Source organism: Phalangium opilio, unplaced genomic scaffold (genome assembly GCF_054372755.1).
Source record: "Phalangium opilio isolate 3A_F unplaced genomic scaffold, DU_Popi_V2 ptg000038l_1, whole genome shotgun sequence".
NCBI classification, from domain to species: Eukaryota; Metazoa; Arthropoda; class Arachnida; order Opiliones; family Phalangiidae; genus Phalangium; species Phalangium opilio.
In genome coordinates, this window is record NW_028324161.1 from 4,328,679 (window position 1) to 4,472,857 (window position 144,179).

A 144,179-nucleotide genomic window follows, 5' to 3' on the forward strand; every position below is an offset into this window, starting at 1 on the left:
TTATTGTGTACTATAAATAAGTTGACACTACCCCTTTATTGAACATAAATATCTATTGTGAACTATAACTATTTTGACACTAACCCTTTATTGAACATAAATATTTATAGTAACTATAACTATTTTAACACTACCCCATTATTGAATATAAATACTTATAGTATAATATAACAAAATTTTAAATCCACTTTTAAGTATATACACGAAGCGTCCGTAAAAATCTGAAATTTAATTAAACTTTCTCTAATACTTCTAGTAAAATTTAATTTAACCTAACCTTAAAAATCTAGTTAAAAATAGAGCTTAAAACGTTTAGGAAAAAATCAGTCTATAATAACTCAAAACCAAAATCTTAATGAAATAGTTTATAAAATCGCCCGATTAAACTTTAACCCTGCAATTGTTAGGAAAAGAAAATATATATACTGTAAGACAAGTGCTTCTATCAAGTTCTTAGGAAACAACAGGGAGGGGCAGGCTCGAGACTCGCTCAATGTTTTCACAAATACCCAAGAAAGCTCATCGATGATTGGTCGAAACTAACAAAAAAAGTCGAACGTGCCCCTCTCGAATTCCATATAAAAGGTCACCTTTTCAATTTTGAAAACACAATCTCCAATTTTCTCCATCGATGTAATCAATATTCAATAAAGAAAGATACTTATCTGCAGCGAGTTTTTATGAAATAAAGTTAGTTTGCTTTTATTGAGTTTAAACTGAAATCTACATTAATAATTCCAGTTATCTTGAAGCAGTGAAAGTTAAAGCCCAATTAACACGCCACAATTAACAGAATAGACAAATTTGTTTATTACAAAGAGAGAAACCAACACGCCATTGGGAACCCAACCATGGTGTTAATCAGGCATTGCTGAAAGCTATAAATGGACTTCATTAGTTTTTGTTGAAATACGCAAACCTAGACGGAATTGGATCGGTACATTATAAATTTTTGCAATAAAAAGTAGATTTAAACGAGAACGTTTCCTAACCTTAGATTGAATCACACGAACGAAATATGTTTTGTCTACTTTTCTGATATCGAATTTTCTTCACAAAGTTTTCTTAGAAACACTTAAAGCATTACTAAGTAAAAGTAAGTCTATTATTTTCCATCAACTATAATTACATTAAGTTAACTTTTACTGAAACACCGACGTAATGGTTTTTAAACGTTAAATAATACGAAGCTAACTATAGTAGAATTCAATCTCAGAAAGGATAAATATTCTCGTAGAAAACCGATTCTTTCCAGTGTTAAATTTTCGCATGTCCAACTCTTCTAATGTTGCTTAGCAAAATTATTGATCAGATTCTCCGGGTTTAACTCGCCGCTAAAGAATAAGTATAGTACTCCATTTAACTTCCGTTATTGCGCCAAGCTTGATGATAAATTGACCCAATCCACTGCAGTTTTAGAAAGCAGATTAAGACAGCGCAGGTCACGGGATGCGTACAGACGCGTTACCCAATGTCCGTTTGGGGTAATTGCGCGTTATAACTGAAGAAATACTCTATTAAAAAATTGTAATGAAAGACAAGTACGAAAGTTTCTTATATTTCTGTTAATATTTTGCTTATAGGACTCCTAATTAAGGTTGGTTTTTGATTTATGCTTATTGAATTAAACTCGGAAACTTTCTAATATTCATGTGCTACCAATCAAAACAAAAGCTTCGATTGTGGCCAATTATCGTAAACTAGCTTAAACCCATGTTTTTAAAATACTTACAGCTTACCAGGAATAAAAGGAATGCGAAATATGACACTTGTGCTTTAATTATGTTTGAGTTTAGAAAGTCTTGTTTCAAATCAAACTCCACCATCTATCTCACCCTGTTACCATTTACTCTCACCAAGTCTTTACTTGTCCATGATAGGATGGCATTGAACGAAATTGAATTTGTGGGAAACGATCGATATTTCAAATACAGGTAGAACTCGAATTTTCAAATCCTTCATTTTTTCGTTGATTTGAAAATTATTTTATTACTAGCTGTTACCCGCGGCGTCGCTCGCGTGTAATAAGAACTTCCATCAAAATGATATAAAGAATGGGTAGATTTTACTGATGACTAATATTTTTGTAGCACCCTAGGAGCTATAAGGCACTCGGCGTTGCCCGTCAGCCCCTAGGGATGCATTTTTTATTACTTTTCACGCGGATATTACTCCATAAAGAAGGGTTTTTAAATTTCTGGCCGCCATTTAAAAAGATGGCTACAAATAGAACCCGAAAGACCATTCAGCCTGTCTATAGGTTAAAGGAAACCAGTGTACTAAATATTTGCGAAATCGGTTGAAACGCACGGACTTTGTTGAACAGAGAAGATTTTTTTACATTTCTGGTCGCCATTTTTTAAGATGGCGGCGGATTAGAAAAATCTTTCTTAGTACGCGCCTACTACTTATGAGTAAAGTTCCTGCAAATTTTCAGCCTTCTAGGGCAAGCGGTTTGGGCTGGGCGTTGATTATCAGTCAGTCTGTCAGTCAGTCAGTCAATCAGTCAGTCAGGACTTAGATTTATATAGATATATAGATTAAAGGTACGCAAATGAGACAACTATTAATTGTTCGATACTTGAGTATTTTGGGGTGAGTTTATTTAGATATCAGAGGTGAGAATAAAGAATGCTTTCTAGATGACAATTACACTTTCATTTCTTGTCAGGACTGGACGTCTTATGCACAGTTCCAGTTCATGGCTGAATATTTAAAACGATTCCTCAATATAAAGTAAATTTAATAATCGGATTTTGAGTGCACTATAATTTGAACAAAACCCTCGCTGTCTTCTTCGGGCAAATGGGTATGGGAAAAATTAATAAACTCGATTTCTAAGTCGATTATAATAATAATAATCGATTATTTGGGATTTTCACCTCTCCGAGTGACGTATGTCCCGTGTCTGTCATTGTTTTTTTGTCTGTTGCTACACCGTCTCTACCCTAATTGAGAGACACAACCGAAACTTTTAATTTTCATTTATCCTAAATCGACTTATCTACTCAGTTTTTGTCGTTTCGTTGCAACGATGTCATTACTCGTAGCAGAAGTAAAATAAGGTACTAGAAGTAAAGTGCTCTAGCAATGGTAATAGATCCTGGTACTAGTGAACAAATTTGAGGACTTTATGCCGCTGCCATCGCGCCTACACAATATAGAGAGAAAAAAATTGGTTGAGTTCCAAAAACATTTCCTACCACCTTCCCCTCAACCTAAAGCGGCGGAACACAGACGCGGGTGCTTGAATCTAGTTCGGCCGTCTACCGCCGCGAGCGTCTCACATTTTGGAGGGAAAAATCATAAACCGCTACCAGAGGGCCACCCGTTGGTGCGTTATCAAGAATATTCACTTTCGCCAAGTGAAGAATTTGGTTACCTCAATACTTCTAGTCCCTTATCTTACTTCTGCTCGTAGCAATTAACTTTTGATGCCAAAACGTATCTGCTACTTAAGTCGAAATCAACTATTCGCACACCCCCGCCAAATGCATTGTTTGGTAACTGAAGTTCATGACAATGTTTTCCCGAGTTCACTATACGCAACTATCAGAAACAAATCTCTGATTACAGACTGCTATAAATCATTGCTATCATTATATTGTAAATTAAATTCTGTCGATGACTTTTAGACTGGAAGAAAATATTTATAATGACGGTCATAATGTATACAATAAGTCAAATTTGTTCAAGGTATGCGATTTTACGGCTAATATTGAAAAACTCTGAACATATTAAAAAAGTAATTAACCCTTACGGCGTTTTTAGAAATCTCATGTTATGGCGTGGAACGAGCCAAGTTCTTTTTTCCGTACTCGATTGGACCATTTCACTCCGTCTCCGCCCGTTGGGATAAACAAGCTGATTATCGTGTCCAGCCCCCAAGTGACAGTCACGTCCAATTCTTGGTCCTTCTTAAATATGGACTTCGAAGTAAATTTTTCTCAATAACAATCTACGGTCTAGGGTTGTAAGTCGGAAAATTTTCCGCGGAAAATTTCCCGCTCGGAAAATTTTCCGGAAAATGACCGAGCTATATTTTTCCGGAAAATTTTCCGTATTTTTCCGCTACCGGTTTTTCAATTAAAAAGTTAAAACTTTAAAATTTTTCAATTGCCCTTCTTTTCAAAACATTCATTATTTGGTTTTAGGTGAATTCGGAGGGGTAAAAAATTGTCCACGGGAACAGAGTCTAGTGACCCCTATTCTCTATACGCGCCGAGCGAGGCGCCGCGTTCGCCACCTAGCGGATTTTAGAAGAACAAATTGGCGGGAAAATTATCGCGTCTTTAAATGAAGCCATAGGGTTGTTGTGTGGGTTACTTGTAGGAATTATTACTGAAATTCGCCAGAAGGGGTGAAATTTTACCCGTTTTCGAAGTTCTAGAATTCATTGCATTAAAAGAAATGAATGAATTAACTCGCTTAAAGAGAAAAAGTAAGTTTTTAGACTTTGTCTTATCTAATCCCAATACCCAAATTAAATGTACAGATATAGTTAACCTCAAAAATGTGTCTGTCTGGAAGCACTTGCAATTTAATTTAATTAACTTACAATATAAACATATTTATTTAATTCGAACACTTACATAGATGCAGAAGGGAATAAGAGAGAAGGGACACACTTTATATCTCCATAATGCTCTACACTTGTAACAACAGTCTTACTAACCTCAAATCAACTACCCTTCACTGATTGGCTATCTAACTTCTGTCTTAGCTGTGACGTCACATAAGAAGGTGACGTATGAAAAGTAGTTTTGTTTACAACTTTACATTGAAGGAGATAACAATGGCCGAATTTCATGTTGATAAACGAAATCAAGCTGCGCAATTAATTTAGATACACGGGAATTGAGAACATACCAATATCAGATAATTTGAAGGTAATAAATAGATGAAAACTAATTATTCTGAATTAATATTAAAAAATAAAAATTTGCTTCAATAAAATACATACTTGAGGTTATAATTACACAAGAACGAAACATCGACAGCCCTAAGACAAATAGGCCGCCTGATACCGCGGACTCGGAGAACTTAAAGAACTATATTTGCAGTAAATTGGTTAAAAGCTGTGTACTTGCGCAAAGTTTTCGCGGTTTTCTTGAGGTTGGTCGGACTCTCGTTACCAAAGCAGGCTCTAATGTCTCCCTTCTCTCTTATTCCCTTCTGATAGATGGTAATATCATAAATTTGCTTAGTTACAGAAGTTTCCCTGATACACTCTCCAGAGACTACGGTATTAACTTCGTTTGGTTGAAAATGTGTTTAGTTTTTAATAGATTTTATACTTTTCGACGAGTAGAATCCCTAAAATAATTTTGTAAACCTTTTAATGCAAAAAACGCGACGTATTTTATAATTGTAGCGCTCCCATTTATTAAACTGCCAATCTACCATTCGCGAAGTTCCCGCCAAGAGTTTTCAATTCAGTCCGCTAGAGGCGCTGCGTGTTAGTTAACCTCTCAATCCTCGGCGCGTATAGGAAAAGCTCACTTATTTGCTATCGCTTGCATGCATAGGGTATTAGGGTTACTTTTTGCTCTCATGACGGTATAAGGCGTTAGAGAGTCGAGACCTAACCGTTAAGAGACCCAAGTGAAACTAAAATTATCAGGCATAAAGGATAGTGATCGTCTGCGTCATTGTGAGGGAAACGAGGTGTTATGTTGTTAATGTTATTAAGTTTCTTGACCCTGTTTAAAGTCACAAATTATGGGAAAATCAACCACAAATATTTGGTGGTACTATAATAAATCTACTAAAGATGGCAAAATAACTGGAGAATGTTTTAAATCTTTAAAAGTTAGATAAATTGACTCAAAGCTCACATAATTGCTAGTTTTATATTTTTCCGATTAGCGGAAAATTTTCCGCGAAGAGGAAAATTTTCCGGAAAAGTTTCCGGAAAATTTTCCGCGTTTTATTTTTCCGGAAAATTTACAACCCTAAATCTACCTGATATATACCGAATTCATTGAGTTTTTCTTCTTGATTAATTCAGGTGGTGATTTTAATCTTTCTAACCTTGATCGTTCTGTCACTTTTACTGGTCATTCACTCCATCGTAACCAATAAACACAAATCAGTGCCCACTAAGAAAGTCGTCAAGAAAATGGCCGAAGAAACCCTGGAAATTGTCTGGGAGCACGCGTCACTCTTGTGCGCCGAACGTAAGCAATTACGTCATCACTAATATTTTAAATGAGTTCACCATCGTTTAGGGGATATAATTAACCCCCTTAAGGTGGTCAAATACACCGCAATCGACGTTCCTGCTCTCACGATGTGATCCAAATATCACCATCGAGGATATCGCCAAACACCTGGAATCCCTAGACATTGATACTGATAACATAAGAATATCATCTTATAAACAGGGAGACTTCTGGTCGTCCAATTACATCATTGAATGTAGTGGGAAACTCGATGACATTATCCTCGATAGAGCTAACTGGCCAAGCCCAATGACCATCCGAAGGCACCGTAACTCCAAACCTCAGGTGGACGAAGTCTGACTGGCCAATACTAGCACCCTTACTCCCCCAAACCAATATAAAACTCACGGCTATATAAGATCTCAACAGAAAAAGGAACCATCAACAGTTTATCCGAAAGGACTAAAAATCGCCCACCTGAACGTTAGGAGCTTACAGCGTCATATTTCCGACATTACTTATCTACTGAAGAACTTCAATAATGATATCCTGGGATTATCAGAAACATGGCTATCTGACACAGTCCAAGACATAGTAATTACTATCCCCAATTACGTTCTCATTAGAAAGGACCGCACCCATAAAACGGGAGGTGGTGTGTGTATCTATCACAAGGATACACTACCAATTTCGCCTCTCAACATAAAGATGCATGGACGACATCAAATCCACGCTGGAAACGTTATGGTGTGGGATCCATGAGAGAAACTGCAAACCAATGTTTCATAGGTACGTCATGGATAAAGAATGCGCGTGCGGAAATTTGTTTTCACGCTATAGGATCGGCAACTCCCTATCTCGAACGACAGCTTATTCTGTATATACTCTGTTACAACATTGGTTTTCAGCACGCGCAAAGCTAGGTCTCTATGTAATCTAGCCTTGCGCGTGCTGACAAGAGAAAAAAAACTTCAGGATCTTCAGGATTTAAAATCGTTTAAAATATCCTGAAGTTTTTTGTCACTTGTCAGAACGCGCAAGGCTAGATTACATAGAGACCCAGCTTTGCGCGTGCTGACAACCGATGTTGTAACAGAGTATATTATAAAAAACCGTCTTGGTTTGGACCAAGGCTGAAAAAACAAACGATATGTTTGAGGTTTATCAATTGACTGAAGTTTCAGATATTGAAATTTTTTTCTAGTTATTTTTATCCACTCAATCCTTAATCAATATTTAATTCAGTCAACTGATTTTACTGTTAATCGATCTAGTCCCTCTAAATTAATTGAAAAAATTACATATCTACGCTTTTTCAAGAACAATTACATTTTCCGAAAACATTTTATCATGAAATTAATTATTTTGAAGGGAGTACGTGTTGAGGGATCAGTATTGAATATTTGAAATGTTCTACTGGATGTCTAAAAAGAGCAAGCGAACTTTGACATAACTCGAATGGAAAATGTAAATATTTAATTGATGCCAAACCAGGGTGATGCGCGAATTTATACATTAAATTTCGTATATCGAAATGCTACATTTCTATTGTCGCCTCTATGAAGGTAAAGTTGCACTGGAACTTTATTTCCATACTTTAGAATTTCTTGGTCATAACTCAGTCTTCATTTGAAACGTCACCTCCCTACTTTACACCGGTTACGTATTACGCGTAATCATTTCGGAAAACACAGGGGCGAGGCCACCATTGGGGTGTATTCTCCCTCGCACCAAGGGTCATCGCCAGACGGTGCCAAAGTTCACTACGGGCAGGAGGCTAGTCAACTAGCACTGCCTATAGCGGTGCTTCTAAGCGAGCGAGAAAATGAAAGAGAGAAAACACCCCAATGGTGGGATCACACCTGTGTTTTAGTTTCTCTGTATGTAATTTCCAAACTCACTTACAAATGTACTGTACACCGATTACACTGAGTGATCGGTCGTTCGGGCGCTAGCGAGTGTCAAGACATAACCATAACCATTCATGTACACGAATGTTTTATAGTGTTAGGTTAATAAGGTTGGCGGGCAAGTCCGGAGTGTCATGTACCGTTTACTAATGTGAAAAGGTTTCGATCTATATGGTAATATAATATAGTGTGTTGCGACGGCCCCTTCAAAATAATTAATTTCATGATAAAATGTTTTCGGAAAATGTAATTGTTCTTGAAAAAGCGTAGATATGTAATTTTTTCAATTAATTTAGAGGGACTAGATCGATTAACAGTAAAATCAGTTGATTGAATTAAATATTGATTAAGGATTGAGTGGATAAAAATAACTAGAAAAAAATTTCAATATCTGAAACTTCAGTCAATTGATAAACCTCAAACATATCGTTTGTTTTTTCAGCCTTGGTCCAAACCAAGACGGTTTTTTATAATATCTGTCACTTCAGTCTTAATGTAATTAAATTTTGAATAATCATGTTTGCTTCACCATCATACATTTGTACTCTAAAATATAACGGTGTTTGAAGTGAAGTAGACCATTCCTGTAAGTACCTGTACGTCAACGGGGTAGTTCTTTCCTGCACTACGAATGGGCCGTCGTACTTTTTCGCGAGCGAAGCCGTGAAACCACGACTCGCATCGGAAAGTGGGTGCGTACGGCGCAAAACAAGGTCGCCACGTCGAAAATACACGTGCCTCCGACGCTTGTCGTAGTGCAGTTTCTGCTTTAGCTTCGAGTCCTGCATGTTAAGCCTTGCATGATCGATGACATCATGCAGCCTAACCTTCAGTCTCTCAGCGTATAGATCTGGGTTTCGGTTCTGGTAAATATTTACCGGTTCCAATTCCCAATCTAGTGGAGCGCAGAGCTCCCTACCGAAATTCATCGCCGCGGGCGTGAACCCAGTCGAGCTGTTTTCAGCCGACCTTAAGGCGAAGCCTAACTCAGGAATACGGGCATCCCAATCCCTATGTTTCTCAATATAAGAAATAATCATAGGCTTGATATTCCTATTCATGCGCTCAGTAATGTTTGCCTGAGCATGATACGGAGATGTATTTTTCGGGCGTATACCCAATCTTTTACATGTCTCCTTGAATTTCGGACTGGAAAACACAGAAGCATTATCAGTAATCAGTTCCATTGGGAATCCAAATCGACAGAAAACGTCAAATAACTTCTCCCATATTTTCTCCGTAGTCATTTTTCGTAAGGGGTAGGTTTCTACCCACTTAGTGAAATGATCTACGATGACGAGCAGGTATTGATTACCCTTGGAGCTGCGGGTATAGGGACCCATGAGATCACAGGTCACTAATTCCCACGGTCTTTCGCTACGAACGCTTGATAGCAATCCGGGCTTTAATTGTGCAGATGGCTTCGATTTTTGACACATCTCACAACCCCGAACATACTTCAAAACGTCGCGCTTCATACCCGACCACGTGACTCGGGATTGTAAACGTTTATACGTTTTACAAACACCCAGGTGGCCGGCAAGGGGCTCGTCGTGAAAATATTTGATTGCCTCTAGCCTCAAGCTTCGAGGTAATACTACCTTCCAAGCTTTCTCTAGGGCATCCTCATCCTCCTCGTCCCATGGTGCGAAGTATCTTAATAGAAGACCGTCCTGATCCCTTACAAAAATCTTCTTAAGAACTCTTAAGAAAATTCCTTGGGAAATTTCTTTGTTAATCCTTAAGGCGTTCTTTAGGAAATTGGGGAATATTGGCCTCTTTTTCTTTGGAAATTACTTTGGAAATATCTTTGGAATTTTTTGGGAAATATCTTTGGAATTTTCTTGGGAAATATCTTTGGAATTTTCTTGGGAAATATCTTTGGAATTTTCATGGGAAATGTCTTTGGAATTTACTTGGGAAATGTCTTTAGAATTTACTTGGGAATTTTCTTGGGAAATGTCTATGGAATTTACTTGGGAAATGTCTTTGGGAATTTTCTTGGGAAATATCTTTGGAGTTCTCGTGGGAAATATCTTTGGAATTCTCGTGGGAAATATCTATGGAATTTTCTTGGGAAATATATAGAGAAATGGGTAAATTAAATTAGCCACTTGAAACGAGGATAGTTCTTACATGCAGAACCATATCCCAATACTGGAAGTGTGGTTCTTATATGCTGAACTACACCGGAGCCTCCGACCTCACCCCTTATAGCGAGGGCAGTTCTCGCATGCAGTGTGAAATTGCTTATGAAGTCAGACATTTAATCGACTTAAAAACATCCGTAAACGGCAGAAAGTTTTAATCTTGTGCAATTGTATGGGGTACTAAGTGGGTTTTGGAGGCTTTAACGGCCAAGCAGTAGATACAGACGTTGTTGTTAAATTTAATAATGTATATTCACTGAGAGTTTTTCGAGTATCAGAAACGCATTTAACCTAATTTTCTCTACAATGTTTTTAAAAAAAATATTTATTTTGGACTCTAATTACGCTCGAAATAAAGATAAAACATGCCATAAGAGAATTAAGCAAAAATTCCGACTGACAGCTTAGATTCCCTGTAAATCTAAACATAACGATTTTAATTACTCTTATTTTACTTTTAATCTATTTTATCCTTTACATAAACACCTCACAGATTATTAAAGGCAAAAAAAATCCAAAAAATAAAAAAATAGGTAAATATAACATTCCATTTCAGCGCTTGCTGAGCCTTAGCTGCGGAACAAGCCTTTTTAATTTTTTTAACCATCAAGTTAATGTCTATCTAGAAACTTTAGCTAAACAATTAGGGTAAAAATATTTTGAGATAATTTTATGTAAAGCTGCGCATAATTGCAATATATCTGGCCCTTTGAAATTCATCTCTAAAATTCTTAACTAATTTCGTTGGAAAATAAACCTTCTTTGGAAATTTATCTCATGAATTCCAAACGAATTTCGTTGGAAAATAAACCCTAGAGCTTCACTGGACATTTATCTCAATAATTCCTAACGAATTTCTTTTGGAAATAAACCCTAAACCTTCTTTGGAAATTGATCTCAAGAATTCCTAAAGAATTTCCTTTGAAAATATTCCCTAGACGTTCTTTGGAAATTTATCTCAAGAATTCCTAAAGAATTTCGATGGAAAATAATCCCTAGACTTTCTTAGGAAATTTATCTCTAGAATTCCTAAAGAATTTCTTTAGATAATAATCCCTGGACTTTCTTAGGAAATTTATCTCTAGAATTCCCAAAGAATTTGTTTAGAAAATAATCCCTAGACCTTCTTAGGAAATTTATCTCTACAATTCCCAAAGAATTTCTTTAGAAAATAATCCCTAGACCTTCTTAGGAAATTTATCTCTAGAATTCCTAAAGAATTTCTTTAGAAAATAATCCCAAGACATTCTTAGGAAAGTTTTCTCTAGAATTCCTAAAGAATTTCTTTAGAAAACAATCCCAAGACATTCTTTGGAAATTTATGTCTAGAATTCCTAATGAATTTCTTCAGAAAATAATCCCTAGACATTCTTTGGAAATTTATCTCTAGAATTCCTAAAGAATTTCTTTAGAAAATAGTCCCAAGACATTCTTTAGAAATTTATCTCAAGAATTCTTTAGGAAATTCCAAGGAAGTCTTTGGAAATAGTTTCTTTAGAAAATGATCCCAAGGGCTCCGTCGGGTTCCAAAGAAATTCCTTTAGAACTCTTAAGAAGATGTAAGGGATCCATTACATACTGATCCAATACTGCCCCGGCCTTTACTGCCGTTTCCGGGTCTACAGAGCTTCTAACACGCTCTAACTCCTCGATTAAACGAGATAACTCTGGATCAGTAGCTTGGGATTTTATTATCGCCTCTCTATTAAAAGGTAAACCCAACTTGGGTGTGTTACCCCCCACTACTTCATTTGCAACCAATATGACCATGAATTTATTTATTAACATGAATATACATGTGTATCATTAGCCTTTCTATCATGTTATTCAGGGATGGGAGGGACCTTTCTATTACATACGCGTTTAACGTCATCGCGGTAGCCAATCAAAATCGAGACACCTGGAAGCTCGAACAGCAGACGACCAGTTTAACAAAATTGTATGAGGGATACAATTTTCGGTTAGGTTTACCAAACTGCGTCAACTGTATATTACAAATAATCGCCGATACGTGAAAAAATATCTCAACACGATGCCCGAAAGTGATTTTGATCTTTTAAATGAAACATAACTGCCTGCAATGTTTTTCCTGAAACTGAAAACTGTTGGTAAAGTGCTAGGCCTTGGCCATTAAGAAAATGAATGTAACGGTTGAAAATAAACTACTAACATTTGAATTCGTGAGAATTGATGATGTTGGTTTTTTCTGCTGTTGGAGGTAAATTAATCCGGTAGTTGATCAATTTACAAGCATAATTAGCCTTTCGCATGGCAAGAGCTTTAGCTTTAAAAACAAACCGCCGAAAATTCACTGACGTCAAGCAAACTAAGCCCCTCCCATCCCTGAATATGTAGTTTAACTAGTCAATGCACATATATATTCATGTTAATAAATAAATTCATGATATGACGGCTTCTTCGTCGGCCAATTCGGTTTCGATTGGTGCCCGACTTAGAGCATCTGCTACCAAATTTAATTTACCAGGACGATATCGTACCTCGTAATTAAAGGGTTGCAGGCCTAGAGACCAGCGAACTGGCTCTTTCATCTTTTTAAGCCATTGAAGGGCCTGATGGTCGGTTTCGATTATCACATCAGTACCTTCAACATACATTTTAAACTTCTTGAGAGCGAATACTACTGCAAGACATTCTAACTCCGTAGTGGAATAATTACGCTCTGCTGGAGTCAGCCCCCGACTTATAAACCAGATAGGCATTATTCCTCTATCCGTCTCTTGTGCCAATACTGCACCCAAGCCGTGGCTACTAGCATCGGTTTGAATAAGAAATTTCTTATTCAAATCCGGGAGAGCTAATTCCGAGGTACTCTTTACCTTTTCCACTAATTCCCTCATAGCGTTGGTATGGGTTTCCTCCCAACGCCACGTGGAATCCTTCTTAAATAGGTTATACAAAGGACGAGCTATTCCCGCAAAGTTCGGTATAAACTGGCGGTAATAACCTATCATGCCAAGAAATCTTTGTAATGATTTCACGTCTCGAGGGATGGGGAATTCCTCAATCGCTCGAAACTTATCCGGATTTGGCATACAGCGCCCTGGACCAACCTTGTAACCGAGAAGATTAACGGTATTCGTGCAAAGTTGCACCTTGCTCGGATTAATAGTTAATCCGGCATCTTTAAGGCGGCCTAGAATTTCTCGAATGTGAATCAAATGATCCTCAAACGTCTCGGAATATATGGTGATATCATCATAAAAACCGAGAGCGAAATTCCATTTACAGGGTCCTAACACACGGTCAACTAATCGCATGAAAGTTGCCGGTGCGTTTTTAAGTCCAAAGGGCATCTTTACGAATTCGTAAAGTCCCCTATGGCACACGAAAGCTGTCTTTTGTATATCGCTATCTTTCATCCTCACTTGGAGGAACCCTTTTGTGAGATCTATTGTCGTGAAATACCGCGCCTTCCCTAAGTACGCTAAAATATCAGGTATCGAAGGCATTGGATACCTATCCGCGGTAGTCACATCGTTTAACCTCCGCACATCTACACAAAGCCGTTTGATCTCACCCGGCTTTGGGTTAGCTTTTTCAACAAGTACAATTGGGGACGCCCAGGGACTATTCGATGGTCGTATAACTCCCAATTCCAACAACTCATCAAAAGCCCTGTCTATTTCCTCCCTCTTCTTATTGCTAACCGGACGGGGATGACACGCTATAGGCCTAGCGTCGCCCGCCTCTATAGAGTGCTCAATTAGCGAGGTTTCGCCAGGTTTCTTTGTGAATATACTTTGGAATTCCGAAAGCATATCCACCAACCTAGCTCTTTCATCTTTGCTACAGGTCGATTTCGACGCCAAAGCTTTTAACACATTTAAGGGGTCTTTTTCACTTTTGACGATTTCGCCAAAGCAATTAGACGCCCCTTTTTCCATTTCTTCGGTATCGAACGGGATGACTTTTTGAGGGAAGGGGCCGATTGACCACCCACCTTCACTAAACCTAATGTCTATCACCGTTCCTCGAAGAAAATCTCTCCCAAAAATAACTGAGGGTGTAAGACCTCGGACAATAAGAAAGCGCTGCCTTCTTTTCCCTCCGGGCCAATATACCTGGAAACGGATATCTCCGGCTACGCGGCATGTGCCGCGACCGAATCTAACCATTGTCCTATTAGTTTTTATCGCCATTCCTCGTTCTTCGAATATGGGTATGAATTCATCGCCCAACAAAGAAACTGACGATCCGCTGTCTAACAAGCCAAGGAAAGATTGCCCCATAGCTTGAAATCTCAATAATGGGGGAGTTTTCCCGCCAAAATCGGAACAGCGATTAACCGATGGCGCGAAAATTTGAGTTTTCGAATTTCTTGCCTGGTTTTTGGCCCTCGTTATTTTGGTTTCAATTTTATCACGAGGCCCCTCCCAAGAATAATTCGGATTTCCGATTATCTTGGTTGCCTCGTTTGCCCATTTCCCGGATTAGTACAATCCCTTTTGAAATGGCCGGGTTGGTTGCACTTGTAACAGCGCCCAATACCCCGATTACCTCTCCTTTGGACTGGATTTCCGCCATTGGATTGTGCATTAAAAGTTGCACCAGAATTATTACCTGAGCGAGTATTTACTCCGCTCATCACTTGTCTCTGTACTCTAAAATAAGAGTACGGATCCAAGGCTGCCAATCCTACTCCCACCTGGTTTCCCGCAAATGCATTTGCATCCGCAGAAACAGACATAGTGACGGCTTTACTAACCGATTGATGCGATTGCTCAATCGTAGCGCTTGCCCCATATGCCAAACCAGGTTCCAAGGATTCCGCCATTGACGGTGGGGGTCTGTACATTACCTCGGCTAGGAGATCAGATTGAATAATCTTAGCCTCCTCAGCCAATTCAGCAAGGGTAGCGAAAGCTTTCCCTCTTAGCATTCTACGGTATGTCGGATGACACTGCCGTAGGACGCGCTGAATTTGTACCGACTCAGACTCCGGTGTTTCTAATCGGTGAGAATACTCCGATAAACAATGGATGTACTGAGTCAATGGTTCATTTTCTCCTTGAGTTCGGTTATCCAACTCAATTTGAATACGCCTAGAGTAATCAGTAGCCTGATACTCTTTTCTAAAACAATCTCGGAATTCCGAAAGGTTTTTGAAAGCGGCTGAACCCCCCACAAATTTAAACCAGCGATCGGCCGGCCCTTGTAAAGACAAAGGGATCACGTGAAAAAGGATATTCTTATCACTATAGCCGGTCGCTGATTGATACCGCTGAAGAGCCTCGAGGGAATCCATCGGAGATTTCTCATCTGCGGGTCCTAAATAGGTTGGAGCGTCTACTCGCAACCTTTGTTGATGAGGAATTATTAGTGTCATTGTTAATGAATGTTTATAATCGCCTTCAAGAAAAAACTGTTATCTATTATTAATCATTTTGTGGAAACTTTTCTATTTTGGATTTTTTTACTTCACTTTGTGAATAGTCCCTCTTTATCCTCGCTGAGCCCCCAAAAAAAACCCTTTCAATAGATCTAAACTCTAGAATTCAATAGGTTAATTTCCGTAGCTAAAAAATAAGCGCACGTGCAAGAGAGTTCATCGGACCTCACCTCGAGATGGAAATTTACCGCAACCCCACGCGAGAGGAATCTTTTTGGGTAAACAACTGGGAGGCTCCGCTGAGTAAAAAAGAGAGATTACAATTTTAAACCTTTTATTACGACTTCACTTTCAAAACTTGTACGGGAAAGACCTCGCTATACTAGCAGGCAAGGAAAATAAATTTAGTTGTGTTTTTTGTTATAACTCTGGACTTCTTACTTTACTTTAAACTCGACCTTTCATCCTCGAACCAACTCTTGGTTTAGTGACTTAAATAATAACTTAGAAACCTTGTTTTTCAGTCGGCAAGGTTTTAGTGCCAAATTAGCTCTCCCCCCTTAAAACGAACTATTTCTCCCCCACAACCTTACCTGAGGTGTTTGCGTTGGATTTCCAACACTATCTACCCCACTACCTGAGACAAAACCTTGAAAGGCTTGACGCAAGGCATCACTAATAAGTTGGCTCATTTGCTGAGCCGGGTCTCCGGACTCAACGCCTTCACCATTATTAGCGGAAAACCCGGATCTAGTTTCCGGCATAATTCAATATAGTGGTATCACTATACTAAAATCACTAAATTCAAAACTAAACTAACTTTCAATCAACTACTCGACTAACGACCCTCACTCTTTCGATTTAGATTTTCGAGATAAAAATTAAACTAAGTACATGTATTACTCTATGTTCTCCAAGCCCCACGTTGGGCGCCAGTTTGTAAGCCCTACAAAACTGGTAGGCTTACCCTAGAGTAATAGAAGTACTTTTCTAATCAAACTTTATTTTCGACTCACCCAGCCATCTCTCAAAAATATTACAATGTAAAAACTTTTAAAGTAAAATAAACAAAAAGGTGCTCGGGCCTTCCTCCTTCGTCGCTGGAGCCAAAAAGATATCTCTCGTCCCCTCGGTCCCTCCTTTTATAGACACAGGGTCTCGAGTCGGGTCTAAGGGTTCCTACCCCCTTTGATTTTTGGTCAAGGGGTTAAGTCTCTGTCGGGATTCCGACGAGGACAGTTGCGCGGTGCAATAGGACTTTCTTAGACCCCCCTGATAGTTTTACAAGCGTATGCTCGTTCCGCTGCTACCCAAGCTCGCTAATTTTAACGTTATGAGGAGCAACGGCCTACCAGGGGTAACGCCATTTCGCGTTTGCGATATGGCCGTTACAATTTTATGTTTAAATTCACCCTAATTATACTTAATTATGTTGAAATTAATGAAGGATTGTGGTTTGGCAGTATTGATTTAGCTTCTAAATTGAGCTTCAAAAAATTATTAACCTTAATTTTAATGTTTAGATGAGTTTTTGATTAGTTCCAACACATTGCGTTCAATTTTTATCATGCCCCGTACTAAATTTGCGGTAACGTGAAGATTAACAATTAAATATGTTGTACCGGGGTACAAAGGTTACAATGTTAATGAATGATGTGATTCCATAGATTCGCTTAAATACCAGTAATTAAATCAAACACCTAAACAATTCATAGCAATTCTGACATATAAACAAACGGCAATAAGGACTGTGGAAATAGCGTACGTAAGACTCTGTTTCCCACGTGGTTACGTTGAAAAAATCTGCACATGGAATTTATTTGACTAATTACGTAAAGACAATGTTCTCCTGGATTAACCAGCACCACTGTTACTTATATTTCTAAATTAAACAATCAACTCTTGGTAACAAATAATTTATAAAACGTAATATCATATACGGACTGTTTCACCAGGAAAAAAATTGTTTTAACGAATCGTTTCCAACGTGGTTACGTTGAGAGAATCTGTGCTGGTGTAAACATGGAAATTCCTCTACATTGGTTCAGTTTAAGGAAATATATTACACACCTTCACAATTAGTAGCATTTTAGTGAGATTAACAAATAGTGAAACCCTGTATACCTCCTATATTTGTTGGTAGCAGAAAACGAAGCAGACTGCGTATTTTTGAAATACAGAGCTGGAAATTAGCTTTTTTATCTTTAAAGGGGAAACCAGGCTTGGAAATAAGGTTTATTTCTGAACTAGTCCTCCGGACCAGTGACCCCTGATGTCTTAAATATGAAACTGGTCCCGGGGCCAGTGACCCTTCCCCTAATTATTTTTCTACTGGTCCCAGGACTTGTGGTCGTTCTCTATTCTAAAAAAATCTCTCTCGGCTTAGGGTTGTATACACAACTGGACTCATGGAGTCGAAATTTATGTTAAAATGAAATTAATTTAAGAGGTCCCCATATCAATTTTTAATAAAAGTAGGAATTAATAAACTAGTCATTGGGACCAGTGACCCTCACGTTTTGAATAAAAAAAGTGGTCCAAGCTATTAATAAACTGGTTTTTGACCTGTAAACCTGTCTTATTTCCTAGCCTGGGAAAGACACTATAAGTATAAAGACTATATTACATAGACAAACTAAAATACAACTTAAGCCTTGGCCGTAAAGAACGTTCAAAAACTTACTTTAAATGATATAAAAACCTCTGTTAACTGTAATTATTTACCTGAATTACTTTTCTAGACGAAAATTCGACCTGATAACGACGTATTTCTTATTAAGGGTGCTACAGTTAATTAGAAAATACATATAAAGGTGCTCAAGCTCGGATGAAATACCAAAGTAATTTGTCAGCGTCTACTGCTAGATAGTCTGACCCAAAAGTAATTTTTGACGTACTTTCAGAATTAACTAAAATTAACATACTTAGAGTTAATTTATTTAAATTAAACTAGCCGATAGCACACCTTGAATACTTAATTGTTAATTCAAGAGTATTCCGAAAAGTAACTTCGCTGTAGTTTTTCTGTTCGCGGTGGGGGTAAATCACGAAAAACGCCATGTTAATCTCCATAGGAAATTTAGTAAAAGCATGTGAATTTTGCTTTAACGTTACAAAAGGGTGTCAAGTCATATCTACAAGGGCCTACCGGCCCTGTAGAATACAGAATAAGCTGTCGCTCGAGATAGGGAGTTGCCTATCCTGTAGAGTGAAAACAAATTTCCTCACGCGCATTCTTTATCCATGGGTAAGTCGAGATGACCTCTAACTCGGATCATAGCCCACTCGATCAGTTTAACGCGTGATCGACTGGGCTATGCTCGGATTCACATCTTCCATATAGTTCGCTTGCGAAATGCGAACTCGACTTACTCGAGTCGGAAGTTCGGAACCGATTTCTATTAAAAGATAGATCAGTATGTCAGTACGGATCGTTTGGTAAATCAAAATCAGCATAAACACTTTGGCGGGAATAAAACCAATGTTAAAACTGGTCCGGAAATTATGCGTTTTTCTCTTCAAGATCTAACTGAGAAGTTCATGACGAAATAAAGAAAACCGCAAGCGATTTCAGACAGGGCTCTACATAAGGATATTTTTTTTAGTAGTCAGCCTGACTAGTGAGCCCCCCTATCCCAATTTTTTTTAGTAGTCACTGACTAGTGAGACGCATGGTTTACGAATATTTGGGACATTTTTTTTACTAGTCGAGTTGACTAGTGAACCCCCAGATTTCGATTTATTTTAGTAGTCAAGGCATTTTTTTATTAGTCAAATGCCTTGACTAGTGCCTTATGTCATGAACGCTGAATCTCTAAAGGGACTGGTAAACGGAATAGATTTTTCTCTATAGCACGTTTGCTTTGTAAAAAAATAAATTAAAAAATAAACGGGTATGGCCAAGGTCGTTTAAATTTTTTTCAATAGGTTTTTGAAGAAGCACAAAAAACCGAATGGCCTTGAGTGTTCCCAAATTGACAGCCCCCATTCCTTCCCCCAATGCTATGCTAGAGAGGTATCGGTTTGTACTAGTGCTGTGCGAGTACTCGATAAGACTCGAGTACTCGATCGAGTATCGAGCCGAGTACTCGGCTCGATACTCGATAAGAGATTTTCTAAGACTCGAAAAAGTTTCGAGTATCAAACCAAGGCTCGATAAATACTCGAACCTGCTTTTGGAAAACCTTCAACTCTGAAAATAGGATGTAGTAGCTATAAAAATCTACAAGAAAGTCACGCTTATTGGTTAACAGACGCACATTAGTGCTCATTGGGGAGGTTAGACCATAATGCCAGTGCAATATAGTAGGGTAGTAGCTAGTAGCTGGTAAAATAGTAGAAGTAAAAGTAATGAAATACAGTTAAAGGCGCGTTTACTATTTTTATTTTATTAATTTTTTTTAAGTTTAGGTTAGTAATTTTCGTTTGGAACTCTGCGCGAAGTATAACAATGGCTACAAGTGACTTCGGTGAGGAATGAGATTCCGAAGAAGATATTAATGAGGAATTCAGTTAGATAAATTAAAAGGGAAGAATACTAATACCGTCTGGGAATTGTTTGAAGTAGTTGTCGATGATCAAAATTACACCAAATGTCTATTATGAGAGCAATAAATTAACAGAAAGTGTGAAAATACTAGAAAATCAATTCCTAATTACTCGATAAATACTCGAAACAAATTTTCCAACTGCTCGATACTCGATTCGAGTACTCGAGACTCGGCTCGATACTCGATAAGGGAAAATTTCAATACTCGAGACTCGACTCGAAACCAAAAATTCAAGGCTCGCACAGCCCTAGTTTGTACAGTGGAAGGCGGGCGTTTTCCGGTCCCTTTAGAGATCCAGCGTTCATGCTTATGTAAAGCCTGATTTCAGATTCAAATAGTGTGTTACCAGCTTACCACGAACTTTGTAGTGACGTCACATGGTCTTATCTCTTACCTTATTTTCAGGCGACCATATTGGCAGTCGCGAGAAGTCGTCAGCTTGGGCAATACAAATTAGCCTTATTCCTGATCAGCGCCACTAGGCTAGTGGCGACTTTGAGAACTACTGTAATCGACGAGCCAACCAGATGTCGCTAAAATCTGGTAACGTCACTGAGGAGCACTCTCGGGAAACTGACCAAAAATTAGCCCGGTTTGAAGCTCGTTGAAGTTAATTTCAGCATTATTATTTGAATTAAATAATAAAATAGGACTAAATCGGGCTCCAAACTTCTTTATCGACGATATTCAACACTCACCTAAAGGTAAGAACTTATTTTATGGCGTTTTTGGAGCTTTTAATGTAGTGCAACTCGCTAAGCCTTGGCGTGCTGCTTTGGTTAAAATTGAAAATAATCTTTCAGTAAATGATTTTAATTATAAAATTAAAGTATATAAGTATTCTGATTATGAAAATTTTACAACAACGTATTTGTTTACATTTTTAGACATGGGAAAAGGATCTTGCATTATAGAAAATTGTCGAAACAACAATCCGTCGCTTACTTATCATACTTTGCCGAAAGATAAGGAGCTGAAACGAAAATGGTTTCATGCCATAATAACGGCAATAGGAAATAAGCCACCTGATCTGAAAATCTCACTTATATGCTCCAAACACTTTTTAAAAAGCGACTATTTACCCACTGGAGCATTACGCCGCAAGCATCTTAAACCATTTGCAATACCTTCCATATTTCAAAACACGAAAGTGACTGATGAAATAATTGAATCTAACACCAGCCAAACGCTTCCGAAAGGTGCTTTTTCTCAAATGAGCCCAAAAGAGAGAATCGAACTAATGGAAGAAATGGGAGCATTGCATGTTAATCCAGAGGAGCTTAACGTAGTACCTATTCATCCAGCAGACCTGAATCCCGAAGATCCATTAGTAGCTTTTGTAGAGGAACAGAGCCAATCTGATTTACCCTCGTCATCATCGTCTCACTCTCAAGCAAGCAGTGGGATATCATTGAAATCCTCAAATACTCAAAATACACCACGTAAAGTTGAACTTATAAGAAAAGAAATTGAACTACTTACACTTCGGAGTAAAGAAAAGTTTACATTAACGAAGTTCGTAAATGACGATAAAGCTATCAAATATTTCACTGGATTTCCTTCGTACGAAGTTTTTTGGGCGTTCTATCAACTCCTGCTACCCGAATGTACTAAACTTAATTATGTGGGACAAGAATCATCCCAAATGACTGAAACTTCAGATAAAGAGTTCCTTCAAGTTGTGAAACCTGGACCACCAAGGAAACTAAATCCAATGGAGGAATTATTCATGACACTTAACCGTCTGAGACAAGGAACCCCAGAGCAATATTTAGCCTATATGTATAATCTATCGCAAGGTTATGTTTCTAAAATCGTAAATACGTGGATTTTGTTCCTTTTCGAGTGTGCTCCTCATTTACCCGTATGGCCATCGCTGGAAAGAACAAATGAGCTGGCAACTAAGAAAATGACAGAAAAATATCCTGGATTGAGACTTATCGTCGATTGTACAGAATTCGAACTAGAAAAGCCTTCAGCATCTGAAGCACAAAGAGAATCATTTAGCGCTTATAAACATGCTAATACAGCGAAGGCGCTCATTGGAATGGCCCCCTCTGGTCACATAACTTTCTGTTCCAATCTCTACGCAGGAAGAACTTCTGACAAGAAGCTATTTATGCATTGTGGTATTTTAGACATGCTGGATGAAGGCGACGCTGTAATGGAAGACCGCGGTTTTGATGTGGCTAAAGAACTAGCTTCTAAAAATGTTACACTAATCATTCCCGAGTTTCTGAAACAACAGGGTCAGTTTACTTCATCTCAACTTTCTGAGAGCCGTAGTGTTGCCGTGGCACGAATTCACGTTGAAAGGGCTATTGGGAGAGTCAAGGAATTCAAGATTTTAAAGGGACGTTTTCCCTTGACCTTGTCACCAATGCTAGAGAAAATCTATATAGTTTGTTGTTATTTATCAAACTTTACCGGAACTTTAGTAACGAAGCTAGACTGATGGGGTGTACTTATGAAAAATAAATGGCTTTTTAATTGATATCTTTGCTTCTAATTTTATTTGAAATATCTATGTTTAAAATTTTACAAACTGTCTACTGGGTGTCTTTTTTATGGAATATATTTAATTTGGTAATAGTACGGGGGTCTTAGGCGGGGGTACCAAGCACCCCTGGAAAAAAGAGAGGTTTAGAGGTCCAAAACCACTTCATTAATTATAGTTGGACTAGTTTTTAAATTCACAAAGTGGGAGGCTCGTAGGCCATAGCCGACCATCCGTTGGAGGTTGAGGTGCCGAAGGTTTCCCAGGAAGTCAGAGCGTGGGGCCGCCCTGACTGGGCAGAAAGTGTCCAAGTCCAGACAGAGGGGACACTGGGGCAAAGGAAACTGGTTAAAGCGATGTAACAAAGCCCGCGTTGCGAGGCGTCAGCATGCGAGCTGGGCCAGCCAGGAGTGCACCTGGCGAGGTAGGTCCAGGGCTCCCAAGTTATCCATGTGTGGAAGGTATTTCGCGGTAAGGAGGGGGCTTTCGACCCCCTACGTTCTCCACTGGGTGTCTCTTGAAGTAGCATCATTTGTATGAGGCAATATATTTTTAGCTACCTTAGTCCCTAGTAGAGACTCCGTACTGAAAGCGCCGCCGTAAAATTTTGAAAAATATATGCCTAACTCGTGTAATAGAGGGCGCGGTATTTCGAAACTAAAAACAAAGTTTAAAACTTCATAGAAATCAGACTCGTTCGTTTTCTCTGACGTTCTTGATGAAAGAGTCCAGTTACTAATATTTTGACAACTCTGAAAAGTGGTTTTCAAGTGAAAAATGTCGAAAAGAAAAACGGAGGAATCAGTGAGACCCAAAAAAAAACCTGGTCCGTCAACGAGTTTTTCTGAAGAATCATCAAGAAGGCTCTTTTGCTTATGTAAACAGCCAAAAGGAACAACAGACAGTATGATACAATGCGGTTCTTGTATGGAATGGTACCATCCAAAGTGTGTCGATTTAGAAGAAGACGCGCTAAGCTTCCTAGAGGATGAATGGCTTTGTCAAGCTTGTATTGAAGTAATGACGCTCAATCCAAATATGTCTAAAGAAGGTAAGATTGTAACCACGTTGAAATTGTACACCCAGAAGTATTTAATAATAAATAAAATTTGCTGTGAAGGCCTACTTAGACTTCAAGGACGCGTAACTCCGAAAGAAGGTTGGGGCAATGATGTTGGACTGTCAGATTTGCCGGATAATATAGCTGAAAACCATGCGATGACAAAGCGTGAACGAAACCAAGGTTTTATGCTTTATAGAGAGGAAAAGATTTTGGGTATCGAATCTAATATTCAAGGTAAAAACCAAACTGAAATTTTTGGTTGCGAAATTATTGTCTATCAAATAATCAACATATTTCATTTAGGGAACCTGGTTTTTGTTAGAGCTATTTGTGAGGCAGATAGGAGACCAACATCATACCAAATATTTGCTTGTTTCAATGTTGCTAATGAGCCAAATAAGCTAAAATGGATAACGTGTACCTGCCCAGCGGGAACGAACGGAGACTGTAAACATTCAGTCGCATTATTGTACCAATTATGGAACTGTGTTAGGGCTGGTGAGGAAAAGTTACCCCTACGAGGTTCTTGCACCACCAGGCTACAAATGTGGCATGTAAAGAAACCGCAAACAGATGAGCCCCTTTTATTTAGCGACTTAGAATTCGTTAAACATGACCCAGCCAAACCTACAAAATCACTCTTGGGTACGTCTGTTAGAACGTTCAGCGTGGTGCCTGCTGGTTCGCAGATAATCACCAAAGAAAAATTGTCCAATTTTGTCAAACTATTTGAAAAAATGAACTTGGATCTTCCCGTGATTGGTACCATAAAATCTAACAATTGCACACCAGTTTCACTGCGCATAAAACAAAACACCGATTTAATTGACAAGCTCTGGGAAAAGGTTGCAGAAACTAAAGAAAGGGAACGAAACGATAGTTTTTTAAATCTAACAACAAATGAAATGAATGTTTTAAAAAGTGTGGAGGTGGATTTGGCAGGTTCAAAACATATTGAAATCAAAACCCGTTTGCAGAGTAAGTCCAGTTATTGGCACAAACAAAGAAGCCACAGATTAACAGCCTCAACGTTTGGTACATTTACAAAAATGAGAGATAGCACAGACCCAGTAAAAACATTCATTCAAAAAAGATCATTCGTAACTGCAAAATCAATGGATCATGGACTGAAGCATGAATCGGCAGCTTTTGCTTTGTTTCAGAAAAAAATCACAACGCAGCAACACACATCAGTTGGGTTAATTATAAATCCCAGGTTCTGCTTCCTTGGTGCCAGCCCTGATCGTTTAGTAATGATAGAAGATGAACTTTACATAGTAGAGATCAAATGTCCATATGCCATATTTAAAAACAAACAAAGCATAAGAGAAAAGGCAGCTTCGGGAGATTTTTATCTTTATGTTGATAAAAATAATAATGAACTGGAACTGCACAAAAAATCCGATGTCTATCACCAAATTCAAGGCCAACTATTGGTGTGTAATCTTCCAGTGTGCTTCCTTGCCGTTTATGTACCACCAGATGACATGGAAATTTTACTTGTAATGAAAAACAATGACTTCATCAATACAGTGATGTTTCCGAAACTATCAACCAAATATTATATATGTCTTCTGCCTTATTTTGCCAAGGAAATGTTTGAGCCAAAACCTGGTTCCAGTTCCAGAGCTTTAAAATAACTCCATCTACCAAACTTAACTCTTTTAAATAATATATTTCGAAAGGTCAAGTGTTATAAATCGTTTTTCTTTATTAAGTTAAGAAAGTTAACTTCTAACAACAAAAGCAACAGTGGGTACACTGACATTATTTTCCATTTATAATAGTAATAATTTAATTAACGTTATTAACCATAAAACCTAATTATTATTGTTTAATACGATTATTATAAAACCAGGAAGAGTAATGAAGTTTTTGGTCTGGTACTATGGTATGGTCCCAACTTAGTTAAAATTATAAAATCTGAAAACAAGAGCCAAGGCTTAGCGAGTTGCACTACCAATGCCTACGAGATAGATAGAAAGCCTGAGCACGGTCCCCTTTGAGCTGGGGAAAGATAGGGGATCTGGCCTGCTTGTTTTTGCGCGTTTCTGGCCTCAGGTGGCGCTTCTATGTGACACTTTTATTTTTAAATATTTCGTTTCCCGCCAAAAATGTTAGAACGAAAAAATCTTTCGAAATTATTACACAAAAATGTTTTTCATAACAATTTTTAATTTTTAAATAAATTCTTAAGTTGGATAAAGATACTTACCGAAACTCGTGACAAATTGTAGTATATTATTAGAAGTTAGGTAAAAAAAGACATTTTTACCAGTTTACAAATTTTAATTAAAAACATTTTTATTAATTCAAGAAGTTTAATTAAAACATGTTTTAATTTTTTTTGTTTAATTATGAAGTTCTCATAATCACAACAATATTAAAAAATTTTTAATCCTTAAGGTGTATGAACTAAATTAACGAAACTTTGGACTATTGCTTTTAAAAGCATATTTTTACCAAATTACTAATTTTGAGTGAATTAAAACTAACAAATACTTAATATACTGACCAAAAATATCACTAATTACTCAAATGTATTGCAAATTGACTTAGAAAGAACGAAAAATTTCACCCAAATTACTCAGTTTGAGGAAACGAATCACATTGTTTGAGTTAAATAAATCACATTGTCTGAGGTAAATAAATCACATAGTTTTAGGTATACAAACCAAATATAATTAAAGTCTAACATAAAGAAATCACGTATGTCTAAAGTTTGAGGACTTTCCTTGATAAAGGTTTACTGTGGAGCTTTTTCCTATGATCATTTTCATCTGTTGTATTATTTGCATGGTTTGTTAGTAAAGGACGAATAAATTTTTCCAGCATAATTTCTGCTAATGCACTATCACCACATTTGCATGACAATGCGATTTTGAAGTGAGGGAAAATAATGCTCTTGTAAGCATCTAATGTTTTGTTCCTTGGAAACAGGTGTAAGGATGCGCTTATGAAATCTAAAACTAAACTTAACAAATTCACAAGATATCGATTCGGATACTTTAATCCTCCACGATCATTGGCGTTTATTAATGTGTTAATTGGTGAATTGGTCATTGTACCACTAATTCGCTCTAGGCAATCAAAGCATTGTGTGTTTTCCTCGGCAACTTTGAGAACATAACCTCCAACATGGGCAACGCTTATATTTTTAACAGATATTGAAGTGTGGTCTGCAATTTACAAATTAATGAGACAATATTCCTAAACATATAAAGGGCGTTTCTCAAAGATCTGTCAGAAATTAAAGGGGGTGTTCTTTGTCCAATTGCTAGTCGAAAATGTTCTGTGACGTTTTGGCGTCCGAGCCACCATTTTCAAGTTAAGATTGGAGTGTTTACGGATGACCCCTTAAATTTAATTATGAAACAGAAGTACACCCCTTTAATTTCTGACAGATATTTCACAAATCCCGTATATATATTTTTACCATTTTTCTTCAGTGTTTCCATTCTGAATAATATTGATTGCAGATAAGGTGTAAGCTTTATCATCTTCGGGTCAAAGCAATTCATAGAGCTTGAATTTGATTCGGTGGTATGGTTTAGCTTAGTTAAATTCATGGTAAATGGTTTTGAAGATTCTGAGTCTCTGTTACAATTCGAATCAGCCGAGGCTTTTAGAATTCCAATTTTCAACGTATGTTCAATACTTAAAATGCAAGACCGCATGTCCATTTGGTCATTAAAACCGCAAGTACCCCGTATATGGGCAAAAGATTGCTCAACCGCATCACTCGAGAGCTTCCTTGTTAATACGAAATGAAATCCTTCTCGCAGCAAATATTTTATCAAAGCGACCGTTGATTTGGTTGTAAGTTTCACTGCTTCAAATGTCTCATCCGTAAGTCTCTCATTTCTTAATGTTGAATTGGTCTGGATTGTTTCAAGAAATGGAAGAAAATCTTCAAGCAGCCAACTTAACCTTTCATCGTTCATGTCAAAAAATGGAACTTTGTTTGCATTTCTGGAGTAAATTCCGTGGGTTGTGTTACAGATGTCGTGAATTTCCCACCACTTCCTAACCATTTCTAAGAAATAAATTGTGCATTCCAAGTTTTCTCTATCACCACTGTCAACCATATTTAATCGCAATAACGAAGTTAGGGCAGCGGTGACTGGCAATGAGAAAATAGCGATTGCGCGTGACACATTCATTTTTTCCAGGTTTGTAGGGTAAACTACTTTCCTCGTCAAATTTCTTACTGGTTTAATCAGACATCCTTTTTGCATTGCATAAAGTTTTTTAACATGCACAGAACTAATTACCATTCCCATAAAAACAAATTCTCTCGATAAAAACTGGCTTCGAAGGTTTTTAGCTTCATGACTTTGATCAAATGCTAAGAATAATTTTCTATTAGCGTTCAATGGGTGTGGAATGACGTGACAAAGTTCTCCATTTCCTAATTTCCTGAAAACCTTTACGTTTGTTTTGGCATTGTCCGCAACCACTCTTAAAACTGTGAAGCCACATTCCTCAACGGCTTTCATTACTTGAAGTAATATTTTATGCAGGTCGTCTGAATCCAAATTGGCAGTGAAAAAATAACCAACGGGCAACCTGAAGTTCGTTGTTAGTCCTTGAAATACAAAGCAAAGTAAATGAGTAGCTAATTTTGATCCAATGCCCTCATCAACAGACAGTGTGGTATCGCCATAAAACCGATCAAGAGTTTTGTCATAGACTAGTTTTGATTTAATAGCCATTTCGTCTGGTATCAAGGAACCTAGCCGTTCATGTTCATTCTTTAACTTGGCTGATTCCCTTAAGAGTCTCTCTTTCACCAACGATGTCACACCTTCCTCACCAGTGGAATGGCCAATGAACTTCTTTAATGTGATACGGTGTGGCAGATGCAAAATGTCAAGCTCTCTCATGAAACAGTACGCTGCTGGTGACTTTTTAAATATAAGACAACAAATTCGAAGCGTCGACTCTTCGTAAGGTGGACTCTTTTTGCCATATGCGCGAATTTGTTCCATTAAAAAATTGGCTCGAATGTTATCTTTGCAAATAGATGCTTCGTTGATTTTTTTAAATTGCCTATAATCTTTTCCCATCTCTCCTTTCTGGTATTTTTTCACTATATCGTTGAGATCTTCCAGCCTCTTCTCCAAGACTCTTATTTTATTCTTGAGTTTGTAGTTAGCTCTCCCAACCTTCTGAATAAGTGTCTTTGGGCGCCTAGACCTGACACAAGGACTTGCTTGTGTTGATGCATCTTTAAGAGTGGTAGTAATATCTATAATAGGAACATTTCTTTTATCTTCAATAGGAACATTAATCAGATGTTGCTTGAAAACATGAATTAGTAGTGTAAAGCCGCACTTCGTACCTCCGTAGGTGTAGAATGTAGGTGTAGAATGTAGGTGTAGAGTGTAGGTGTAGAATTTCAAGGTCACCCTCTCGCCACGCCCCCTGGAAAACTCGCGCGCGCCCCCTCGCGGGAAAACTCGCGGGCCCCCGCGCGCCCCCTGGCGGCTGCGCCCCCTCGCGGGAAAACTCGCGCGCCCCCTCGCGGGAAAACCCTGCGCGGGAATCTGGCAGTCCTGTCTACAACTGTATCTGTGACGTCATTGGCGGGAAAATCTACAACTGTATTTGTGACGTCATTGGCGGGAAAACACCGTGCGCCGCCTATTGGGAAACTCCTCCCTTCTACAACTGTATTTGTGACGTCATTGATAAGAGACGAGAATTTATTAAACGTACATGGCCAAGGGTTAATGATAGGCTGAAAGTTGCGCAATCCATTGTAATATTTAGTTTGACTCAAAATTTCAAGGAGTTTATTTTGATTATGGTATTGTTTTTAATGGTAATTAAAAGTCAGTCTCTTCTACAACTGTGACGTCATTGATAAGAGACGATAAAAACTTTAAACGTACATTGCCAAGGCTTAAATCTTCTACAATTGTAGTTGTGACGTCATTGATAAGAGACGAATGGAAGCTTTAAACGTACATTACCAAGGCTTAAATCTTCTACAATTGTAGCTGTGACGTCATTGATAAGAGACGAGAATGGATAGCTTTAATACATTGCCAAGGGTTAATGATAGGTCTCTGCTGGATGGTAATTAAAAGGTACACGTAAAAGCGTAATTAATATATAAGAAATTCATCTTAGACGCAATAGTAGAAAGCGTAATTAGTCTCTGAATGTAGAGTTATACTTACAAAAGGAACAAAGATTTGTCAGCCCAAACGGAATCAAATACCAGTACTTAGTTTCAAAATACAATCACAGAAAAGTAAGCGTGTGAAAATACTCTCCTTTTAAATCTGGCATATTCAAAGCAATTCACGTCTAATTTTCTATTAGAATGGTACTAAAGCCAAGGTGGAGGCCGAGGCTACCCCGTTTACAGGTCAACACCAAATGCCAGGACTCGTCCTAACGTGTCTAAACCTAACCTACCTCCAAGTTATAACGAAGTTATCACTGATTCAAAATAAATCACCGATAGGTTAGTAGTGGTTTGAAAGCAATTACCTATACTAAACCAGACTATTTTGGTAAAGATGTCGTACTTGCAATGGTTTAATAGTAGCAAAATTTCTTCCAACATATAAATGTTTAAGGGATTTGTTTTTTCCAGCTAAATCGGCATCGAAATCTGAAAGGACTCGACTTTAATTTGAGCTGTTAGATTGTCATACCTTTTGAAATAACTAGTTTTTCAGGCATTTTCCTCCTGTCGTATGTTTATATTTATTACCAACGTTCCAATCAAGGTACTAGAACCTACTTTGTTATTCCCTATTGAAATTGAATTCATAGTTTGTTTATTTAAAAATGGATAGAGCACACATTCCACTATTTAGATATTCAGGGTGTAGAAAGTAAATTATTTTTAATTGATTTTAACATAAAGAACAAACTATTTAGCTGTGCCAAGTGATTGAAAATAGAGTCTTCAAGTTTAAAGCAATTAACAACGAGATTGAAGACAAAGCAATTCACGTCTAATTTTCTATTAGAATGGTACTAAAGCCAAGGTGGAGGCCGAGGCTACCCCGTTTACAGGTCAACACCAAATTCCAGGACTCGTCCTAACGTGTCTAAACCTAACCGCTTAGATCCATTAACGGCTGAAGAAAGTCGCAGAGACCCTTGTAAATCTTTGATAGATAAACTACAGTCAGTCAGAGTTGCGGGTGAAAACTATAGCCATAAAGGGCCGTACCCCAACAACTTATTACGTAAGATGGCGAGAAGAAATTCCCCCCACAGAATTTGTATAAGTCTTAGACGTTGATATGATGCCCAACTATAACCTCCACGAAATGTTCCTGGAGTATGCCTGAGAAAATAGACACCTTCAAAACTAAGTTAATCTATACTTGATATTCAAGTAATCTCATCTGTATAAATGTTGATTTAAATATAAAATGTACAAACAACAGCTTCAAAACTAAGTTAATCAATACTTGATATTCAAGTAATCTCAATGTTATTTGTATATGATCTGTATACTTTCTCATTTAAATAAAAAAATGTACAAACAACAAACCTACAATCGTAAATTCATACGCAAAGATAAATTATCACTATGCAGCCAAAGGTAGAAAAAACTAGTTGGTTTATATTGAACTGGTATTGGGTGAAAAGCGTTTCAAAAATGGTACACCTACTGTTTCCGTTTTGTCGTGACAGATGTTCGTGGAATGGTTAGTTGATTCAAACGAAAAATATCGTTATAATATTGGATTGCTATTGGGAATGTACAGTTATTATATGTGAAAAACTAAGCAACATTTTATTATTATTTTTAATTTTTTACACAAAGATGATTTTCTCTCATCAGGTAAAGTTTGTCGCATTTGAAGCAACGGTTTTTCGTATCGCATTTGGTGTTTTTTAAATGCCAAAAAAAACAAATTTTACAGTGTACGGTCGTGGTGCCTCTCGCTTTTATAACGGATTTAGCCGTAAACCGACAAGTTGTGCCTTCTTCGGAACATTCGGCGTTACGAGCGTCCTTCGCCGACGAATACGTACCGCATACTAAACACACTCTATCCGGACTCAAAGGTTGAAATTTTTCTTCTATCGGGTGTATGTGATTATTTTTTGTTACAAAAACAGTGTGATGTCTTAAAGGACAATCGAGATCTCCATCGCAATAAAACGTTTGTCCGGCGTGATCTGGAAACTCAATAAGGCTTCCGCCGCATTGATAACATCCAGTCGGATAAGGTTTCATTTTATCAGTAGACATATTATCAAGAACTAGAACTAAACGATTTTTTCGACTATTGCGTTAGCAAAAACTACATTGGTTATTCAGTAGATATACTTTTCGTCACGGGGGGGAAAGAATCATATTATATTAATAAATCCACGGTACTATAGTCATCAACCGAATACACCCTCAAGTAACATTGGTTCGCTCGTTAACGTATCTGCCTTTAAACTCGTTGTTCACGAGTTCGAATCCCCTTAGCGAGAGTCCTTAACAAGCGAACCAAGGTTACTTTTGTAAAGGATATGTATTTTTATCTCTTATAACAGTTGCTTTTATAAAGCGAAAACAAGGTTGACGTCAAAGATAATTGGAAATATATTTTTATATCTTATAACAAACAGTTGTTTTTATAAAGCAAAGACAAGGTTGACGTCAAAGATAATTGGAAATATATTTTACTCTCTTATAACAAACAGTTAGAGTATTTGGTTAATTTTTACACCATCAGGGACGAATCAAAAGCGTTCTCCGAAACTGACAACACATCGGACACCCCTTCCTAGCCTATCTGCTGTAGTGAGGATTGTAGAATGAATTCACCCATTACTTTAGAAGCCGTCGTTAGACGAAACAACTTAAGACGAATTGAAAAATTTGGTGCTATCGGATGGGATAAAGATTACGGAAAATCCGAAAGGACTACAGATCCCGAAACGGGGTATTTACTAATAAACCCCACACCGAATGAAGTCTATAATATAGCCGATGGTGAAGGTTATATATGGCAATACGTTAATGGTCCTAATATAAATTTTGGATTGAAACACTTGGCAATGTACAGATTACTAACTTCTACAGTGCAATTACCCCCAGGGTCATTAATTAACATGTTTGTTAGACAGTTTCCATGTATCATAAATAACAAGGTTCATCAATTCAAATTGAAAGAAATCACTGGGGATAGTATCCACGAATTTAACGTACACCTGACACCGAACAAAATGTATGGAACCTCAAATATTTGTCAGTTAGGTAGTTGCCATCCTCGCAATGAGGAGGGATGTAAATTTCGTACATTTTATTATGGAGGATACGAATTTCATTGTCCAAACCAATACTTAAGAGTTCTTAACTTAGCTCTTCATATGTGTATGTTTATGGTATATAAAACTAACAAAACCATAAGGAAAAATTATAGTGATGAAAACGACATAGCTACGCATTATATATTCAAGGCCATGCAGATTTGTAGGTTAGCCGAGTGTTTGTGTGATAACACTAACAGTTTAATGTTTCATGAAGTTCATTATCACATGAGATCCAATGACGCGAATAATTATTTCGCGAATAAGTATTTCGCAGACTTTCTTTAATATAAGCCTATTTTCAAACCTTATCTTTTTACCATTTAAACAACTGTCTATCTGAACGAGGTTTAATTCATGGTTCGTACAAACCTGGGAAAACTAAGGCAAATAAATAACTTTCAAAAAATTCAATGTTTTTCTTCTTGGCGGTCTAGTGTAACCATGTTTTACTGTAGTTTAGTGTGTTTTGTTTTAATTTAAGTGAATTTTAGACTGTTTTATTGCAGTTTTATAGCAATTTAAATGTTTTATTGTGCTTTTAGTGTGTTTTATAGTGGTATAGTGTAGGTTTAGAGTGTTTTATTGTGTTTTACTGTATTTTATTGTAGTTTTATTGTACCTTAATGTATTTTATTATGGTATAGTGTACTTTTAGAGTGTTTTATTGTAATTTTAGTGTATTCTATTGTGTTTTACTGTGTTTTATTGTAGTTTTATTGTACTTTTAGTGTATTTTATTGTAGTTTTATTGTACTTTTAGTGTATTTTATTGTAATTTTAGTGTATTCTATTGTGTTTTACTGTGTTTTATTGTAGTTTTATTATGGTATAGTGTACTTTTAGAGTGTTTTATTGTAGTTTTAGAGTGTTTTATTGTGTTTCATTATAGTTTTATTGTACTTTTAGTATATTTTATTGCAATTTAAATGGTTTATTGTGTTTTACTGTGTTTTATTGTAGTTTTATTGTACCTTAATGTATTTTATTATGGTATAGTGTACTTTTAGAGTGTTTTATTGTAGTTTTAGAGTGTTTTATTGTGTTTTAGAGTGTTTCATTATAGTTTTATTGTACTTTTAGTATATTTTATTGCAATTTAAATGGTTTATTGTGTTTTACTGTGTTTTATTGTAGTTTTATTGTACCTTAATGTATTTTATTATGGTATAGTGTACTTTTAGAGTGTTTTATTGTAGTTTTAGAGTGTTTTATTGTGTTTTAGAGTGTTTCATTATAGTTTTATTGTACTTTTAGTATATTTTATTGCAATTTAAATGGTTTATTGTGTTTTACTGTGTTTTATTGTAGTTTTATTGTACCTTAATGTATTTTATTATGGTATAGTGTACTTTTAGAGTGTTTTATTGTAGTTTTAGAGTGTTTTATTGTGTTTTAGAGTGTTTCATTATAGTTTTATTGTACTTTTAGTATATTTTATTGCAATTTAAATGGTTTATTGTGTTTTTAGTGTATTTTATTCGTTTTATAAAATACTATAGTTGTTGGTTATAGACTTCGTTCCATAAAATAACTTAATCTAGCTAGGACCCAAGGATTCGTTATACCTGAAGGTGAATAATATAGCGCCTATACCGTGTTATATTTTGCTTCGTTATAATTAACAGGTGTTTTAATAAAGCGAAAACAAGGTTGACGTCAAAGGTAATTCGAAATATACGTATGACGTTAAGGTTATAATATATTTTCCTCCGTTATAACTAGCAGCTGTTTTTGTAAAACGGAAACAAGATTTTTTTACATCTATGTTAGTTCAAAATGTACTTATTTTAACGTGATACGTAGACCGGTTTAGATCTAGTATATAACCCAGCAAGTCGCGGCGTACAATCACTTGAGGCAATATCTCTCGACCATAAACTAAATTTTCACGATGCCTTTAGACATGGTAAGATTTTTTTTTCCACGTTTTTAAAAACTGCATGTCCAAATGTATCATTATTGTCTTTAGACGGTAAATCAAACGTGGGAAACTATCGAAATTAAATTTAACGAGAGCGACAATATCGGTGTAAAATTAGTTAAATTAAACAATAAATTATATGTAGATATTAGAAGATACGCTTTTAAAAAACCCCTTATATATGGAATATGTATTTCGATAGACGTGATAGAAGAAGTTAAAAAAAATTTAAGCAAACCATGCGGTAGCATAAAACAGACCCTATGTTTCCCGGGAATGTTGGAACTGGAAAATTTTAAAGATACGGGCTATTTATTAACAAAATATAGGGGGGAAATGCGCGAAAAAAAATTAAATTTAAAGTTTGATGAAATACCAGAGGTTGTCAGTCTTATAGACAAAGTTTTAAAGAAAATACCTGTAACTGTATAAGAAATTTGAAAATGTACGCAATAAAGAATTTTTAAAACGTATTTTTAAAACGTATTTTTAGAAAAATTAATACTTTTTTTTATTTTAGAACTTGTAGTGTATATTATTTTAGATATTTTAGTTTGTTTCCTAGGTCTACGTCAAGAGTTTTATTTCGAGTCGCGCCTAAGATCAAATAGAAAACATGTCATCATCCGAAGAAGAGCCTTTGGATCTTTCCTATTTCAATCCTAAAAGGTTTTACGAATTATCAAAAGTTAACCAAACTGTCTCTCGAAAGTTCAACTGTTTAGCCTCTGAATATAAAATTATTTTTAAAGACCTTCATATGCTCAAATTGACAGAAGTATATGAACAATTGAAAAAAATCTTTCAATCCATTATAGAGACAATTTTAGAATCTTCTTCAGGTTACAATAGCGTTAGATTTTGTGTTAGGTCTGACTTACTGGAAAATGCTATAAATTTAAATTTTATGGCCCTAAATGAGTTAACGGCGGAAAGATTAATGACTGCCATTAGTCAAGTAAGTCAAAGCCGAAGAAATTTTTTTCTCGAGGGTGATGTCAGGCTCGATGCTATATTTTTAAACGTTAATGTACCAATATCAGGTCGTCGATCTGTTAAAAATAGATCGATGATAGCTCTCGACAAATATATTCAGAAAGGAAGGACATTTTTACCCATAATAAACGATGACGAACTATGCGTATCAAGAGCAATCGTTTGCGGGACGATGGTTGCTGATTTAACATATTTAAAGAAACAAAAGCTTAGTACTTTGACTTTTGATTTTAATCGTTATAGACGTATACAAATAGGTCATAGACCTTTGCAAAAAGAAGAAGCGTTAAAGCTTCATGCCAAGGCTAATGTGCCTATTGGTCCCGTTAGTTTAGCCCAAATTGCAATGTTTCAAAAAGTATTGCAACCCGAGTATCAAATAGTTATTTTCAGTGCTAATGATAATTTCAAAAAGGTTTATCAAGGTGAAATGTTTTCGGAGAAAAAATTTTTCTATTACAAATAGATCAACACATGCACGTTATTAAAAGTTTAGCCAGTATGTTTGGGGCCATGTCGTATTGCAATACGTGTTTAACAACGTTTACTAATTCAAAGAACGCAAAAAAACACAAATGTTTTAATCAAAAAACCAAATGTTGGCGTTGTTACTCTGAGACCTTTCACGAAGACCCTCAGATTGAAATATCTCGCTGCCAAAACTGTAATAGATACTTTAAAGGACCTGAATGTTTCCAATTTCACATAGAAAATGGCACTTGTTTAAAAATTAAACGGTGCTTAAAATGTTGCAAAGAAATTCGCGATGACAAACATAAATGTCTTACAACTTGTTCTAGATGTAAAATTGAGCACCCTCCCAAAATGTGTTACGTTCAACCTCTTGATGATACTTTTAAAGAAACTAGATTTTGTTATTTTGACTGTGAAACTATTGATATGAACTATAAACATACCCCAGTTCTATTAGTTTCGGCCATGCAAATTAATGATACCGAATACGATTATCAAATTTTTAGAGGTTTTGATTGTGTTGATAAGTTTATGAAATATCTGACCCAAACAGAAGATGAGACATCTTATACAAGGAACAATAAACGAATAAAAATAAGTAAACCTAAATTTGAAAATTTGACTATAGTGGCCCACAACTTTAAAGGTTTTGATTCGTATTTTATATTAAATTGGTTAATTAATAACCATGTAAAACCAGACGTCATATTCGACGGCTCTAAAATTCTAGCTCTCTTTATTAAAAGTCAAAATTTTAGGTTTATTTGTAGTTATTCCTTCGTGGCCCTTCCTCTGAGAGCTTTTACAGAAACCTTTCAATTGGGTAGTTACAAAAAACAGTTTTTTCCTTATATTTTCTTAAAAGAGGACACTTTAAACTATGAAGGTCCGTTACCTGAAAAAGCCGTATTTCAACCTGAATTTATGAATGAAAAGGACCGACAGGCCTTTGATTTATGGTACAGTGAAAAAGGTAAAAAATCCACGTACAAAATAATGACCGAATTAGAGGAATACGCTGTACAAGATGTGGTAGTTTTACAAAAAGGAATTACAAAATTTAGAGAACTTTACAAAAAGGCATCGGGTCTAGATCCTCTTAATTGCGGAGCTATTACAATATCGGGGGCCTGTACTAACGTGTTTTTACACAAATATTTAGAAAAAAATACATTGGGTGTGGTACCTAGTCCGGGTTATCGCGGGTCATACAACCAAAGTAGTAAAGCTATAAAGTGGTTGGCTTGGGTTAGTAAAGAAATGAAGGTAGAAATACAGACAGCCCTATCTCCTGAAGGAGAAAAAAGAATTGGACCTTATTTAGTTGACGGTTACTCAAAGGATCCTGAAATTATCCTAGAGTTCAATGGTTGCGCGTATCACGGTTGTCCGAAATGTTTAAAAGGTAGTGAATGGAACAGTTTAGTAAATGATACAAATAAAAACTGTTACGAAAAGGGTCTGGATAGAATAGAATTTATAAAAAAGTTACACCCCAATGCAAAGTATATAATAATGTGGGAATGCGAGTTTGAAAAGTTGTTAAAGACAAATGCCGCTTGTAGTACCTTTTGCGAGACTGTAGAGGTACCTCCGCCAATATTAGCCAGGTCGGCTTTATACGGTGGAAGGACAGAAGTCTTCAAATTATATCATAAACCGGATGAAGCAAAAAACGAAAAAATTTATTATTACGACCTCATGTCACTCTATCCCGCTGTCAATAAATACGGAATCTACCCAAAAGGACATCCCAAAATTTTAAATAGTAACTTTAACTATGAAAAAAATGCCTATTTTGGTATAATATCGTGTGAACTCTTGCCCCCGACTGACCTATATATCCCAGTTTTACCATATAGGTTTAATGGAAAATTGTTTTTCCCCCTGTGTAAGTCATGTGCCCTTGAATCAAATAATGAAGCGTGTCAACATTCTGACAAGGAACGAATTATTTCGGGTATTTGGCCCTCGCCTGAAATTTACAAAGCCGTAGAAATGGGTTATAAAATTATAAAAATATACGAAGTACATCATTTCGACGAGACATTTCAGTATGAAAAACATGTTAACGATGGACTATTTGGCGGTTATGTTAACAATTTTTTGAAGATAAAACAAGCTAATTCCGGCTATCCGTCTTCAGTTAAAACTGACGAGCAAAAACAAAAATATATTGAATCGATTTATGAATCTGAAGGTATTAGTGTCGAGATGGATGAAGTAGTTCATAACCCCGCGCTGAGAGCTATTTCAAAGATTTGTCTCAACAGTCTTTGGGGTCGTTTTGGTATGAATACAAACAAAACCAAAACACTAATTGTTAACGAGTGCACAGAACTTGTGCGTATCTTATCTGATGACACAAAGGAATTGGTAGATTTAAGACCAATTAATGAAGAAATGTGCTTATTATCGTACAAAAACAAAGATGATTTTGCACCAACATATTTCAAAGGAAATCCGTATGTGGCTTGTTTCGTTTCGTGTTACGGAAGATTAACCTTATTCGAGACCTTGCATAAATTGGGTAAAAGAGCATTATACACAGATACGGACAGCGTTTTATTTGTGGCGGGGGAAAACGATTTTAAACCCCCCACGGGTAACAATTTAGGATGTTGGGTTAACGAACTAGGGGACGCTACAATTGCAGAGTTTGTTTCAAATGGGCCCAAGAGTTACGGTTACAGAACTACGGACGGTCAATCTGTCGTGAAGGTTAAAGGAATTTGCCTTAATCGTGTTAATGAGAAAATTATAAACTTTGAAGCTATAGTGGACTCTATAAAAAATAAATCCAAACGTCTAAAAGTGGACGTTCCTTTCAACGTCATTCGAAATAAAACGTCGGCCAATCTTTTAAGTCGAAAACTAGAAAAAAGCTTTGGATTTACGTTTAACAAACGTGCAATTAAAGGTTGGGACACTTTGCCATTTGGTTTTAAAGCGGACCCATGAAAAGTATTTTAGAACTTTGTGTAAAAGAAAAAAATTAGTAATTTTATCTTGTGTAAATAACAAATCAAATAATCATAATAATTAATAATGTATAGTCTAAAATTAACAAAATAGATCAATGTAAAAAAATAATATAGGTAAATAAGATAACAGCTTAGAAAACCTCTGCTGTTCTAAGATAAAAAACGGACACGTGACGTATAGGGTCTCGCGTCTCTTGTTAGTGAGTCTCTCAAAAAATCACTCTCGAAATTACCTCCAACGCGAGAAGTTCATTTAATTTTAACCTTGCTAAAATAAACTATTTCTTGCAAATAAAGTCTCAAAGTTTATTCATTTACAAAATAACCAACAAAAGTATATTAAGACTAGTTAATTTTTCAGTCGGTTAATTAGTTCTTTTAGATAATATTAGTTCTCCCAATAACCTAAACACCAACAAGGAGCTATTCGCAACAACTTTACCTGATGAGAGAAAAGCATCTTTGTGTAAAAAACCAAAAATTGTTGGTTAGTTTTTCACATATAATAACTGTACATGTAATACCGCTGGAAGATCGATATAACATGGAACTATATAATAACATGAGGTTTAAACATCGGATTAAAGAAACTGAAAAACTTTTAAAACCAATTTTCGATAGTTTCCTAAATTGCCCGAAATAAAGAAATTTTGATTTCCAATTGGGTCTAAGAATTTAATAATTAAATATTTTTTAGGAAATTTTAGAAAAATTAAGTAATAAGATAATAAGAACCGAAAATGAGAAATTGTACGAAAAACACCCGTCATGGAGAAATTTACAGATAGCGCGGGTCAGGCCGATGTTGCGTGAAGGTGTACAGGAGCAACAGGACCCAATTGAGGAAATACCCTTCGTTTTGCGTTTGAACGAGCAACAACGTCAATGGATAAGATCACAACATAGAAGTCAGGGGTTGCCCTTACCACTTGAAGCGGCCTCTACATCCACAACTCCTAACTCTAATAATCATCCTAGTAACACTTCAAACCTTAACCGTAACCCACCACAATAAAATACACTAAGGTGCAATAAAACATTTATTTTCTGTACTGGTACCGTAACCCACCACAATAAAATACACTAAGGTGCAATAAAACATTTATTTTCTGTACTGGTATTTGATTCCGTTTGGGCTGACAAATCTTTGTTCCCTTTTAATTACCATCCAGCAGAGACCTATCATTAACCCTTGGCAATGTATTAAAGCTATCCATTCTCGTCTCTTATCAATGACGTCACAGCTACAATTGTAGAAGATTTAAGCCTTGGTAATGTACGTTTAAAGCTTCCATTCGTCTCTTATCAATGACGTCACAGCTACAATTGTAGAAGATTTAAGCCTTGGCAATGTACGTTTAAAGTTTTTATCGTCTCTTATCTATGACGTCACAGTTGTAGAAGAGACTGACTTTTAATTACCATTAAAAACAATACCATAATCAAAATAAACTCCTTGAAAAAAGGTTAAAATTTTGAGTCAAACTAAATATTACAATGGATTGCGCAACTTTCAGCCTATCATTAACCCTTGGCCATGTACGTTTAATAAATTCTCGTCTCTTATCAATGACGTCACAAATACAGTTGTAGAAGGGAGGAGTTTCCCAATAGGCGGCGCACGGTGTTTTCCCGCCAATGACGTCACAAATACAGTTGTAGATTTTCCCGCCAATGACGTCACAGATACAGTTGTAGACAGGTCTGCCAGATTCCCGCGCAGGGTTTTCCCGCGAGGGGGCGCGCGAGTTTTCCCGCGAGGGGGCGCGCGGGTTTTCCCGCGAGGGGGCGCGCGGGTTTTCCCGCGAGGGGGCGCGCGAGTTTTCCCGCGAGGGGGCGCAGCCGCCAGGGGGCGCGCGGGGGCCCGCGAGTTTTCCCGCGAGGGGGCGCGCGCGAGTTTCCCAAGGGGGCGTGGCGAGAGGGTGACCTTGAAATTCTACACCTACACTCTACACCTACATTCTACACCTACATTCTACACCTACGGAGGTACGAAGTGCGGCTTTACACTACTTGAATTTCATCTTCATTAGGAACATCAATCAGATCTTGATTGCAAACACGAATCTCATCTTTGTTAGGAACATCAATCATATTTGATTTGAGAACAAATACATCCTCTTCATTAGGAACAGCTTTGGGAGAGTGATGATTTTCTTCATCCAGAGATATGTCAAAATTTGGCATTGGTGGTACATTGTATGGCAAGATTAGACTTGATGTGAAAATGTTTCGATTAGTAACTTGAATTTCATTTGTAACATCTGGAGTAGAGTTAAGAATAACTTTCTGGCGATAGTGTTTATTTTTGTCATCCAGGGATACGTCAAAATTTTCAGTTGTACAATTGATGGAGCATGTGATGAGAGCGTCACTTAGATTTCTCCTAGCACCATAAAATTTATTTAATTGACAATTTGCAATTGGTGATAATGGTGTTGAGTCACAGCGATTACGTTTTTTCGCAACCATGGCTGGTGAGCTTTCAGTTTCGTTCAAAATTACTGGAACCGCAAATGGCAATAACCTTCTTTTCTTTGGACAGGATACACTGAAATCAGTGTTTTTAAAATGTTTGCTGCAAATTCTGGTATCATTATTTATTAGTTTTTCATAAATTATTGTATCCTCATCTACTGTAATCCCGTATATAGAACAAATCCATTTGTTTCTCAACTCTTTATCGCTCGGAAAAGAGTGAAAACTAACATTTTCATTTTCGTGACTTTCGTCTAGTCCTCTCTTTTTCTTCTTTCGATTACATTCATTGCAAGCTGGCACGCATTTGACCATTTTTAACTAATATATTTTAATAATATTCCAGATCTAAGAAATTTGCAGAGAATTACACTGAAATAAGAAATAAATATACTGCCTTTAGCATCAGCCTCTGATAATTTAAATTGCTAGGCCTTGGCTATAATAAAGTTGTCAAAGCCAAACAACTACAAAACCACTTAATAACGCGTTTAATGAAACCGTGATTAAAATTATAGTTATTTTAAAGATATTCGATATTATTTATACAATTTGTAATTTTCTTTAGCTTACCTATAATTTCGAGCCAACACAACTCATCTCGTGATTTTTCGTCCGTGCCCCGCTGAAGCAGACGATGGAGAGTCCGTTATGCCGCGAAAATATTTCAAATATAAAAAAAGTGACACTCCAGAGCCCCTCTGTTGGCCAAAGCGGGCGAATTAAAATATCAGAAAATATATATTTTATGAGCAGGGTGCTCAGGCTTTCTATCTATCTCGTAGGCATTGGCACTACATTAAAAGCTCCAAAAACGCCATAAAATAAGTTCTTACCTTTAGGTGAGTGTTGAATATCGTCGATAAAGAAGTTTGGAGCCCGATTTAGTCCTATTTTATTATTTAATTCAAATAATAATGCTGAAATTAACTTCAACGAGCTTCAAACCGGGCTAATTTTTGGTCAGTTTCCCGAGAGTGCTCGTCAATGACGTCACCAGATTTTGGGCGACATCTGGTTGGCTCGTCGATTACAGTAGTTCTCAAAGTCGCCACTAGCCTAGTGGCGCTGATCAGGAATAAGGCTAATTCGGGATCCAATATTGACGTCACAGTTTTCCCCCCTAGCTTCGTGGTAGCACTCTATAGCAGACTCCAATGGAACTGCTGTAAGATTTCCTATGTCCAGCTCTTTGTTACTTTCGTTGCTACGGAAACATAACAAACAAAAATGTTTGTAGCAGACCGAAGAAGACATCGAAGTGGCTAAGCAGACAGCTTCTACCAAGGCCTTTCAAAACAGGCTAATTGAAGCGTTGAGACAATAATCAAAAGATAAGATACAATAAAATGGACTAAGTTCATTTAGGTGATGACGTGACCACTCCATTTTTGGTATGTTTATAATGCTAGAAGAGCATTTCACCAGCAAAATCCGTTGAAGCACCCCTAGTTACTTCGACGATTCGTAATTTCGTAGTGCCACATTGTGTCCGAGCCTGGGTTAAGTCAACTTGGATTTTTCAACTCGAATTTCAAAATAGTAAAGTGGAACCCTGTTGTTGTGTGTTACATGGATTCAATGGTGTTCGTATTTTGATAACCTCTATTATTATTTGTACACATGGTAAATAACCAATTTGTCTTGTGCTTTACACGTTTCATAGGGTCCCCGCACCCTCCGTATATGCATAGATAGGGGGCCTTTTCCAAATTTTCTTTTTGCTCTAACTTTTTTCCTGTTCATTTCCGGCCAAAAATTTTTACGCCATAATTTTTCTCACCTCATATACTTTCCAAAAAACCAAACCACAATAAAATCTGAGAGGTGGGTGGTATTCTTGGAAATTCCCCAAATTTGTGAAAAGAAGACCATGACTACCAAAAAATAAATAACAAAAACACATGCAATATAGACTAATGGCACCCCATGTTATTTCCCCATAGAGATTAATACAATCGAAGGAAGAGGGCTGCCATTACTCTATAAGTTTGCACTTTGGCTGTTCACATGGCGCCTATTGATTGGAACGAAATTGACAAATGCAATCTTCAGGATATAAATGATGATTTAGCCGAAAGTTTCTACAAAAAACTAATTAATGTAAGAACCCAAATTAGAATATAAATTTGTCGTTGTTTTTAATTAACCTATATTATTAAAGTTTAACCCATTGAACGAAGATGATCCCAAAAGACTGCATAAGCTCTTTCTGGTGTCAAGAGCAGTTTTGCAGGTATAAATTATTTAAGGAAACAAACTTGAATTAGAGTTAAGATAAAATAAATGAATAACATCGTGTTCAAGCTGAAAGGGTTGCAAGCGGAGGTTGCGATGGAAGAATTGGAGCAAATGGCCAAGAATCAAGGAAGACTGAGTGCTCGTCATGAAAAGGAGCTTTTAGCCGAGATTGAAGATCTGAAGGATGAGTTGGAGAATGTCAAGGTATTGAGTTGTCAGTTTGGTTGTGTTGTCTTGTGGAAAATTATTTTCAATTTGTACCATCTAGAGTTTAGTACTTGGTAAAAATCTAGTCAATATTTGGGATTGATTATCCCCTTAAAGTCTGCGGAGTGTCTATTTATGCCCGGGTTTCAGGCAGAAATAGCACAAACGAAGCTAATTGTGCCCCGGCTCCGGGCAAAATTAGTTAGATACTTATACGAGGCTAAAATTGCCCGGGTCCCGGGCTGAAATAGACAGTCCACAGTGGGATCCCCTATAATTGTTGTAGTTACTTACAAAGTTTAATATCAATTTTTTGTTCTCTATAGTTCTATTTCAGTAGATGTCCCTTCCCAGTTAACTTAATAAATCAAATTCTTAATTTTGAATTCCTCCTTGCCCGTTTGTGACTGGCTTTGATGAAGCCGGGAACCCGGGCAGAAATAGACGGCCCACTGTAAACTGTCTATTTCTGCCCGGGTTTGAAACGTACGTGCCAACTGCCCGGGCAAAAACAGCGACAAGTTGTTGCTTGACTATTTCTGCCCGGGTTTGATGAAGCCGGGAACCCAGGCAGAAATAGATGGCCCACTGTGGACTGTCTATTTCCGCCCGTGCTTGAGATGTTTCAAGTACCCGGGCAGAAATAGACAACCACATAGGATCGTCTATATCTGCCCGGGGTCCAGGCGGCCTGAAACCCGGGCAAAAATAGCCGGCCCACTGTGGACTGTCTATTTCTGCCTGGGGCCCGGCCAATTTTAGCCTCGTATAAGTATCTAACTAACTTTGCCCGGAGCCCGGGCACAATTAGCTTCGTTTGTGCTATTTCTGCCTGAAACCTGGGCATAAATAGCAACGCCCAAAAGTCTGGGTTGCAAAATAGTTGCAAGTGTAAACTTGTCACAAAGAAAGGCAAGAATTATGTCACAAGTGGCAGTGACCCATCACTTCTTCATTAAGAGTTGAATACCCTTTGGGACCCTATAATGAATTACTTTTATATAATTTTTTTCAATCAAAGGGACAATGAAGTAGAAAAAGTTCATTATAATTGACTAAGGGTGTTAAAAATATGTTCATAAAAACAGGGTAACTCACCAAAACTTTACGTTAACATATAATATATTTTCAAAGTTGTGATTTTTTACCTGCTGAACATTAGTTTCTAAAAAGAAATTTCCGTCTTCAAAATTTGTTGTAAAATGGATCTAGGCTTTGCGAGCTAATATAGCAACTTTAAATATTAAAGTCAAAGTTTTGTTCATTTATCTTTGTTTTATGCACATTTTAACACCCTTAATCACTCCGCCTTATTCCCGATGCGCGTGCCAAGGCTTAACTCCCCTTTTTAACTGACAAATCTGGCTGAAATGATGCGTTGTCTACTTCACAGTCGAAAATATTAAAAATTTTCATCTCTGAAGCAGGCGTGGCATAATTTTGACGCAGATAAAAAGCTCGCGTGAAGCCTTGGCACATGCATCAGGAAGAAGGTACATCAAAAATCACTCGTTTTTCTTCTTCGTTATCCCTTTAAAGCAAATGTCGGCTCCTGTGGCACCCCTAACATTCTCTCCCATGAGGGCGGAGCTAAAACTAGCCTTTGCGAAGCTTAGGGGACAAATCAACTCCACCCCTCGATTAAGGAAGCATCTAGTGACGTTTGTTTAAACTAAACCCCAGCCGATATTTGGTGCCCCTACGAATTCAGAAAGTAACTTAAGTTATCTGTTATTTAGAAAAAAACGTGCCTAGATTAGTTCTTTATACGAAGACGTTTACCGTAAAAGACCTATTTACTGTATTTACTGTATTTTTATGAAAAATGTGACTCTAACCATAATTACATGATATTTAGGGTTCGAGAAAAGGCAGTGATACGTCGCTTCTGAAACATAATCTTCGAAACGAGGAACTCGAACAGGAAAACTTGACTTTGACTAAAGAAATTGAATCAAAAAAGACTGAAATCAGGAGGACCAAACGAGAGTTTGAGAAAGTGTGAACAGTTCACGAGTTACAATCTACTCGGTTGATTTCAGAGAAAGCTTTTTTATTTCTAATCGTACTTAGGCTCTTGAAATGGTTGAGAAGCAGGAAGAGGAGCGGAGTATCTTGCGTGACGAGATTGAGAAGTTGCAAGAACAACTGGAAGAAAGCAAAGAGATGATAAAGAATGTTGAAGTATCGAAAGAAGAAAGCTGCAAAATGAAAGAGAAAGAGCTCTTGGCAAAGATAAAAGTTAAAAACGCAGAGATTCATCAACTTCTAAATGATATAAAGGTATCTGTCTATAATATTTTGTTTTGGAGTTCCCCTTTGTCAGAAGTAGGATAAGGGACTAGAAGTATCGAGGTAACCAAATTCTTCACTCGGCGAAAGTGAATATTCTTGATAACACACCAACGGTTGGCCCTCTAGTGGCGGTTTCTGTATTTTCCCTCCCAAACGTGAGACGCTCGCGGCGGTAGACGGCCGAACTAGATTCAAGCACCCGCGTCCGTGTTCCGCGGCTTTAGGTTGAGGGGAAGGGGGTAGGAATTTTTTTGGAACTCGACCAAATTTTTTTCTCTCAAATGTAGGCGCAATGGAAGCGGCATAAAATCCTCAAATTTGTTCACTAGTGCCAGGATCTATTACCAATGCTGGAGCTCTTTACTTCTAGTCCCTTATCCTACTTCTGCCTTTATTCGTATCAATCCTCATGTAAGGCCACTTGATATCATTCATTTCCGATGTCAACATTTTTTTACCAAATGGAGTACAAAAAGAAAGTCTTTCATGTTTGCAAAACCCCTTGTTTTGAAAAATATATATTTTAAAACCTGCGGTTTCAATGACATTTTGGCGATATCTTGAAAAGAACGACGCTGTTATAATATCGGTTTATTAACAATTGCTAATCGTGAAGTGCAGCTTGTTTCCACCAGATGGCGAGGAAGTTTTGACGATGCATGCGGTACTTAATAGTAGCAACGACCATTAGCTAGCTAAAGATCGATTCCAACAGAGGGCGACACTGTTTTGACGTGGAACATATTGCTCTTTTATAGCAACCTAGGAGGATGGAACTCGTTCCGGGAGGGGAAAAGAGAGCTGAGTGGGTGCGCCATGATTGGCAGTGTAAAAAGGTGGGCATAAGATAGTGGCACCACCTATCGAGCGCTTTGTTAGTTATTTCCAAGGATTGTTTTTTTTTTTGGATAAACGTTTTCTGCTAGTTCGGACTTCCTTCGGATCTTTAATTTTCGCAATGTCGGCCCAGTCGGGGTCGGAGAGTAATTGTTTGCTAGAAATAATTAATCTACTTATAATTATACTACTTAATCATTAAAACTAAATACTACTTATCATTAAAACTAAATACTACTTATCATTAAAACTAAATACTACTTATCATTAAAACTAAATACTACTTATCATTAAAACTAAATACTACTTATCATTAAAACTAAATGCTACTTATCATTAAAACTAAATACTACTTATCATTAAAACTAAATGCTACTTATCATTAAAACTAAATGCTACTTATCATTAAAACTAAATGCTACTTAATCATTAAAACTTAATGAATCGAAATGAAACGAACAGAAGACATCCATACACTGAACTTACTGAAGAGTGAAGCAGACCGAAGGTTAGAATTCAAATTTTTTTTTCTCATAGTCATAGAGAAGGGGCGGGGGGGGGGAGTAGGGGACTCAAGAAATATGATTTGATTTTCGTCCACTAGGCAGCAGTTAAAGCGTATGCCCACTTTTTCACACTGCCACGCGTGGGTGTAAGACTTCTGTACTATTGGCAAGCTATTTTCCCCTCCCGGAACGAGTTCCATCCTCCTAGTAGCAACTGTCAGATATTTTCGCGGTCTGCTCTATTAAACAAACGCCGGTAGCGAGTTGCAGATATTTTCCGCCAGAAGGCGACACCGGTATGGCGTCGCACGTGGCCAGGGCCGGAAATAAGAAATATTTTTTATAGGACATCCGTCTAGTGACCCCTCCTTTGACTGAAAAATTTATAGGACACTGAACACTTGAGTGTGCAAAAACAGTGTCGCATCTTCTTAGTTAACCTATCAAAATTTCGGAAAATTTATTGGTCAAAATGTCCAGTGACCCCCCCTTTGTTTTTAAAAATATTATGGGACATTTAAATGGCCAATGTCCTGTGCTTATTTCCGGCCCTGCACGTGGCATGCTTTCATAACAATCGAAAGACGCGAGTTACAAGCCTTTATTTTCCCGCAAGAAGACGACACTGGTTTGTGTCGCGCGTGGTACACCCTATTGACAAGCTACAGATCCTTTTCCCCAGAAGACGACACTGTTATGACTTTTGACGCTCTAGTAGCAATTGCCTGTATCTGGCTTCAGATATTTTCCATCCGAAGGTTACAATGTTTTGACATCACACGCGATAAAATCTGTTAACAAGAGCCAGGCGCGAACTTCACGTCTTTTCCACCAGAAGGCGACATCGATATGGCATCGCGCGCGGGACGCCCTAGTAATAATCACCTTTTGCAACCATGTGTGAACAGATACACTTTTATAGCTTCAGTAGTCTATATTGGCCCGATTCACAAGTTTTATCTTCATTTTGTAAATTGTTTTTCCCTTTAAGGACTTCTATTGTTTTTTAATTGAATCATGAGTTTATAAGATATGTTCCATAAGTATGACACTACCTATACTTGGTAATGCTAGAGACTTACAGCTCGAGTTAGTTCGAGAATGACAAGCGAGAATAGACTACACTCGGTGGTTAGTTTTGCAGTCCATCTTTCCATTTAGTCTGTACTAAGCCTTTGACAGCGCCTCACCAGGCGTCACTTAACGAGAATATATGACCTACGTCACTTCATGACAAGCTTTCAGTAACCAGTGACAAACTTATGGAACATATCACTTGAATTGCAAACATCTTACAGACTCTGGAAAGTGAAAACTCTGAACTTCGATCACAAAAAAACCAACTACACGAGAAACTAATTGAAGCGGTAGATCAAATGGAAAAAACGACCGACGAGTACATAAAACTGAAAGTTAGTTCCGCTTATTAAATCGTCACACTTTAGATTAGTAACGCTCATTTTCGTTCCATTTATGTTCCATTTACATTTTAGGAAGCTTATGATGAAAGCGAATCTCAATTAAAACTCTTAATGGAACAGAAAATGCTTCTTGCCAGTGAGGTAATTATTTCATTCAATAATTAATTTCGTACAAATCAGTGTTGAGTCATTTCAAATTTTAGATTGAAGACTTGAAAAGTCAACTTTCTCAAAAAGGAGAAGTTGATGATGAAATTATGGAGACTGTCAGTCGCAGAGTTCAAGAATGGAAGGTAATTAACTCAATTTATGTAATATCAGGGATAGATTTAATTTTAGAAGTCTATCCCTGGTAATATTTCATGATGCTACCGGAATAGACGGGAAAATACATATCGGGAATTAGCTGATTCAGGGTAGTAAGTAAAATGGGAAGGGAATGGGATGAATTGGATCATGGATTAACTAACGCTAGGGATTGTTCGTTCCCCTAAAAGATAAAGTATACATGTTCCAAACGCCCCCTAGCCGCAGTTACTATCCCTAACAGGAAGTTATAAGAACATTGGACCAAATTCCACGTGTCCTATGACGTCAAAAATTGAAATCCCGCCTAAAATTGGGCGCCGCCATCTTTAAAATCCGCAAAAACGATTCATTTTGCCAAATTGCCTAGAGATGGCGCTATATCTACATCCGTTTTGGTCCAATAAATTGGGGGAATGAAGAGGGGAATCAAGGAATAATTCGGAACATGTAGTTGGCGATAGCATTACATTGTAACGTGCCAAACGTGCGGCGACACAGTAGCCTAGGCTTAACTCAGGTTAGGCATACATCGTGCTTACGTTAATAACTATCCTGTAAGGGCTTATTACTAATAAATATATAAAACAATAAGATATTTACGATCAATCTTCTTTAATATCCAAAACATTCGTCGGTTCCAAGTAACTTTTCCTCGACTAACCTTCCGACTCAAATTCCTTTGTTCAACTGCCCTTTCCGTTCCGAAAGCCGCCTATTAACCCCCTAGTTCCCGATCGGGGCGCCCCCTATTATCGACGGGAAAATACGATCGTCTGCTCTAAGGTCGGCTACATATTCCCCCCAAAGGAACTCTGAGTCGGGAGGCCATTAACAAAGAGTTCGGATTATAATAAATCTATACACAAGAAAGCTGAGGTATTTCGAAATTAAAGTAAACAAAGTTAATAGTGGGGGAAAAAAAAATAAATTATAATTGTCCAATATATTCCCTCCTACTCCGGGCGTAGACGTCGAGGCAACATATCGGTTGGCAATTCCGGTAGATCAAAGGCTCTCCGTTGGGCATTGGTCCGAGTTACTCGTCGCGGATGGGGGCAAATTCTGGCCAAATGGCCGGTGCGTCGACATCGATAACATCTTCGCGTATGGGGACAGGCGTTCGTTCGATGCCCTTCCATGCTGCATATCCGACAGCCTATAGGGCGGTCCGGTGGCTGAGGTGATGATCGAGAGCGTCGAGGAGAGCGGGATCGACGAGAGGGTTCCAGGCGTGGTTGCCGCTGGACGGGTGAAGAATCCCTTGATGGACGTCGGATTAGGCTGCGCGGTGGTACAGTAGTCTGGGGCGTTGTACGAGATCGACGTTGTGCACTGTACCGTTCCGGAAGGCGACGCTCAACTCGAAGATATCGTTGGTCCTCAGACGTGGAAGAAGCGGAGGGTGATAATGCCGGAGGTGAGGATGAGGGGGACGGTAACAGGTAAATACGGCGGCCCTCATCGGTATCGATGTTGGGGTTGGTGGTGACGCCTATAGAGCGGGAACCATCAGCAGGGCGTATGGAAACGACTACGTCGTTATTCCAGGGTTGAGAAGCCATCTAAAAGGGGTAAACACAGATTACAAGAAGGCCTCCTTTTAATATCATATCTATTAGGTGCTTATCCCCGGGCGTCCCGATAGATCTCTTGACCAGGTGGAGCTCCGGGAACCGGGTCTGGGCCGAAATCCAGGTTGGCACGAGACAGCCCTGGATATAGATGCGAAATGTTTACGTAATCGGGCCAGGACCGAAGTCTCACAGAACGCGGCCCCGTAGTATAATAATATACGGCGTGTGTTTGGCCAGTGGGAGAAGGTTTTTTTCGCTTAACCACCTCCCTTGTCCAACCCCACTTGAACGGAAGTAGGAGGGGATTGTTAACCGGTCCGATTGCCTCGTCCTCATCTGGGCCAAGTGGTGTTACGTCCCCGAGCAGGGAGTCTTCCATATTGGATGAGTCCAGAGCTGGGCCGGATATCGGGACCAGGGAGTCGGCGGAATCGGTGGGGTTGGGGACCTCCCCAGCCGATGGTACTATTTCTCCGTCGGTATTGGTACTAGCCTCCTGCTCTGGGTCCGTTTCCTCTGGGTCCACTTCCTCTGGAATGCAGAGGGACTCTCCTTCGGACTGGGTTATGAAAAGCTTCAGCTGGCTAATATGCCACGTTCCCGCATTCCGACCGGTAATGTCATGGCGGAGACGATAGGTCAGGGGACCCAATTTCTCTATAACTCGGAACGGCCCTTCCCACGTAGGGGCCAACTTTGCGGTATAACCAACCGCAGCCTGGGATAGCTTATGAACTCTCTTCCATACCAATTGCCCCAAGGTTAATTCAATGTCGCCATAGTGCTTGTCATAATACTTCTTCTGTTTGGCTTGGGCGACACGGGTAAAATCCTCAGCGTCACTACGGATGGCTTGTAGATCTTTTAACGGACCATACTCGTATGCGGTGAGGTCGGGCAGAGTGCCCTGGAAGGCGGTGAAATCCCGAGGGCTCTCATCCTGGTCCCATGGTAATCGGGGTTCACGACCATACGTTAGCGCAAAAGGAGAAAATCCTGTAGTCAAGTGTATAACGGAATTAATAGCCAATTGGTGCATTTCCAGCCCAAGGTCCCAACGATTATGGCTGTTCCCCACGTATATACTCATCATTTCCCCCAGTACTCGGTTGACACGTTCCGTGAGATTCGTCTGAGGGTGATACGGGGTGGTGAAAGTAGTCTTAACTTTCATCAACTGGCAAACACGGGCCCAAAGAGCAGAGGTGAACTGGGAGCCGTTATCCGAACAAACAGCGTCCGGGGAACCATGGCGAGAGATATACTTAAGGAACACATTCCCGACCGTTACAGCCGTAATGCTCCGGATAGCGGTAATCTCAACATATTTGGTGAAGTAGTCAACAATAACTACGAGAAATCGATTCTGTCGGGCCGTAACAGGTAGCGGGCCCATGAGGTCGATTCCCACTAGCTGATTTGGTCCATAGGTGCTAACATTGGAGACCATCTTCCCGGGTGTTCTCTCGTTACGGGACTTGTATTGCTGGCAAACAAGACATTGTTTGACATACCGTCGGATTAAAGGGCGGAAATTCGGATAGTAAAAACGAGCCGTTAACTTCCGTTCGGTGGCTAAAGCACCCCTATGTCCGGAAAGAGGGTGATTATGGTAGATATCCATGAGCCGACTATGAATAGACTCAGGGGCCAGCTTCTTTGCGGTCTTCGATGCCGTACTTTTGCGGTATAATAAATCGTCTTGTAAGCAGTACAAGGGATGATCTTTGCCGTCCCGAAGGTCGGCCAATATCGGGGACCATGTTGGATCCTTCTCCTGTGCTTCCCGAACTTCGAGGTTGGTGATAGGTTCTACCTCGTGGTCGTCAGCTACTATAAAGACGGAAAGGAAGGTTTTAATGTCCGTACGTTCACGGCCCTGGAGATCAGCTACAGGCCGAGACAGGGCATCCGCAACCCTGTTCGTTTTCCCCGCGCAATGGATAATATCGAAGTCATACTCTTGAAGCTCGATGGCCCACCGAAGGAGTTTGCTTCTCTGATCTTTCAGGGTGAATAACCAAGTCAACGCCTTGTGATCCGTGACAACGGTAAAACGGCGACCCTCGAGATAGGGCCGGAATTTACGTATGGAGTCCACTACAGCCAAGCATTCTTTTTCCGGAATGCCGTAGTTAGCTTCAGCTCCTTTAAAAGACTTACTATAGTATGCTAAGGGTACTTCCCGTCCCTCCTGAACCTGGGACAACATAGCTCCCAGAGCATATTCGCTCGCGTCCGTTGTCAATATATAATCCGCATCAGGATCGGGAACATGCAATAAGACTGCATTGGCAATGTGTCTCTTGATTTCCTCAAACGCCCGGTCCTGCTCTTTCCCCCACGTCCAAGGAACACCTTTCCGCCGCAACCGTTGTAAAGGAGCGACGATGTCCACGAGGTGAGGAATGAAACGTGCGTGCCAAGTAACCATCCCCAAGAATGTGGACAATTCCGGCACGTTCCTAGGTGGTTGAAAATCCCGAATCTCCTGCACCTTGTCTTCATCGATTGCGATGCCGTGGGTGGAGACGCTATATCCGAGGACTTTTACTTGGTCGCAAGCGATACTGCACTTAGAAAGCTTCAGGGTGAGACCGGCTTTTCGTAACCGTGTTAACAGGTAACGGATGGCCAACACATGTTCTTGCCAGGAACGAGAGACGATGATGATGTCGTCAAGATAGGCCGCAATCCCCAGATGTCGGCCATGTTTAAGGACCTTATCCATTAACCTCTGGAAGGTTGAGGGGGCATTTTTGAGCCCAAACGGCATGACATTAAATTGGAACTTGCCCTTGTGGGTGATAAAAGCGGTATATCTTGCACTCTTCGGGTCCATCGGGATTTCCCAGAACCCTGATCGCAGATCAAATTTCGAAATATAAGCGGGCTTTTGGAAAGTATCCAATATTTCATCAATCCTGGGTAGAGGATACGGGTCAGTCTCGGTGATCTGGTTCAAACCTCTGCTGTCCACGCAGAAACGACCCTCATTACTGTCCTTTTTAGGTACAACCACTACTGGGCTAGCAAAGGGACTATCCGATGGGGAGATGACGCCTTGTTGTAGCATTTCCTCCAGTTGATCCTCAATGATTTTCTTGACTCTAGGGCTAGCTCGGTATGGTCTTTTCACGACGGCTTCGGACCCGGGGATCAGCTTTATCTTATGTTTGACCCAGGTGGTTCGTCCCGTTTTATCCGTCACTACCTCAGGAAAAGATTTTAACAAAGTTACTAGTTCTGTTCGTTGATCGGGGGAGACTGATGGTCCAATGATGGTATCTAATTCCTCCATTATGTTAAGAGGCATTACCGTGGGGGCCTGATAGGGTACATCCATCTCATGCAGGGCCACCGACCTTCCATCCACTGTCAGAATCTTCTTTCCCCAATCCACTATACTACCATTGTTAATGAGCCAATTACTGCCAAGGACGATGGGATATGGAAGATATTCTGCCACTTCAAATTTTATGTCCCTCAACTTCGTACCATCCTCCAAAGTCACGGGTAAGCGTATAGTGCCAACCAGGGGTACATCAGAGATGAAACCGGTGGCGGAAATATCTTTCTTCCGGACCATTAAATGGTACAGATCCATATGACGTAAAGTAGTTAAGTTAATAAAACAACAATTAGAACCGGAATCCAAAAACGCTATATTAGTAATATTGTTAATAATGATGGTTATGCCAAAACCCCTGCTATTGGCGAACATAACAGGCATCGGATCTGTCCTGGGGTTACGGGATCCTGTCACTCCCGCTCCCGTTGGCCGTTTCCCGGAGACGGAAGGGAAGGTCCGGATGGACCCAAAGGTGTAGATCTCGGTGGTGTTCCAGGCATAGTCCGCCGGCCCCGTGGACTGAAAGTTATCAGGCCAGGGTTCCCTTCTGAGTTGATGCGACCCGGGCTTCGTTCGCCCTGCCCACCGGTCTCTTGATGCTGCGACCTTCCGCGATTTCCGAACCGATTACGGGAACTCCGGCCTCTCGATCCCCGAAGAGGAGTGGCAGTCGCTGGAGTAGACGTACTCCACTGTGCGCTTGGGTCCTGATATACCGGAAAAGGGGAATCATCTTGGTGCTGGAAGGGTCCTCGCGGAGTATCTGCCTGGAAATGGACCCTCCTAGAGGGGGAATGGTAGTGTCCGGATATGGATTCCCGGGCCATAATGCGCCGTGCTTCATTCTCGAAAACATCCAGAGAATGACACCAAGCGGGGGAGATGGAGGACTGGTACTTGGATTCTATGTTAGATAACACTATCCGTAATACGTCCTCCATAGGATAAGGGTCTCGTAAGGCCCTATTTAACTTCAGGATCCTCGACTCAAAATCCAATAAGCTCTCTCCTGGTCCCTGTTTCTCTTGATTGAGTATAGTCCGTAGCGTACGCTCCCGATCGGAAGAGAGGAATTTACCTTTAAAGGCCTGGACGAAACGATCCCATTGGAAATTAAACGGACCCTCCCGTGACTTAAACTCATCAAACCATACGGAGGCCCTCTCCGTTAGGGATTGTGACAACAGATATAATAGATCCTCCATTGTAGCCCGTTTTAGCCGTATATAACCTTCAAGATCCTCTAAGTACTTTTTGGGGTTTTCCTCATCCCGTCCCGAGAATTCAGGTAAGTTCATCTTATAAGTCCCCGGATGCGAGGTAGAGAATATAGGCAGGGACGACCCCAAATAACTCCCAGAGGGTAGAGAGTTAGGAATAACGCCGGAAGGGGTGGAGGTGGCGCACCCCGCGTTCCCCCATCCCATACCTGTGTGTGATCGGGCCTCAGAATCGGGTGCCAGAACCCCCGTTCCATCATAACTGCGAACCAGCCGGTCAGGGTCCCAATGTACATGTCGTTGATCGGATGATTCCGTACTCAAGCGTTGAGCACCAGTGGACGAGCCACACGAACTAGAGCTATACCTGGGAATCGAATTACCGAAATCCTCGGCCGAGACCGGACACTGACTGTCGGGCAACTCCTCAGTCTGGATGGCGACGGACGCGGTCTCCCGGGAACCCTTCGTCTGAGAGACCAATTGCTGAAGTAAAGCAACTATTGTGTCTGTGGCCAAAGGTGGTGACGTCGGACCAGCTCCTACAGTTCCAACGGAAATTGGCCCAAAAGCGGCGGTAGCTTGTCCCATTTGGCTGGGAGGACCTGAACCAGGTAACAGCGTGGTAGGCGAACCTCCGGGAGGAGTGACGATTGACCCTACGGCCCCATATTGAGGTATGGGCGGCAATCCGGAACCCAAGGCCCATCTTCTATGGGTTCCGACCACATGAACGTTGAAACCGTTATAAACATGACGAATAAAGAACACAATTAGACGGTAAATACCGCGCCCCATAAACAATGTTACTTCAGGAATAAAGTTTATAATAAATTCCAAAAACCGTAACAAGTCACTAGTCGGTGCGCATGTAAGCAAGGAGGATATGGAAATTCGTAGCCAAAGCCAGTGGAAAAGCAGCTTAGTCACCAAAACAATAGTCTTATTATACACCGCAAACGAGGAAAAGTCACACATTAGATTCAGAACCCAAAGGAAAAATACGGGGATATCAAAAACACAACCAGTAAGCCATTGCCAGCCAATAGAACCAAGGCCCACGGTGGCGTTATACATTATGGTACAGGGTATACTATGTTTCTAATATTAAAATGTTATATAAGATTAAAAGAACTTAACACAATAAGCGAAATTAATATAAAATGTTAACGTTATAATTAAATGAACAATAATCAAAACAATACCCTGTAGCAACGTGGTTAGGCTTACATGTTCCCCCCATGGACCACCATTATGTAACGTGCCAAACGTGCGGCGACACAGTAGCCTAGGCTTAACTCAGGTTAGGCATACATCGTGCTTACGTTAATAACTATCCTGTAAGGGCTTATTACTAATAAATATATAAAACAATAAGATATTTACGATCAATCTTCTTTAATATCCAAAACATTCGTCGGTTCCAAGTAACTTTTCCTCGACTAACCTTCCGACTCAAATTCCTTTGTTCAACTGCCCTTTCCGTTCCGAAAGCCGCCTATTAACCCCCTAGTTCCCGATCGGGGCGCCCCCTATTATCGACGGGAAAATACGATCGTCTGCTCTAAGGTCGGCTACAACATGGGAAACCCGGTTAGTGAACAATCCCTAGCGTTAGTTAATCCATGATTGGGTGTAAGCGATTTCCGCAACATCTATGGGGGGCTTCTAGCTTCCTATTGGTTAGTAATTTCACCTGCTCTACTTCTAATGTTTAGTGCCGTTGAACGTTACGTCACTTATTTAACCAATTAATAACTGAGAACACCTCCTACCCATAATGCACGAGACACAACGCAAATAACTGTTATGGAATTCAAACAATTAGTTTTTTAGTTGTATAGACCTTTCTGAAAAAAATAAAACCTAAAGGAATCCTGGGTATATTAAAAAGATCCAATGGCAGTTTTCCTCAAGTCAATGCAATGCAATTCGCTGTAGCTGACCCTACCAAAATCGCTAGCGCAGACTATCACGCCAATAACCTCGCGTTTATCAACCTAGTATGAGCGTTACGGGACCTTCAAAGCAAGTTGCCCCGAGCCTAGAAACCATTTCGGAAGGGTCTATCGGGGAAAGGCGGTCTTATTGAAAAGGAATGGTACAATTTAAGGCCATTAAACACAGATGGACTAAAATGATAAACTAAAACCCCTGTTCTTCTAATGGCATCGCCTGTCGTCGCCCCTACCGGGAGATTCCCAAAACTTTCGACTCAGATCATGTTATGGCTATGGTTTGAGTCGAAAAAGTTCCAATATTGGTCGCGGCGTGGCGCTGCCCTAGAAAAATCATGCGCCGTATCTCCATTCCAGTCCATCTACGTTTAATGGTCCTAGTCAAAATCAATTTTCTTGGATGAGCCATTCTGAACACCGTATTACTGAAATGGTTCTCATGGAAATAATTTGTCATGAAAGCGGATTAGCAAATCAGCTGATGTTAAAAAAAATGTTGCTGATCACAGTGTTGTTCAAGACCGTTAGCACATTTAGGCATTCTGATAATTCTTATCCTTATTATCCTTTGCAGACTGTACTAATGAGCAAAGAAGAAGAAATTTTGAGGCAGCAACAGTTAATTTCGAAACTTCAGTCGGAATTCAATCTTGGTAGTATGAATGTTTCAGAATCACAGGCATTGAAAAAGGTACGTTTTTATTACCACGTGACGTATCACGTATGTATTTAAAATTTATCTTTCAATGGCTCAAAACGTGTAATCATGCAGGTTGTCGAAGATCGTGAGGCGCAGATCGAAGTTTTGAAAGAGCAATTGCAATTGGCTACACGAGATCTGGAAGAAAATAGCAAACTCCTGGAAGAGTTAAGGCTTAACAAGAATAAAGAATCGGCTCCGCTTAGTCCCGGAAGCCGACTCGGCGCCATGATCCAAAGTCAAAATGAAATACGGGAGAAAAATCTGGCATTGGAGAAATTAAGGAATAAACTCAAAGTTGTTGAAGAGGAATGGAAAATGAAGGATCAAGAACTCAGTGATACCTTAGGCAGGATGAGGCTATACGAAATGGTACAGCCAACCATTTATACAGGGCCTTCTGAAAAGAGTGGTATGGCAGTGGGCAATTTTGAGTCAAAAATGTTCCATGACTTTTTGGCTTAAGGGCCAACGTTTACAATTCAAAGCATGGCAATTGCATTAAATTAGTATTCTTTCATTTTCATACTTTAATTTAAGGGGTTATCCTTAGGGGACTGTAAACAGGGTATCGGCGGGTGGGTAAAAATTATTTGATATACGTCAGAGCCACGTGACTGAGGAGAAGCGTGGTTCAAAGAAGCTTAGTTCGTTTTATCTCGAAAACTACCACTTCATGGAATTGGCGCTGCAATCTCGCGAAAAACAAGGACTGAGCCCAATTGCAGCGCCATCTGTTAGTTCTATTATTTCAAAATATAAATAGGGTGATGACATCATAATGGTGTCGCCTTGTAGCATACTAACTTAAAGGGTATGCGAATCTACAATTTCATATCATATTTGACCACGAAAGTGGTATTACGTTACACTTTCAAGTCTCTACTTTCAAAATATCAAGTTTTTAATATAATTGAACCAAAGTTTCTATTTTTAAAATCCATTGAAAAATCGCGAAAACTAAACTCAGTTTTGATATATCAACAATTTTGTCTTGTCGAGCTTGTTCGCCCGTTTGATGACATCACTATGACGTCAGGAAAAAAAGCGCGGGAATCCTATACGCGTCTCGAGCTTCTCGCCAGTCTAAACTCTGGGTCTGATAGCGGATAGAGTGGCACCATCTCGCGTGAAAAAATATATCTGTGACGTCATCCTACAGGGATACTTTTTAGCCTTTCATAAAAAGTGGATTTCAAATAATTTCAAATGAAGCATTTTCAAATGCATATTGCCAAATAATAATTGAAAGCTTGATATTTTTGAATTCACAGAAACTAATTCTATCTTTTGTTATAAATCAGAGATTTTTCAAACGAAGTTTCTCATTCCCTTTAAATCCTTGTTTGAACTACCAATTTATTAAACCACTTAACAGCACACTCTGCTATGACTTTTCTATACATATAGGGGTATCTGCTAATGTGGTGCGCGTTTTGGGTTCAAAGAGTGCATGCCCAGAGACGGTTATGGGTCAATCCCCTTGTGTCTCGAAACTGAGGGTTACCTACCCCCTTTTTTACATCGAAAATGATTATTATTGATCTGTTGCATTTCTAAATTCGATTTGCACTTTGCCTAAATTGCCTAAGCCTGTTTTGTAATACTTCAATAGAGCTATCTCAGTTGTGACGTCAGCGCCTAGGTGAAACGTCACGGCCTTAGCTTTGGCAGTTGGCGGCCATATTTGGTACCGCTTTTATTCAATGGGCAAATAGCATGGGTGACGTCACACTAAGGTTTCTGAGATAGCTCTATAGTTATTGTTATAGTATTATGGTACGTTGGGTTGGCTTAAATATTTTCTTACTAATTTTGCAGACAGATTGAAGAACTTACTCAACAAATTAATGATTCGGATTTTAAGTTGGGCGAAGTAGTCGAAGAAAATATTCACTTGAGAGAAAAGTTAAATATCAGTCCGAGAAAATATGACTCGAAGAGTTTTAGGAAGTCCGGTTCTCAGAAAATACAAACAGTTGCTCAGACACTGCAGGAAAAGGTAAATTCTATCAAAAGCTGCAATTAACTGGTGCCTTACCAAATATGGCCGTAAATTACCGATTTACGTCATACCATATACAATGGTAATTTAACAACGCTCAGACTCAAAACCCTTCCGAGGAAAACTAGGGATAGATTTAATTTTAGGAGTTGGAATGGAGAACAGAGTAATCTGGGCGCGCGTCAAAGTCCCGGACCCCCTTCCGCGGGACCGGGGGGATATTAAAGAAAAGGTGGGTGAGAAACCATAAGTGAACATAAAAGTTTAAAAGTGCCCATGGATTTAGTACTTTGGTAATGCATAGTTTAATGTTTCAATGCCATTGAAAAACGGTTACGGAAGCCATGAATTATTCTCGAAAAATGAGACAGGCCTCGAGCCTTCCATCATGTTAAAATTTGTCTCATTTCTTCATTTTCATGCCACAGTTCCTATAATGGACTCTGAGTAGTAAATACATGGGCACTGCTATAAATTCGAGTGGGAAAAACAGTCGAAATTTCGAAATGGGACAGTTACGATCTACGAAATTTTCTACTAGTACTAGTATTCTCTCATGTTCTAAAACATGTTCTGAAATATTTAGAGTAGCATTCTTTTTAAATGACGACCAAAAACTTAAAAACCCTTCTTTATGAAAAAATGTCCGCGTGAAAAGTATTAAAAAATGTCCCGACGGGCTGACGGGCAACGCCGAGTGCCTTCGCTCTTAGGGTGCTACAAAAATATTAGTCATCAGTAAAATCTACCCATTCTTTACATCATTTTGTTGGAAGTTCTTATTACACGCGAGCGACGCCGCGCGTAACAGCTAGTCATCCAATATTTTAGTAATGGAGTCCTCCCACAATGTGTCTCCTTTTCTACACCTCCTAGGGAACAATTTTGAAACTTATTCTTTTTATTCAATGTTGTTAGCGGGATGAACTTGACAGTATTTTAGAAACCATTGAGAAAGTTCGTCTAGAAAACGGAGACCTGAGAATCCAACTTATAAACTTCGAAAGAGAAAATAAAAGCCTTTTCATGGGCATGAAAGAAATTTTAGAGGCCTTGAAAGAAGAAGATGGTAATTAACTTTGATTTTTCTGTTGTTTTTAAGTCTTTGAACTCGTGACTTTGAACCCAATTAGGCAAGGCTGATGTCGTATTAAAATGTCCAACCCTCGAGCAGCTGGTTGCCGCGATTGAAGTTAGGGAAATCGCGGGTTGTTACGATCCAATTTGGATCTTAAAATGTCAAGTTGACCAGCTTCAAGGACAGAATGAGGCCTTGCGTGGCGAATTGAAAATTATCCGGCAACAAGCCATTAGTTCAATGAATAAGCTAAATAAGGCAGAAGACAAGGTAAGTAAGGAATAAGAAGCTTCGTTTGAAAATCCTCTGATTTATATAACAAAAGATAGAATTAATTTCTGTGAATTCAAAAATATCAAGCTTTTAATTCTCCGATTTCTGCTTATTTGGTAATATGCATTTGAAAATGTTTCATATGAAATTATTTGAAATCCACTTTTTATGAAAGGCTAAAACGTTGCCGCCTCTATTGTATATATACAATAGAGGCGGCAATGGCTAAAACGTTTCCCGTAGGCTGACGTCACAGATATATTTTCACGTCAGATGGTGCCACTCTCTCCGCTATCAGACCCAGAGTTTAGACTGGCGAGAAGCTCGAGAGACGCGTATAGGATTCCCGCGCTTTTTTTTTCCTCGCGTCATAGTGATGTCATAAAACGGGCGAACAAGCTCGACAAGACAAAATTGTTGATATATCGAAACTGAGTTTTCTTGATTTTTCAATGGATTTTAAAAATGGAAACTTTGGTTCAATTATATTAAAAACTTGATATTTTGAAAGTAGAGACTTGAAAGCGTAACATAGTACCACTTTCGGGGTAAAATATGATATGAAATTGTGAATTCGTATTCTCTTTTATGGTGGTTTAATTCTATTAAAGCAATTTTAATTTTACAGTTACGAACAATGGGTAATAACCCGTTTAGTCCAACCAACAGTAGATTATCTGATGCATCTGAAATTCACGCAGACGTGAAATCTGATAAAATTAGTGTTTCCAAAGCTAGTGATAAATTGCCATCTTCTCCACTTAGATCTGAATCGGTAAGAAGTCTGTTTTTCCTTTTAGAATATACAAGTGTTTTAAATAGGGTGGTAGGGCGGAATTACAGTGGGTTAGTTCTCTGGGCCATTTTGAGTCAAAAATGTTCTATGACACTTTGCCGATGACCTCTTACTTAGTTTATTTTCGTAATTAAATTTAAGGGGTCATCCGTAAAGCAGTTATCTTGCCCTTAGGGTTAAACGTCATAGAACATTTTTGACTCAAATTCCCACTGCACTTCGGTCCTACCACCCTTTTTGAAACAACCTGCATAAAATTGCGTACTTGCTTACATAAATGAAATAACGTGTTACTATGTTTTTTACATGAATGAAATGTGTAACTATGTTTTTTACACGAATGAAATGTGTTACAATGTTTTTTTACACCAACGAAATGTGTTACTATGTTTTTTACATGAATGGAATAATGTTTTACTATGTTTTTTAACATGAATGAAATGTGTTACTATGTTTTTTACACGAATGAAATGCGTTACCATGTTTTTTACATGAATGGAATAATGTTTTACTATGTTTTTTACACGAATGAAATGTGTTACTATGTTTTTTACACGAATGAAATGTGTTACTATGTTTTTTACACGAATGAAATGCGTTACCATGTTTTTTACATGAATGGAATAATGTTTTACTATGTTTTTTACACGAATGAAATGTGTTACTATGTTTTTTACACGAATGAAATGTGTTACTATGTTTTTTACACGAATGAAATGCGTTACTATGTTTTTTAACATGAATGAAATGTGTTACTATGGTTTTTACACGAATGAAATGCGTTACTATGTTTTTTACACGAATGAAATGTGTTACTATATTTTTTACATATATTTTTTTCGCAAGGGTGAACTCATTTTAAACTATGTATTTATTGCAGGAAATAAGCAACAGATCTGATGTAGACATGAGTGAAAGTGAAGTAATGACAAGCCCAACTCACCATTCGCACAACACTGCTAGTGTGCCATTACTTTATCAAAACATCCTGTCTGAATGGGAGAAATTTCACAGTGAAAAGCGAACTTGGACTGAAGAATGTGAGAGAGAAATGCAAGTCCGCGATACTTTGAAAACGAGATGGGAGGCCTTTGAGCTAGGAGGATATAGGGGTGAGGGAGTCTTCGACTGCCCGTTCTTAGAGCTCAGGTTTCGGCCTCTCCCATGGGAGATTCGTTCACGCGCACCTAGTGACCTTGGTTACGCGCATCACGTGACCACGCAAATCCCAATTCAAAAAAGAGCGGGTTTTTCATGCTAGCTTAGGCCTTAGAAGCAACACCGCCTATATGTAGGCGGCGTAGTAAAAAGTAAGAGATTTGGGGAAAGAATGATATTTTTTAATGTTATCGGGTGTTAACTCTACCAACCATCTTAAACACTTTTTTACTTAAGTTTTTGGTTTAGGGATAGAGTAAAAAAGCGTTCCCTCTAAAACAGTTTTATCAAAGAACCATAATTTACAATTAATAAAAAATTAAATAATGATAAATGTTCCGTTAAAGCACTAAAAATTGCAGCCTTTACCAAAAATGAAATCAAAAGAAAAGACAACGCCCGATGACGATGTGCGCGGAACTAGTTGCGCGGCTATGAATCTCCCAGAACAAGAGAGAACGGGGGGAAACCACGGCCCATAATCTGTAAGCGCGTTTCAATGAGAAATCGGGCAGTCGAAGACTCCTTCACCCCTATATCCTCCTAGCTTTGAGGTATGAAAATAATGTTGTTAATACTCTTTGAACATTTCAAGGCCCATTTACACTAGTGGGAAAGGTGATAAGTTTTACTCATTGGGTTGCCCACATACGGTTAATCATATCATATTTCAATACGGTTTAATTAATTAAGCAGATTTTCATTATGATTTTTGATCAAGCAAACAGTTTTTCAGTATAGTTCGATTGAGTGAATATTGTTTCGGCATAGTTGGATTAATTGAATATTGTTTCGGTAGTTCGATTAATTGAAAATTGTTTCGGTATAGTTCGATTAATTGAAAATTGTTTCGGTATAGTTCGATTAAGTGAAAATTGTTTCGGTATAGTTCGATTAAGTGAAAATTATTTCGGTATAGTTCGATTAAGTGAAAATTATTTCGGTATAGTTCGATTAAGTGAAAATTGTTTCGGTATAGTTCGATTAAGTGAAAATTGTTTCGGTATAGTTCGATTAATTGAAAATTGTTTCGGTATAGTTCGATTAAGTGAAAATTGTTTCGGTATAGTTCGATTAAGTGAAAATTATTTCGGTATAGTTCGATTAAGTGAAAATTGTTTCGGTATAGTTCGATTAATTGAATATTGTTTCGGTATAGTTCGATTAAGTGAAAATTGTTTCGGTATAGTTCGATTAAGTGAAAATTATTTCGGTATAGTTCGATTAATTGAATATTGTTTCGGTAGTTCGATTAATTGAAAATTGTTTCGGTATAGTTCGATTAATTGAAAATTGTTTCGGTATAGTTCGATTAAGTGAAAATTGTTTCGGTATAGTTCGATTAAGTGAAAATTGTTTCGGTATAGTTCGATTAAGTGAAAATTATTTCGGTATAGTTCGATTAAGTGAAAATTGTTTCGGTATAGTTCGATTAAGTGAAAATTGTTTCGGTATAGTTCGATTAATTGAAAATTGTTTCGGTATAGTTCGATTAAGTGAAAATTGTTTCGGTATAGTTCGATTAAGTGAAAATTGTTTCGGTATAGTTCGATTAAGTGAAAATTGTTTCGGTATAGTTCGATTAAGTGAAAATTGTTTCGGTATAGTTCGATTAAGTGAAAATTGTTTCGGTATAGTTCGATTAATTGAAAATTGTTTCGGTATAGTTCGATTAATTGAAAATTGTTTCGGTATAGTTCGATTAAGTGAAAATTGTTTCGGTATAGTTCGATTAAGTGAAAATTATTTCGGTATAGTTCGATTAAGTGAAAATTGTTTCGGTATAGTTCGATTAAGTGAAAATTGTTTCGGTATAGTTCGATTAATTGAATATTGTTTCGGTATAGTTCGATTAATTGAATATTGTTTCGGTATAGTTCGATTAATTGAATATTGTTTCGGTATAGTTCGATTAATTGAAAATTGTTTCGGTATAGTTCGATTAATTGAAAATTGTTTCGGTATAGTTCGATTAATTGAAAATTGTTTCGGTATAGTTCGATTAATTGAATATTGTTTCGGTATAGTTCGATTAATTGAATATTGTTTCGGTATGATTTGATTAAGTGAAAATTGTTTCGGTATGATTCGATTAGGTGAAAATTGTTTTGGTATGGTTCGATTAAGTGAAAATTGTTTCGGTATAGTTCGATTAATTGAATATTGTTTCGGTATAGTTCGATTAATTGAATATTGTTTCGGTATAGTTCGATTAATTGAAAATTGTTTCGGTATAGTTCGATTAATTGAATATTGTTTCGGTATAGTTCGATTAATTGAATATTGTTTCGGTATGATTTGATTAAGTGAAAATTGTTTCGGTATGATTCGATTAGGTGAAAATTGTTTTGGTATGGTTCGATTAAGTGAAAATTGTTTCGGTATAGTTCGATTAAGTGAAAATTGTTTCGGTATAGTTCGATTAATTGAAAATTGTTTCGGTATAGTTCGATTAATTGAATATTGTTTCGGTATGATTTGATTAAGTGAAAATTGTTTCGGTATGATTCGATTAGGTGAAAATTGTTTTGGTATGGTTCGATTAAGTGAAAATTGTTTCGGTATGGTTCGATTAAGTGAAAATTGTTTCGGTATAGTTCGATTAAGTGAAAATTGTTTCGGTATAGTTCGATTAAGTGAAAATTGTTTCGGTATGGTTCGATTAATTGAAAATTGTTTCGGTATAGTTCGATTAATTGAATATTGTTTCGGTATGATTTGATTAAGTGAAAATTGTTTCGGTATGATTCGATTAGGTGAAAATTGTTTTGGTATGGTTCGATTAAGTGAAAATTGTTTCGGTATGGTTCGATTAAGTGAAAATTGTTTCGGTATAGTTCGATTAATTGAAAATTGTTTCGGTATAGTTCGATTAATTGAAAATTGTTTCGGTACAGTTCGATTAATTGAAAATTGTTTCGGTACAGTTCGATTAATTGAAAATTTGTTTTCGGTATAGTTAGATTAATTGAATATTGTTTTAGTGTGAACTAAGTTCTTTTTGAAGGCAATTAAAGGTCGCCTAATATTCTTATCGAAATTACAATTGACAGAATCTTATATTAACGCTTGAAAAAGATGAAGATGAAATGAAAAAAGCCTTGGCTGAAGCTGCGTTGAAAGATTCGCAGCTTGTTTGTAGAGTAAATTTTTTATCGAGGAGACTTGAAGTTTCCGCTGCATCAGAAAGTGATCTAAGAAAAGAAAATGAAGCTGTCAAAAAAGAGTTATTGAGCCTCGAATTGAATAGTCTGGAGAAAATGAAATACTTATTACGATACAAGGTATGTTTAATTTGAAATATCATGATGTTATTATAAGCTTAACATACACTCCGTAAGAATGAGTCGAAAGGGTACTTGCAACGAGCACACATCCTTCATGTATGGGTAGAGTCGCGTTTCTTGTCGCTGTATCTCGTAGATGGCCCAGATCGGCATCACGTGGCGGTGTATACATCATAGAGTAGCGTCACTCGGCGTTGTATACTTTGTCAATTATTTGCTGTAAACAGAAACAATCGCCTACTCGAGCACGAAAGAGAATCTCAGTAGACAATAGGTTCAATTCTTTCGTGGTGCCACTGTGCCTTTCATTTTGTCTTATGGACAATGCCAATAGAGCTATCTCAGAAGCCTTATTGTGACGTCACTCATGTTATTTACCCATAGAACCAAAGCGGTACCAAACATGGCCGCCCACTGCCAAAGCTAAGTCCATGACGGTTTTACCTAGGCATTGACGTCACAACTGAGATAGCTCTATTGTATAAGCTCTAACGATAAACCCATACTTAAGAGTTATAGGGTTAGGGCAAAAACGGATTTATGGGATAAGAACGTCGGAGTTAGCGAATTCACTCCCCATCCTCGCATACTTTATTGAGAAACTTCGTCTGCTTATATTTTGACTCCACCCACAAATTCTGTATATAGCTACTTCTAGAGATCGAATTTGTGGGTGGAGTCAAAATATAAGCAGACGAAGTTTCTCAATATAGTATGCGAGGATGGTACTAGAGGCTAAAGCTATGATCCGACGTTCTTCCTACCATAAATCCGTTTTTGGTTAGGGTGATATGTATAATTTGCCTCAGTGCTCTAATTGGCTGTGGTTATTTTAGGAGAGGGCTCATAGCAAAGTGTTAAATTTGCAAAAGGCCTTGGATGATTCCATACCAGCGACAGAGCTGGAAATTGCAAATCGTAGCTTCCTAGATCTTAATACAAATTACCAAAAGCTGCTTCAAAAGCAAAATGAAGATAACTCGAAGTTTCAAGAATACCAAGAGAAAGAGGTAGGCCCAAGATCATACATTCATTACTGTGTTCGCATAGTTGTTGTATATTATACTTATTAGCCTAGCTAATGGAACATGAAAACTGGTAACTTAATTATGGGACGCGAAAAACGAGCAGCGTAATTAAGGGACGCGAAAAACGAGCAGCGTAATTATGGGGCGTGAAAACGGAAAGCGTAATTAAGGGACGCGAAAACGAGCAGCGTAATTAAGGGACGCGAAAACGGAAAGCGTAATTAAGGGACGCGAAAACGGAAAGCGTAATTAAGGGACGCGAAAACGAGCAGCGTGATTTAGGGACGCGAAAACGAGCAGCGTGATTAAGGGACGCGAAAACGAGCAGCGTAATTAAGGGACGCGAAAACGAGCAGCGTAATTAAGGGACGCGAAAACGGGCAGGATAGTTATTCAACTTGAAAATGGGGTGCAAACGCGAATGTTTCATTGTATTGTCGTGACGTTTATGAATAAAAAATAGCATTGATACTTATCAAAACCTTTTTTCAGGAGCTAACCAAGAAATTAAAATTAGAATGTGATAAACTTAAAATAGATAATCGCCTCTTAAATGAGAAAGTCAAAATTCTTGGTAAGCAGTGCACTTTGAAATGTTTACGAAATTTCTTACGTAACTGGTAACCTTACAGAAAATGACGCGAGTATGGATGAAGCTAGTTTACAAAATGAACTGCGAGTTACTTTGTTAAAGGAAGCCAATGAACGACAAAGAGCCGATCACCTTCTATTGCAACACGAGCAACTCAAACAAGTTTTTGATAGCATGGATACTAGAAATTGTGAACTGGAAAAGAAGTTTGCCGAGCTGACCAGAGAGGCAGTGGACATCAGAAACAGGGAAAGAATACTTAAAGAAAAGTTGAATGGTATGTTATTATGTTACTAATGTTTAGCCAAATTTCCAGAAACCCCAATTGTACTGTTTACAATTGACGTGATGCTTATAATTGTGGAAAGAAATGAGTTTAGAAACTGGATCTCAAGCATATCTTTTGACATACTATTCGAAAATTAGTTCAGTAGACTCATAACCAACACACGGCTGAAATTAACATTAGATTAGGAACATTATGCTGATTATGCTGAACTTAAAGGCAATGTATGCTTGATAATCTTCTGCACATGAAACTTAATTTGTCAAAGGCAGGAACCTATCAGAAGTCGTCTGCCTTTACCAAGTTTTGTTTTAAGAACTAGACATGGAGTCGAGCAATAACGTCTAGGTCACTTAATTTTTCCTAACGAACCGAACTTTTAACTTTTAATGAAAGCAAATTATTTCAATTGTTGAAAGCTAGGCTTTAGATTTGATGACTACAGTACCTCGTTTATTTAAATTCCGATACTGTATCTCAAAACGTGCCTTTATTTCCTAGTTTCGTTTCCCTTATTTTAAGTGGTGACTACAAACGCGCATTATTCCATTTTTCTTTAGATTGTGTCAGTAATGAAGTATACAACGCCTTGAACACAAAAGTGAGCGAGTTAGAGTGCAAAGAATTGAGGTTAAGAGAAGATGCTGATCGCTATAAGGCAGCTTTGCAATCTGCCAAGTATCAAATACAAACAGTTGAAAGATTCCGGGAAGTCACCGAAAAAGAACTGGAAATGACAAGGAATTTACTCTTGGATATGCAAGCCTCTAGTGACGAGAAGTTATCATCTGGTAAGTCTTCAGCAATGGGCTGATTACTTTTCATTTGCCAGCTCTTAACGCGAAATGGTGCATAGTCTTCAAAACCCGCATAATACCAAAAGTAGATAGGGGGAAAGTAAAGCTCGTGGATGGTCCCCCACCTTTGACTGTGGGTTTCCTCTAAGTTTAGAAGCTCTCTCTCCTCTCCCTTACCCCCTATGCGAGTTTGAGAAAACACCCCAACCCCTTATCGATTTTTTTTTGAGAGGTAGTTCATAGCGACGGCAGCGACCCGGGACAGTAGCCGGTGAAATCGTCTGCTCTAAAGGAAAATTCAAATAGACCAAGTGTTACAGTGTTTAAAAATTCGGTGCTCTGATTTTTATCCTTTAATGTTTGTATTTCCCTATGTCACAAATAATTGCAGGGTCGGGCCCATTTTAGTTGACTAATCCACCTAGTCCAGGCAAAAAGAAATGAAGAATAACCACCACTATCTTCTTCATGTTTTGACTTAAGAAGATCACACTGGCAAATCATATCATATAACAGTTCATTCATGGATCCATTACCTTTCATAGAGTTAAATATTCTAATTCTACTTCCAGTATCGTCCGTGGTAAAAAGATCGTCATTTATAAATTTTAACGTTTCCACTCACAGATGTTGCTTTACCGTATATCCGTATGCAATCTTGTTAAGCCTTAGCTAGTAGGAGTCCTTTTAAAACTGTTTACAGAACTATTTTTCAGTTGCAAATAGGCACTGGCAATGTGCAATGCCTCTCCTACGCGAGGGGGTAGGAACTGTGAGAGAGAGGAAAGGGGGTTTCTAGGTTTTCATGGCGCGGGGATCTTCCAAGTGCTTTACTTTCCCCCCTATCTACTTTTGATAATACTGCTATAGTCTCGACGTACTCGGCATAGTGTAATCGTGCTAGGCATTATAAATCTAAAAGCACTCGGCGCTACCTTAAAGCTCTCGACGCGTTCAAAAAGCAATTCGACATAATCGGTTCAATCTGAACATACACTTCGTATTCAAAACGGACTCGGCGCGTTTTAAACAGAATCATGTATTCTAAACGTACTTTGTGTTCTCTTGATGTAAACCGCGTAATCTGTGCGTTCCGCGTAGCGTAATTTACGTACTCATGGTGTAAGCTGAATAATCTTCGCGTAATCGTTGATTACGTAATCGATGTGCATTCAAATTTAAAGTTATCACCCCCTAGGTCTAAATATGGCCAAAAGTGCACACACAAACACTCTAAAAATTTAAAATTAATATATTTTATTAATATTGTCTATAGGTAATTTGCACAGACAAATAATAGGTTATCAACTCAATGAAACTAAACTGCAACAAGAACTAAACGCTGTCAAACAAAAATTGGATCAAAGTGAAAAACGGAACCAAAACCTCCAGAAAAAGTATATAGGCCTACTACAAAATTTAATTCCCAATTAAATAGCTTAATTGTATTAATTAATGCAACATTATTAAACATTAGGTGTGTTGACAAAGAAGACGAAGTGTACAATATTCATAGCCAAGCTAGAAGCAAAATCCAGCTCCTGACTAGAATACTTTACGAACTGCGACGGCAATTTTCATCGTCAATTCCTATTGTTAAACAAGAGGAGTTGATGAAGGAAGTTAAAGATCTCAATAATGAGAGGAATAATTTGCGAAAAGAATTGGAAAAAGTTAAAGAGGAAAATTCCAAGATTGACGAGGATAAAATGAAGCTAAGCGTTAAACTTCAATCTGCTAAGGAGTTGATACAGACATTGAAATCCGGCTCTTCAGTTGAAAAGATTATGGATTGGCATAAAAGGTTAGGGTTTCTCGAGGGGTCCGACAATACCAAAAAAGCCTACGGGATTTCGCGATTTCGTGATTTTCGAGAAAGATTTCGTGATTTCGAGAAAGATTTCATGATTTCGAAAAAGATTTCGTGATTTCGAAAAAGATTTCGTGATTTCGAGAAAGATTTCATGATTTCGAAAAAGATTTCGTGATTTCTTCCTTCATTTCGTGATTTTGCCAATGATTTCGTGATTTCGAGATAGATTTCGTGATTTCGCCAAAGATTTCGTGATTTCGCCAAAGATTTCGTGATTTCGAGAAAGATTTCGTGATTTCGCCAAAGATTTCGTGATTTCGAGAAAGATTTCGTGATTTCGCCAAAGATTTCGTGATTTCGAGAAAGATTTCGTGATTTCGAGATAGATTTCGTGATTTCGCCAAAGATTTCGTGATTTCGAGAAAGATTTCGTGATTTCGCCAAAGATTTCGTGATTTCGAGAAAGATTTCGTGATTTCGCCAAAGATTTCGTGATTTCGAGAAAGATTTCGTGATTTCGAGAAAGATTTCGTGATTTCGAGAAAGATTTCGTGATTTCGCCAAAGATTTCGTGATTTCGAGAAAGATTTCGTGATTTCGAGAAAGATTTCGTGATTTCGAGAAAGATTTCGTGATTTCGAGAAAGATTTCGTGATTTCGAGAAAGATTTCGTGATTTCGAGAAAGATTTCGTCATTTCGCCAAAGATTTCGTGATTTCGAGGAAGATTTCGTGATTTCGCCAAAGATTTCGTGGTTTCGAGAAAGATTTCGTGATTTCGCCAAAGATTTCGTGGTTTCGAGAAAGATTTCGTGATTTCGAGAAAGATTAAGTGATTTCGAGAAAGATTAAGTGATTTCGAGAAAGATTAAGTGATTTCGAGAAAGATTAAGTGATTTCGAGAAAGATTAAGTGATTTCGAGAAAGATTAAGTGATTTCGAGAAAGATTAAGTGATTTCGAGAAAGATTAAGTGATTTCGAGAAAGATTAAGTGATTTCGAGAAAGATTAAGTGATTTCGAGAAAGATTTCGTGATTTCTTCCTTGATTTCGCCAAAGACTTCTTTGATTCCGGGATTTCTTCCTTGATTTCGCTAAAGACTTCTTTGATTCCGGGATTTCTTCCTTGATTTCGCGATTTCGCTAAAGACTTCTTTGATTCCGGGATTTCGCCAAAATTTTCTTCTTTGATTTCGCGATCTTTGCTAATAATTTCGTGATTTCTTCGTCGATTTCGCGATTTCACCAAAGATTTCGTGATCTCTTCTTGATTTCACGATTTCGCCAAAAGATTTCGAAATTTCATCTTTGATTTCGTGATTTTGTCTGAAAGATTTTGCGAGAAGCGTACGGGATTTCGTGTAAATGTCGGAGTGACCCCTCAGGTTTTCTTCTTCTTTTTTTTCAATTATTAATCCGGGCTCCGTACCAACCCTGCAAATTAATACGATTAATTGTCAGGATTGAAGTGGTTCAGATGGGAGAAATTCACTCGAAACGACTCTCTGAAAGATATTCCAGTCAAAGTGATGCTTTGAAAGAGCTTGTAAATAGATTGGAAGCAAAAATCCTTCGATTGGAAGAACAAAACCTCAGACTAGAGTCTCAACTTAGAGAGCAAGAATTGGAAATTGATGCTAGGAATTTGGACTTTTTAGGAGGGCTCTCTTCAAATAGGCTTCAAAGTGTTTCGACTCGAAGTGAAGCTAGAGAACCTCAAGAAGAATTAGTTCAAATTGAAGAAAGCCTCAATGGAGATTCAATTCACGAGCAAGAAGCTTTGAATGATCTGCCTTTAGAAGAAGACTCCGTTTTAAGTGAAGCATTAGAATCATCAGTCTCTGCGAGTGAAGTTCGAGCACTTAGAGAGGTACGTTTATTAAAGCAACTAAGCCTTGGCTGTGGTTTAGTTTTAAAAAATGCCACTAGATGCTCTCCCATTGTTGAGGAGTGGAGTTTACTATCCTGTTAAGCTTTTGATTGGTTCCTGCCTTTGGCAAGATAAAATTATTGTGTAGATTATAATAACCAGCATGTTGGGGCGCCACAGGAGCTTCCATTTTTAAAGGAAAAGCTCAGGTATCATAACATCCCTTAATTTTGGCTAAATATAAAATTAAACATATTAAAAAAAATCAGGGTTGTGCGGGTCCAGATTTTTGGGTGTCGGGTAAACTTCGGGAATTACCCCTCGGGTCCTACAAAATCCCCAAAATTAGCTTTCGGGTCCAATTCGAGTCTTTGTTTTTCCTTACAGTCCAATTAAAAGCTAGATTTCAAAGCTGAGCCATTATCCCATAATGTAATTCATTAAACAATATTATTTAATAACTTGTTACTAATTAAATTATTTAACCATGAAAGGTAGAAGTATTGAAACATGCTCAGTAACGTCATGAACTGGACCCGTGGGGATTTTGACAGACTCGGCGGGTATTGGCAAAGGCTTAAAATTGGGACTCCAGTACCCGCACATCCCTGAAAAAATAAATGATCCCTTATTACAAAATAATTAGCATTTAATTTCTCTTAAAACGAGGACTACTGCGCCGCCATTGGTTTAGTGGCGTCTGCTAAATCGAACCTCTTACCTCTCATCCTGTGAGAATTCATCCAATTTCGTAGGGGTAAGAGGTTCGGTTTAGCAGACCCCACAGTAGTCCTCGTTTTGAAGACTAAATAAATGCAAATTATTTTATAACCAGATATATATTTTTTTTATATTTTTCCTTTTGTATTTAGTGTAAGTCCGTTCTTTAAAGGGAGGGTGAAGTAGAAAATCAAGTGATTTTTTATCGATTCTTCTACTAATTATAAGGCCAGTCTGCAGAGTGAAACATTCACGAAATACTTCCGAATGATTTTAAAGTTCAAATTGGGTTCAGATTGTCACGTCGCGCGAAAATTTTATAAATCTCGTGATAAATTTCATTAGAAACGGAACGTGCCACGAGGATTATAAAATCATTCGGAAGTATTTCCTGATTGTTTCACTATGTAGACTGGTCTTATAATTAGTAGAAGAATCGATTAAAAATCACTTAATTTTCTACTTCACCCTCCCTTTAAAAAGTACAATAGAATGTTACCTGAACTTTTCCTTTAAGAATATTTCTCTTTTTGATATACTATTATTTCTAATAGTTTGTCTGTTTGTTTGCGCAGACTGTAGCTAATCTAGAAAGACGTCTTAAAGAAGCTGAAGATGCATTGAAATCCAGAGAAGAAGCCTTAAATGACTTGATAGCCCGAATGCCAACTAGTCTGAACACAGCGCCTTCATTGCAAACATCGCAGAGCCCCGAAGTTCAACTGGTGGACTATTTCGAAGCGAAACAGAATCTGAGTGTCGCCCAAACTACCATAGATTGTTTACAGGCTCGCTTGAACCAAAAAGAGGAAAGTATTACGCGTTATCAAGAACTTCTCAATAAACTGAAAGATGATACGGTATCGCAAAAGCTGCATTATGAACGAGAATTGTTGCAACTGCAGAGTAAACTTCAAAGTGCGCAGAGAGATTACGTTCTTTCCAAAACCAAAAGTGCCTCGGATGCTGATGATAAAAAGTTGCTGATGCAGGAACTGAACTCGAGTCTAGTGAGGAATTTTCATGGGTTTTTTTCGGTGCCTCCGAGATGATCGCGAAGCGAGAATATTTTTTAACTAATTTAGTTTGCCATGTTTTCTCGCTTGGTAGCGCTTTTAGTATCGTAAAATAAACATAACTTCAGCCGTCGACTGCTACAATATTAGGGCAAGGTATAGACGTAGAGCGGTGAAACCGAGGTCGCGGATAGTAAAAAAATGTTTTAGAAAATTTCCAAAGGCTTTTATTAAACATCCATGTCAAAGAAGTAAAGGATTAAAAGCTAAGGTTGAAAAAATGAAAGGTTACGAAGGGGTTAAAAAAATTCCTCTTATGGTATAATAAAACTGTGAATTAGCAACTTCAAGATGTTTTTGTTCTACCAAAAAAACAACGATGTTAAAATCTCATAATTAATTTTGTTGTCCATAAAATCTAACAAAAAAGATTCAATAAAAAGTAAATAGCCCCTGAAACAATTACGTTAATTTAAGGGAAAACCATTCTCTTTCATAAAATTTTTATAATTGGCCCCTAAAATATCAACGACAATTTATGGAAGACCCCTTTCGCAACTGCAATAAAAGCGCCATCTAGTACACATATTGGGTGAAAATATTTCCTGTATGAAACTGGATATTTACCCACATAAAAATCGACACGCACGGGCCTAGATCATCTCGGAGGCTCCGGTTTTTTTACACTATTTGACAATAGCATAAATTTACAAGATATTTTCCATCTTCTGTCTTCCTTAGCTTTCGAAAGTAACAGAGCTTGAAGAATCAATGGATATCAGTCAGACAAAACTATCGGGTCTCATGAAACAATTAAACGTAGCTCAACAAGAAACAGTTGAGTGGAAAATCAAAGCTAACAATTTGACGGAAAAACTTGAAGAAGAACAGGAGAGGTATGTCTTGATTTTAATATTCTTTCAGAATCTTATATGCACTCTTTATGCATTTTAGAACTAAGCAAGAGCTGTATTTAAGGCTGCAAGGTGTGGAAGAAGTAAAGAGGCACCAACAGATGGTACAAGTTGTGAATCGAAATTTCGAGGAACAAATCGGCAATCAGCCTGCTCAAGTTATTCAACTGAAACTCATACTGAAAGACCTTAAAAATCAGATTTATGGCAAGGAAAAACAATTGAATGTAAGCTAGCGCAAATAATATTTGATTTTATAATGTACGGTTGTCATACGCTTCATTTAAACGACGTGGGTTTGCACTCTTAATGAAAGGTGACATAGGTATGGGAACCTTTATGAGGTCGGTCTCTATGAGTCTCCAGAATTGAAATGGTGGTCGCTGTACACCGACTACTTAATTTGGGATTACACGGGTTACTCCCAGAATAAAAGCGATGTAACGCCAAGATTAAGGCATGATTATGTCCAGATTACGCCGAGAAACACATTGTTTTTATCAAGCACGGTTATCAAAACATGACAGCGCCACCTGTGAGCCTGTAGCGGAACTAATTACAACTTTTACTTGCTTATTTGCAATCAGAAACATCGTTATGATTTTTATTTCATCTATTTATTAGATTAAAAAGGACTAGAGTTTTTATTATTGAACTCGCGTATTTTATTTAACACGTTTAAAAAACTATCTTGACAGCTTGTTACGTAGATTATAGCAGCAGACGGTAATAATAAGGTTCTTCGAGTGATTAATAGGTGGCGCCACCAGTATTTGATAAAGATTCATGCTCGACAAAAAGTGTATCGCGAAACGTCGATCTCGAGATCACACGTTGTGACTCTAGGTTTAAAACATATATTCTATCTCATTGGCGAGATTACGCCGAAAATATTTCGTTGGGAATACGTCGTTTACCAGGCAAATTCCAAGGGGGCTGCCATTGCCTCTTAGTAGTTTTTGAAACCGCCATCTAGCGTCGAAGTAAAGCGTAAAATTCGGTATTTTTGTCTCTTTAAACGTCGGTGCTTAAAGCCATCTAGCGTTCAAAAGCAGGAAGTTCAAAACCATCGTCTGAAATCCTTTGGCACGGTGAATCTGGTGATTTGAACATATTTTTTAATTCTCATTGATGATTAGTATGTTTTGAAAAATAAATGTGGCAAGTTGGGGTAGAACATGTTCAGTTCTTGGCTGTAAAAGTAGTGATAGGGATTTAAGGGAGTGGAGATCGCGCGTTTGCAAACTTCATTCGGGACCTGACAAAGGGTTAACTCTGTGTCATAAAGATTGTTGTTGTCCGCGGCCATTTTTAAAATACGGAATAAAATCAAAGTACAGAATTCGCTCACTAGATGGCGCTATTATTTCGAGGTTACGCCAAGATTGTGGCGCGATTATTTCGAGATTACGGAAAGAATATAGGGTGAGATTACCGTAAGGTAATTCAATATTCAATGCAACGTGTACAGTAATTGTACAGAACGGAGCCTACGCTATGTAGGCTCCGCTCAGAATGATCAATGTGTCACTTATATCAAGACGATAGTTAAAAATACCCTATTAAGAATGAAAAATACCATAACTAAATCAAAATCATAAATACAAAAGTGCTTTTGATTTTGCTTCATAACCCAGGAACTAATCAATGCAATTCGGAAATTGAGATCTGAAATGCAGTATATGAGAAGGACATCAATTAAACAGGCGGATACACACGAATCTCTAAGTCAGCCTGATAGATCAAAACATTCAATCAATCAAGTGCAATTTGACGAGCCGGAAACTGTCGCTAAAATTGAGACAAAAGACGAAGAAACTCAAACTTCGACTGATTTAAAATATAAAGAGTATCAGGTTAAAGTTAAATTTATTAAATATAAGTGTACTCGTTGTAACGTAAGTTTGACACTGATTACTGAGAGCTTGTCGTAGATTCTCATAAAGCAACGCCTGGTAAGCGTCTGCTGGGCCTTAGTATCGACTAATTGGGTAGGACATGGATTAACTAACGCTAGGGGTAGTTCGTTCCCCCAAAAAGATAACGCATGCATGTTCCAAACGCCCCCTAGCAGCAGCTACTATCCCTAACAGGAAGTTATAAGAAAATTGGACCAAATATCACGTGGCCTATGACGTCAAAATTGAAATCCTGCCTAAATTGGGCAAAAACGATTTATTTTGCCGAGAGATGGCGCCATATCTACATCCGATTTGGTCCAATAAATTGGGGGAATGAAGAGGGGAATCAAGGAATAATTCGGAACATGTAGTTGGCTATAATAATACATGGGAAACCCAGTTAGTGAACAATCCCTAGCGTTAGTTAATCCATGGGTAGGAGGACTGCAAAACCGCGAGTAGTCAATTATCAAGTCGTTCTAGAACTAGCTGAATTAGGGCTGTATAGGAAGTGTCATACTTATGGAACATATCTCATAAACTTATGGAGTGGCTATAATGATCACTTTTAACTAAAGGATAAAATCCACAATTTGGAAAAAGTGCGAGAAAATTTGAAAAAGCAGATAAATTCAAGGGATGAAAGGATAAGTGAACTTGCTGTTGAACTGGATGCATTTCGGATGAACTCGGGTTAGTAATATTTTTAATCGACGAAGTACAACAGCGAATACGCGATTGAAAATAGTCCCAGCTGTGTCAAAGCCCTTGCTAGAGGGGTGGAGTTGACAAGCCCGCTAAGCCTGGCAAAGGTTAATTTTAGGTTCATTCTAATAGGGACTTGGCAATTAGGGCTTAACTCCGCCCCCAGCGCCATTATTGTATTTTTTTTTTACAGAATGAAAGCTATAAGCCCCTCCTCCTGGTATGTTTTTTAGCACTAGTGGAAGGTAGCCTGACGTAGTAATACCAAGTCCCTATTGGTTACTGCTTTTGGCAGGATAAATTTGGTTTATTAAAGACTAGCTGTTAGCCGCGGCGTCGCTCGCGTGTAATAAGAACTTCCATCTAAAATGATATAAAGAATGGGTAGATTTTACTGATGACTAATATTTTTGTAGCACCCTAGGAGCGAAGGCACTCGGCGTTGCCCGTCAGCCCGTCGGGACATTTTTTTTGTTATTTTTCACGCGGACATTATTCTATAAAGAAGGGTTTTAAGTTTTTGGCCGCCATTTAAAAAGATGGCAACAAATCGAACCCGAAAGACCATTCAGCCCGTCTATAGGTTAAAGGAAACCAGTGTACTAAATATTTGCGAAATTGGTTGAAAAGCGCGGACTTTGTTGCATAGAGAAGATTTTTTACATTTCGGGGCGCCATTTATTAAGATGGCGGCGGATTGGAAAAATCTTTCTTAGTACGCGCCTACTACTTATGAGTAACGTTCCTGCAAATTTTCAGCCTTCTAGGGCAAGCGGTTTGGGCTGGGCGTTGATTATCAGTCAGTCAGGACTTTGATTTATATAGATATAGATTAGCCGGGATGTTAGGGGCGCTACAGGAGCCAGCAATTGCTTTAAAATGTGTCAGTGACTTATAAAGAAATGCGAATTGTGTTTCTTTTAGATCAAAATGACGACTTTTTGGAGAAAACCCTTAAAGAAAATGAAGATATGAAAAGGCGACTGGAAAGAGCTCGACCACCTACTTCAAACGTACGTCGAAACTGCATGTTCTTAGAAATCAGTTGGCATCAGGAGTGAACAGCCCATTAGAGGCGTTAATTGTGTAATATGACTGACTTTAAATAATTGGTTCACTCCTGAGGTCATGAGTTGTTGATGGTGTTAAGAAATACATGCATTTCAGGCTCCAGTTGAAGAGAATGGTGTTGAAGAAGTTTCGGAGCTGAAGGAACAGATTCGATTTTTAGAGGAACTAATACGTCGTCATGAACCACCGGAAAAGCCTTACGTTGAGGATGAGAAAGCGCAAAAAGTAATTAGTATATTCTTAATGCTTGCAGGATTTGATGTGGTCAGTTCCACTGCATGCGTTAAGTACTGTAATACGTAACTATTATAGTACAGTTGCCTCTGTACCCCAACAACGATGTCCTATTATGAGTCCAAATATGCAGTGTAGTAAATCAGGGTTCAAAGGGACCTGGATAACCTGGAAAACCTGGATAATTCAGGGATATGGAAAATAGGGGAAAAAGTCGGGGATAAGTCAGGGATTTGAAACTTTTACCCAAAAAGTCAGGGATATGTCAGGGATTTCGTTTGGTATATTAAGCTATGCTTCGAGCAATACTAAATATGAGAAAGGTGTGATGAAGTGGGCTCTGGTAAACACCTTAAAATAGTCAGGGATATTTCCAAAATTTGGTCAGGGATAACCTGGAAAAGTCAGGGATTTTCAATGTAAAAATTTCGTACGAACCCTGAAAATCCATCATTCTTGTTTTGTAGGCAAGGGAAGAACTTATTCGTTGGGAAGAGAGTAAAAAGTGGCAACAAACTACTGAGCGTTTAAAAAGTAAGCTGAAAGAGAAAGAACACGAAGTGGAATCACTTGAGAAGTCGAACAAAACACTGCGAGATCAGGTAAAGAAACTAACCTTTTGTACTTGTTTCATTAATGGTGATTTCAAGCGGTTAGAGAAGTTTGCATTGAGTTTTTTCTCGCTAAAAATCTATGTACCTATTATTTCTAATAACGTTCAATACAATATGGTTTAGTTATAATAATAATAATAATAATTGGCCTAATAATACCCTTACTCAAAAATAGACCTCCGAGTATTGCCTAAAATTAGTCCAATATAGACCTGCTATTTATTTATATTTCACGTTGACCGTTTACGTAAAAATTACGTGACTTACACTTGATTGTCATTTGTGATAAGAGTCATATTATCACTCGTTATAAACCTGTGTGACACCTGATCACTCATTTTTCACTAGACATACGTGACACATAATCACCCGTTATTGACCCAAGAGACAGCCAACATGAGTGAAAAATAATCACCCATTATTGACCCAAAACACCCGACATAAGTGACACATTATCACCCATTATTGACCCAAAAGACACCCGACATAAGTGACACATTATCACCCGTTATTGACCCGAGATGTAAAATAATCACCCGAGATGACAGATAATTAATCACCCGTTATTGACCCTAGATGACAGATAATTAATCACCCGTTATTGACCCTAGATGACAGATAATCACCCGTTATTGACCCAAAAGCCACTCGACATGAGTGACAAATAATCACCCGCTATTAACCCAAAAGACACCCGACATGAGTGATACATTATCACCCGTTATTTACTCGAGATGACAAATAATCACCCCTTATTGACCCAAAAGCCACCCGACATGAGTGAAAAATAATCACCCGCTATGGACCCAAAGCCACCCGACATGAGTGACAAATAATCACCCGTTATTGACCCAAAGACACCCGACATACGTGACAATTAATCACCCGTTATTGACCCGAGATGTAGAATAATCACCCGAGATTACAGATAATTAATCACCCGTTTTTGACCCTAGATGACAGATAATTAATCACCCGTTATTGACCCAAAAGCCACCCGACTCGAGGTGACAAATAATCACCCGTTATTGACCCAAAAGCCACTCGACATGAGTGACAAATAATCACCCGTTATTGACCCAAAAGCCACTCGACATGAGTGACAAATAATCACCCGCTATTGACCCAAAAGACGCCCGACATGAGTGACACATTATCACCCGTTATTTACTCGAGATGACAAATAATCACCCGTTATTGACCCAAAAGACACCCGACATGAGTGAAAAATAATCACTCGTTATTGACCCGAAAGACACCCGACATGAGTGAAAAATAATCACTCGTTATTGACCCGAAAGACACCCGACATGAGTGACACATTATCGCCCGTTATTCACTCGAGATGACAAATAATCACCTGTTATTGACCCGAAAGACACCCGACATGCGTGAACAATAATCACTCGTTACTGACCCAAAAGACACCCGACATGAGTGACACATTATCACCCGTTATTGACCCGAGATGACAAATAATCACCCGTTATTGACCCGAGATGACAAATAATCACCCGTTATTGACCCGAGATGACAAATAATCACCCGTTATTGACCCGAGATGACAAATAATCACCCGTTATTGACCCGAGATGACAAATAATCACCCGTTATTGACCCGAGATCACAAATAATCACCCGTTATTGACCCAAAAGCCATCCGAGATGAGTGACAAATAATCACTTGCCATGGACCCGAAAGACACGACATGAATGACAAATAATCGCCCGTTATTGAACCGATGTACGTGACAAATTATCTCTTGCAACAGACCTGGGGTACACCTGATAAAAGTGACAAATTTTGGCTTGCGATAGACCTGAGATACACCTTAAATAGTTGATATTATATCACTAGTTTATCTGAAATACACCTAATATAAGTGACACACGAAGGTTCTCCCCCATTCGGCTGTACCCAAAATTCAAACGTCCCATTCAAACGAAACCCCGCATGTGGGCGGTTTTCGAAAAATATGGACGGTGTCAAGTGGCTGCACTTAACGATAATTGAACATTGCTTCGATATCCACGATTGATTTAAAAATCCGAGGACGCAATGATCGATTCATTCAATTACGAGATACTGGCTTATCTATCATTATGGGAAATGTAAAATAAGGCATACTACGAAATTGGTCATCTGTTATTACGCTTAAATGATAATTAAAACGAAAAAAATATATTTATTTCTCAGCTAACAAACTTAATGAAAAAGACTTCTGATTTTGTCTTTCATTTTTATTCAAAATCTTTATTATAATACGAATTAAAGGAAGCACTATCATACCAAGATAGGGCCGAATAAATGACACAAATGATATCACCTGTTATTGATCTGAGATACACCCGACATAAATGAAAATTTGTCACTCGTTAGTGATCTGAGATACACCAGACATCAATAATAATTTGTCACTCGCTAGTGATCTGAGATACACCCGATATAAATGAAAATTTGTCACTCGTTAGTGATCTGAGATACACCCGACATAAATGAAAATTTGTCACTCGTTAGTGATCTAAGATACACCCGACATAAATGAAAATTTGTCACTCGTTAGTGATCTGAGATACACCCGACATAAATGAAAATTTGTCACTCGTTAGTGATCTGAGATACACCAGACATAAATGAAAATTTGTCACTCGTTAGTGATCTGAGATACACCCGACATAAATGATAATTTGTCACCCACTATTTATCTGAGATGCACTAGATATAAATGATAATTTATCACTCGTTAGTGATCCGAGATACACCAGACATAAATGACACTTTGTCACTCGTTAGTGATCTGAGATACACCCGACATAAATGAAAATTTGTCACTCGTTAGTGATCTGAGATACACTAGACATAAATGATAATTTGTCACCCATTATTTATCTGAGATGCACTAGATATAAATGATAATTTATCACTCGTTAGTGATCCGAGATACACCAGACATAAATGACACTTTGTCACTCGCTACTGATCTGTGATACACCTGTCAAAACTGATGTTTCACTCCTTATTGATCTGAGATACATCTGACATAATAGATAATTTATCACTCGCTATTCAACTGAGTAACACCAAACATAAATGTTAAAACATTAATTCGTTTAAGTGTGTGACATATATCAGTTACTGAATTTCGGGTGAATATCGAATCTCCAATATTCACTATGGTTTATATATGTTGGTGATTCTTGGATGAATCGCGGACCTCACATTAATTCTTGAATGTTTCTGACGAGCGCAGCTAGTATATCTCTGGTGAAAATTGAATGTGTAATATTCACCAACCTGGCAACCTCAGTACATAAATGGTAATTTATCAGTCGCTATTGATCTGAAATACACCTGGCATGAATGATAATTTGTCACCCATTATTGATCTGAGATACACCTGCATATATGGTAATTTTTCACCCATTATTTATCTGAGATGCACTTGACATAAATGATAATTTGTCACCCATTATTTATCTGAGATGCACTTGACATAAATGATAATTTGCCATCCATTATTTATCTGAGATGCACTTGACATAAATGAAAATGTATCACTTTCTATTAATATGAGATACAAGTGATAATTTATCACTCGCTGTTGATCTGAGATACACCAGACATAAATGATAAACCATTAATTCACGTATATGCAGTTGGTGAATTTCGGGTGAATATCGAATCTTCAATATTCGCTACGTTTCATATAAGTTACTGTTGGTGGTTCTTGGATTCACGAATGTTTGTGATCTGCGCGGCTGGTGTAATTCGGGTGAATATTAAATGTCCAATATTCAACAAGGTGTACATAAACCCAGTGAAGTGTTACTTGTTGTCAGATATTCATCCGACATGCGCTCACTGAGTTCTTAACAAACAGTATCGACAGAGCCCCGAAGTGATTTTTGGATGTTATTCACCTGATATTGCTATCAGGAACCCTCATTTCATAAAGGCTTTGCCTTGAACGTGACCGATATCCATGGGTATATATAAGTGATGCGAGTGTCACCCATGAATCACCTTGAATATGAAAAGTCATCTAACGTGACACAAGAGCTGGTATTCACTAATGAAATACTTCTCAAACACAAGTGATAATCATTGACACGTTGTGTCACGTAATATTCACTTGTACTTGGTAACAATCACGTGAAATTCATGTAATATCTACCTATTTATCATGCAATATTTTAGTAAGGGTAATTCGAAAACAAGCGGGAATGGGGTGTTTAAAGCTGTCCACGTGGAGCTCTGATCTTGGGCGTTCTTAAAACTGTCCACGTGGAGGCTCTGCGGTCTTGTTAAAGGGAGGGTGAAGTAGAAAATCAAGTGATTTTTTATCGATTCTTCTCTTAATTATAAGACCAGTCTGCATGGTCGAACATTCAGGAAATACTTCCGAATGATTTTAAAATTCAAATTTGGCTCAGATTTTAAGGATAACTTTAAAGAAGGTCCTCCGACCAATCGCGTAAAGCCCGGCCTTTTTGTTAACAAAATTCTCGTGGCACGCTCCATGTCTCGCGCCACGATTATCACGTCGCGCGCGAATTTTATCAAATCTCGTGATAAATTTACGAGAATTTTGTTAATAAAAAGGCAGGTCGTTACGCGATTGGTCGGAGGACCTTCTTTAAAATTATCCTTAAAATCTGAGCCAAATTTGAATTTTAAAATCATTCGGAAGTATTTCCTGAATGTTCGACCATGCAGACTGGTCTTATAATTAAGAGAAGAATCGATAAAAAATCACTTGATTTTCTACTTCACCCTCCCTTTAAAGCTACTTTTTCGTCCCTAAAATCCGACTAATCTTCTACACACCAAAATTTAACTTGCCAAAGGCAGGAACCAATTAAAATTGGTCCACGAGGGCGGAGCTAAAGCTAGCCTTAACTAAGGTTGGTGGGCCTGTCAACTCCACCCCTCGACTATGGGAGCATCTAGTGGTATTGATTTAAATTAATCCACAGCCGAGATCGACTTGCTTTAAATGGTTGAGTGAATACCATATCCCAAAAATCAATTTGGTTGCTATGGTAGCGGCTTTTGTTGTGTTAAAGTTTCACGTGTTATTGAAGAACAGTACCGTATTCTTCTGTATGGGTCTTATTTTTTTAGTCGAAAAATGTGCACTAGAGGGCGTATTAATCTGGATCCAAACTAAATGCACGGTATAGATACATATTCCTTCTCTAATGTGTAAAATAACTTGTGTTCAAACGTGTATATATTAAACTTATACTTTTTAAACGCCTCATTACCTCAGAATAATTTTCACCTCCTCGGTACCTAAAATATGCTACCACCCACACCAGGGTGGTGTGGCGGTCTAGTTTTCATTTGCGATAAGCTCTTACAAAGTTTTCATTCTTGTTATAGCAAAGCGCGGATCCACTGGATCCCCTACAAGGTGACTTTCCTCACTAACTCCAGTTTTGGCTTGACTAAGCCTAGTGGGCGGGATTTATTAGTTCACTTTCAAATCCCGCCCATAAATGCCTACTGCCGTCCCCAAACCAAAACTGGAGTTGGTAAGGAAAATCACCATGTAGGGGATTCATGCACGTACTGAACCCAAGCTTTCCTTTAAGCTAAGAATAGTCGTTTTGCCGGTCTTCAGTGTTACCAATCCATTTAGGTATCAATAGGTTAGCAGTTTAGTTTGAATAGGGACTGGACTAATTTGGTTGACAGTGCTCTAGCGTCATTAGTAAAAACTATCTATAATTGTGGCATGCCCATAAACGATTATATGTTTCTGTTTCATAGTTGATTAAATTGAACAAGGAGAAAACCCTTCTGGAGAACAGAGTAAAAGCATTGTTGGTTAAAGCACATCCCGCACCAGAATTGGCACAAGTTGAAGAACTAAAGAAAAAATTACAGCAACTTGAACAAGAGGTAAAATCCAAGTTATGAAGCTAAATTTAGAAATAAGCAAACTTCAAATATGAGTTAACTATTTTAATAAGACCACCGGAAGAAAACCGGATGAATTGGAAGAATTGAAAACAAAAAACCAAATTTTGGTGGATAAAATTTATCAACTAGAAAAGCAATTGGCGAAATATACTGTATCCAGAGAGGTATAAACGTTGAAATGAGTTAACTAAACCACAGACGATAAATGCTTTTAACTATTAAATTCATGTTAAAATATAACCATTTTTTGTAGACTATGGCTCGAGCCACTAGAGATATTTTCAACGATGACCCTTCAGTCAGCTCCTCTGTTAAAATTAATAATCTTCAAAAACATGTAAAGGTTTTGCATAGCTGTTAATTTCAGAAATGAAGCATATTTTTGATTTCGATTTTATCAGGTTTTGAAACTGTCCGAGGAAAATTTTGAGCTAAAGGTTGAATTGGAGCAAGTGAAAATTGATGTTCCTCGTTACAAGGTGCAGATGTCTACCTTGGAAGGCTTAATCAATGTATTGAAATCAGATTTGAAGAACAAAGAAGCCATAATTGAACAGTTCTCAAATGGAGAACAGCCAAATATCAAAGTAAAATAATTTCATTCGTGTGATTATTGCTAGTTCAGTCTTGATTGGACAGTATGTCCACGTCTTAAAAAATATGGCGTGTTAAAAAAGGGGGGTGATAAGATTAAGTACAGTGGGTTCTATGGGCTATTTTGGCTCCATAATCACCCCTAGCATCCTGGCTAATCTTCTGGACACGAATTTTAGGAACCGGAGCCTCCGAAATGAACTAGGCCCATGCGTGTAGCGAAGCGAGAATATTTAGTTCGCCGTGTTTTCCCGCTTGGGGGCGCTTTCAGTACCGTAAAATAAACATAAGTTCAGCCTCATGACCCCGTCGACTGCTACAATATTAGGGCAAGGTATAGACGTAGAGCGGTGAAGCCGAGGTCGCGGATAGTTAAAAAATGTAATGTTTTAGAAAATTTCCGAAGACCTTTATTAAACAATCATTTCAAAGAAGTAAAGGATAAAAAAGTTAAGGCTAAAAAAATGAAAGGTTATACAGGGGTTAAAAATTCCTTTAATGGTATATGAAAACTGTGAATTAGAAACTTCAAGAAGTTTTGTTTTACTGAAAAAACAACGATGTAAAAACTTTTTTTGTCCATACAATCTAACCAATAGATTCAATAAAAAGTGAATAGCCCCTAAAACATTACGTTAAATTAAGGGTGAAACCTTTCTCTTTCATAAAATGTTTATAATTGGCCCCTAAAATATCAACGACAATTTATGGAAGACCCCCTTCGCAACTGTAATAAAAGCGCCATCTAGTACACATATTGGGTGAAAATATTTCCTCTATGAAACTAGATATTTCCCCACGTAAAAATCGACACGTATGGGCCTAGTTCATTTCGGAGGCTCCACAGGAACCAATCAGACCTAATGCACTAGTTCCCATTGGTTCCTGCCTTTGGCTTAAGTAGCCTTTAGCAAGCTTAGCCCCTGTGTAGCAGAAAAGCCATCTATAAGGGGCATCAACGGAGCCGCGCTTTCCTTTAAAGGGTTATCCTTATTAAAACCATAAGTTCATAAGATATGTTCCATAAGTTTGTCACTGTTTACTGAGAGCTTGTCATGAAGTGACGTACATGAAACGTCATAAATTCTTGTTAAACGACGCTTGGTGAGGTGCTGTCAAAGGCTTAATCGGTGGAGACTAAATAGGAAGACGGACTGCAATATTAGAGAGTTTAAGCATCCCTTAAACGCGTACGTGTAGCTACCTTCCACAGTGCATTAGACCAATGCATTGTCAAAGGTGGCTACACGTACGCGTATAGGGGATGCTTAAACTCTCTATTAACCGAGTGTAGTCAATTCTCGCTTGTCGTTCTCGAACTAGCTCGAGCTGTAAGTCTCTAGCATTACAAGTATAGGGAGTGTCATGCTTATGGAACATATCTAATAAACTTAACCCTAAAAGGTGTGACTTTTTCTTTAACATTACGGAAGGGTGTCATGTCATATCTACAAGGGCCTACCGGCCCTGTAGAATTCATTTAGCATATCAGCCTGATAAAAATTTGAAACATTTGCTAATGCAGGAAGCAAAAATACTGGATCAATCGCAAAGTGGTATAAATGATAACAATGTTGATAAAAGCGACAATTCCGCAACCCCTAAATGTGCGAGTAGTGCCAGCATACATAGATTGCTTGATGTCAAAACTAATAAAATCGCCTCGGAAAATATGAAACTTCAACATGAAGTTAAAAAGGTATGTGTTTATTTGATAACAACATCATAGCAAAGCGCGGGTCACGTGTTTTCCCTACAAGTTGACTTTCCTAATGAACTCCGGGTTTAACTTGGCGAAGGCTAGTGGGCGGGATTTATAAGTGCACTTAAAAATCCCGCCCACAAATTCCTTCTGCCTTCCCCCACACCAAAACTGGAGTTCATAAAGATAGTCACCTTGTAGGGGACCCACGTGACCCGCTCTTTGCTTCAAGAGAAAATAGGTGAAGAAGTTGTCAATTAATTTATGTAGTGTCAACGTGAAATTGACCAATTATCCAAGAGGAATAGAACGTTAACGGAACAAAACCGTCGAGTTTTAGAGGCGCTTGAAGAAAAAGAGAAACTAATCAAAAGTTTAAAGCAACAAATTCCAACGCCACATTCCATGCCTCCACGACAATACAAAACTTACGTAGTTACCAAGATGTACGAGGAAAAAATCTCTGCTCTTGAAAAGGAGTTGGAAGAATTAGTAAGTGAATTAAGTTTGGGAGTCTTAAAGGCCTTTGCAGACGATACAACTTTTTGACTCATTTAGATGAGTCAATTTGAGTTGAGTAAACTATAGTTGGGAGCAGTGGGAAATGAGGATAGTTTTTGAACCAGTCCTTGGTCCAGTGACCCTCATACCGTCCAAAATAATAAAGTGGTCCCTTGGACTGGTCCCCCCGTTTAGTTTTCCTATAGATTTGAAATTGATAAACTTAAAAACTAGTTCAAGCAATTAATAAACTGGTCCCTTGGACAAGTTGAATCACCAAATTAAAAATTTATCACTGACCAGTTTTTGCTGACTCAACTTTTTGACCCATCTAGTTGAGTCAAAAGTCCTTTATTGAGAGAGGCCAGAGTGGTCCGATTTTCATCTCTTGGCCCACTCCCTATTTTCAAAACAAAATTCTTATGTAATATATCGCCATATAATGAAATGTGATTGAAAATATTTTAATATAGAAGAATAAATATCATCGGATATTCACAGTAACAAAAGAGCAGGCGGAGAAAGAAGAACGTTTAAGGATGGAGATAACTCAGTTAAAAATTAAGGTAACAAATTTTTAATCATTGTACACTTATCTGAAGGTGCCATACAAGCCTTTTTTTAAACTCCTTTCGCGGAAGGGAAAACACCCTTAGTCTCTGCTTTTTTCCCGGCAACATATCTTTTTTTTGTAAAGGTCTATTGGTAAACACATAGTGTACAAAAAATATAAAATGTTGGTGTGCCATTATTGTGTTAAAACAACCAATTTACTAGGTTTCGACAGGGGCACAAAACGACAAAACATAGCCGACTTGTATTAATAAAGGCCTATAGGTGATCCTCGGTTTTTTTTCTGATATTGGCAATGGAAGTCGTGATCTGCCGCCGCTAGATGTCGTATGTTAGGTACTAATCATAACACTTATTTTGAAAATATTACATTGTACTGTGATAGAAAAGTAGAAAACATAGTTTACTAAACGCACTTTAAATGAGATAAAGACAAATATATTGTTATCAAGTAAATGTATTACTTCTAAAAAAACTGCCTTACTTTATTCAAAAAAAAACCGCAACCTCAAGACATAAAGTAAGCTTTCTCCTATTGGCATTTTCATTCGTTTTGAACTTCCCGCCACAATATTTTCCCCCTAAGAACGACATCTAGCGGTCGCTAAAAAATCGGTATGCCGCCCCATGAGTAGCTTCCTACCTATAGGCCTTTATTAATACAAGTCGGCTATGGATAGGGCTTCAAAGTTACCAATCCACCATGTACCAGATGTTCCATCTTAAAGGGGCTAACCGGCGCTGTTGGGGTGAAGTCCGCCCTTAGTTCAGGGGAAAAAACACCCAGCTCTTTGGCCATAAGAAATGGCGCCACCGTCGCGGTGGGCGGGTAAGCAATATGCTAACCAAGAGTTTGACCCCCCCCCTTCACCCCAAGAAGACAAGGTGGTCTAACACCAGACTCCATTTAACAGTTTAGTGTTCAGAAAGGCTTAAATGACCAAGTACTAGCCCAAGGAAATAGGATTGAACTTTGAAAAAATTATGAAAAAGCTGAATCAATTTACATTGATAAAATATCATCAAAATCATTAATATAACGTACCAAAACATTTCCGTTATCTAGCTACAGATTCCACGTAATGTAATAAAATATAGCTCATCATAACATTTGATTGGAAGGCTTATTGACTCTATATCTCATCTCATTCCGGAATTACAGCATTAAGTCGATTTTCCCAACATTTGCGTTAAAGGGCAAGCGGCACTCGGAAAGATGGAGAGTTTGGGATTTGGTTTAACTAGTTCTACACTATCATCCTACAAAAATACACATTTTTTTTCCCTAATTTGTTCCAGGTTTCGTCTTTTTGATTTCATTTTCCATAAGCTAAGTGGGTTCTACATTTTATTTTAGCATATACACAAACATGTAGATAGTGGTTTGGTTTTATCACATGTTCAAATTATAAAAAACCGTCTTGGTTTGGACCAAGGCTGAAAAAACAAACGATATGTTTGAGGTTTATCAATTGACTGAAGTTTCAGATATTGAAATTTTTTTCTAGTTATTTTTATCCACTCAATCCTTAATCAATATTTAATTCAATCAACTGATTTTACTGTTAATCGATCTAGTCCCTCTAAATTAATTGAAAAAATTACATATCTACGCTTTTTCAAGAACAATTACATTTTCCGAAAACATTTTATCATGAAATTAATTATTTTGAAGGGAGTACGTGTTGAGGGATCAGTATTGAATATTTGAAATGTTCTACTGGATGTCTAAAAAGAGCAAGCGAACTTTGACATAACTCGAATGGAAAATGTAAATATTTAATTGATGCCAAACCAGGGTGTTGCGCGAATTTATACATTAAATTTCGTATATCGAAATGCTACATTTCTATTGTCGCCTCTATGAAGGTAAAGTTGCACTGGAACTTTATTTCCATACTTTAGAATTTCTTGGTCATAACTCAGTCTTCATTTGAAACGTCACCTCCCTACTTTACACCGGTTACGTATTACGCGTAATCATTTTAGCAAGCGTAAAGATCATTTCGGAAAACACAGGGGCGAGGCCACCATTGGGGTGTATTCTCCCTCGCACCAAGGGTCATCGCCAGACGGTGCCAAAGTTCACTACGGGCAGGAGGCTAGTCAACTAGCACTGCCTATAGCGGTGCTTCTAAGCGAGCGAGAAAATGAAAGAGAGAAAACACCCCAATGGTGGGATCACACCTGTGTTTTAGTTTCTCTGTATGTAATTTCCAAACTCACTTACAAATGTACTGTACACCGATTACACTGAGTGATCGGTCGTTCGGGCGCTAGCGAGTGTCAAGCCATAACCATAACCATTCATGTACACGAATGTTTTATAGTGTTAGGTTAATAAGGTTGGCGGGCAAGTCCGGAGTGTCATGTACCGTTTACTAATGTGAAAAGGTTTCGATCTATATGGTAATATAATATAGTGTGTTGCGACGGCCCCTTCAAAATAATTAATTTCATGATAAAATGTTTTCGGAAAATGTAATTGTTCTTGAAAAAGCGTAGATATGTAATTTTTTCAATTAATTTAGAGGGACTAGATCGATTAACAGTAAAATCAGTTGATTGAATTAAATATTGATTAAGGATTGAGTGGATAAAAATAACTAGAAAAAAATTTCAATATCTGAAACTTCAGTCAATTGATAAACCTCAAACATATCGTTTGTTTTTTCAGCCTTGGTCCAAACCAAGACGGTTTTTTATAATATCTGTCACTTCAGTCTTAATGTAATTAAATTTTGAATAATCATGTTTGCTTCACCATCATACATTTGTACTCTAAAATATAACGGTGCATTCAAACACCATATATGCTGTTTTTTCCGGTGCCAAGAAAGACATCATTTAGGGTGTACTTTAACCCCATTTTTATGATCAATTAACGCCATTTGCTAATATTATTTGCAAGTATTAAGGAAATATTAGGCATTTATGCACCACTTACAGTGGTTTTTAACACCTTTGTTAGGCAATCTGTTGAACTTCTAATATTACTTAGTTTAATGGTGTTAAAAGTATGGAAAAAGTACGCTACCTCTGTCACATTCGGTCACATTATTAAACCAAGTGAAGTGAAATAGTTGTTAAATATTTAATTTTTCCATATTTAGCATATGGTGTAAAACAAATCGGTCAATACACCATTTCAAGTCCCTGATTACCCATTTAAAGACCTGTTTACCCATTTAAAGACCCTATTTCCCCCGTTTTAAGGCCCTATTGACCCATTTCAAGTTAATTGTACTATGGTAATTAACTGCTTGCCTGCCTTACGACCGAATTCCAATTCGGCTGAAAACTACCGCAATTTGGCGGTTTTGGATTTGGTCTAATGGGACAAACATCTTGGCTTAAATTAAAATTCTATCTACGCCCGTTAACATCTGATTAACTTGAGTGGTTATGTAAAATGAGCAATAATCCCATCTATTTTGTAAAACATTAAGCAAAATTTATAGTTTAGAAGAATGAAATATTTTTAAATCGCAGAAATGCACCGTTATAAAGCGATTCGCTTATTTTAATTTTAAGTCAAATTACGTAACACTGTAACGAACTTAAACGAAGTTTGAACATAGAATGAGTTCCCAAAAATAATTTTCTAACGTAATATAGTGCCGATGAAAAACCACATATTATTAAAAGCAAATATTTTTATTTTTAAACGCTGTCAACGATAAAACGTTTGTTATTATTGAAACTTTTTTTTATTAAATTTATAACATTTATAGGACAAATACGTCTACTATTAAGAGGTACAATGCTTGAAATTTGTGTCTCAATGACACGTAACCTAACTAACATATGCCTTACCTAACCCGACCTATAAAACAAGCAATATTTTCAACGTTTTTTGTTGAGGGACCTTGATAAATAAACGATTTTTTGGAAAAGGCCCGAGTTCATTAGTAATGACCTAATATTAATCTCGGTTTGTAAAATAAAAATAAAATTCTTATTCCATGAAATATTTTCCAATAAGCATGTATTTTTAAAAAATTGTGCATACAGACCTCAGAAAGGTTTTTAAATGATGTTTTAAAAAGTAAAACATGCTCATTATTAAAACCAATCTGACTCCATTACATTAGTTGTTGCCCAAAAGAGTTCATTTGGATAATTTTAACGGCATTAATATTTTTACTTAAAATCGTGTTCAGTCAGGATTGATATAATAAGAGAGTCTTCAACGTGTACAAACACAATAGGAAAGGTAGTGAAGTCAAACTGAACAAGACTATAAATATTCCTGTAAATCAGGCGCATGGTCCTGAAATTTGGTGAACAGGGGTTTGATATGAGATTAATAGGGGTTTTAAATTGGGACATGAAATGGGGTGAACAGGGGTTTGATATGAGATTAATAGGGGTTTTAAATTGGGACATGAAATGGGGGTAAATTGGGACATGAAATGGGTGTAAATTGGGACATGAAATGGGTGTAAATTGGGACATGAAATGGGTGTAAATTGGGACATGAAATGGGGGTATATATGGACATGAAATGGGGGTAAATATGGACATGAAATGGGGGTAAATATGGACATGAAATGGGGGTAAATATGGACTTGAAATGGGGGTAAATATGGACTTGAAATGGGGGTAAATATGGACTTGAAATGGGGTAAATATGGACTTGAAATGGGGGAAATATGGACTTGGAATGGGGGTAAATATGGACTTGAAATGGGGTAAATATGGACTTGAAATGGGGGTAAATATGAACTTGAAATGGGTCTAAATATGGACTTGAAATGGGTCTAAATATGGACTTGAAATGGGTCTAAATATCGACTTGAAATGGGTCTAAATATCGACTTGAAATGGGGGTAAATATCGACTTGAAATGGGGGTAAATATCGACTTGAAATGGGGGTAAATATGGACATGAAATGGGGGTAAATATCGACTTGAAATGGGTCTAAATATCGACTTGAAATGGGTCTAAATATCGACTTGAAATGGGTCTAAATATCGACTTGAAATGGGTCTAAATATCGACTTGAAATGGATCTAAATATCGACTTGAAATGGATCTAAATATCGACTTGAAATGGGTCTAAATATGGACTTGAAATGGGTCTAAATATGGACTTGAAATGCGGTTAAATATGGACTTGAAATGCGGGTAAATATGGACTTGAAATGCGGGTAAATATGGACTTAAGTGCTCATTTAATTGTAAAGATTAAATAGGAAAATTGAGACTGGGTGAAAGATAAGTGTAGTGCTAATTTTAATTAAATAAGGTATCCATGAATTTAACCAAAAAAATCGTGTTTTGGGTTAATTTCACCTTAATTTTACTTACGTTTGAAGGCTTATCTCGATTAAGTTACGTTTAAAGGTTTATCTCCATAAAAATTTAGTTTAAAGGCTTATCTCGATTAAGTTTATTTTAAAGGCTTATCTCGATTAAGTCTAATTTAAAGGCTTATATCGATTAAGTCTAATTTAAAGGCTTATATCGATTAAGTCTAATTTAAAGGCTTATCTCGATTAAGTCTAATTTAAAGGCTTATCTCGATTAAGTCTAATTTAAAGGCTTATCTCGATTAAGTCTAATTTAAAGGCTTATCTCGATTAAGTCTAATTTAAAGGCTTATCTCGATTAAGTCTAATTTAAAGGCTTATCTCGATTAAGTTTAGTTTAAAGGCTTATCTCGATTAAGTTTAGTTTAAAGGCTTATCTCGATTAAGTTTAGTTTAAAGGCTTATCTCGATTAAGTTTGGTTTAAAGGTTTATCTCGATTAAGTTTAGTTTAAAGGTTTATCTCGATTAAGTTTAGTTTAATGGTTTATCTCGATTAAGTTTAGTTTAAAGGTTTATATCGATTAAGTTTAATTTAAAGGTTTATCTCGATTAAGTTTAATTTAAAGGTTTATCTCGATTAAGTTTAATTTAAAGGTTTATCTCGATTAAGTTTAATTTAAAGGTTTATCTCGATTAAGTTTAATTTAAAGGTTTATCTCAATTAAGTTTAATTAATGGTTTATCCGGATTAAGTTTAATTTAAAGGTTTATCCGGATTAAGTTTAATTTAAAGGTTTATCCGGATTAAGTTTAATTTAAAGGTTTATCCGGATTAAGTTTAATTAAAGGTTTATCCGGATTTAGTTTAATTAAAGGTTTTACGGATTAAGTTTAATTAAAGGTTTAACCGGATTAAGCTTAATTAAAGGTTTATCCGGATTAAGTTTAATTTAAAGGTTTATCCGGATTAAGTTTAATTAAAGGTTTATCCTAATTAAGTATAATTTAAAGGTTTATCCTAATTAAGTATAATTTAAAGGTTTATCCTGATTAAGTTTAATTTAAAGGTTTATCTTGATTAAGTGTGAAATAGAAATACGAGGCTTTATCAACAGCTATACAGTTTAAATATTAATCAAGTAGTCCATTTAAAATTTATTCGAGTTTTTATCCAAAATAGGTATATTTTGTAAGCCCTACAAAACTGGTAGGCTTACCCTAGAGTAATAGAAGTACTTTTCTAATCAAACTTTATTTTCGACTCACCCAGCCATCTCTCAAAAATATTACAATGTAAAAACTTTTAAAGTAAAATAAACAAAAAGGTGCTCGGGCCTTCCTCCTTCGTCGCTGGAGCCAAAAAGATATCTCTCGTCCCCTCGGTCTCTCCTTTTATAGACACAGGGTCTCGAGTCGGGTCTAAGGGTTCCTACCCCCTTTGATTTTTGGTCAAGGGGTTAAGTCTCTGTCGGGATTCCGACGAGGACAGTTGCGCGGTGCAATAGGACTTTCTTAGACCCCCCTGATAGTTTTACAAGCGTATGCTCGTTCCGCTGCTACCCAAGCTCGCTAATTTTAACGTTATGAGGAGCAACGGCCTACCAGGGGTAACGCCATTTCGCGTTTGCGATATGGCCGTTACAATTTTATGTTTAAATTCACCCTAATTATACTTAATTATGTTGAAATTAATGAAGGATTGTGGTTTGGCAGTATTGATTTAGCTTATAAATTGAGCTTCAAAAAATTATTAACCTTAATTTTAATGTTTAGATGAGTTTTTGATTAGTTCCAACACATTGCGTTCAATTTTTATCATGCCCCGTACTAAATTTGCGGTAACGTGAAGATTAACAATTAAATATGTTGTACCGGGGTACAAAGGTTACAATGTTAATGAATGATGTGATTCCATAGATTCGCTTAAATACCAGTAATTAAATCAAACACCTAAACAATTCATAGCAATTCTGACATATAAACAAACGGCAATAAGGACTGTGGAAATAGCGTACGTAAGACTCTGTTTCCCACGTGGTTACGTTGAAAAAATCTGCACATGGAATTTATTTGACTAATTACGTAAAGACAATGTTCTCCTGGATTAACCAGCACCACTGTTACTTATATTTCTAAATTAAACAATCAACTCTTGGTAACAAATAATTTATAAAACGTAATATCATATACGGACTGTTTCACCAGGAAAAAAATTGTTTTAACGAATCGTTTCCAACGTGGTTACGTTGAGAGAATCTGTGCTGGTGTAAACATGGAAATTCCTCTACATTGGTTCAGTTTAAGGAAATATATTACACACCTTCACAATTAGTACCATTTTAGTGAGATTAACAAATAATGAAACCCTGTATACCTCATACGTAACCCTCCGTTTCCAACGTGGTTACGTTGAGAGAATCTGTGCAGATGTAAACATGGAAATTCCTCTACATTGGTTTAGTTTAAGGAAATATATCACACATCTTCACAATTAGTAGCATTTTAGTGAGATTAACAAATAGTGAAACCCTGTATACCTCCTATATTTGTTGGTAGCAGAAAACGAAGCAGACTGCGTATTTTTGAAATACAGAGCTGGAAATTAGCTTTTTTATCTTTAAAGGGGAAACCAGGCTTGGAAATAAGGTTTATTTCTGAGCTAGTCCTCCGGACCAGTGACCCTGATGTCTTAAATATGAAACTGGTCCCGGGGCCAGTGACCCTTCCCCTAATTATTTTTCTACTGGTCCCAGGACTTGTGGTCGTTCTCTATTCTAAAAAAATCTCTCTCGGCTTAGGGTTGTATACACAACTGGACTCATGGAGTCGAAATTTATGTTAAAATGAAATTAATTTAAGAGGTCCCCATATCAATTTTTAATAAAAGTAGGAATTAATAAACTAGTCATTGGGACCAGTGACCCTCACGTTTTGAATAAAAAAAGTGGTCCAAGCTATTAATAAACTGGTTTTTGACCTGTAAACCTGTCTTATTTCCTAGCCTGGGAAAGACACTATAAGTATAAAGACTATATTACATAGACAAACTAAAATACAACTTAAGCCTTGGCCGTAAAGAACGTTCAAAAACTTACTTTAAATGATATAAAAACCTCTGTTAACTGTAATTATTTACCTGAATTACTTTTCTAGACGAAAATTCGACCTGATAACGACGTATTTCTTATTAAGGGTGCTACAGTTAATTAGAAAATACATATAAAGGTGCTCAAGCTCGGATGAAATACCAAAGTAATTTGTCAGCGTCTACTGCTAGATAGTCTGACCCAAAAGTAATTTTTGACGTACTTTCAGAATTAACTAAAATTAACATACTTAGAGTTAATTTATTTAAATTAAACTAGCCGATAGCACACCTTGAATACTTAATTGTTAATTCAAGAGTATTCCGAAAAGTAACTTCGCTGTAGTTTTTCTGTTCGCGGTGGGGGTAAATCACGAAAAACGCCATGTTAATCTCCATAGGAAATTTAGTAAAAGCATGTGAATTTTGCTTTAACGTTACAAAAGGGTGTCAAGTCATATCTACAAGGGCCTACCGGCCCTGTAGAATAGACAAACTAAAATACAACTTAAGCCTTGGCCGTAAAGAACGTTCAAAAACTTACTTTAAATGATATAAAAACCTCTGTTAACTGTAATTATTTACCTGAATTACTTTTCTAGACGAAAATTCGACCTGATAACGACGTATTTCTTATTAAGGGTGCTACAGTTAATTAGAAAATACATATAAAGGTGCTCAAGCTCGGATGAAATACCAAAGTAATTTGTCAGCGTCTACTGCTAGATAGTCTGACCCAAAAGTAATTTTTGACGTACTTTCAGAATTAACTAAAATTAACATACTTAGAGTTAATTTATTTAAATTAAACTAGCCGATAGCACACCTTGAATACTTAATTGTTAATTCAAGAGTATTCCGAAAAGTAACTTCGCTGTAGTTTTTCTGTTCGCGGTGGGGGTAAATCACGAAAAACGCCATGTTAATCTCCATAGGAAATTTAGTAAAAGCATGTGAATTTTGCTTTAACGTTACAAAAGGGTGTCAAGTCATATCTACAAGGGCCTACCGGCCCTGTAGAATTACAAACTCTTTAGCGCCACGCTTGTGCCTTGTGTGAAATTTAGCATCCCCCTGGAATTCATAGTCTTTAACTGCAATGTGCAATATTTTTCGTTAAGATTGAATCTCTTGAAAAATTTTCAATGGTGGATCCTGAAGACGCCATTAAAACCCTGAAAGAAAAAAATGTGGAATTGGAAAATGAAAATCAAGAACTTCTTGGAAGGCTTTTACATCATGAACCGGAATTGATAAAGGTATTCATTAAATCATTTGACCAATAGGGTTCTAGGATTTTCGTCGAGTTTTGTTAAAACATCCAATGGCCCGGCCAACATTGGAAATGCAAGCATAACTTTATGGTGTGGTTAATTTGCCACTAGATGCTCCCATAGTCTAGGGGAAGTTGACTAGTCCGCTGAGCTTAGCAAATAAGGCTAGTGTTAGTTTCGCCCTTGTAGATGAATTCTGATTGGTTTCCTGCTTTGGTCGACTTTTGTAAACATATCCTATCGCCCAATGCGGTAAATGCAACCATAACTTTAAGGTTGTGATTTAGTTTGCCACTAGATGCTCTCTTAGTCCGGTGGCGCCGTTTAAAGGAAGTGCCGTGCTCTATACACCAATTTTACCTTTCCAAAGTCTGGAACCAATCAGAACTCGTCTGGGAGGGCGGAGTTATAACTAGCCTTTGCTAAGCTTAGTGGGCGTCAACTCTACCACTTGATTATAGGAGCATATAGTGCCATTTGTTTAAATTAGAGATGCCCGATACCAGGCTTAACCCGATATCGATCGATACCGGTGCTGACATGAACCGATACCGATATTTACTCACTATGATCCAAAACCCGATACTTCAACCGATACCGATATTTTTATATTTACATATGCAATAAAAATACTAGAAAATAATTATATAGTAGTTTCATGAATTATACTACCAAGTACAATGTTTAGAGGTACTTTCAAAATAATATCACGGCTTTTTGACATTCATAAAAATGTATGACCCCGTCAATACATTACTGAAAGACCTAAAAATGTCATGTAGCGCCATCTAACGCGCATTTTAAACGAATATCGGTTTAATATCATATTAAACCAACCGATCCGATACTATCGGGAAACCCCAGTATCTGTGCTGGTTCATCCCTAGTTTAAATTAAACCACAGCCCAGACTTTAAGCTGCTCTTAAATGAAAGTAATTTGATACTTCGCCCCACTAGGCCATGGGCATCTGTGCAAACTTTCTAATTTACGTCATAGTTAATATTATTGTAACTTAAATATTTATCTTTTTTAGACTAAAGAAAGAGACACAATATACGAGACACTATTAAGAGAAAATGCTGAAATGAGAGTGCAAATAAGAATAAACGAATTAAAAGAAGATTCCTGATCTCCTACTTGACTAGTCAGTCAGATAATTCTCTCGAAACACTATTTTCATTTTCATATTGCCAAAATATCAACTGTATCTTAAGTTATTAAAATATTTTCCATAAGTTTGTCACTGTTTACTGAGAGCTTGTCATGAAGTGACGTAGATGAAACGTCATAGATTCTCGTAAAGCGACGCCTGGTGAGGCGCTGTCAAAGGCTTAGTAATGCAGACTCTAACTAGCTCCTAGTAAGTCTCTAATACTACGAAGTATAGGTAGTGTCATGCTTATGGAACATATCTTATAAACTTATGATGGCATCTATAGTCTAGTCATCTGACTTGGTGTGTCAAGACACCTGCACGTGTGTCAACTCCGTCCGTTACTAAACTAGTAGCCTAGTCTCAAATATCATAATTTATTTGTAATACAAATTTAGCAGCAGTTTCAAATTCCTACAAACAAAATTTGTACGGGATTCCAAACTAAATGTCAAATAAAAACTTGAAAATCTTGTGTACTCTTCATTTTAGCTTGTAATTTCTGATAAGTAAGTGTTTATCTGCTCACTAAATTTTTCTAGATAATTACTTTTTTCTTTAAATGAAGTTTGATATTTAATGGTCTATAGACAGTTTATAGCTCAAATCTTTAAAACATTCTAAATAAAGTTTGGGTTTTTTGGTTAATTAATTCCTCAAAGTCAGCTAGAACCACTTGACCAGTTTCCACCATAGACAAATTCGGAAATGAAGACGAACTTCCAGGGGCGGGGATAAGATCGTTATGCGCGGATCTCTTAAAAGGCGGCGCTACCGTAGTTTAAAAAAAAGTTAAAAAATGAAATATGGCTCCAAAATTTTGATGGTTGAGGTATTTTTAGTCATTTAGTTAAAAGATCTGTTATTTTAATGAAATAATTATCATTAATTTTAAATATTAGTAACGTATGCTACTTGATAATCATAAAAATATAGTTTAAATCATTGTAAATAAAGCATTTTCATTGCTGGAGTGCTAAGCCTTAGCCAAAATGAGTCCCAGCTGCCCCCCAGGCAAGATTTGTTCTGTTTTGAACTGTACCCAAAAAGGAAATTCTAAATCTGTAAGTATAGTTAAGTGAGTTTAAATTACTCCCAATAATTGTCAATTTTATTTCAGATTTCCTACCATAGTTTACCTTCGTTAGAAAACAAATCCTTGAGATTGCTTTGGCTTAAGAAAATCCGCCGCCGAGACTTCATTTATAAACCAATAAAGTACATTTATGTGTGTTCAAAACATTTTAAAAGGTCTGATTATGACCCTGGACGTGGAAATGGCAAGAATATACTGAAGAAAGGGACGGTTCCTTCGGTATTTACGTGGGATTTTACCACTGGTACCAAAATAGTTGACTCTACAGACACGGTGGCTGAAAGTTTAAATAATACTGAAGATCATGAATCTGTTGTTAAAGATATGGTATCAGATATGATCACGGTTGTCACTTCAACAGAGGAGTACATGTCATCCGTAGCCATTTATTGTAATTGTGAATGTTCGAAGAAAGTGAAAGAGTTGGAAGCGCAAGTGATAGAGATGGAAGCGAGAGCGAAAGAGTTGGAAGCAAAAGAGAAAGAATTAGAAGCGTGCATCGCTGAACTGAACTTGAAAGTATCTATCAAAAATTATCAACTCAAAAAAGTAGAAAAGGATTCACTTGATGCAAAGCATAGGGCCAAAATTGCTGAGCAGAGCTATAATGAGCTTAAACCTAGTATAGACAGAATAAAGGATAACAACAAGGATATATTATTTTACACTGGCCTGCCTTGTTATGATAAACTTATGGCCTTATATAATCGGCTTAATCCAGGCCCCAATGCAGAAAACATCAACTTTTGGAATGGTGGGAGGGTTAAACCAAAAATGTCACCTGTAGGTCGAAACAAGAAATTGAATGTGAAAGATCAGTTTCTTCTAGTTTTGATGCGTCTGCGACTCGGCCTTTTTTTAAAAGATTTAGCAGACCGCTTCGGTATTTCACCAAGCACAGCGTCCAATTATTGCGTTACTTGGATAAATTTCATGTACTTTCGCTTAGGACAAATAAATCTATGGCCTACAAGAGAACAAGTTGACGCAACTATGCCAGAAAGTTTCAAAAGAGATTATCCTAGCACTCGCGTCATAATTGATGCTACAGAACTTAAATGCCAAGCCTCAAAGTCTTTGGTATTGCAGTCTGCTTCGTATTCAAACTACAAATCCACCACAACTTACAAAGGACTTCTTGGAATAAGCCCTAATGGCTACGTCACCTTCGTCTCTCATTTGTTCACAGGCAGCATCTCCGACCAAGAAATAACCCGGCGAAGTGGTTTTTTAAAACTGAACTTCAACCAAAATGATAGTGTGATGGCGGATAAAGGTTTTTTGATTCAAAAGTTGCTAGACCCAAAAGGCATTAAATTAAATATACCACCATTCCTTGGTGAAAAAGGCCAGTTTTCGAAGGAGGAACTCGAAAAGTCCCAAAAGATTGCAGCCCTTCGCATCCATGTTGAGCGGCGAATTGCTAGGATTAGAGGGTTCCATATCTTTGATCGTCCAATTCCATTAACTCTTGCGCCTGTCATTAATCAGCTGTGGACTATTATAGCGATTATATCTAACTTCCAAAGCCCTCTCATTGTCAATATAGAAAATGAACAAAATTTAAACAACAGCTCCTTGGAAAATGATGAATTTTATGAAGAAATTTTGGAGCCGGGTAATTCAAGCGCTACTATTGATGATGAGCTGGAGGAATTTGACGAAGAAATTTTGGAGCCGGGTAATGCAAGCCATACTACTGACGATGAGCCGGATGATTGTGAAGAATTTTTCGAACCAGAAAATATGTCCGTTGTAAATGACTAACCATACGGGACCGATTTTAATTCAGATGATAATGATCTTGAAAATATGGATTTATATAATTAAGAGAATACTAGCTGTAAAAATTTTAAAAATGTATGTATAAGTATCGAAATTTAATGGTGTATGTTTCAACAATCAATTTTATTTTGAATAGTTTTCCTATTTTTTTTTTGTTTTTGTTTTTTTCTAGGGAACTAAAATATCACAGATATTTAGGAACTTTAGCTAGGCATTTAACCCATTTTTATCACTTAAATACTTATTCCTTTGATAAGGTTGGCAGCGCGTGAGCAAAATAAAAATTCTTCAAGATCGATTCCATCTTTTTCCATTTTTCTTGGTCGAAACGTACTCTTACAATTATCAATCCTGTAGGAAAATATGTTACGTAGTCGCACCATGGTAATCCCGATAACGTCATCTGCCCCATAATCTGATGAAAATGATCGTCATTTTCTTTCAACACAAGTTTTCCATTAATCGTTTTAATCCTAAAATCGCCACTTAAAACTTCAGTGGGGTTTTTATCCCTAATTGACCAGGGGCATTTAATTTCAATGAGCCCGTAAGGCTCCACTTCTGCAGGGTCTTCAACAAGACCATCGGGAGACGTTCCCAGCCATGGTTTACCAGGGTTTACAATATACCCCGAAGAGTGGACCGTGACATCGTGTCCCAATCTATGCATTGTTTCTTGATACTTTTTTTTGGCCACAATTTAGCATCGTTTTCCATATTTTATTGCGTTGAGATGCCCAATATCTTTTGGGTTTATAATATTTTTGACGCCAACTTTGGTCCAAACTTGGTTTTTCCTTTTGCAAATAGATCCAAAATTTGAAGAATTCAATCTGCTAGATCGTGCCTCCTTCCATTCTTGGGAATCAGATTGATCTCTTGTTTTTATTTCAAGCTCCTTAGCTCCCTGAATAGTAACTTGGTTACGCTAAAAAATGAAATGGAAAAATTTAACTATAAAGAAAAGAAAAATTAAAAAAGTTCTATACCTTCAATAAAACTGACTCTGTAGAAGTAAACTTTTTGGACGAATTCTTGAAATTCCAAGGAGTACAACCAATAGAATTTGAATGCGTGGGGATTTCAAATCTATCCCTTGGAACATGTTCAAAAGCAACTAACATCGGGCTTTGAAAGCTGTTGAGATTGTGAATTACTTCGAATCCATCTTCAATAAGCGATAGCTGTAAGCTTAAAGGAGAACCTTCCGGAGCATATCCCATCCTGGTTTTTACCCAAACAAATTCTTCTGGTTGAGGTAAAATTCTCGCCCAGCCATCATCAACCCCACCAGCATTAAGATTACTAATCAACTCTCTAGAAGCCGATGACACTTCATTTTGATCAAGACTAGTTGATGTAGCATTGTACATTTTTGAAAGAAGTGGTTTATTGTGTCCATCTTCTCTGGGAGCTTGAAAATTTATGTCTATCACAGACAACGGTGATATTTTTTTACCCCTAGGGCGATTCCACTGTTGGGGCTTGTCAGTGCATGACAATTCTTTGGGCGGATTATCTATATTTTTACTACGCAACTGTGCAAGTAGTCTCAATAGCGCTATACCATGATTGCAAGTTCCCAAAACTCCAGCTGGGCATCCACAATAAACATCTAAAATTACAGGGCTAGATATTTTAAGCGCAGCACAAATTGTGTAAGGATTTTCATTCTTTTTTTGACTTTTGAAACAAGAGGCCTTTACAAATACTCTGTCGTGGTCCCTAAAAAGTTTTTTTAATTATTACGATGAACAAAAGTTCAAACAAGTATTTTACTTACTTTTCTGATTTGCTCATTAGCGTATCTGACAATACATACTCTTCTATTAGAAATTTGTAACTTCTATTGTAGTGTTGATACGTTTTTGACTTAGATTTCTAAAAGTTTTTAATTTCGTGTTTCGTAATTAGGGGGACATCCGCAATATTTTTTTGATATCCCGAGATTGGAAATATCAGACCGCCATTAACAGCCGCGTTTAAATTCATAACTGAGGAGAGTGAGGACCGTAAAAGTTGACTTAAATAATTGATTTAAATAACAAGCACAAGGCTCCAGCCATAAACCAGGTGTAGCAGACGACAAAATGGATGGAAACAACTTTTGATAACAGGCAGCGCCATCTATTCATAGCCATATATCATATTTTAATTAAGTTTTTGATTATTTTTTTATATATTTGATATTTGACCGTTTCGGGGCTCAATATTTGTTTTTGTACTTTAATTACTTATTAGATTATTTTTATTATTAGTTGGTAGCGTCATCTGCTGTGATAATTTATCATTAAATTTTTATCCCGCTGGCGCTTGCCCCTAGTAGTTGGTTTATGAGTATGGAATTTCCGAATTTGTCTATTAAACTTGTAGAATTTGGTTTTTTGTATCTTAGGCTAATTGTACAATTGTAAATATTGATGTATACTTAGGGAAAGGATGTAGAATAATGAACTGAATTGAACTGACCTAACCTAGATATTGTATATAAGCAGAAGTAAATAGCAGAAGTGGCCCAATAGACTAATTTAGCGAGGCGTCACTTTCTGGAAAATTTCGCGCCGTCCTAACTAGGTGATTTTGGCGGGAAAACGCGGATGAATACATGGATTTCCAGGATTGGTAGTAGTCGTCTGCTTCGTACTATATATGTACGCATATATTTCAGAGGAGGTGCACATTCATCAGACAAATCAGTACCTTGTAGTTTTCTTTTAACAATCTGTGCCGCTGAATGTTGTTTAGCGCCAAGAACACCAATTTCCAAATTAGTTCCAGGAATTTTCAAATTATTGTCCTTAATTTCAAACCCTTCTCTATCTGCAAGCTCGCCAAGGCTTAAGTCTTTTGTAGAGATATTATTAGTTTTCACATCCGGTTTGGTTTGACTTGCTTTAGTTTTTCCTTTAAATACAGTTTGTGTCTTCTTCTCACTTTGATCTTTGTATGTAAGATCACATTCACATTGCGTTGAAACATTCATATTTAGATTTGACGAACGGCACGCGAGTTCTAAGTGTAGAATTTCACGACAGAGACAGCTAGACGACTGAAATAGTTGAGAAGCTTATCACCAGGTAGCGATAAAATGAAAATGAGAACTACTTTCTGGGCTCTTCCTGATTGGCTTATTTAAAATATTTAGCGCGGGAAACGTTTTTGAGGGTTTCGCGACGCCTTGCTCTAGCCAAAGGTAGAAAGGGCCACTTCTGCTATTTACTTCTGATATAAGGAAATCCTCTCCCCTTAATCAGTTAGTGATTACCTGGACGCGTACTGTGCTAGTACATGTATGTTTTATACGGACTAAATAAAACGAACTTAATTAAGTGAACTTAACTCGTGATTATTAATACAGTAATAACACAACATCTTTTACTGTTTCATTCTTCACACTGTCATTACAAGGCCTTTCGGCGATTTGGCGTGGCATTATAAACCAAAACGAAGCAGCAAAATATCCCCAGATTGTTTTCGTTAAGGTCTTAATTACACGTTTCCTATCTCGAGGTTTAGCTTCTTCAATATCATTCTTTTCCAAGTCTTTGTAGGCCTTTGCAGCGAATAGCGCGAGCGTTTTACGATCCAAGAAAGCGGTGACGTTGTCCAACTGTTCTTCATTAGAGCTACGCTCTTTTGTCGTTCCAGCTTTGAGGTCGTTAAGAAAATTGTCGTTGCTTAATTTTAAGCTTTCGTCAAAACTTATTCTGTCGCAGTAGATTGGTAAGGGATTTCCCGCTTTTGAATCTGACGCTGTTAAAGAATCACGATTCAATATATTTAGACATTTAAAATAATACCATGGTCATCTAATTTCGATGGTCATAGCAAGGAGTGTAAAAAGAAATTGGGGAGGGCATAATTTTTTCCTCACTCTATTAAAAATAAATTGTCCTTGAAAGTTCAACAGAACAGGCTTTTAAAGGGATAGAACCAACATTTTCGGTTTAGTATAATCTATCTTTGCTTTTATGTTGAAAATTATTCGTAAAATTATGGGGGAAACTTAAAATGTTAAAAAAAAAAAAATTTTAATAGAGATAAACGTGTTTAAAATTTTGAATTTCTAACGGCTCAATTTGAAGCATCCGCCATTATCTAACCCGTATCTACGTATGTACGGGAAATTCATGTGATTGGTTTGCCAGTGGAACAGGAGGTTTCTGGTAGTAGTAGGCTGTATAGTAGGAAAAACCGAAAACGTCGTCTGCTACAATAAATTCGGCGAATTTCGCGAAATCAAATTAGAGTCTCAGACTAGCTATGTCAGATTTAGAAGCAAGTGATGTTGAGTCAGAAAATAAAAGTAGCACTGACTCGGACAGTGAATACGAGTCAATTAGCTTAGATTCAGAAGAATCCTTTGTGATAAATGAATCTAATGAAGATGAAGATTCAAACTCGGAAGAAGGGGAAGAATTCGGCCTTCAGCCTTATCAGTTTGAACCTCTACTACCAGTGGCAGAAAATGTTGCTAATGTCCCATTGGGAGATATTCCAATGGAACAAGATCACCCTCGGTTGCACAACACTAATTGGTACGTCTCAAGATTGTGAAAATCTGTTTTAAGCCAGAAATAACTGTTTATGGTGTCATTTTGCAGGTGTAATTGCGGTTATTGTTTTGTGATGCCTTAAGTTTCTGTTGTAGAGACGAAGAGCATCCGAATCAAAGATTAATTGCTGAAATTGGCCCTTTAAATTGTGTAATAGAGACAGATACTTTCCATGACATTATGCGACGAAATATTATATTTTAGATATTTTGTTTCATGAATTTTGGGAAAATAATTTTGTTCCAGCTGAGGATGAAATTAATCAGTAAGCATAAAACTTTCAATAATTTAGTTGAAGTAATTAAATGGATGACTCCCAAAACAAACCGCTAGATGACAAAATATGCCTACTAAATAAAGGGGTTTTGTTTTCTTTAAACAAGAAATATAATTATTTCTTATGATAATTTTCATTTCTAGAGTGTATAGATATTTAATTTATCGACTCTATACTCGTTGGATGCACCGAGTTTTGGGAAGACGAGTAAGAAGACCAATTCCGAGTTGTGCTGTTTCGCGTATAAGAAGGGAATATCCCTTGGATGATTATAGAGGGTTCTCGGAACCAGGCCCAAGATAAAATAAATAATGTACTTTCATTCGTATGCATTTTGCTATAATATATATTTTTTATTTAATCATATTTTAAAAAAAACGTTTCAATGCGAAAATCTCCTCTTGGTTTTATATTTTTCTACCGCTTCTTGCTTATCAGGATGTTCATACTGAGCGGATAACAGCATGGGTGTCGTAGACCTACTACTATTACTGTCAGCAAGAGCTTTATCGTACGATTTTTTGCATTTTTCCACCAGGTTTTGCATTAATGTTCCCACATATTCTATAACAATTGGTTCAATTAAAAAATGTTTTTAATTTTTCTTCATGCAAGATGTATACCATATGTCGATGCTTGCATTATGGGTTTAACCGAGTACTCTCCTTTTTTAGCTTTTGGGAAATAAACATTCCATCTTAATTTCCCATCTTTGGTCTTAGCTTGAATCTTCTTCGAATTTTCATTGAAGTGAAGCGCTGCCAAAAACATCCTACAGATAATATAATTTTTATTTGTTTATTCGTTATTATAGCATTTCTTTATTAGTAATAAACCTCGCTTCCATGCCATTGTATGAGTAGTGAGTATTTTTCGGAGCAAAATGGATAAGTACTGAATTATATGCTTCAACGCTGGACGTTTGAGTTTCAGGAGAGATTTGTAGAATATCCTTTTCATACCCACTAATAATTTTTTTTAATTTCTCGAAGACTGGAGTTCCTATACAAAGAAAATTTATTGATTTGCTTCCATTACTGATAGTATAATGCGAAAACCGAAAATCTTTACTTACCAGGCGTCAGCCATTCTCTTTCTTTCCCGTCCAAGGCGAGGTCGCCATGTTTACATTTGGGAAACGGTTTTCCGTGACCTTGATGAATGTTGGCAATGTGACGAAGCACTGACATGAATTTTGCTTTAATTATTTTGGGTTTCCCGCTACTAGAGGTCGCGCTCCAATACATATGATTCTGGATGATTTTGTTCCAGTCATTTAGAACTGAACATTCCTTAATTTTGGCGGCGGCATTAATCTTCTTCTTCAAAGCTACTCAAGTTGGAATAATACACTTTAGACAAGCCTTCGTCATTAAATGAAGTTCTTACATTTCACCATGTGCCAACAGTCAAAGAAATGCTTTATTTTGGGATGGAAATTCTTGAGGTATGATCTGACTTGAACATGCCTATCAGTAACTATGGAAGCGATTTTCAAGCCACATTCAATTATATATTTTATTCCACGCTTCAAACCCTAGAGTTCCATTGCCACGCTGTTTTTTACTTCAGTGCTCTAAGTTATGAAAGAAATTAACTTAATTCTATAATTAAGAATAGGGTGGAATTGAATGAGTCCTGTCGTATAACGAGATGACTTTATAGAAATAAAGAACTTATTCCAATACAACATATTGGCAACGATTCCCTTTAAATCGGCTGGTAGTAGTTAAAGTTGGATATATTGATATTCCTTTATGGGATATGACGATTTTGCGCCAAAATATTCCCACGTTGCATTTATGAAAGCCCTGTTCCTCGCGGTTGTAAGACTTGCAACCGTTGGTATTAATTTCCTTGTCTTCCTCAACCCTTTCAGCGTATTGAGCAAGTGTGTACGCATCCAGGTCATTGTCCAACAGTTCTACGTTGGTCCTTGTTTCTTTAATCCTTCGAGATTTAAGGTTTTCGAGAAAATCGAAGTTTCTTAACACTAAGCCTTTGTCTAAAATTAATTTGTCATTGTAGGGTGGTGGAATGGGATGGGATTTCCCGCCTTTAAATCTAACGCTAACAATGAAATATATCGAGCTAAAGTAAAACACAATTCACAATGCTTAACCTTACTAGCACAATTAAATGCAATGCTTAAACTTACTTTTATAATCCCCATCCTTTTAAAACACACGAACGAGAAATATCACCACCTCGCCACAATCCTCTCCCATTCACTCTCAATTCAATGACGAACGAAAAATTTCATACTGCCAAAGGCGGTACTCTTTCACGACGACGCCAACAACAGGGCGGGTCAAACTAATACCCACATCGTAGATGTACATCGTACGATGTGGCCAAAAAAACCTACAGTCGCTAAAATTTCAACAACATTCCAATTGATCCATGTCTTAAAAGTTCAGTAACCAACCTTATGACCTTTCAACTACAATACCCGTAACCTTTCTCGGAATTTATTTAATTAACCTTCACGGATATTCCAAATCCTCAAACATCCCCAAGATTTTAGAACAAACAAATTTAATTACCGTCTAAAGGACGCCCGATATTTCAATCCAATTAAAATTGCAAATTAAATAATCAGAAAAAATCTAAAAAATACTCACGGCGCAACAAACACACTTCGCCTGTCCTGTTGAACCACGCAAAACTGATCAAACCGTTAATGACTTCATCGGACGCTTGACGAGACATCCGCTAAATTCACCACAGAGAGACGACATTTCCCGCAAAAAAATGCCCACACACAAATAAGCCGAGTAATTAAAAAATCCCGCCAATTTGAGAAAGAAAACAAGTTGGGAAAACCAAAATATTACCTCTCCGAGTCAAGTGGTCTACTACTACAAAGTTATTTACCTAGATATGGAATTATTTCACTTTTTTGAAGTACAAATTTACGAAATATTGAAGCAGTATTCCTAGCATAGCGAATATACAGTAAAGCAGACGACATTTTACATCCAATAAGGATAAATCTTGGACACATGGAAATCAGTCAATGGCAAAAAGAACAGGAAATGAAGTCTACGCTTCAGCTGACAGCTACATTCACAACTAGTTAGCAGTGTAAACACTACCGTCTCGTCTCACCTCAACAATATTCTTTGTTTGCCAACATGAGCGTCAACGTTAAATAATACCAAAGCTAAATTGTAGCTAGACGCACTGATAGTCTATGCGCACCATAAAGAGAATAAAAACTCTGTAGTTTAGCCCTACTAATCTAATTGCCACCATGATCTTTTCTTCTATTATAAAATCTTAACCTGATTATTTAAGAGTGTATTTAACTTTCGGCTCACTCTGAACCGTTGATGTCTCTTCATTTCAGACAGGAAAATCAAAACCCAAAGTTTACTTCACCTCAGGCCGCAATTATTTACTCTTTATTTCACTAAGCCTATTGCTGTTCATACTAGATATACCCGCCGGAGTTTAGATCTTAGCTTTCTTCATGAAATCACTAAACCAAGGATTATTCTATATACAGATGTAGTATAGCTTAAGTAATATGTAAACAGCCATTTCAAATAATAATATTAAAAAGAATCTTTGGAATATCAAAATGAAACAGAGCTTTAAAGCTACAAAAGTACTAAATGCATCATAATTACGAAAAATATTTCCACATATTCACTTTATATTAAGGATAAAGGGAATATTATGGTTCTGTAGGATTTCTTTACACATCAAAACAAAACGAACTTCTAACGCAGCGCACTAGAGTAACAACGGACGGACACACACAGACAAAAACATAGACTGCTTTTTAACTCTTTGCGTATTAATTTCGAATTGAGAAACAAGATTATCTTAAATATTAAAATAAATATAATCACAAGTAGAATAATCTTACACCAAGTTCCTATGTAAGATTTTTTGCCGTAGCCTCTGGGTCTGAAATTTCTGACGTTAAGCTTTTTAAAGTTCCCAACGGAGCTCGCATGAATGGAGAGACAAAATTTCTAAAATATCGGCCACGACCGAGAACGAGCTTTTGAAGCAGCGCTCCACAGCGGTGGAGAGTGAAGTTAAACAGGCGGGGTTGGTTTATTTATCCGAGTAAGTTCAAGCAAGGGGGGTGGAATTTTTTTAGTGAGACCCAGCTTTCCGCTGCTGATGTTAGTTGGCGCCGAGAAAAAACGTTAGTAGAGAAAAACTTTGGGTGTTCAACTACCATTTACTCTACAGTAAATACATTCGGCCTAGCCTTGGGATATCAAGTTTTAGGAACACTCGAGATGAGACGTTCTTTAGAGAGAACCTGACACACAATACCCTCATTCCTAGGCTGGAAAGCTATGTCCTTTTAGATCATCTCCTTTTGATATAATTAATATTTAATATTTTCTTCGTTAGTTATTCGCCTTATTGAACGTTACATCGTTTTAAAAAAGAACAATTAAACATTCTTCAGTGACTTGACTAATATTGGTGTTTGAAATGAAGCATACGCCGGTTGCTTCGCCCTACTCAAATAGGTAGTATATAAGGGTTTCGAATCGCAGCTATGGATAAGAACATCGCAATTGCGTGAACCTTGGCGGAAGACCCCGTCAATGGAAGGCTAGACGTTTCTCGTAACCCTAGCCGATCGCCGCGTATGTCTTAACCTTAAGGATGATGGTGGTGTTAGAAGCCAGGTGCACAGACTGGTGTCCATGTGGGATGGACAAAGAATAGAAGATGGTGGTGTTTAGAAGCCAGTAAGTACAGACTGGTGTCCATGTGGAATGGACAAAGACGAGAAGGTAGTGGTGTTTAGAAGCCTGTAAGTACAGACTGGTGTCCATGTGGAATGGGCGAAAGACTACAAGATGGTGGTGTTTAGAAGCTAGTAAGTTCAGACTGTTGTCCATGTGGGGTGGACAAATGAACAGAGTTGTTAGACAGGCAATGGAGTAATAGCCTGTAAGTGGAATACAATTTCCGGGACTGTAAATGCGGTCTGGAAATTGAATACACGTTTGCTCCGATTTGCAAACTGCGAACGCGGTCACGTGGGTGTAACAACGGACAGACAGACACACAGACAGACACACAGACAGACAGACAGACACGTCGAAATTAGAACCTCTCCGTGACATACGTCACTCGGAGAGGTAATTAATTACACCGAGAGCGGCAAAAAATGGACTTTGAAGTTTATCTTCAAGATATTCTTTATTCTTTAAGTGCACTAAACGCCAACTGACATTGTTGTGCAAATTAGTGTAACTAGTCATTGATGGAAAAAGGAGGTTTACTTGGGTGGTGACAGAAGGGGGGGTGTATGGGGTCAAGTCACCACTTGGAGGGACAGACGGCACTGCCACTATGTTTCAATTTCCCTCCAAACTTTGTCGCCCAGAAGTTTGGCTTACAGGAGCGCGTAACACTCCAGACAAATTGGAGATAATTAAGTACACGTGGCTTTGTGGTGCCACACGAGCGCCCGGGGTTAAAGTTCACTACAGAGAGATAGCGCCCTGATTTTTTAGAATGGTTAAAAAATAATTGGGTGGGATTAAAATTAGTCTTTGTTATTTGGAATAGGGGGAGGAATTAGGTGAAAGAATAATAATGCCAAATATTGGTTCTTTTTGTTGTTCAAGGTTACCAAAGGTCAGGGAAAATCCCGTGAAGGGTGCAACACTTCACGTGCTGCAAGAAAAAGCGTGGAAATAAATGTCAGAAACGATTCAAATTGACATAAATTTATTAATGAAACATTTTGCGTAATTAATTTTCGTTTGTTAGTATTGATTTCAATTTAAGCAAAAAAATAGTGCAAAACGAAATATGAACTAGATATAGACGCGTAAAGTTTCGATTGTGTGTTAATTGTTTAAAGAAATCCCTAAAAGAAAATTTTCACACAACAGTTTCACGTAAACCATATTTGAAAGCAAGAATTTAATTATCAAAGTAGAATTTAATTTCAATTAACCTTGACTATATTAAGATTAATTATTTTTTATATAATAAAATTAATATCAAGAAATTTAAATTTATATTTGTGATTGTATCATTAGTTAACAAGGTCAATTGAAAAAGATAATATAGCGTTATGAAGAAATCATTAAATTTTGTATTGAAATATTTAAAGCCCATATTATAATAAAAATAAAGAATTGTATATAATAAAAAAAGATAGTACCAATTAAAAATCAAAATTAAATTTCGTATTCCATTTTTTAATTTTAGAATTTAATTTCAAAAAAAATAGTACTTAATCAAAAAATAAAGTCGACATTCGTGATTTAAACATTCAAAATATCTAGAAACAATTGAGAACTTTCGTCGGAAAATTTGCTTAAAAAACCAGTAACAAAAAAAGAATTTCTTAAAGTGAAATATTTTTTTTCAAAAAAGTACGATCTTAACCTAACCTAATCTGAACCAAGAATTTATTTACTATAAGAATGCCTAAGTAGCGAGATTTTACGCTTCTACTCTTACGCCGGTGATAGTGGACAAATAAGCCCCACCCCTTTCATGTCCGTCATTGCTCTGCGCATTCCTATTGGATCCCGTGGAGATAGGTCATACACACGCGATTGACGTATTCCGAATAGAGAAAAAAAACCTCGAACAAAGTAAACAAAAAATGGAGGCTACCAGCGGTGCTGAAACGGTACGCGAATGGTTTTTAATTGCCGTTGACAAGTTAGTTAAAGGTTTTGAACCTAAGTTTATGTATTTTGAATACGTGTCTCTACGTGAAAATCGTTAGTTCTACGATTGTTTCTAAACCGAATCAAGTGTACTATGCTTATGATTTCGTGAGTTCGGCTATTTCCAAGAATACCACCCACCTCTCAGATTTGATTGTGGTTTGGTTTTTTGGAAAGTATATGAGGTAAGAAAAATTATGGCGTAAAAATTTTTGGCCGGAAATGAATAGGAAAAAAGTTAGAGCAAAAAGAAAATTTGGAAAAGGCCCCCTACCTATGCATATACGGAGGGCCCGGCGCGCGCGTATACAAAAACTAGAGATAAATATTGCCTCAAGATCACCCTAGATTTCAGCGATCGGTAGCATGGTGGCTATTTTAAATTTTGTTCCATTTATTTAAAGAAAATTTCATTTAAAAACTCTCATTATTTTATTACATAACAACCCTACATTACTATAGGTTAGGTTTGGTTAGGTTTGGTTCCGTTTAAATTGCACGCCTTTTCCAAAATTTTAATATCTCTTGTGCTTTACACGTTTCATAGGGTCCCGGCACCCTCCGTATATGCATAGATAGGGGGCCTTTTCCAAATTTTCTTTTTGCTCTAACTTTTTTCCTATTCATTTCCGGCCAAAAAGTTTTACGCCATAATTTTTCTCACCTCATATACTTTCCAAAAAACCAAACCACAATCAAAAATGAGAGGTGGGTGGTATTCTTGGAAATTCCCGAAAATATTAAGCCCCGCCTCCGTTTCCAGCCTCCCCCACCCTTGAGGGGGGATTGTCGACTATCACGCGCGCACCGGACGCCTTTTTAGGCATTCTTATAGTAAATAAATTCTTGTCTAAACCTAACCAAGACTCACGCGCTTTCATTCTTTAATTATTAATGAAGACTTAGGATTTCTCAAGGGCTTAGTTCAAAAGGTTTAGATAATTTCTTTTTACTAAGCAAAACCTTTTCAGTCAAACAAATTGCATTGCTTCTGACTAATTTAATTTCAAGGTGCTGAACACGAATATCGACTTAATTTTTAATTTAATTAAGCGTCCGGTAAACTGCACTTATACTCTTTCGCATAAGACCGAACCACCATTTTAATTATGCGTTATTATTTTCAAATGGAATTATAATAAAAAAATCGTTTCCATGAAAATAAAAAATACATGAGTGGCTAAAAGTGCGCCTCTTCTTAGTTAAGAAAGAAACAAAAGGAACAATATTGTGGGAAAGGAGTCAATAAACAAGCTAATTAGAAATTATTTGAATTAAGTAGCAATATTTAGGGGTAAAACATGTCCTATTTAGTAATATTTTGGAAAAGGTAGAAATTAATTCAGTTGATAATATCAAAAACAGGCGCGCATTTAGCCGCTCATAAAAACACGAACCAGTGAAAACTCATAGGAAAGGTTCAGACAACATAACTTATTATACCTTAAAAGGACGGCTGCTTTTTAAGAATATAAAAGGAATTAAATATTAAAAATTAGAACAAATTATCTCTTTATTACAATATAATTAGTGCATTTAATTAGTCTTAAAAACTATCAAGGACTACTACGCCATCCGCCATTGCAGTAATGGAGTCTGCTAAATCGAACCTCTTACCCGTTACCTCTCTCAGCCTGTGAAAATTCAACCCATCCCGTAGGGGCAAGTTTATGAGTACCCGAAATCAATTCGAAAAATAATAATCACTATACCCGCACTGCCCCATTTATATTTTTATTTGAAATTTTGAAAATAGCAAAAATTATTTTGAAGTATTCATTACAGTCACATTGCCTCTCCTGGATAGGGCCGGTAGGGGTCTACGAACACCTAGTGCCTCTGGGTCCCCGAGGGTGTTAATTCGGCACTGCTTCCATTTTTAGAATCATCAATATCAGGTAGACGAAAAGGTTTGTGCGCCCCTTGAAAATTTAAAAAATTGGGGGGCCTCCTTAAGACACCCTACACGCGTCTCGGGCCCGGGAAAATTTCCCCCTCTCCCGACGGCCCTGATCAATATACCCACTAAGCAGTTCCACTACATCTTCATGTTTACGTCGACGAGCTATCTTTAATGGCGTTTTTCCTTTTTTATTTTTTAACTGGGGATTAGCGCCACGTTCTATTAAGAATTTCACGACATCAACGTGGCCCCCATAAGCGGCACAGTGCATTGGCGTTTCACCGCTGTTACTCGTTAAATCGTAATTACCGCCGTATTCTAGCAACAATTTCACGACATCAACATGGCCCCCATAAGCGCCACGGTGTATTGGCGTTTCACCGCTGTCATTCTTTAAATCGCAATTCGCGTCGCGTTCTATTAGCAATTTCACGACATTAACGCGGCCCAATATAGCGGCACGGTGCATTGGCGTTTCACCGTCTTCATTCTTTAACTCGTAATCAGTGCCGCGTTCAATTAACAATTTCACGAAACCAACGTGGCCCCCTTCAGCGGCAATGTGCATTGGCGTTTCACCCTTGATATTCTTTAAATCGGGATTAGCGCCGCGTTCTATTAAGAGTTTCACGACTTCAACGGAGCCCCCTAAAGCGGCACTGTGCATTGGCGTGTCACCGTTTTCATTCTTTAAATCGGGATTAGTGCCGCGTTCTATTAACAATTTGACGATATCAACGCGGCCCCTAAAAGTGGCAAGGTGCATTGGCGTGTCACCGTCGTCATTCTTTAAATCGTAATTAGCGCTGCGTTCTATTAACAATTTCACGACATCAACGTGGCCCACAAAAGCGGCACGGTGCATTGGCGTTTCACCCTTGATATTCTTTAAATCGGGATTAGCGCCGCGTTCTATTAACAATTTCACGACATCCACGCGGCCCCAATAAACGGCAATGTGCATTGGCGTTTCACCAATGTCATTCTTTGAATCATAATTAGCGCCACGTTCTATTAACAATTTCACGATATCAACGCGGCCCACATAAGCGGCACAGTGCATTGGCGTGTCACCGTCGTCATTTTTTAAATCGTAATTAGCCCCGCGTTCTATTAACAATTTCACGACATCAACGCGGCCCCCAAAAGCGGCACGGTACATTGGCGTTTCACCGTCGTCATTTTTTAAATCGTAATTAGCCCCGCGTTCTATTAACAATTTCACGACATCAACGTGGTCCCCATAAGTGGCAAAGTGCATTGGCGTTTCACCCCTGTCGCTCTTTAAATCGGGATAAGCGCCACGTTCTATTAACAATTTCACGACATCAACGCGGCCCCCATAAGCGGCACAGTGCATTGGCGTTTCACCGTCGTCATTTTTCAAACCGTAATTAGCGCCACGTTCTATTAAAAATTTCAGGACATCAACGTGGCCCCCATCAGCAGCACGGTGCATTAGCGTTTCACCCCAGACATTCTTTAAATCGCAATTAGCGCCACGTTCTATTAAAAATTTCAGGACATCAACGTGGCCCCCTTCAGCGGCCCAGTGCATTAGCATTGCAGCCCTGTTAGTCTTTACATCGTAATTAGCTCCGCGTTCTAGTAAGAATTTCAGGACATCAACGCGGCCCTTATCAGCGGCAATGTGCATTGGCGTTTGACCGTCGTCAGTCTTTACATCGTAATTAGCTCCGCGTTCTAGTAAGAATTTCAGGACATCAACGTGGCCATCTTCAGCGGCAAGGTGCATTGGCGTTGCACCCCTGTTAGTCTTTACATCGTAATTAGCTCCGCGTTCTATTAACAATTTCACGACATCAACGCGGCCCTTATCAGCGGCAAAGTGCATTGGCGTTTCACCCCTGTCAGTCTTTACATCGTAATTAGCTCCGCGTTCTAGTAAGAATTTCAGGACATCAACGTGGCCATCTTCAGCGGCAAGGTGCATTGGCGTTGCACCCCTGTTAGTCTTTACATCGTAATTAGCTCCGCGTTCTATTAACAATTTCACGACATCAACGCGGCCCTTATCAGCGGCAAAGTGCATTGGCGTTTCACCCCTGTCAGTCTTTACATCGTAATTAGCTCCGCGTTCTATTAACAATTTCACGACATCAACGCGGCCCTTATCAGCGGCAATGTGCATTGGCGTTTGGCCGTCGTCAGTCTTTAGATCATTCGGTGGGGTGGCGTAGCGGCTAGCGCTTTCGCCTCGCAGCAAGAGGATCCCGGGTTCGATCCCGGACTGTGGCCCCGGGTGAAAATCTGGGAACAAATCCTTCTGCGTAGAGTTTGCAAGTTCTCTCCCCACTTGTTAAAAGGAGTTTTCCTCCGTGGTCTAACCCGGTTTCTCCTTTCCATCAAAACTTGCAGAGGTTAACGGTAATAGTTAGTATAGGGCGCTGTAGGTTAGCTGTGGCATAGGGGCTAGCCACCACCCCTCTATGCATTGCAAAGGGACCCACCTGTAAACAAGCCACAGGCTTAGTGTGGAAATCCCTTCATAGACAAAGCTTAGATTATTATTATTATTATTATTTAATTAGCTCCGCGTTCAAGTAAGAATTTCAGGACATCAACGTGGCCATCTTCAGTGGCAAGGTGCATTGGCGTTGCACCCCTGTTAGTCTTTACATCATAATTAGCTCCGCGTTCTTTTAACAATTTCACGACATCAACGTGGCCCGTTTTAGCGGCACGGTGCATTGGCGATTCACCCCTATCAGTCTTTACATCGTAATTAGCTCCGCGTTCTATTAACAATTTCACGACATCAACGCGGCCCTTATCAGCGGCAATGTGCATTGGCGTTTGACCGTCGTCAGTCTTTACATCGTAATTAGCTCCGCGTTCTAGTAAGAATTTCAGGACATCAACGCGGCCCCAATAAACGGCAATGTGCATTGGCGTTTCACCAATGTCATTCTTTAAATCGTAATTAGCGCCGCTTTCTATTAACAATTTCACGACATCAACGGAGCCCCATACAGCGGCACGGTGCATTGGCGTTTCACCCCTGTCAGTCTTTACATCGTAATTAGCTCCGCGTTCTATAAAGAATTTCACGACATCAATGGAGCCCCATTCAGCAGCACTGTGCATTGGCGTTTCACCTCTGTCAGTCTTTAAATCGTAATTAGCGCCGCTTTCTATTAACAATTTCACGACATCAACGCAGCCCCATACAGCGGTACGGTGCATTGGCGTTTCACCCCTGTCAGTCTTTACATCGTAATTAGCTCCGCGTTCTATAAACAATTTCACGACATCCACGGAGCCCCATTCAGCAGCACTGTGCATTGGCGTTTCACCGTCTTCATTCTTTAAATCGTAATTAGCGCCGCTTTCTATTAACAATTTCACGACATCAACGTGGCCCCCAAAAGCGGCACGGTGCATTGGCGTTACACCACTGTTACTCTTTAAATCGTAGTTAGCGCCGCGTTCTAGTAAGTATATCGCGACGTCAATTTGACCCTGGGATGAAACAAGGTGTAAAGGGGTCTCTTTATCCTCAGAGTCTCCACAGTTCACGTCAGCACTGGCATTTATTAAAAGTTCTGCATCTTTAACACGGTTGTTTGAAGAGGCAGGGTGTTTTCGAGTCATATCTACTTAAAAAGAGCATGCATAACTAATCACGCACCGAAGTATAGCCAAGTTCAGGAGTTCATAATAACCCCCTGGTTATTTAACTGAACCGCAGAATTCTCACTCACACCATGGCCATCTATGGCTGCGCTCACTAACACTCATCAGGAAAAACATCGATGTTTGGGAAAATGAAATCGGTTTTCTTTTGACGTCAAGATGACGTTGCAGTTGTTGAACGGCACAATTTTGCCTAATCGATGCTTTTCAAAATGGCGACGATATTAGGATAACGTTATGGCAGATCCTTAACTAATAAACCCGAACTATTTACAAAGATATTATACTTCAATTTTTCAACTAAATCAAAACGCCTACCTCTTAAAATTCTGTCATAATAATTTTATTTTACCGAAATAATATATTGATTTTGGTATTGTTATCCTATAGGATAATATTTGTCAATTCTTCATTATTTAAGATTGCGGGAGATTGGGATATAGTTCCCTCCCTTTTTTTGTCACGGTGCAAAATGACGAAATTTACGTCATGAATCCGATGCTCATTGAAAACCTCCACTCACAGCTAATTTTTCTGATGGGCATCCAATGAGCATCGTGACGTCACGCCCAAAGACGCGAAAAACCGTTCAGTAAGACATCGATGTCATCTTTTAGTCATCGATGTTTTTGATGCCCGTTACTGAAAGCAGCCTTAGATAACCTTCTTTCGGCGGTAGAAGGCCTGCCAGCTTTACCCGAGCCCCGTGTTAAAAACGACTTGCAAAAGCGCCTCTAGTTCCAACTATCGCCGTTAGGTGCGCTACCAACCCAGTTTTCCTCGTAATGCTTTTTCCATGGATATATATACTCTATTACAGCATCGGTTGTCAGCAGGCGCAAAGCTAGGTGTCAATGTAACGTAGCTTTGTACGTGCTGTCAAGAGACTAAAGACTTCAGGATCTTCAGGATTTAAAATGTTCGCGAGTTTTTCGCTCGAGTGCACGGACCTCTAGGCCCTAGTTTCAAATACGTGTGAAATTGCCTACAGCCTACTACCGTCTCTCACAAAGCTAGGTTACATAGAGACCTAGCTTTGCGCGTGCTTACAACTGATGCTGTAACAGAGTATATATGGAATAAGCTGTCTTTCGAGATAGGAAGTTGCCTATCCTATAGCGTGAAAACGAATTCCCTCACGCGCATTCTTTTTCCATGATTTTAATGTAAACTTCCTTCTGACCATGCCTCATTCTAGACGGCGCATTTCTCCGCCTTAAAAAGAACTCCAATTTAAAATGTTGATTATTCGTCAAATAATAAATTATAACTTACATCGGCCACAATAAAAATCGGTAAATATATTAAAAACGCACTAAAACCGAGACCACTTGCGAATTTTTTCCATAGAAAAAGCATTACGAGGGAAACCTTGGTTGGTAGGGTGGTAGCTCCATGCTCACCTAACAGCGAAAGTCGAAACTAGGGGCGATTTTGCTAGTCGTTTCTTAACATGGGGCTCGAGTAAATCTGGCAGGCCTTCTACCACCGGTAATCTATCACAACATAACATTAATGACGATCGTTTAAATGTTTTGTATAAAACTAGAAACCATCGAAAAGCCAACTTCTCAGCCAAGACTAAATTTCCACCGCGCCGACAGACTCAGACGCGAGCCTCTTTCGCTCCCAAAATCACAAGATAATAATAGTGCTAAACCGGAAGTAAGCAAGTTAATGGGCGTGGGCGATAAAAATTGGGGTAACTATTTCTTGGAAGTTAAGCGGTGTATGAATCCGCTGAGCTTTACGGCGACACATTGTTGTTACGGGCTTTTTAACTAGTTTCATACTTTTTATGAACTCCTGCCTAAGTTTCTAGTTAGTTGGGGAGTCATTGCATTTTAAACGGTTCATGAGAAAGTTTAAAGCAAATGTGAAACTTTAAATTATTAATAACGAAGTGAAGTTGTGTTTTCACGAAAAATTAGAAGTGACACTGAGAATATTTCGTTCCAAGTCTACACTAAGTAACAATGGTGAGAAGTGAGCGAGTACTGAGTACTCTAGTAAGCGTGGAACCATAAAGATTACTCGTGTCGCATCTAAATTAAGGATATCAACTTGCCACAAACCCAGTTTTCGGTTAACTGGTTTTTAAAAAAAGGCCGGTTTAACCGATCCAAAAAAAAAATTGAGAAAAACAGAAGCAGTGTGAGGAGTAACGAAACACTGAAGCTTTTTTATCCTTCAGAAATCATGCAAACAAACTGACGTCGCTGACTCACTGCGTCACTACAAAGTGTTGGGAATAAAATTCAAGTGATTGAAACGTGAATAGTGATGCTAGAGAACAACGGAAAACGGGACTTTTTTCAATTTTATAAACTCGAAAAGAAAAACCGTTTAGATTTTAACCAAAGAATTAAAAAACCGAAAAAGGCGGTGCTCCGGATTTGAAAAACAGTTTTCGGTTAAATCGGGCTGTTTTTGATATCCCTAATAAAATATTGGTGTCTTTAAATATAAGGATATAAAATTCAGTAAAAACAATCAGTAGATAAAATAGTTTAGTCTTATAACCAACTATATAAGAGAGAATTTCTATGTTATTAATTTTGGCAAGAAATAAATTACCGATGAAAAACTATGCATTTTAATGAATGCAGAAACAAATAAAAACATTGGAACTTACCTATATCAGGCCTTGTTTCAACATCGGCATCATTCTGCATAAGACTAAATTTGCATGCTACATACAATGGACTAAATCTGTCACACTTTAGTGGATTGACGTCACTTCCGGCTTCTAATAGCTTTTTGACGATTTCAGTATAGCCAAACCGACAAGCCAAGTACAAAGGCGAAAAGAATCCACGGGAGCCATCAGATTCCCACCGTTCAACTTTTTCGAATTGTCTTTCCTGATACTGAACTAAAAGCTTTAACAGACTTTGGTTATCTTTGGATAAAATGTCGATCAAGTTGCTAAGTGTATCAAGTTGACCTTCGCGGATTAGTACGTGTAGAATGGTTTCTTTCGAGGCATTGTAGCACTTTTTTCGGGGATAATTCTTGTGTAAGAATTCGACGTAACTTCGTAAAATCTTCTCAGTTTCCTCCGAATTTTTGCCATTTCGAATGAGAAAATCAAAGAAGGTTCGAACCACTGAAAATTCCGCTTTTAACATTACTTCTCGAGTCAAAATTGACAATTTGTTCCAGGCGCCTGCGTTTCTTTTCGTATTTTTAGCTAGATACAAAAGGTAATCCATAACGAAATATTCAGCAAAGGTTCGATGTATAAACGTCAGATTTCCGATATAAATTCCTGCATATAAAAGTGAATCCTCAAGTAGATCTTCTTCGTCCTCAAGTTCGGGGTACATCAATTTTTCATATACGTTTTCAGACAGTAAAAGTTGAAGAGCGTATTGCCTGTGTTTCTGAAATATTAGTTTTTCCACAATTTTTAGCGCATTGGTCAAAGGTAAGTTACCGTCCGTCGAGGATCCTTTTTCGGTATAGTAAATTTCTATTTTACCTTCAATGAAATTTTCGTATAAATCCACTAACGATACGTTGTCAATCATTGCGAATTGTCCATTTGAAATGTTACGGAGCATATATGACGCCAATAATCTGCATTGTAATGGGACTCCCATGAATTGTCTTTCGTTATCTTTTATAGAGTTGGATAAATTGTCAATCGAAGTTAAGACGTATTTATTCAAATCTTTTAGCGTTCCCGGGAGTTTTATATTCAGGATATTATGATGTTTTTGCAAATATTTAACGATGAACTCCACTTGATCTTCTTTCGAAAATGGTACCATAGTATGGGCCCAACAGCCGAAACAATTTTCCAACTCTTCCTTGGTATACGGCCTAGTTGATATTAAAATTTTCTCGACACGAGTTTTCATCAACGATTCTAGCATTTTTATGACCTGGTTATCATAAGTCGGACTAATTTCGTCAAATCCGTCGAAAAGTAACACCAGTCTCCCGTTATTGGTTAACGAATTTTGAAACAACTTTTCTCCAAATAGATTTTTGAATTTCGTGTTTTCGCTGCAAGGTAAGATATATTTCAGCATAAAATCCGATAACTCTATCGGATTTGCGATGGAAATTTCCTCTTCTATTAGCGTTTTTAAAGTCTTGGTGCACTCGTTTAAGTTGACTCTAATAACCCAATAATCCGGATATATATCTTTGATTTTTTGGCCCAACACAGAAAGCACGGTTGATTTTCCCATCCCAGGAGTGTCGGAAATAATCAATGATTTTCCGGATTTTTTAATCAAGGTTTCTTCGGAATAGGAAGAGCTCTGATCTTCGATCAAGTACTTTCGTAAATAACCCAGTTTTCCACGTGACTTGTACAAAATTAACTTGGAATTTGAATCATACTTTAACCAGTGAATGTTCTTCCTTGGATTTTGTTCGCATAACCGTTGAAAATCCTCACCTTTCGTTATTTGAACGTAGTTTTCTTGATTTGCAAAACGTGGATTGCTTAGAGCTATTAATTCGGAAGAGTCTATTTCGTTTAAACATTTTTCATCAATAACATCTTTTAGTTGGAACTCTCGTGGAATATAATATTCCTCGACGTCACCCAGACTCTGGAGCTCCTTTCCGACAGTTATGACTTTATTTTTAATCAAATTAACTAGAATTTCCCCTTTCAGAACTTCTTCAAATTGAATAAAATCCTCTTCGCAAAAGAGATCTTTTAAACTCGAGTTTTCATTTCCTTGAAATTTGATTACTTTTCTCTGAGTAAGATCTTCCTGTGCTTCAATGGTCAACTCGTCCCAAGTGATTCCATCATGCCTTATCACATGCTCTATCTTTAAATCTTGGTTATTCCCATCCGTTATTAAAACTAATTTGATATTAGTTTCAGTAGATCTAATTTCGTCTCGCAAATCTTGTAGAAATTTCCAACGTTCGGTATTCGAGCCGAGTTCGCCAGCGCATTCGATTAATATTATCGTTTCTCCCAAATTTTTGTGTTTTAAAAATTCCTTCAAAGTGAAGAAAGTTTCCGTTGTTAATAAACTTTGCAATTCAAAGGCCAAAATTAAATTATTTCCCTGTGAACTTGGAATTGTAGTCAGAGCCTTTGCCATAGCGATATCGGTTCCATACTGAGCCTGAATTTCACAAACTTTATCAGGCTTATTTTCGAGAAAGTTTATCAAAGCATGCCAAGGATCTTTGGAGTCTTCGACATTTAATTTGATTAAATCATTGATTTGTTTTCGGTATGTTTGAGATACGTCGTTGTAAATCGTTTTCCTGACTTCAAAATGGGTTAAGGCAACTTCGGTTTTCTCATTTAATTCGGGATAAAGTCGAAGCAAGCATTTAACGTATGGCACAAGTTGACGGATATCCGAATCAGAGTCGCAGGTAACGATATCACCTTGAAGACATAATTGTTGCAATTTTCGTTTTATCACGTCTTGTAATCGATAAAAAAATTGATTGTAGTCAAAAATTCTATTCGGGATTATTTTCAATTGCTGGAAAAGCTGCAAAAACTTTAATTCCGAATCGGTGAAAGCGCTGACGTGGCATTGATCTTTTCCAACGAGTTTCGCTTGATACCGAACTTTCAAATCTTTTTGCGCTTTTGAGTTAGGTCCATCGGTGTATGTTAAATATGCCGGCGTACCTTGCGTTTCTAGTTTATTGACTGCTTCGGCAAATTGCCAAAAATTTTGATATTCTTTACCGAAAGAGTGGTTTTGCCTTGTCGGAAATTTTTTTCTTGTAGCAAATTCTATACCTGTAAACACTACTTTTGTTGCAATAGCTTTCGTACTTTTCCAGAAAGTGACTTGAATTTCGGGCCAATCGACTACTTCTATTTCATCCGATGATGGACTTTTCAATTTTGCTAAAAGACCTTCGAGGGAGTGAGACTGTTTTGTGTATTCAACAGTATCCTCGACGATGTTAATTTCTGGAAAAATTCGGTACAATTTTCCAACATGTTTATTGCAACAGTTGACGATATTCGGTGACGAGACATGGTTGGTTATGTCCAGGCGATGAAGATGGATCTTTTTATCAGCACATCGAACGTCAAAATCATCTTCCATCTTTGCCAGCATATTCTTGCAACCTGCACTGTAAAAAATAATGGTGCATTCTTACACCATATATGCTGTTTTTTGCGGTGCCAAAAACGACACCATTTATGGTGTACTTCAACACCATCTTTATGATAAATTCACGCCATTTACAAAAATTATTTGCAAGTATTAAGGAAATATTAGGCATTTAAGCACCATTTATTGTGCTTTTTATCATTTTTTTTAGGAAATCTGTTGGTCTCTAATATTACTACTTAGTTTAATGGTGTTAAAAGTAGGCAAGGTTACGCCACGTATATCACATTACTATACCAAATGAAGTGAAAAAGGTGTTAAATATTTTTTCTATATTTAGCACCACGTTTAAGGTGTAAAACAAATCCATTAATACACCATTTTAAGTCCCTTTTCACTCCATTTCAAAACCCTATTTACCCTATTTCAAAGCCCTATTTATTTCATTTCAAAGCCCTATTTACTCTATTTCAAAGCCCTATTTACTCCATTGCAAAGCCCTATTGATCCATTTCAAAGCCCTATTTACTCCATTTCAAAGCCCTATTTACTCCATTTCAAAGCCCTATTTACTCCATTTCAAAGCCCTATTTGATCCATTTCAAAGCCCTATTTGATCCATTTCAAAGCCCTATTTGATCCATTTCAAAGCCCTATTTACTCCATTTCAAAGCCCTATTTACTCCATTTCAAAGCCCTATTTACTCCATTTCAAAGCCCTATTTACTCCATTTCAAAGCCCTATTTACTCCATTTCAAAGCCCTATTTACTCCATTTCAAAGCCCTTTTTACTCCATTTCAAAGCCCTATTTACTCCATTTCAAGGCCCTATTTACTCCATTTCAAGGCCCTATTTACTCCATTTCAAAGCCCTTTTTACTCCATTTCAAGGCCCTATTTACTCCATTTCAAAGCCCCTTTTACTCCATTTCAAAGCCCTTTTTACTTCGTTTCAAACCCCTATTTACTCCGTTTCAAACCCCTATTTACTCCGTTTCAAACCCCTATTTACTCCGTTTCAGACCCCTATTTACTCCGTTTCAGACCCTATTTACTCCGTTTCAGACCCTTATTTACTCCGTTTCAGACCCTTATTTACTCCGTTTGACCCTTATTTACTCCGTTTCAGACCCTTATTTACTCCGTTTCAGACCCTTATTTACTCCGTTTCAGACCCCTACTTACACCATTTCAAGCCAATATTTAGTCTAATTCAAGTCCCAATTTAAGCCATTTCATGCCCCTGTTCACCCCATTTCAAGTTGATTTTACTACGGCCAATAACAATTCGGGTAAAAAACCCCGCAATTTGGCGGATTTTGGATTCGGTATATTATGATTGAAAGTTCCCGATGTAAATACAGAAATTCTCGGGAACAAGAAGATTCTATACCATCGACAATCTGATTATCTAATGAAGATTGAGTTGTTTGGTAAAATGAGCAATAATTCCATGTATTTTTTAAAATATTAAGCAAAATTTAGAGTTTAGAAGAACGAAATATTTTCAAATCGAAGAAATTTACCTTGATATAGCGATTAGCAAATTGTAATATTTAAGTCTTATGCATTATGTCACACTGTAATGAAGTTTGAACATAGAATGAGTACCCAAAAAATTTTCTAACGTAATATAGTGCCTCTAAAAAACGACATAAGCAAATATCTCATTTTTACCTCTCCGAGTGACGATGACGTCACGGAGAGGTTTTACACTGGACGTATCAGTCAACGTGTTCGCAGTTGGCAAATCGGAGCAAACGTGTTCGCAATTTCCGGACCAGGTTCGCGGTAAACAGAAATTCCGAAAACTCTACTTCATTGCTTATTTAACGCCAATGGTTAGCTAGTCGTTACACCTTCATCTGCTGACTAACAGCCAATTCTTTTACTCAATACCCTCAGTATTTATTGGCTTCTAACAACAACACCATGCACTCACTAGTCCTTTGTGTATACCACATAGACACCAATCTCCAACATTGGCTTCTAACACCACCATTTACTGGTCTTTCGTCTATAGCACATAGACACCAATCTGCAACATTGGCTTCTACTCCATCATCGTTGTTAGGCTTAAAATTTACGCGGCGATCGGCTAGGGTTTCGAGAAACGTCTAGCCTCCCAATGGCAGGACTTCACCAAAGGTTCATGCAATTGCGTATTTTCTTATTCTTTGACGTGAATCAATCGCCCTATATACCCTAAATTTACAAAACTTCTGAAATAGGTGTTCGCTAGAAGTCAAACGTTATAAATAGCTATGTTTAAAATGATTTTAGGAATAAAGTTTCTTAAATCGACTTAACTATAGTTAATGTAAAATACTGACGATTAAAATAACATCAGTTATATTTATTTAATTATATAAGATAAACGTCTCTCTTTGAAGTGACACAAGTGAGAGTTTATATAGAACGAGTAATGAAGATTGCATCTGAATTGAAACATTATACGCATATCAAAGTTAATATAGAACGAGTAATGAAGATTGCATCTGAATCGAACACTATAGGCGTATCAAGGTTAATATAAAGCCAGTAGCATGAAAAGATCTCTTACAAAACGATATCAATTTCTTTTTACAGAATTCTAATTGAAAATATTTTAAATATGTTTCGGCATTACGATTCTGTTAGTAGTTGTGTAGCTATAAATCTCTGTCTCATCTCAATATTCCAAGAACATCTTTTGATATTAATATTTCAAATTTGGTGTTTACTTTTTAATTCAGCTTTACTACATTTATACATAGTGTAAACGTAAATTTAGACTCCACTAAATAATATGGGTCTTAATATTGTATCTTTCTACAAGTTTTGTTACGATTTGGTCTATGTATTAAGATACCGAAATTGGCCTTCTTTCGTGTAATTTTTTAGGAGGTCTTAACGGCTTAGAGTGAGCCGAATGTTAAATACACATTTAAGTGATAGATATTATGTCCTTTGAAGGAATTATTGTGGTTATGTAGTAAAAGAAGTGACAGTTTAACCTTTAAAAATGCACTTGGCGTGTGTCATCAAATTTGTGATATTTATTTCCGGTTTTTCTCATTGGCTGATTGACCTTTGTTTAAAAAGTAATTTATTTATTGAAAATGTTAGCCCACGTCTCGACTGGGAAAGGTTTATTTTGGCTTCCCAACTTGTTAAACGCTGTCACCGATAATAAGTTTATTATTATTGAAATTGTTTTTCAATTTTTTCCATTTATAGGTTATGAATATATGCATACGCTTACTATCAAGAGGTCAAATGCTTACATTTGGAACCGTAGGTCTCAAAGACACCTAAGCAAAACTAACCTATGTCTTTCCTAACCCTAACCTGATCTATAAAAAGAGCAATATTTGGAAAAGGAAGATGCCTATTGTTCAAAAACCTTAATGAATATAGCGTTATTGTTCAAGGACCTAAAGAAATAAAGCATTTTCTCGAAAAGGCCCGCTTTTATAATGCAATGACCTTATATTAATCTCGATCTGTAGCATAAAAATAACAATTCTTATGTCATGAAATATTTTCGAATGAGCAATAATTGAAATCATGCATTGAATATATGTATAGTTTTAAAAATTGTGCTTACAGACCTAAGAAAGGTCGTGTTTAAAAAGTAAAATGTGCTCTTTATTAACACCAATCTGACTACATTAGTTGTTACCCAAGAGAGTTCATTTGGATAATTTTAACGGCATCAACTCATAGTCGTGTTAATTCGAGCTTGATATAATAGAAAAGCCTTCAACGTGTATATACACAATAGAGCTATCTCAGTTGTGTCGTCAGTGCCTAGGTAAAACGTCACGGGCTTAGCTTTGGCAGTGGGCGGCCATGTTTGGTACCACTTTGGTTCTATGGGCAAATAGCATGGGTGACGTCACACAAAAGCTTCTGAGATAGCTCTATAGGAAAGGTTTTGAAGTCCCACTGAACACGACAATAAAGATTCCAGTAAAAGGGGTGAATAGGGGTTTGAAATGGGCAAATAGTGACAAGAAATGTGGTAGATAAGGACTTGAAATGGGGTAAATAAGGACTTGAAAAGTGGTAAATAGGGGTTTTGCAATGGTGTAAATAGGGCTTGAAATGGGGTAAATATGCACTAGAAATAGGGTAAATTTAGACTTGAAATGGGGTAAATAGGGGTTTTTCAATAGTGTAAATAGGGCTAGAAATGGGGTAAATATAGACTTGAAATGGGGTAAATATAGACTTGAAATGGGGTAAATATAGACTTGAAATGGGGGTGAATAGGGACTTGAAATGGGGTGAATAGGGACTTTAAATGCGGTAAATATAGAGTTGAAATGGGGTGAATATGGACTTAAAATGGGGTAAATATAGACTTGAAATGGGGTAAATAAGGACTTGAAATGAGGTAAATAGGGGTTTTGCAATAGTGTAAATAGGGCTAGAAATGGGGTAAATATAGACTTGAAATGGGGTAGATATAGACTTGAAATGGGGGTAAATATAGACTTGAAATGGGGTGAATAGGGACTTTAAATGCGGTAAATATAGAGTTGAAATGGGGTTAATATGGACTTCAAATGGGGTAAATATAGACTTGAAATGGGGTAAATATGGACTTGAAATGAAGTAAATAGGGTTTTGCAATGGTGTAAATGGGAGCTAGAAATGGGGTAAATATAGACTTGGAATGGGGTAATTAAGGACTTAAAATGGGGTAAATAGGGGTTTGCAATGGTGTAAGTTTTTTTAAAAATTAGCTCCATTTTCGTATTATTTTAAGACCATTTAATGGTATAATCGAAGGTGTTATTTTAATCCATTTAGGTATAATTTGAGCACCTTTTATCGAATGATTTTTTTTGAACCCTTTTTTGCACCATTCATTTTCGCTAATGGTGTTAATAAAATATCACACTATTTTCATACCATTTCACCGCCTTGTTAAGGTGTACAAATAGTGCAGAATAAATTTTACACCACTACAACACTATTCAGGTACCTTAATTTAGAGTGCATAACTCCATTTTCACATCATTTCAACATCTTTTTTATGGGCCTGCGAAGGTGTTATTTTATATCAATTGCGCACCTTTTCGAGGATGAGGTTTTTTCAGCCCTTTTTTACACCTTCTATTTAAGCCAATGGTGTTCGAAACATAACTCTATATTCACATTATTTCTACACCTTTTATATTGGCCTTGCAAAGGTGTTATATTACATCGTTTAGGTATCATTTGTGCGCCTTTTAATGAATGAGGCTTTTTCAACCCTTTTTCACACCGTTTATTTAAGCGAATGGTGTTTAAAAAATATCGCACTAATTCTATGCCATATGACCACCATTTAATGGGGTATTCGATGGGGTTATTTTATATAATTAAGGTATCATTTGCACACCTTTTAAAGAATTATGTTTTATAAACCCATTTCTACACCATTGGTTTAAGCTAATGGTGTTTTTAAAATATCGAACTATTTTCGTATAATTTCAGCACCTTGTCAAGGTGCACAAAGAGTGCACATTGTTTTAACACCATTATGGCACTATTTAGACACCACAATTTTTTACAGTGTGGGCTATCAAAAACTTCAGTGTGCGCGTGGTAACCTTTGCAAGTCTTGCCTGCATCTTCTTGGTTTCGAATGTTGATAAAAATTCCTTTTTCCAACTTCAAGTACTTGAGGGAAAATGTCGTTACTTGGGCTAACCAACCACCCAAGGAATGTCCGGTGAAATATATTTCGAATTGGACGTTGTATTCTTGCTCAACTGAACTGATAGCTTCGTAAACTCTGTGCGTAAACGTGCAAGCGGCCTTCATCTGTCTAACATAACGATTACACACGACTCCCATTAAATCGGCTCGTAAGTTATTGGTTCCTCTATGCGCTATGACAATTCTGCGATGCTCTGGATGCCAAAATGCAGCGCCAAAATATCCCCATATCATCTCAAGGAGCGCTAAACTTCTAGCGGTTGTAAGAAGTTCCCAACCTTGAGGTAGTTGCAAACGTTCCTCGTTTTCCTCATCAATACCCTCTTTATTTCGGTCCGGGTCTTTGTAGGCACTGTCAGCGAATTGCCCTAGCATATAACGGTCCAGGAAAGGCAATACCCTCTCCAGTTGTTCTTCTAAAGCCCTTGTTTCTTTTGGTGTTTTAGTTTTGAGGTCGTTTAGAAAATTTTTGTTGCTGAATTCTAAGCTATCCTCTACAGTTAATTTTTCTGAGACTTCTTCAAAAGCTAATTTGTCAATTTCATTTTCCGCGTTTGAAACTGTCCCTGTTATAGAAACCAGATTCAATATTCAAAATATTTAAAATAGAACCATGGTCATTTAACCTAGACGGCCATAGAAACTCCGAATGACTCCCTAAAAATATGATTGCTTTCTTCGAAGTGGGGAATAATCGGTGGGTTGCTATTGATTAAATTTTTAACATGATATATGTAAGCCTTGGTCTTCTTAAATAAAGCTCGTGTTCCCTCATAAATCAGAACTCTTACAAGCGAGGGTGGAGCTAAAACTATTCTTTGCTAATCTTAGAGGGTCAGTCAATTCTACCCCTCGACTATGGGAGCATCTAGGCCTAGAAACCAGGTTCAATATTCAAATTATAATAAAACCATGGTCATTTATACTAGACGGTCATAGCAACTCGGAAAGGCTCCCTGAAAATACGATCCTATGAAAAACATTAACATGTACAAAAATGGGCCAAGCCTCGCTTCGTGCCCTCTCCGCCGTAAAACGTTCTGAGATCCCATGTAGAGCCAAGTCTGTCTTTTGTTCTCATTCAATCGCCAATTGAACAATTATGTTATAAATTAAGTCCTTTTCCTAATTAATAACCAATATTCTTTGACTCTATCATTATTATACATCTTTGTTCGTATCAAAAATATCGTGACTTGGCAATCGCAGATAAGTAATATTGAAAGGAAGTCGAGGGGATATTCACCAAATAGTTGCCGATTTTAAAAAAATCGAAGGGATATTCACTAAATCGTTTATGGTCGAGGGGATATGTACAAGTTTATAAGATGAGTCATGCACAACCCTATGTACAAATTATATGGTGAGTTATGCATAGCTCTATTTACAAGTTTATAAGGCGAGTTATGCAAAACCTTATGTACACCTGCGCTTGCCAAGTCACGATATTTTTGATACGAACAAAGATGTATAATAATGATAGAGTCAAAGAATAGTGGTTATTAATTAGGAAAAGGACTTAATTTATTACAGAATTGTTCAATTAGCGATTGAATGAGAACAAAAGGCAGACTTGGCTCTACATGGGATCTCAGAACGTTTTACGGCGGAGAGGGCACGAAGCGAGGCTTGGCCCATTTTTGTACATGTTAATGTTTTTCATAGGATCTCACTTCTTTTTGTAGACCCTCTCGTTATACTTCGGTAGTTATATTAAAACAAGACCCTCTCGTGGTACTTCGTTTGCCAATATAATCGCTAACGTCTGTCCATATTTACGCTGAATTACCCCTTTCGACCCGAAGAGAATATGCAATAAAGATTGTACGCGATATCGTAATAAAAGAATGTAGCATCAGTTACGACACATTTCTTTTAAACTACTACTCCTATTAGCTTTAATATATATTTAACTTTCGGTTAACTTTCGACCATTGCGTCGTTTCATCATGGACGAAACAATACTGAAGGACGGATGGCAGCCCATAGAGCCCCATACTAAGCGACAAAACAACCAATGTTAAGCTTACTTCCCCCTTTTCAGCCCCAAAACGGAGGGGGGTTATGAAAAATAGTGAGTCAAATCCCGGAGAAAGCTAGCGCCATCTAGACAAAATAAGACGTTAACTGCTTCAAAAAAAATAAAAAAAAAAGATTTTTGAAATTTTGCCGTAACTTTGCAATCACAAATTTTTAAATTGCTTGAAATTAAAGGTATGTTCTTATTATACTCTATATGTTTAATCATAACAATTAAAAGGCTATTCAATGTATTTTTAATTAATACAACTTCTTCTCTTTAAAATCGGCATTGATTTTATTCTAAATTTTGTCCAAGGCTTAAAGAAAATGGGCAGGAAAAAAATTTGTGTTTACAAGCTTTGCAACAGCGATTCGCGATACGCTGATAAGGTTTATATGAAAGGAGTTAAATTTTTCCCATTTCAGTTTTTGAAATTTGGAACCAGCCTGAATCCGTTGAACAATGATTACTGACTTTTTTGTCACGTGCCTAATGTCGTTACCCCGGTTTTTCAGAACACTGATTCCCCCATATGCCCCCCACTCTCCGGTTTGCTACTATCTGTCGCTAGAAGGCGAATTAACAAGTATTTTTCAACTTTCTCCCGCTGCCATTCGTCCTTCAGTATTGTTTCGTCCATGGTTTCATCAAGAACACACATTATTTCTGTTGAAAAGACGGCAGCGCCATCTAGTTTTAAAATAAAGAACTAAAGAACAATTTTATAAAAATTTCGGGATGTTTTAATTTTTCTGTGCTTTATAAAATAAATGAAAACTAAATCCTGAATTTTAAGTTTCTATCTCCTCTAGAAGTACCTTTGAATTTTGATGATCGGTGAGTGAGTGAGTGAGTGACAAAATAAGGTAAATTTCACCTGCGATATTTCGAAAAGTATATAGGGTAGGAACTTGAAATTTGGAAACTGTAGCTACGATTGACAGTCCTCGCGGCAAGCAAAATTTCAGACTTTTACCTAGACCCATCACGAAGTTACAGTGGGCTTAAAAGTGCCACGAGTTGCTTCGAGAAAAGGATGTCGGTGCTCGACTTGGCTGGGAGCACTGGGAGCACTGCCGTGCTCCCAGATTGCCTTTTTCGAATTGAGGAATAATCGGTGGGTTGCTATTGGTTGAATTTTCAACATGAGATGTAAGCCTTGGTCTCCCTATGAATCTCGTATTCTCTCATAACACGTGTAGGTAGGAACTATCAGTACTCGTTCACGAAAATCCCGTCCAATTCCACCACCCGAAAATGAGAGATTAATTTTAGACAAAGGCTTAGTGTTAAGAAAATTCGATTTTCTCGAAAACCTTAAATCTCGAAGGATTAAAGATAAAAGGACTAACGTAGAACGGTTGGACAATGGACTGGATGCGTACACACTCGTGCAACTCGCTGAAAGGTTTAGGAAGACGAGGAACTAAACTGAATTAGAATACCGAGAACCTTTGCAAGTCTTATACAACCTCCAGAAACAGGGCCTTCATAAATACAACGTGGGGATATTTTGGCGCAAAATCGTCATATCCCATAAGGGAATTTCAATATAACCAACTTTACCGTACTACCAGCCGTTTCAATGGGAATCGTTGATAATATGTTGAATTGGAATAAGTTCTATAAAGTCATATCGTTATACGACAGGACTCATTCAATTCCACGCTATTCTTAATTATCCTTTATTTTATCTTTTATGACGTCTTATTTCCGCTCCATACTTAACCATCCTTGTTTCTGTACAAAGGGGTAGCATTGTACTACATTTAAATTTTAAATAAAATATTTAATGCAATATTTTTAGAAACATAACAACAATAAGTGTAACAGTCAAGTTTGCTTTTGTTTGATATTCTTGGGAATCGCTAGCAACTTGTGCCATACTTTTACAAATGTCAATGACAATTATTTTTTTTTTGCCTTAGTAACAATACATTCATTGTTCTTTTTAATTGGATTAGGCCGTTGCTATCTCCTCGTGATAAAACCATATTATAGCTTTATCTTCTTTTGTACCTTTTAAGGTAAGTTTCACCGCGTGACAAACCTCAGCTGATTTTATTTCACAATGAAGTGAAGTTTTGCAAGCTGATAAGGACTTTGAAAGACTAAATTAGTTCAGTCTTGTCCATAGTCTTATTAACAGAAATTAATGCTAAATTCGGGATACTTAGTTTAACTGCTTAAAGTTAGTTGAAATAGATGTAGATCGTTCAGTAAGAACATTTTAACGATAAAAGTTATTTTAAACTGCGATGTTCTTTCGCTAATCTGAACGCGTGATGTTCAAGATTCCGGATATTGTTCGTGAAAAGGCTTAGAAAGATTAAAAATAAGTTTAGATTTCAGTATTTGAAACATGATTTACAATTAACGACGTCATGTTGATGCCTAGTTCTTAACCAATAGAAATTGCACACCATTAATGGCGGATGAAGAATTTGGATTGAATAATTCCACGTCACGTGAGTGATTTCAATGCTATTTTAAACAGGAACATGTTTTTCACTTTTAGTTTTACATTCTTATTTTTTAGTGTGAAATTATAACATAAGCTTGCCGTGTTTGATTTTCGAGTTTCTGCGGAAATTTAATAAATTCTAGAATGGCAGGGCAAGGTAGGATAATTTATAATACGCTCCGAATGTATTTTCATAGTCCTTTAAGCTAGATGGTCCTAGTGCGAAAACTGTCGCTTACAATGGTGAGGGTAGGAAGGTCTTTCCACTTACATTTTAGCAGAAGGGGATAATGGAAGGATGGCACTCTGTATCCTGTTAACACTTTAGTCATTCTTCCCAGACTCACCCTTTTTGTTTGCTATACCTAATTATTATCGCACCGTAAGGTGAGTTCTATAATTGTTTGGCACTATATCCCCAGAAATCAACCCACAAACCTCCTCTTGGGGTAGGACAAAACTCCACTTGCGCGTCTTGCCAAATAGTTAAACGCTAATTGAGTAATGGTGAGGGAAGTATTTATCGCGCATGTGATTCGGTTTAATGACCTTGCTCCAAATGTTTAGCAAAGGCTAATTTTAGCTCCACCCTCACCTGAACGAGTACTGATAGTTCCTACCTACATGTGGTATGAGAGAATACGAGATTCATAGGGAGACCAAGGCTTACATCTCATGTTGAAAATTCAACCAATAGCAACCCACCGATTATTCCTCAATTCGAAAAAGGCAATCTGGGAGCACGGCAGTGCTCCCAGCCAAGTCGAGCACCGACATCCTTTTCTCGAAGCAACTCGTGGCACTTTTAAGCCCACTGTAACTTCGTGATGGGTCTAGGTAAAAGTCTGAAATTTTGCTTGCCGCGAGGACTGTCAATCGTAGCTACAGTTTCCAAATTTCAAGTTCCTACCCTATATACTTTTCGAAATATCGCAGGTGAAATTTACCTTATTTTGTCACTCACTCACTCACTCACCGATCATCAAAATTCAAAGGTACTTCTAGAGGAGATAGAAACTTAAAATTCAGGATTTAGTTTTCATTTATTTTATAAAGCACAGAAAAATTAAAACATCCCGAAATTTTTATAAAATTGTTCTTTAGTTCTTTATTTTAAAACTAGATGGCGCTGCCGTCTTTTCAACAGAAATAATGTGTGTTCTTGATGAAACGACGCAATGGTCGAAAGTTAACCGAAAGTTAAATATATATTAAAGCTAATAGGAGTAGTAGTTTAAAAGAAATGTGTCGTAACTGATGCTACATTCTTTTATTAGGATATCGCGTACAATCTTTATTGCATATTCTCTTCGGGTCGAAAGGGGTAATTCAGCGTAAATATGGACAGACGTTAGCGATTATATTGGCAAACGAAGTACCACGAGAGGGTCTTGTTTTAATATAACTACCGAAGTATAACGAGAGGGTCTACAAAAAGAAGTGAGATCCTATGAAAAACATTAACATGTACAAAAATGGGCCAAGCCTCGCTTCGTGCCCTCTCCGCCGTAAAACGTTCTGAGATCCCATGTAGAGCCAAGTCTGCCTTTTGTTCTCATTCAATCGCTAATTGAACAATTCTGTAATAAATTAAGTCCTTTTCCTAATTAATAACCAATATTCTTTGACTCTATCATTATTATACATCTTTGTTCGTATCAAAAATATCGTGACTTGGCAAGCGCAGGTGTACATAAGGTTTTGCATAACTCGCCTTATAAACTTGTAAATAGAGCTATGCATAACTCACCATATAATTTGTACATAGGGTTGTGCATGACTCATCTTATAAACTTGTACATATCCCCTCGACCATAAACGATTTAGTGAATATCCCTTCGATTTTTTTAAAATCGGCAACTATTTGGTGAATATCCCCTCGACTTCCTTTCAATATTACTTATCTGCGATTGCCAAGTCACGATATTTTTGATACGAACAAAGATGTATAATAATGATAGAGTCAAAGAATATTGGTTATTAATTAGGAAAAGGACTTAATTTATAACATAATTGTTCAATTGGCGATTGAATGAGAACAAAAGACAGACTTGGCTCTACATGGGATCTCAAAACGTTTTACGGCGGAGAGGGCACGAAGCGAGGCTTGGCCCATTTTTGTACATGTTAATGTTTTTCATAGGATCGTATTTTCAGGGAGCCTTTCCGAGTTGCTATGACCGTCTAGTATAAATGACCATGGTTTTATTATAATTTGAATATTGAACCTGGTTTCTAGGCCTAGATGCTCCCATAGTCGAGGGGTAGAATTGACTGACCCTCTAAGATTAGCAAAGAATAGTTTTAGCTCCACCCTCGCTTGTAAGAGTTCTGATTTATGAGGGAACACGAGCTTTATTTAAGAAGACCAAGGCTTACATATATCATGTTAAAAATTTAATCAATAGCAACCCACCGATTATTCCCCACTTCGAAGAAAGCAATCATATTTTTAGGGAGTCATTCGGAGTTTCTATGGCCGTCTAGGTTAAATTACCATGGTTCTATTTTAAATATTTTGAATATTGAATCTGGTTTCTATAACAGGGACAGTTTCAAACGCGGAAAATGAAATTGACAAATTAGCTTTTGAAGAAGTCTCAGAAAAATTAACTGTAGAGGATAGCTTAGAATTCAGCAACAAAAATTTTCTAAACGACCTCAAAACTAAAACACCAAAAGAAACAAGGGCTTTAGAAGAACAACTGGAGAGGGTATTGCCTTTCCTGGACCGTTATATGCTAGGGCAATTCGCTGACAGTGCCTACAAAGACCCGGACCGAAATAAAGAGGGTATTGATGAGGAAAACGAGGAACGTTTGCAACTACCTCAAGGTTGGGAACTTCTTACAACCGCTAGAAGTTTAGCGCTCCTTGAGATGATATGGGGATATTTTGGCGCTGCATTTTGGCATCCAGAGCATCGCAGAATTGTCATAGCGCATAGAGGAACCAATAACTTACGAGCCGATTTAATGGGAGTCGTGTGTAATCGTTATGTTAGACAGATGAAGGCCGCTTGCACGTTTACGCACAGAGTTTACGAAGCTATCAGTTCAGTTGAGCAAGAATACAACGTCCAATTCGAAATATATTTCACCGGACATTCCTTGGGTGGTTGGTTAGCCCAAGTAACGACATTTTCCCTCAAGTACTTGAAGTTGGAAAAAGGAATTTTTATCAACATTCGAAACCAAGAAGATGCAGGCAAGACTTGCAAAGGTTACCACGCGCACACTGAAGTTTTTGATAGCCCAGGTTGCAAGAATATGCTGGCAAAGATGGAAGATGATTTTGACGTTCGATGTGCTGATAAAAAGATCCATCTTCATCGCCTGGACATAACCAACCATGTCTCGTCACCGAATATCGTCAACTGTTGCAATAAACATGTTGGAAAATTGTACCGAATTTTTCCAGAAATTAACATCGTCGAGGATACTGTTGAATACACAAAACAGTCTCACTCCCTCGAAGGTCTTTTAGCAAAATTGAAAAGTCCATCATCGGATGAAATAGAAGTAGTCGATTGGCCCGAAATTCAAGTCACTTTCTGGAAAAGTACGAAAGCTATTGCAACAAAAGTAGTGTTTACAGGTATAGAATTTGCTACAAGAAAAAAATTTCCGACAAGGCAAAACCACTCTTTCGGTAAAGAATATCAAAATTTTTGGCAATTTGCCGAAGCAGTCAATAAACTAGAAACGCAAGGTACGCCGGCATATTTAACATACACCGATGGACCTAACTCAAAAGCGCAAAAAGATTTGAAAGTTCGGTATCAAGCGAAACTCGTTGGAAAAGATCAATGCCACGTCAGCGCTTTCACCGATTCGGAATTAAAGTTTTTGCAGCTTTTCCAGCAATTGAAAATAATCCCGAATAGAATTTTTGACTACAATCAATTTTTTTATCGATTACAAGACGTGATAAAACGAAAATTGCAACAATTATGTCTTCAAGGTGATATCGTTACCTGCGACTCTGATTCGGATATCCGTCAACTTGTGCCATACGTTAAATGCTTGCTTCGACTTTATCCCGAATTAAATGAGAAAACCGAAGTTGCCTTAACCCATTTTGAAGTCAGGAAAACGATTTACAACGACGTATCTCAAACATACCGAAAACAAATCAATGATTTAATCAAATTAAATGTCGAAGACTCCAAAGATCCTTGGCATGCTTTGATAAACTTTCTCGAAAATAAGCCTGATAAAGTTTGTGAAATTCAGGCTCAGTATGGAACCGATATCGCTATGGCAAAGGCTCTGACTACAATTCCAAGTTCACAGGGAAATAATTTAATTTTGGCCTTTGAATTGCAAAGTTTATTAACAACGGAAACTTTCTTCACTTTGAAGGAATTTTTAAAACACAAAAATTTGGGAGAAACGATAATATTAATCGAATGCGCTGGGGAACTCGGCTCGAATACCGAACGTTGGAAATTTCTACAAGATTTGCGAGACGAAATTAGATCTACTGAAACTAATATCAAATTAGTTTTAATAACGGATGGGAATAACCAAGATTTAAAGATAGAGCATGTGATAAGGCATGATGGAATCACTTGGGACGAGTTGACCATTGAAGCACAGGAAGATCTTACTCAGAGAAAAGTAATCAAATTTCAAGGAAATGAAAACTCGAGTTTAAAAGATCTCTTTTGCGAAGAGGATTTTATTCAATTTGAAGAAGTTCTGAAAGGGGAAATTCTAGTTAATTTGATTAAAAATAAAGTCATAACTGTCGGAAAGGAGCTCCAGAGTCTGGGTGACGTCGAGGAATATTATATTCCACGAGAGTTCCAACTAAAAGATGTTTTTGATGAAAAATGTTTAAACGAAATAGACTCTTCCGAATTAATAGCTCTAAGCAATCCACGTTTTGCAAATCAAGAAAACTACGTTCAAATAACGAAAGGTGAGGATTTTCAACGGTTATGCGAACAAAATCCAAGGAAGAACATTCACTGGTTAAAGTATGATTCAAATTCCAAGTTAATTTTGTACAAGTCACGTGGAAAACTGGGTTATTTACGAAAGTACTTGATCGAAGATCAGAGCTCTTCCTATTCCGAAGAAACCTTGATTAAAAAATCCGGAAAATCATTGATTATTTCCGACACTCCTGGGATGGGAAAATCAACCGTGCTTTCTGTGTTGGGCCAAAAAATCAAAGATATATATCCGGATTATTGGGTTATTAGAGTCAACTTAAACGAGTGCACCAAGACTTTAAAAACGCTAATAGAAGAGGAAATTTCCATCGCAAATCCGATAGAGTTATCGGATTTTATGCTGAAATATATCTTACCTTGCAGCGAAAACACGAAATTCAAAAATCTATTTGGAGAAAAGTTGTTTCAAAATTCGTTAACCAATAACGGGAGACTGGTGTTACTTTTCGACGGATTTGACGAAATTAGTCCGACTTATGATAACCAGGTCATAAAAATGCTAGAATCGTTGATGAAAACTCGTGTCGAGAAAATTTTAATATCAACTAGGCCGTATACCAAGGAAGAGTTGGAAAATTGTTTCGGCTGTTGGGCCCATACTATGGTACCATTTTCGAAAGAAGATCAAGTGGAGTTCATCGTTAAATATTTGCAAAAACATCATAATATCCTGAATATAAAACTCCCGGGAACGCTAAAAGATTTGAATAAATACGTCTTAACTTCGATTGACAATTTATCCAACTCTATAAAAGATAACGAAAGACAGTTCATGGGAGTCCCATTACAATGCAGATTATTGGCGTCATATATGCTCCGTAACATTTCAAATGGACAATTCGCAATGATTGACAACGTATCGTTAGTGGATTTATACGAAAATTTCATTGAAGGTAAAATAGAAATTTACTATACCGAAAAAGGATCCTCGACGGACGGTAACTTACCTTTGACCAATGCGCTAAAAATTGTGGAAAAACTAATATTTCAGAAACACAGGCAATACGCTCTTCAACTTTTACTGTCTGAAAACGTATATGAAAAATTGATGTACCCCGAACTTGAGGACGAAGAAGATCTACTTGAGGATTCACTTTTATATGCAGGAATTTATATCGGAAATCTGACGTTTATACATCGAACCTTTGCTGAATATTTCGTTATGGATTACCTTTTGTATCTAGCTAAAAATACGAAAAGAAACGCAGGCGCCTGGAACAAATTGTCAATTTTGACTCGAGAAGTAATGTTAAAAGCGGAATTTTCAGTGGTTCGAACCTTCTTTGATTTTCTCATTCGAAATGGCAAAAATTCGGAGGAAACTGAGAAGATTTTACGAAGTTACGTCGAATTCTTACACAAGAATTATCCCCGAAAAAAGTGCTACAATGCCTCGAAAGAAACCATTCTACACGTACTAATCCGCGAAGGTCAACTTGATACACTTAGCAACTTGATCGACATTTTATCCAAAGATAACCAAAGTCTGTTAAAGCTTTTAGTTCAGTATCAGGAAAGACAATTCGAAAAAGTTGAACGGTGGGAATCTGATGGCTCCCGTGGATTCTTTTCGCCTTTGTACTTGGCTTGTCGGTTTGGCTATACTGAAATCGTCAAAAAGCTATTAGAAGCCGGAAGTGACGTCAATCCACTAAAGTGTGACAGATTTAGTCCATTGTATGTAGCATGCAAATTTAGTCTTATGCAGAATGATGCCGATGTTGAAACAAGGCCTGATATAGGTAAGTTCCAATGTTTTTATTTGTTTCTGCATTCATTAAAATGCATAGTTTTTCATCGGTAATTTATTTCTTGCCAAAATTAATAACATAGAAATTCTCTCTTATATAGTTGGTTATAAGACTAAACTATTTTATCTACTGATTGTTTTTACTGAATTTTATATCCTTATATTTAAAGACACCAATATTTTATTAGGGATATCAAAAACAGCCCGATTTAACCGAAAACTGTTTTTCAAATCCGGAGCACCGCCTTTTTCGGTTTTTTAATTCTTTGGTTAAAATCGAAACGGTTTTTCTTTTCGAGTTTATAAAATTGAAAAAAGTCCCGTTTTCCGTTGTTCTCTAGCATCACTATTCACGTTTCAATCACTTGAATTTTATTCCCAACACTTTGTAGTGACGCAGTGAGTCAGCGACGTCAGTTTGTTTGCATGATTTCTGAAGGATAAAAAAGCTTCAGTGTTTCGTTACTCCTCACACTGCTTCTGTTTTTCTCAATTTTTTTTTTTGGATCGGTTAAACCGGCCTTTTTTTAAAAACCAGTTAACCGAAAACTGGGTTTGTGGCAAGTTGATATCCTTAATTTAGATGCGACACG

At 37.5% G+C, this 144,179-nt stretch overlaps 9 protein-coding genes and 3 long non-coding RNA genes across 19 annotated transcripts; 7 read left to right on the top strand and 5 right to left on the bottom strand.

The window, feature by feature from the left end:
• The first annotated feature begins 1,844 nt into the window (after positions 1–1,844).
• LOC149682725 (uncharacterized) lies at positions 1,845–2,804 on the top strand. The gene is made up of 3 exons (XR_016365520.1): positions 1,845–1,934; positions 2,547–2,595; positions 2,672–2,804. It is a non-coding gene; the product is annotated as an uncharacterized LOC149682725 (long non-coding RNA).
• Positions 2,805–20,835: 18,031 nt separating this feature from the next.
• Positions 20,836–22,579, top strand: LOC149682726 (uncharacterized). Its single transcript, XM_089834374.1, has 2 exons — positions 20,836–20,926; positions 21,012–22,579. The coding sequence occupies exon 2, from the start codon at positions 21,014–21,016 to the stop codon at positions 22,577–22,579; it is 1,566 nt and encodes a 521-aa protein (XP_089690500.1). The 5' UTR covers positions 20,836–20,926; positions 21,012–21,013.
• A 681-nt stretch (positions 22,580–23,260) lies between these two features.
• Positions 23,261–27,734, top strand: LOC149682727 (uncharacterized). 3 transcript variants are annotated; one of them, XR_016365471.1, is made up of 4 exons: positions 23,261–23,672; positions 23,742–23,918; positions 23,988–27,503; positions 27,581–27,734. XR_016365471.1 is itself a non-coding variant. In XM_089834332.1 (3 exons), the coding sequence occupies exons 1-3, from the start codon at positions 23,399–23,401 to the stop codon at positions 25,322–25,324; spliced, it is 1,788 nt and encodes a 595-aa protein (XP_089690458.1). In that variant the 5' UTR covers positions 23,261–23,398; the 3' UTR covers positions 25,325–27,734. The 3 variants fall into 3 exon arrangements, 1 of the variants encoding a protein (XP_089690458.1); XR_016365472.1 differs by having other exon boundaries at positions 23,988–27,227; positions 27,301–27,734; XM_089834332.1 differs by having other exon boundaries at positions 23,988–27,734.
• Positions 27,121–42,616, bottom strand: LOC149682728 (THAP domain-containing protein 6-like). 3 transcript variants are annotated; one of them, XM_089834333.1, is made up of 3 exons: positions 41,673–42,616; positions 41,529–41,611; positions 27,121–27,225 (listed from the first exon to the last, which is right to left on the bottom strand). In XM_089834333.1, the coding sequence occupies exons 1-2, from the start codon at positions 42,138–42,140 to the stop codon at positions 41,558–41,560; spliced, it is 522 nt and encodes a 173-aa protein (XP_089690459.1). In that variant the 5' UTR covers positions 42,141–42,616; the 3' UTR covers positions 27,121–27,225; positions 41,529–41,557. The 3 variants fall into 3 exon arrangements, 2 of the variants coding, with proteins under 2 accessions (XP_089690459.1, XP_089690460.1); XR_016365473.1 differs by lacking the exon at positions 27,121–27,225 and having other exon boundaries at positions 41,673–41,733; positions 41,804–42,616; XM_089834334.1 differs by lacking the exon at positions 27,121–27,225 and having other exon boundaries at positions 41,529–41,733; positions 41,804–42,616.
• On the top strand, positions 29,759–31,208 carry LOC149682729 (uncharacterized). The gene is made up of 2 exons (XR_016365474.1): positions 29,759–29,946; positions 30,018–31,208. It is a non-coding gene; the product is annotated as an uncharacterized LOC149682729 (long non-coding RNA).
• Positions 30,189–32,241, bottom strand: LOC149682730 (uncharacterized). The gene is made up of 3 exons (XM_089834335.1): positions 31,480–32,241; positions 31,331–31,409; positions 30,189–30,312 (listed from the first exon to the last, which is right to left on the bottom strand). The coding sequence occupies exons 1-2, from the start codon at positions 31,915–31,917 to the stop codon at positions 31,377–31,379; spliced, it is 471 nt and encodes a 156-aa protein (XP_089690461.1). The 5' UTR covers positions 31,918–32,241; the 3' UTR covers positions 30,189–30,312; positions 31,331–31,376.
• Positions 42,617–43,166: 550 nt separating the features above from the next.
• LOC149682731 (centrosomal protein of 290 kDa-like) lies at positions 43,167–63,940 on the top strand. Its single transcript, XM_089834375.1, has 17 exons — positions 43,167–43,219; positions 43,305–43,411; positions 43,772–43,928; positions 43,990–44,061; positions 44,133–44,270; positions 46,132–46,272; positions 46,347–46,556; positions 49,210–49,323; positions 49,405–49,473; positions 49,536–49,625; positions 58,320–58,436; positions 58,518–58,879; positions 60,267–60,447; positions 61,369–61,519; positions 61,584–61,798; positions 62,430–62,576; positions 63,478–63,940. The coding sequence occupies exons 3-17, from the start codon at positions 43,836–43,838 to the stop codon at positions 63,856–63,858; spliced, it is 2,481 nt and encodes an 826-aa protein (XP_089690501.1). The 5' UTR covers positions 43,167–43,219; positions 43,305–43,411; positions 43,772–43,835; the 3' UTR covers positions 63,859–63,940.
• Positions 63,511–101,158, top strand: LOC149682732 (centrosomal protein of 290 kDa-like). Its single transcript, XM_089834336.1, has 26 exons — positions 63,511–63,637; positions 66,809–67,039; positions 67,879–68,052; positions 68,563–68,644; positions 68,703–68,939; positions 69,509–69,739; positions 71,022–71,142; positions 71,223–71,549; positions 73,019–73,427; positions 74,723–75,157; positions 75,905–76,059; positions 76,118–76,304; positions 77,715–77,933; positions 78,557–78,671; positions 79,608–79,696; positions 79,851–79,979; positions 80,456–80,590; positions 86,379–86,510; positions 86,582–86,695; positions 86,785–86,868; positions 86,933–87,118; positions 88,651–88,824; positions 89,098–89,319; positions 89,802–89,894; positions 99,365–99,502; positions 100,553–101,158. Exons 2-26 carry the CDS (start codon positions 66,845–66,847, stop codon positions 100,646–100,648), a joined length of 4,479 nt encoding a protein of 1,492 aa, XP_089690462.1. The 5' UTR covers positions 63,511–63,637; positions 66,809–66,844; the 3' UTR covers positions 100,649–101,158.
• LOC149682733 (uncharacterized) lies at positions 96,181–98,424 on the bottom strand. Of its 4 annotated transcripts, none has more exons than XR_016365478.1 (5): positions 98,295–98,424; positions 97,696–97,773; positions 97,533–97,605; positions 97,353–97,442; positions 96,181–97,290 (listed from the first exon to the last, which is right to left on the bottom strand). It is a non-coding gene; the product is annotated as an uncharacterized LOC149682733 (long non-coding RNA). The 4 variants fall into 4 exon arrangements; XR_016365479.1 differs by having other exon boundaries at positions 97,353–97,414; positions 97,479–97,605; XR_016365476.1 differs by having other exon boundaries at positions 97,353–97,605.
• Positions 101,159–101,492: 334 nt separating the features above from the next.
• On the top strand, positions 101,493–103,535 carry LOC149682734 (uncharacterized). Its single transcript, XM_089834376.1, has 2 exons — positions 101,493–101,736; positions 101,793–103,535. Exons 1-2 carry the CDS (start codon positions 101,665–101,667, stop codon positions 103,533–103,535), a joined length of 1,815 nt encoding a protein of 604 aa, XP_089690502.1. The 5' UTR covers positions 101,493–101,664.
• A 259-nt stretch (positions 103,536–103,794) lies between these two features.
• On the bottom strand, positions 103,795–104,223 carry LOC149682735 (uncharacterized). The gene has a single exon (XM_089834377.1). The coding sequence runs from the start codon at positions 104,221–104,223 to the stop codon at positions 103,795–103,797; it is 429 nt and encodes a 142-aa protein (XP_089690503.1).
• A 30-nt stretch (positions 104,224–104,253) lies between these two features.
• On the bottom strand, positions 104,254–105,878 carry LOC149682736 (uncharacterized). Its single transcript, XM_089834378.1, has 3 exons — positions 105,337–105,878; positions 104,543–105,278; positions 104,254–104,481 (listed from the first exon to the last, which is right to left on the bottom strand). The coding sequence occupies exons 1-3, from the start codon at positions 105,351–105,353 to the stop codon at positions 104,254–104,256; spliced, it is 981 nt and encodes a 326-aa protein (XP_089690504.1). The 5' UTR covers positions 105,354–105,878.
• Positions 105,879–144,179: the final 38,301 nt, after the last annotated feature.

Coding starts and splice junctions, on each gene's coding strand:
- LOC149682731 (XM_089834375.1), top strand. CDS start 43,836: ATGGCGCCTATTGATTGGAACGAAATTGACAAATGCAATCTTCAGGAT. Junction 49,324..49,404: donor ACGAGTACATAAAACTGAAA/GTTAGTTCCGCT, acceptor TTTACATTTTAG/GAAGCTTATGATGAAAGCGA. Junction 60,448..61,368: donor CTCAGACACTGCAGGAAAAG/GTAAATTCTATC, acceptor CAATGTTGTTAG/CGGGATGAACTTGACAGTAT.
- LOC149682736 (XM_089834378.1), bottom strand. Junction 104,482..104,542: donor CAGAGTCAGTTTTATTGAAG/GTATAGAACTTT, acceptor TTCATTTTTTAG/CGTAACCAAGTTACTATTCA.
- LOC149682735 (XM_089834377.1), bottom strand. CDS start 104,223: ATGCATAGATTGGGACACGATGTCACGGTCCACTCTTCGGGGTATATT.
- LOC149682728 (XM_089834333.1), bottom strand. CDS start 42,140: ATGGTCAAATGCGTGCCAGCTTGCAATGAATGTAATCGAAAGAAGAAA. Junction 41,612..41,672: donor GTACAACTGAAAATTTTGAC/GTATCCCTGGAT, acceptor ACTCTACTCCAG/ATGTTACAAATGAAATTCAA.
- LOC149682727 (XM_089834332.1), top strand. CDS start 23,399: ATGTCGAAAAGAAAAACGGAGGAATCAGTGAGACCCAAAAAAAAACCT. Junction 23,673..23,741: donor TCCAAATATGTCTAAAGAAG/GTAAGATTGTAA, acceptor TTTGCTGTGAAG/GCCTACTTAGACTTCAAGGA. Junction 23,919..23,987: donor TATCGAATCTAATATTCAAG/GTAAAAACCAAA, acceptor TATTTCATTTAG/GGAACCTGGTTTTTGTTAGA.
- LOC149682726 (XM_089834374.1), top strand. CDS start 21,014: ATGGGAAAAGGATCTTGCATTATAGAAAATTGTCGAAACAACAATCCG.
- LOC149682734 (XM_089834376.1), top strand. CDS start 101,665: ATGAGTCCCAGCTGCCCCCCAGGCAAGATTTGTTCTGTTTTGAACTGT. Junction 101,737..101,792: donor AAAAAGGAAATTCTAAATCT/GTAAGTATAGTT, acceptor ATTTTATTTCAG/ATTTCCTACCATAGTTTACC.
- LOC149682732 (XM_089834336.1), top strand. CDS start 66,845: ATGAAAAAAGCCTTGGCTGAAGCTGCGTTGAAAGATTCGCAGCTTGTT. Junction 68,053..68,562: donor AAGAATACCAAGAGAAAGAG/GTAGGCCCAAGA, acceptor ACCTTTTTTCAG/GAGCTAACCAAGAAATTAAA. Junction 79,697..79,850: donor CTCGACCACCTACTTCAAAC/GTACGTCGAAAC, acceptor CATGCATTTCAG/GCTCCAGTTGAAGAGAATGG.
- LOC149682730 (XM_089834335.1), bottom strand. CDS start 31,917: ATGTCTACTGATAAAATGAAACCTTATCCGACTGGATGTTATCAATGC. Junction 31,410..31,479: donor TGAGAGAAAATCATCTTTGT/GTAAAAAATTAA, acceptor CATTCCCAATAG/CAATCCAATATTATAACGAT.